Consider the following 144179-nt stretch of genomic DNA (forward strand, 5'->3'; position numbering starts at 1 on the left):
GGTATATCAAAATTAACTACGGCTAAGCTACAATGAGAAATTCAGGACCTAGGAATTTGACATTGGTGAACTTGTCCTTATGGAAAATCAAAAAAATCTTCAGCATCGTGAGAAGAAAGGAAAGTTTGAGCCTAATTGGCTTGGACGATATGTCATCACTGCAAAATATGGATCAAGAGCCTATTAGTTGGCTACACCTAAAGGAGACCCTCCGGATGAACCCATGAAGATCATGTATCTGAAGAAATTCTATGACTAGTCTTCAGAAGTTATTAGTTTTCAAAAATTAAGAAAAGATCAAAAAAGTCAAAAAATCATAAAAAAAATACAAAAAAAAGCAAAAAAGTTAAGAAAAATCAATTTGTCCATTAGTGAAAACCAATTTATGGCACTATGGGCATGTACCTTAGTGAAACTTGGTTCTAGGCATCAAGGTAAATAAGTCAGATCCACTATCTGTGAATAAGGATCACACCAGTGCACTAAGCTTTTATCCCATCACACTGAGCTCCCCTCCCCCCCGCTTCCTCAGCTTATCTCATTAAACTGATCTTCTTCTTGACTTGTGCGTCACCCAAACACCCATCCACACCGTGCCAATCACGATCTCAACAATCAGATTACATGTCTGCATTCACTTGCACCTCCATCTTCTCTATTGCCTAAATCAATCCTACCAATTTCCTTTGCCCATCGGGATGCATCCTTTCCATGTTTGGCATATTATCACAATCCTAGTCTTACTCTTGGCAAGAGATATCAGTTGGCCATGTGTATGTTATTTGCATGATTGGTCTTTTTGCTTTGATTTACATTTTGTGTTTCATGACTACTCCTATCTAGGGCTACCATAATCATTCTATATATTGGTATGTCTTGGGTTGGTGTATACTGGGGCAACTTTTATGGTATGGCATGTTTGAGAATTTATATTGTACGATCCTGCAGCCTCGCATTTACATCATCATGATGTTTGTGAGCTTGTGCGCATTGATATATCTATTGTTCGAGAGTTTAGTCCACGCCTTGGATTTTTACAAAACCTTGATTCTTATAATTAGTGGTATAGATTATCCTTGGCAATATCAAACTAGGTTTGCTCTCCACATCTACACAATAAGATATCAACCCCCCCTCCCTTCATCTATTTCTATCATTCACCCATCTTAGAGACTTCAATTTATTTATTTCCTCTCCCCCCCACCTTTCTTCTATCTAGTCGTATTCATGGAATTATGGCTGGCTCATTACAAAAATTGTTCATTCCCATCTCATTGCATTTTCATGAAGATTATCATTGCATTCACCTTTTGCGTTAGGTCATTTCATACATTTTAAATGTTCATTGTCATTTTAGTTTAATACATTTTAATGGTATTAGGTCCATTCATGTGTTTATGTTATCATGTTGCATTCATGTCATTTTATCATTTTAGATATTCATTATCATTTAGTTACATTCTTGTCATGATCATCATCATTTTCCATTTTAAGTATGCTTGCACTTTATTCATTAGACTTCATTTCATATCATTTAGAACATAAGATTATCTCATTGTTGCATATCATTATAGGTGTTATATACACTTTCATAAATATAGCCATCCCATTTTGCATATCATGTACCATCATCCATCTCATACACATATAAATCATGCTTCCATTCATCAAATCACCATCATCCATATCACATCTTTCGTACATTATAGGTTAGACATAATCATGTCATTTCAAAATCATCATCACATATCACAAATCACACATATCACATATATATAATGCATCCATCCTACATTCATTGCATGTTAAGAACATAGCATATAAGCATTATAAAAATAAAACCAACAAACACGTGCATACATCATATAGACATACATCCATCCTACATCACAACCATGTCAGATAATCATCAACATGCATCATCATAAGCATAAATCATCCATATCCATCTATCAACATATAGAAATCAAAAGTCCATAATAAAGTACACATGCACATTGTCGCCAAAAATCATGTCTCATCTCATATATATCAAAAAGTAATGTGTCCAATCATGATACAATGAAACTCCTTGGAGGGTTAAAATATCACACATATAATTGAGGCATATCTTGTGCTCTCCTTGTCCACCACACCAGGATTTGCACAACCACTGGATGGGACTGGTGGTGGTGGTCTTGGGGCGCTCATCCCTACTGACTCTCCTGAGATCTATGTTCGAGTCTACCTAGACTATTTCCTTTCTATGAAACTCAATGACCGCTAATCATGACGGTACTGCATCCTAGTACAATCCTTAGTAGTACTGAGCCTCCCTAAGAGATCTATTTGATTCTTTGTGTGCCTTGATGGGCTCAATGAATAGTGCCAACATCTGCCAAGGATTGATGGCTCTCTGAGCCATGTCCCTCTCCCCTCGCAATCGAGTAGCATTTTCCTCTACTCCGCTCACCCAAGCCCTTAGTGTTTGTAGCTCTCCATCCATCCACTCCATCTCCTCATCCATCCTCCTCATCTACTCTATAGCTGCCCCACCCCTCACCGCCTTTAGCATCTCAGAGGTATTCTATGCCTCTGTCTGGTAGCTATCTCTCTTAGCTATGGTAGTCTTGAGGTCTCTCCTTAGAGAATCTCTCTCCACCCTCACCTAATTTAGCTTTGCTTATAGACTATCAACCCTCTCCTTCTCCTGTTGCACCCTTCTCCTCTTCTCCACCAGCTCATCCTCTAGGCTCAGTTTTTGTTCTCTCTTTGTATCCCTCTTAGAAATGACCCGATCCAAAACAACCTGATATATTTGTCCATATACCTACCCCTCCCCCACCTGTACATCCATTGGCTTTACCTATGCGAGTGGTGGCCCCTCAACCTATGGAGTTGGCCCTGCTTTCTCTATTGGAACCGATACCTATACCTGTAAAGGTGCCTATGCATGTCCCCTCCCCTCTCTTTGGAACTCCCTGCCTATTCCTAGCTCCTCCAGTCACTCCTCTCTCCTCAATCACATCCCCCTCTCCCCCCACTATCTCATCCATAGATGACGCAATCTCATCAGATACAAAAACTCCTAGATCCATGAGGCAAATGGGCCTATGGGCATCCCACCTTGCAGTGTATGCCCCAGTGCATCCCATATCTACAATCTTCAACCTCTCCTACTAGACGAAGGTCTTTGCACCTATCTAACTAAGATGAACCACAAACAACTTGATAACATCACCCCATATGGCACTCTCTCTAGCGATCCATGAATGAGTGCACTCCTCACCCACTATATCATGGTGCTCACCGAACTCCCACATAACCCTGTGTGGTAAATACTAGTCAATGATGTGTACAATCCGTCCAAAAAGCCAACACTATGTCTACACCCAAGCTAGAAAAATGTCTCGAGTCTATCGCTCACAATCATAGAAGAGACATCATGTGAAATCCATAAGCTCATAAAAAATGTGCCTCCAAAACCATATAGTGCCTACTTGTGTGTAATGTAGAAGTCCCCTGTATTTGTGCATGTAGGGGTATATAGTCCTTCGTGCTTGTACTCCCAATGGTCATGTCACTACTATATTCTCCCATGCCCAAATATGCAAAAATTTTATGTCAGTCTCAAGGTTCTTATAACCTTGATTATAACTTCCCTAATATAGCAGCTCCCCATGCATATTGAACACCATACTCCAACATCTAGTACATACACCTGGACCATCCCATAGAAAATCCATGCCCACTGAGGTCAGACATCATCCTCCTGCTGATCAAGCCGCATATAAAAAGGATAAGTCATAGGATCCATCGATGTGGATCCATCACCATTTCGAGAACCATGCATGTATGATCCATCAACAAGTCATTAGTGTCACAGACACTCTAAAGGTAAAACTTATCATTCTCTAATCTGTACTCAGGAATGATCCTACATATTTGTACCTTCAGAATCCGCCAAACATCAAGGAGAGTGATGTTGGATTCACCTAGAGGAAGGTGGAAGGTGCATGTATCGTTGTGCCAACGCTCAACTAATTTTATCATCATCATTGTGTGGCATCAAATCTAAGGCCACCCTGCAACTAATCCTAGCCCAAACCAAGACAATAATGTCCACTCAGTGTCGCCTAACTAACTTTGTAGCACCATGGTAGGAGGCCAATTCTCCCATGATCCTGAGATTGCAGGATCCTCCTACAACCATTCAAACCACTTAATTAGCCCTTTCTTCAGTCATCCTAGCCTAATTCTAGCTGTGGGGCATCTTATTGACACCCCTTACCCCTGTCTTTTCTTTTCATTTTTCCTCTATTTTCCCTTAGGTGGAGATGATGTTTCCTTAAACAGAGATGTTGAAACCATGCTCTGTGCGCTAATCCATAGGGTAGAGACGACGTTCCTATGTCTCCCCCTTTATCCCTCCTCTGTCTGCAATGCAAACGTTGATTCAATGATCGACGTTTGTGCAAGCATTTCCATGCTTATGCATGTGGGGATTGTCTCTGCAGACAATGATCCTCAGGCACAGATGTTGATTCAGCGATCAACATCTACACCTCGATAGCTTTTTCCCCCATTTATTACCCTAATAAATGCGACAAGTTACTAAATTGACAAAGTTAAGGTCATTGGTGCGTACCGATGGGCCATACTCAGTTGGTCTATGGTAGTGGCAAACCACTTGATGCAGTGCTCATGATGTGGGATGTGTGGACTCAACTAATATCATCATCATCATTACATGACATCAAATCTAAGGCCACTATGCAACTAATCCTAGCCTAAACTAGGACAATAAGGTCTACTTGGTGTTGCTTGACTGACTCCGCAACACCATGGTAGGAGGCCAATGCTCCCATGATCCTAAGATTGCAGGATTCTCCTACAACCATTCAAAGAACTTCATTATCTATTTCTTCAGTCATCCTAACTTAATTCTAGCCCTGGGGAATCTTATTGGCACCCCTTGCCCCTATCTTTTCTTTTCATTTCTCCTCCATTTTTTCTTAGGTGGAGACAATGTTTCTTTAAACAAAGATGCTGAAACCATGCTCTGTGCGCTAATCCATAGGGTAGAGATGGTGTTTCGTAGTCTCCCCCCTTATACCCCTCTGCCTGCAATGCAGATGTTGATTCAATGATTGATGTCTATGCAAGCGTTTCCATGCCTGTGCATGTGGGGATTGTCTCTGCAGACGACGATCCTCAGTTATAGATGTCGATTCAACAATCGACATATGCACCTCGATAGCTTTTTCCCCCATTTATTACCCTAATAAATGTGACAAGTTACTAAACTGACAAAGTCAAGGTCAATGGTGTGTACCGATGGGCCATACTCAACTGGTATGTGGTAGTGGCAAACCCTCTTGATGCGATGCTCGTGATGTGGGATGTGTGCCATCGCTTTCCTTTGCTCCACTCATTGAAAATTCTAGAGCTTATGTGTGTGATAATGACCCCTCCTTGGGCCCTTATGGCTCTTACAAGTCCCCCTTTCACCCTCCTCTCGCCTTTTCTTCATTGTTTCTCTCTTTTTTCAAAATTTCTCCCCCGCTTCTCCTTTTTTTCCTTCTTTTTCTTCTTTTCCCATCGTTTTATTCTTTTTTGAGAATTTCCTTGATTTTTTTAAAAAATTTCAATTAAAAGCTTGAGGGGGCATACACCACTTGCGTCTTCACGCTGGAGCATCTTTCTTCATCTTCTACGCACCACCGATTTTGCTGCTGAGTAAAAGGGGCAAAATGTAGACATCTAAATTTAATTAATTTAAACCATTCTACATAATTAATTTATTTAATTATGTCTATCCCATACCTCTTGAAAATTAATTAAATCAAATTTAATTAATTTATCATTACAGTCCAATAATTAATTTGTCAATAAATTAATTATTTTTCCTATTCTTCTAAAGTCACCACAATCATTATTTCTTCTAATACCCACTTAGTTAATTAATTTCAATTAGTTAACCTAACTATGTGATTCCTACAAATCACTTCTTTTAATCCTCACTTAGCCTAATTAATTCTTCTATAATCATGCTTATCATTATCCCTCGATTCTATATTCCTCCACTCATTCTCTCTCCTCATGTCACATCCTCCTAAATTGACCACTTGCACTCTAATCCTCATTAATCCACCTAATCACTCCTCTTAATTACTTGCACATTCCTAATCACTTGATTAGGGATGAGTCAACTCTTTGTCATAAACGCCTTTCCCAAATCTCATCCTCCAAACCTTAAATGCATTGATTTTAGTCATATCAAAGGATTTCAAATCCTTTGCACATCCCCATGCCTTCTCTTCCCAATGAGTTTTTATTTCCTTTATCCTTTTACTCTTCCCATACAATCTATTATTCATGAATTTTTAATTCCTTTGTCCTCCCCCAAGGAATTTTTTATTCCTTTTTATTCTTCCAATGTACCTGGTGACCTCTTCCCCATGTACTTGAGGAGTGTGGAGATAAGAAATGCCTTTATGGCAGATCTCTTGGCTCCCACATCTTGTCCTCTCAATCCTCTCCCACCTTCTTTTAATCCTAGCCCTCTATTTCAAGTCAATCTTGGCCCTCCATTTTGGCCTCCTCCAATCTATAAATTGGAGTCTCCTCTCCTCACAAATCATCCATATTTTGAATATTGTCTTGTTGTCCATTTGCGGATGGAAATCCTTCATCACACCCTCATAATGCCAATCTTACCATAGCCAATCCATATCATCCACAATCATCATTTGAATCCAATTCCTCTTGTTGTGTAGTGGAGAGAAATCCACAATCCACCATCTCAAGGAGCAAATCAAGTTGAGCAATAGGGAACCTCTACTTCATCAAGCTCAATTGGAGGAAGAGAAGAGAACTAAGGTATAATGGTTGTTTTGTGTATTTGAATGCTTTATTTATGTTTTGAAATGATTCATGCACTAACCATTAGGCATTATATTTTCCCCTCTTCAATAAGAATCCAATTTGGAACCAGACTTAATTAAAATATTTTATTATTAATATTATATTAGTAAATGTGTATTAAATTGGTATTAGAAAACAACCTTTCCTCTCTATTGGGCGACCTAGTTAGGGAGGGGACATGACATATGTGCTTGTATTATGTTTAGATATATTTGTTCTTGTTCATTGACAATGTGGATTGATTTCCTATCGAAAAGCTTTCATATTTTCTCTTTGCATCTTCAAATATACAAACAAATAGATTTAAGAACTATAAAATTAGAAAAGGAAATCACCACCCCAGAGCCCCCAATGCCCAAAAAATAAAATAAAAAATAAAATACGTTCAAACCCCTAAAGGTTTGATTGGACTAGTTCAACCCTAGGGTGACTTTAACAAGTAGGATCACCATCATAACTACTTAATTGAAGGGTGACTTCTAGTTTATATGTATGCTCACTCATCATGTTGTAATCCACTTGTTCAAAAAGAGTAGAGAGATTGATATCTATGTAATTTAGTTATTTTCATTAAAAATAATTATATAAAAAATGTTCCAATGGGCCAATTGATGGTTTTATGCTCTGCTAGGGTTTCACTTGATTTTGTTTACTATCTATTTTTATGAGGTGGGTTTGTCATCATAATGCATTTATTGCGAGAATTTTTTGGGTTTATTATAGCCTCAACGTTGGTGTTGGAGCTTCGACGTTTGGTGATCATGGCACCATCAAACAAGCTCCCCAAAAAATTTGTTCCCAAATTCTTTCACAAGGTATGTCTACTAGGTCCCCTGATGTTGTTTTGTCTATTCATGAGTTTGATAGTGCATGTTAGTGGCTCGAACAATTTACCTTGATTGGGTATTTTGTGGGGAGTGTTCCACCTAAAAGCATTCTTCGTGACCGAGTCACCAAGACCCAGTCCCCTTATGGGTCCATCTTGATGGCACCCAAAACCTTACCAAAGGTTTCTTTTTGTTTCGTTTTTCCAGATCAAACTATGTTCAAGCCATTCTTCAACATGGGTCTTGGTATGTTCAATTGTCCTTGCTTATTTTTCAGCCATGGTCAAGGTACTTCTCTATCTTCGATAAAAAAAATCTCAAGGTCTTGGTCTAGATAGAGTTTCTCGATCTCCCATTGCCTTGAAATTCGTTCTTACAAACCATTTCCCAATCTATTAGCAAAGTGATATAAATTGAGCTTGATTGGTTTCATCGTTCCTACCCTCAAAAGAGGGTCTATGTGGAAGCACATTTGTCTTGTGACCTCAAAGAGACTATTAATATTTAGATAGGAGTTATTTGTCACTCACAATGAGTGCTCTATCTTAATTTTCCCAATACTTATTTTTGTTACCAATCTTCATAAGACAAAATTAAGGATTGTTCTTTGGTTGCTTCGTAGGTGAAGGCTCCTTGGACTATTTCCTCATCTTCTTTAGCTTCTCATAAGAAAAAAATTTATGCTACCATGTAGTCATAGGTGCATACAACCGCAGTACCAGCCTCCAACTCTACCTAAGCCACAGGTGCAACCTGCTATTTCAAACCTTTCTTCTAAGAGGAACGAGTCTCCTTCTCTCATGGCTAGTGATGGGTCCCTTTGTACTACTTGGGTTCGAACTCCTCAGCTCACCTCAGTCTTTTTTTCTCGACTTCTCTCTTTTCCATTCTCATATCCCTTTTGGGTGTGTAGAGGCCCAAAATAGAGCTTTAGAAAAAGCACACAGTTGCTTATCCTGGTTTCCAGGTGGCATCAATTTTTTTTGCAAAATAGCTTCTCCTCTCTTGGGGATGATGCATTTAAATCATGAATTGTTTGTCATGGAATATCTGAGGTCTCTTTAACCTTGCTAGGAAGTATTCCATGCAGGATACTTGACAAAAATATCCTATTTTAGGTGTTCTTTGTCTTCAAGAAATCAAAATTGCTTCTTTCATTCTTGCTGCTATATGTTGAGTTTGTAGCCAATTGGCTTGGTTTTTGTTTCCAATCACAAGGTAGGGTGCGGAGATGTTGTCACTCTCCTTATCCCATGTTTGCAGTCTTCTATCATGGATGATGGGTCAGATCCTACTCAATAAATAGTTTGGATCCTTATGTCTATGAACAATCGTTCCATTTGGATCATTAATGTTTATGCTCCCAATGATGTTGTGAAGCAATATTTACTATGGCAGTGAATTTCTGATTCATTGCCACCTTCTACTTGGGTGTTGTACAATGAAATTAATATGGTGGAGGCCACCTTTGACAAGGAAGGTTTAATTCCCTTTCGATGGACAACTGGTGAAAGGGAGGTATGGTTTTACATGCACAATAAATTGGAGCTTTTTGATACCAATATAGATCATTGTCATCCCTATCGTATTTGAAATACATGGATTAATTTGTGAGCAGGTACAGATAGAGTTTTTAAATGATTTGATTGTGCTATGATGATGACATAATCTTTTTTCCCTTTTGGGGAATGTCAAGATCTCCCAGTTTTACCTCTCTTGGAGGTTACCCTATCAAGCCACTACCTTATCAAGTTCAACATTCAGTGGCAAGTGGGTTGTGTTCGACCATCTAAGACTCAGTTTTTCCTAAATAATTCCTTGCTAAGTCACCAACCCACTATTGGAAAAATGGTGTCTCAACCTTGCATTTACATGAGGTTACTATTTATAGTAAGTTATGTTTTAGCATGAAATGGTGCAAAATTCTCTCCAAAGCTTCGAATTGGCTACATAAGCATGTCGGCAATTTTTTCGTCTGGAGATCACAACTAGTTTTGAAAATATTAAACTTTTTGTTTTAGAATGGTGCGATGAAATGTTTAAATTTAATTTTGAGGACTTTAGGCCCTCTTAAATACCTTGAAAAATGGTCATGATTGTCATAGCGATTACAAGGCGATAGAGCACTTCGTGAGCTTTCTTGTGCATCAAACAGTTCATCAATTAGACACCCAATTCACAAGTTATGGCCTCCAAAAGTTTGGACTCTTGTAATAGAGAATATAAAATTGCATCAGACACAAATGAGTTGTTAAAGGGAGGAACACATGGTGATGTGTGTTTTGACACATCATAGGGCATCTACAATGGATATAAGGTCTGCTCTACTGTATTGGGTTGTTTTAGCCCATGGTTTTGTAATACCGTTTGACGATTTCTTGTATTGTTTCTCCTATATATGAGGTACATGAGATAGAGGTTGTGTGTAAGAGTCTTATAGCTATTGAGTTACCTCTGAGTCTCTGATTAGTGGTACTCTTGTGAAGAGCTTTCTCTGTAAGTATATTGTAATCTTTTATCGATTGTTGAATAATATATTGAGTTGCTTTTGTTTCCCCATGTAAACCAATGTGTTGTCGTGTTGTGGTATGCATGATATTATGTTTATTTCTATTAAGTTTCTATAACTGTTGTAACGAGTTGTAAAAAAATTGCATCACCTTCCTCTCAAGCTTAGTGTAGGAAGTTGTTCCGCTACTTAATTTCCTTACAAGTGGTATCCAAGCCTGATCACCTTTGGTTTCAATTGTGGGTTGTTGAGTTTTTTGAACTAATCCAGATTTGAGTGGAAGCTTGTGTAGAAGACACTTTTTGATCTTGTTGTTTTAGATGGAAAATTCGTCAAGGAGAATAGAGGTGGAGGAATTTAATGGAAGTAATTTTGAGATGTGGAAGATGGAGATGGAAGATTTTCTAATAGATTGAGATCTATGGGATGTTGTTGATGTGAATGTCTCAAGACCTGCAAATATTATTGTGATTGCTTAGTATAATGTTATGGACCACAAAGTTAAGGGTCTAATCAGATTGTGCTTTACAAACTCTGTTCTGATCAATGTCCATGAATAGAACTCTACACAAAAGCTATGGACAAAGCTTGGTGAAATGTATCGAGCGAAATTCTTATTGAATCAAATTTTCTTGAGGAAGAAATTGTATTCCTTGAGAATGAGAGAGGGTGGACGAGTTACAGGCGACCTAAAAGAATTTAATATGTTGGTGGCTCAATTGGCATCTATTGGTGTTAAGATGTACGAGGAGGAAAAATATCAGATCTTACTTAGTTCTTTGTTCGATTCATGGGATTCTCTTGTTATGGCTATAGGTAGTACTTATGTTGTTTTGAAGTCAAAAGATGTGGTGGGTACCCTACTTGGTGAAGAGATGTGAAGGAAGGTATCCATCAGTTCAAAGGAAGACCTAATTGTATGTGGAAGATCTAAGGAAAAATGCAAGAAGAATGAGAAGCATAATACATCCAAATCTAGAGGGAGATAAAAATATCCTATAAAGTCTGAAGTCATTTGCTAGAATTGTGGTAAACCAAGACACATCCATAAAGACTGCAAAGAAGAAAAGAAGAAGATAAAAAATAAATATGATTCTGATTCTAATTTCGAGAAGGAAGATGGTGATGCATTCATTGCAGCTTTGACTACTCATGCATGTAACGATGCATGGTTAATTGACTCAGGTGCATTTGTTCATATGACTTCCAATAAAGATTGGTTTTCTGAATGTGAGGAATTTAATGGAGGTAAGGTGTACTTGGGTGACGATTCACATTTAGATATTATTGGTCATGGAAAAGTTAGGATCAAGCTTCTTGATGGTAGAATAAAAAGGATTGGTGGTGTGTTGCATATCCTTGGACTATAACAAAATTTATTATCCATGAGCAAACTGATAGATGTAGGTGTGCAGGTATTCTTTTCTAAAGTAGGATGTAAAATGATTAAGGGTGCTACGGTGATTGCTAGAGGTGTCAGATTCAACACTTTGTATAAGCTAGAGGCATACAATGTTGAGTGTAATAGCACTTCTGTAAAAAGTAAATCTATGGATACTTCGCCAAAAGATTTGAGGGTTTCACCTTTAGTGGATGGACATGGCTTTTGGATACCTAAAGGTGCTCTTTCTTCTAAAGAAAAGTTACCTATAAAGAAGACTATGTTATGGCACTAGAGACTTGGCCACATTGGAGAAAAGGGTCTAAGGACGTTGAAAAATAAAAACCTTGTTGAAGGTTTGAATGATTGTAATTTTGACTTTGATTTATGTGAGCATTGCATTTATGGAAAACAAAACTGCGTTCAGTTTTACTCGATTTCTCATCAATCTTGTGGTGTTTTGGATCTTATTCATTCTGATGTGTTTGGTCCTATAGATGTTCCTTCCATTGGAAAATCTACATATTATGTTTCATTTATTGATGATTTTAGTAGAAAGACACGTGTATACTTTCTAAAGAGTAAATCTAAAGTTTTCAATCATTTTAAAGAATTTAAAGCAATGGTTGAATTGAAGATTAGAAAGAAAATTAAATGTTTGAGGATTGATAGTGGTGGTGAATTTTGCTCTAATGATTTTGATAGATTCTATTAAGACTATGGCATTAAAAAATTGAAGACAACTCCGTATTCTCCAAAGCAGAATGAAGTTGCAAAAATAATGAATAGGACACTGATGGAGAAGGCTAGGATTATGATGAGCAACATTGATCTAGAACATAATTTTTAGGCTGAAGTTGTTGGCCTTGCTTGCTACCTAATTAACAGATCTTCTACATCAGCTCTTGTTGATAAAACTTCTATGGAAGTATGGTCAGGTCACAAGCCTTCATTGAGACATCTTAGAATTTTTGGTTGCGAGGCATATGCATATGTGCCAAAGGAGAAGCGGACAAAGTTGGAGAACAAGGTTGTGAAATGTATCTTCATCGATTACAGTTATGGTGTGAAAGGATACAAGCTTTGGGACCCTATTGAACAAAAGATAATTCATGGTAGAAGTGTTGTTTTTAGAGACATTAAGTCTCCTTTTATTGCATTGCAGCCAGAACAAACTAAACAAGAAGATGCGATTCAATTCCCTTTTACGCTTGAAAGAGTTGAATCATGATCACTTGATAGGCATGAAGTTGAGGAGAGCTCATATAGCTTTGAATCTTTAGAAGAGGAGGAAGAACCTTCAACTCAGCTTGTTCGAAGGTCTACAAGACATAGACAACCACTTGGAAGGTATTCACTTGATGATTGGAGATGTATTTTTTCTTTGAATACTAATGTGGATGAGCCTAGATCTATAGAAGAGGCATTAGGTATGAATGATACAAAATCCTGGAAGATTGCTATGGAAGAAGAAATGATATCTTTGAAAAAGAATGATACATGAGATCTTGTGCCATTTCTAGAAGGACGAAAGTCTATTGGTTGTAAATGGGTGTTCAAGAAAAAGATTGGTTTGGATGGAAGCATTGAGAAGTATAAGCAAGGCTGGTTGCAAAAGGCTACACTTAGGTTGAGGGTGTTGATTATGGTGAGATATTCTCCTATTGCAAAAATGACATCCATTAGATTTTTGCTTTCTATTCCTGCTACTTATGATTTAGAGGTTGAGAAAATGGATGTGAAAATTGTGTTCCTTCATGGTGATTTAGAGGAGGATATTTATATGACATAGCCATAGCACTATGTGGTGAAAGATAAAGGTATTTTGGTCTATAAATTGAAGAAATGTTTGTATGACCTCAAATAGAGTCATAGGATGTGGTATCTAAAAATTGATACGTATGCATTGAGTTTGGGATTTGAGCATTCTAAATTAGATCACTGTATTTATTATAAATATGATGGTGAATATTTCTTGTACATTGCATTATGTGTTATTCATTGGTAAAGGGAAAGACATTATTTCATAACTAAAGTCTCAACTTGCTGCTAAATTTGAAATAAAAGATCTTGGTGTAGTGAAACACATTTTTGGGATGGAAATTGGAAGAGATAGAGTAAATAGAAAGCTATGTCTAGGCCAGAGTAAGTACGTGGATTCAATTTTATTGAGGTTCAACATGCAAGATTGTAGACCATTGTGTGTTCCTTTTACAATTGGATTGAAACTATCTATTTTAGATTGTCCTACGTGTCCATCAGAGATGGGAGACACGAGCAAAGTGCCTTACCAGAGTGCAGTTGGAAGTTTGATGTATGCTATGGTTTGTACTAGACCAGACATTGCCCAAGTAGTGGGATTTCTTTCCAAATATATGTCTAATCCTAGTAGAGTTCATTGGGATGCAGTCAAAAGAGTCTTCAAATATTTGAAGGGTACCTCAGAGTATTCTTTATGTTATCATGGTAATTTGGTTGGAGACATGATTTACCTTGATATTCATGGTTATGTGGATTTAGATTGGGCATGTGATATTGATAGCAGAAGATCCACTAGTGCCTGTGTTTACTTTATTTGATGGTGCAATTAGTTGGATAAGTAATTGATAGGCTATGGTTGTTTTGTCCACAACAGAAGTAGAGTATATGGCAGCTACTCATGTTGAAGCCATTTGTTTTAAAAGATAGTGTTCAGATATTGGAATAAAACAAGGTGTAGTGATAGTTTATTGTGACAGTCAAAGTGCGATCTGCCTAGCTAAGAACCCAACATTTCATGTCTAGATCGAACACATTGATGTTCAGTATCATTTTATTAGAGATATGGTAAAAAATGACAGGGTGAAGTTGGTTAAGGTGGAGAGTTTGATGAATGTTGTAGATTTTTTAACTAAGGCTGTAAGCACAAATAAGTTCATATGGTGTTTGGAGTCTATGGGCCTCATTGCCCCTAACAATTAATTTATTGTGTTGATACTCCCTTTGCTCTTCCAAGGTTTTTGACAAGTGGGAGAATGTAGGGAAAATGGTGTCTCGACCTTGCATTTACACAAGGTTACTATTTATAGTAAGTTTTTGTTTGAGCACAAAATGGTGTGAAATTCTCCCCAAAGCTTCGAATTGGATAGATAAACATGCTCGTAAATTTCCATTGCAAGATCATAGCTAATTTCGAAGATATTAAAGTTTCTATTGTTGAAGGGTGTGATGAAAGCTGTAAATTTAATTTTGAGGACCTTAGACCCTCAAAAATACCCTAAACAATGGGTGTAACCAACATAGCAATTACGAGGTGATAGAACACTTCGTGAGTTTTTTGACGCATCAAATAGTTCGTCAATTAGACACCTAATCCACAATGGCCTTCGGAAGTTTGGACTCCTGTAATAGGAAATATAAAATTGCATCAGGCACATAAATGAGTTTTAAAGGGAGGAACACATGGTGATGTGTGTTTTGACACGTCACAGGGCATCTAGAATGGAGATAAGGTTGACTCTAGTTTATTGGGTTGTTTTAGCCCATGGTTTTGTAATACTATTTGACAGTTTCTTGTATTATATCTCCTATATATGAGGTGCGTGAGATAGAGGTTGTGTGAAAGAGTTTAATGGCTATTGAGTTACCTCAAAGTCTCTGATTAGTGGTGCTCCTATGAAGAGTTTTCTCTGCAAGTATAGATTATAATATGTTATTGATTGTTAAATAATATATTGAGCTGCTTTTGGAGTGTGTGGTTTTTCTCTTGAAAGGGTTTCCCCACGTAAATCATTGTGTTGCTATGTTGTGGTATGCATGATATTATGTTTATTTCTGTTAAGTTTCTGTAACTGTTGTAATGATCTGAAAGATTTGCATTGCCCTCCTCTCAAGGTTAGTGTAGGAAGTTGTTCCGCTACTTAACTTCCTTACACCCACAATGGCCCACATTTAGTGGGTTTCAAATTTAGAGATTTGTCTTACTCAACAAGATGGATGGATTGCTTAGTGGAATGATGTTATTTAGAGAATGATTCATTTTCTTTGAATTTATGACAGACAACTAGTGTAGACACTTAAATTTGATTAATCAATTTAATCAGATTCAATCCCTTTGGTTGCATATATTGATTGAATAATTAGTATTCTTTAATTGATTATTGTCCCCCCTTTGGCTAAATTAATTCAATTAATCAAGTCATGTCAAATTAATTAATCAATGTGTCGCACAAAACATTTTAATTAATTAATTCCCCTACCCTTCTTCTATTAAATAAAATTAATATGTTATTCATTTTATTTTAATCATATTCCCTTTTTCCTCCTAGCCATTTTATTTGAATTGAATAATTCAAATAATCTATTTGGAGCACATGGCTCCTGATTTTTAACCTCTCTTCTAACCCTTCCAAGCCTAGTCCAATAACCACCCTTGGCTTTTAACCAACCCTATCCTTTCAACGAACCTTATCCCATGTGTGCACATTCATGATTTTATAAATATTTGGAAAATAATCAAATTTATTTGGGTGTTTCTCTCCCAAATAGACACATGTCTCTTGTTACACTTGTCATCTTGGATAGTGACACTTGGCCTTTGATAGGACATGTGTCATATCTAGCGTTGCCACTTGTCCTCAATTGGGACAAGTGGCATATTTCTAAGCCTCCTTGTTCACTCATCCATTCCTATTTAACTCATTCATTTTCCTTCATTAATCATCACTCACACTTGCATAACATTGTTATAATGCCAATTTAATCACTTTCATCATCCACTTTTGCATCAACCATTAGCATAGATTTCATAATTGCATGATCATCGAGCATTTTGGAGTACCCTTTGTAGCATGAAATCAAGCACACATCAAAGCAAAGGGCTATCAAACTGAAGGAGAACTTGAGAGTTTGCATTTTTTTAATTATTATTCGCTTTATCTAGTTTTCCTTCCAAGTGTCCTTGACATACTGCAGGCTTGATAGATTGCGTAGTGTAGGTTGTAATTTGTTATCCAATTCTTTTGTTCACTCACAATATTCTGCTCATAGTTGGCCATGTATCATTAGTGGTCATACAAAGCTACCACCTTGGATCTTTGCCATGCCACTGAGGCTCTTGCAACCAATCCTTTCTCTCCCACCCTGCAAGTTAAGGTTAATCAACTCTATCATTAATAACAAATTGCTAATAGCCATGTTGCTCATGGAGTCCAGATCAAGGCTCAACTTCACTAGCTTAAGGTTGGGGATCGTGCCTCTCAGGATTTTTTTTGGCTCTTCATGCATGTCACTTCTCACCTTGGAAGAAGAAAAATTAAGGAAGGGCAAATGATGCTTTCAGAGCTACCAAACATTCTCTAGGCATTTGTTCGCCATTATGAAAAGGTCTTCACTGCTCAAGGTGCTTCACTTGAGTGAGATAGAGCTTTGTGAGAATGCCTCAATGTTGTTCCCTCTCGGTTTTTTGAAGCCTAAAAAGTTTTCTATGATCAATTTTTCACCATTGAGGACCTCAAGGAAGCCACCTTTTTTCATGGCCAATGAGAAGGCCCTTGAGTGTGATGACTTTCCTTGTGAATTTTACAAAGCTCTTTGGCCTTCTGTGGGACCTAATTTGCATAAAGTCTACTTGGAAGCCTTTCGTTCTCAATCCCTTAGTCAATTAATTAGTAAATGAAGCATTAAGTTCATACCTAAAATCACCAACCCTAAAGACATGTAATTGGTGGCCTATCACCTTGCTAAATGTTTCTTATAAGATTATTGCCAAGGCCCTAGTGTTGAAAATTCATCATCTTCTCTCACAAATTGTCCATCCTAAATAGATTGGTTTCATTAAGTATAGAGTCATTCTAGACAACATCATTGCAATGTGGGAAGGCATGGAGTGGGCTTATCGATTTAAGTAGAATGCCATCTTTGTTAAGATCGACTTCGCTAAAGCTTATAATAGAATTGATGTTGGGAGCTCTTGGCTTTGGCCCTTAGTTTATTCAGTCCATATTAGTGCTTTTTGGGAATGCTTATGCTTGTATCACCATTAATGGCCTCTAGTCCTCGACTTTTGGGTTATTTAGATCTATTCACTAGGGTTGCCCTCTAGCTCCTATCTTGTACGTGCTGGTCATTGAGGGATTTGGGTATTTGCTCACCAATACCATTTCTATTGGGTGAGTTAGGGGCATTTTTCTTCTCGAGTTTCCTTCTCAACTTGTCAATGGCTATTTTGTGGATGATTGTTTTCTCACCCTCATTGAAGATGGACACAATGTATAGGAAACCCTGCAATGCCTAAACAACTTTTGTTTAGCCTCTAGGTTAGCAATTCAATGGCACAAAACCCAATGTTATCAACAATCCTTCCTTCTGATCCCTTCTTGGATGCTCCAATATGGGTGGAAGTGGATAGGTCATGGTGAAATATTTTGATTTCTGGGAATCCCTTTTTTTTCTAGGGATTTCTTATGAATCTTTGTAATTCGGTCCTCACCTAAATAAAGAAGAAGTTGGCTTATTAGATCACTAAATCACTTTTTCTTGTGGGGAAATTTTAGATTTGCTTGAAGATTTTGGCAACCACTCATATATTCTTCTTATTGAGCTTCTCCAAAGCCTCTTACAATAAGCTTGAAAAACTCTTCAAAGACTTCTTATGGACCTCATTTGCAGACCACAATGGCTTTTGCAGAGTGGTCTGGGAGTTTTGTTGCTTCCCTCAAGAGTCTAGTGGTCTTGGGATTCTCTCTACTTAGAGACAAGGTCTTGCTCTGTGTCAAATAGATTATATGGGCCATCTCTTGCAATGAAGCTTGGAAGATTCTTCTTTGGCATTGCATTTCTTTAGGGTTTCTCGCCAACAGACCTTCTTGGAAGGGCATTGGTTTTCAAACCCTTCTCATGATGAAGGATGTTGTTTAGATAAGGGGTACTTTTGTGACTAAAAACACTTGATATGCTTGGGAAGCCATCAAACCTTGGCTTTGGTGGGATGGATCTAGTTTTAGAGACGGTCTCTGATTCAACCAACACAACATTTGGTGGTCTCCGCTCATTTAGATTCAGGGGCTCCCCTTGGCTGGGGTGCTTGGAGTTTGTGTTCTACACTTTCATAAGCGTGAGATTCATACTCCTTGAGACTTTTTTTGTAGAGCTATTATGAGTCTTTTCTCATGGGAGGATGTATGAACTCAGTTCCATCTTGGCCAACAAAATTGACAGACATTTGATTTTTGCCATCTTTGCTCTGCCTCCAAATATGCTACACAAGTTGGGTATTTATTTTGTGAAATCTTGGTGGAAAGACTGCCGTTGGTTTTCCAATATCACCTTTTGCAATTACAAACCTCAGATGGGCTATTGCTAGCTCTCTTCACACCTGCCTATGATGCCAGCTTTGAATCTTCGATGGCATTTGCAATCTTCCCAAATAATTTGTAGTCATAGATTCCATAATATTTGGTTTGTTATCCATGAACCTAAGCTTGCTCATTTTGCCTGGTGTATTCTTTTCCAAGGCTTGCCTTTGAATTCTTGTATGAGGCATATGGGTATCCCAGAGCTGCGTTGCCCTTTCTATGGTCAGCTAGAAACCTTCATTCACCTCTTTTAGTTTTGTCATTGTGCTCATAACTTGTCGAATTAGATTTATTGTGCTCATAACTTGTGGAATTAGATTCATTGTGCTCATGACTTATTTTGACCCTTTCAGCTAGAGCCTTTTTCTTGGCATATGACCCTTTTGGAGGATTCACCTCACATCCCTTTTAAATTTGCCTAGATTTAGCATGCTTTCAGGGTGGAAATCCTCTTCACAATTTGGAAAGATAAGAATGTTGTTTTGTTTTCTCACAGCTCTATTGATATTCATGTTTTGCTTTTTACTAAAGTTTGTATATGTAATAATGTCATGCTTCAGATTTAAGTGCAAGCTAACAAAGTTGCACTGGAGGTGGCCCACCTTTAGACCCTTCTAGATCATTAGGGAAATGCCCCTTGTACAGTTGCTAGAGTGCCTCTAGATCCTTCCACTTGTACCTCTATTGGGCCCTCAACCTCTTGTAATCGGTCTCCGCCTCGTAGATGTTGACATGGATGTAGCTCCTTCGCTCGTTGTTTTCAGACCCCGCGGTCTCAGTCTCCTCGTCGCTAGTTTGGTGGTGGTAGTTCTTTCAATAGGTAGCTCTTTGCCTCTCTACCATGCACGTGTTTTGCCTTTGGGTGGGGCTTGGGGGGTGCAAACCCAATTGATGATGGTGGTTGGCTTCTGGTGGTGGCAATGGTTGGCCGACTTGTAGTAGTGATAGTGAATGATCTAAAGGCTTTTCGTGTTTGGCTTTGGTAATCTCACCCTCTCAAACATATCAAGACACGAAAAAAGAGAAGACTACTACTGAAGAAGGGTGGTCCCTTTCAGATGATAACCCTAACCCTGCTAATGTATAGGGTCCTAAGGGTGATAAAGATCCACCTCCTTCGAGCACTGCTTTAGCTGGTTAAGTAGTTATTTTGTGTAATCTACTCTTTGGACTCAACCCATGTTATTGTGTTTTTTGCTTATTGGAGTGTTGCCTATTTGACTCCTAAATGGTGATCTTGTATCCCCCGACCTTTTTTTTGTGAATAGTATACTTTATCTTATTAATGAAAATAACTACTTGTCATAAAAAAAGAAGTTCCAACTATACATAATTCTATCCCAAAACACAAAAAACAATGGAAACAATAGTAAACAATAGTAAGTACATTAGATTTTTTTTTAATATCCATACATTGAAAATGACCTTTGACAAATTCAAGATTAAAAGTCATGATAAAAAAAAGACTTGAAAATAGTTAAGGAATTCCTTAGACTCAATCTACTTAAAAATGGTTAAGGAATTCCTTAGACTCAATCTCCTAAATGATAATTAAATTTCTTGATTGCTTGATTCATTTTTATTTGAAAAACTAAGCAAGACATGGTTGAGCGGGAGGTTTACCCACACGCGTCAAACCTTGCTTTCATGGAAATGACATCTAAACTCCCGCCGTCCTATAGAGACTTAGCAACCCTGTATGTGACCGTAAGGTAAGAGTTCTAGCACACCATCTCCACATGACCGTGATCCCAACCGTTTTGACCGGGCCGTGAAAATAGAAGGCGGAATCCATTTCCATGCTTCTAGTTGGCAAGAGTGGAGAGCGGAGGGATTATTATTCATATATCTATTCTTGCACTACTGCCCCCACCAGATTTGCTCCCAAAGCAAAGAAAAAATAAAATAAAAGCGTAGTATATGCTAGTAACCCTCCGAGCATACTACAGGGGTAGGTCCCAGATTTGACCTCAAATCCTTGTCTACACCTTCGATTCGCCCTCCAATACCCACTTATCAGTCACTTCAAATTCTTCTTTTTGCACACGGATTTGGCCTCAAATCCTTAAAATCCCAATTGGGCTGTTGCCGAATTGCCTTAAGTTTGCCGTCCTTGGACAGCCATATTCTGAATTCCTGAAAGTTTCTGGCGGACTAGTTCCAATTTGCCTTTGAATTTATATCTTCCAAGACCCATTTTCTGAGAGCCCCTTACATATCATATTTATATTGATTAGCTAACAATGTCCTATGAGGAAGAGGAGGCTCTGGAACACACGCTTCTAGTAGTGAGAGAGGTTTCTGTGTACAAGATCCCTCCCAGAAGCACAAGTGGTGGTTATAAATGCGGCGAATGGCTGCAATCTGATAAGATTTGGTCAGGTAGATTGAGAGTTGTGTCCTGTAAGGATAAATGTGAGATTAGGCTTGAGGATCCCAATTCTGGTGAGCTCTTTGCTGCCTGCTATGTTTATCCAGGTCAGAGGGACAGCTCCGTGGAAAGTGTGCTTGATTCCTCTCGATATTTTGTATTGAAGATTGAGGATGGCAGGGGTAAACATGCCTTTATTGGCCTTGGATTTGCTGAGAGGAACGAGGCCTTTGATTTCAATGTTGCACTGTCTGATCATGAGAAATACACCAAGAGAGAGCACGATAAGGAGGGAGCTGAAGAGGATGACGATGGTAAAATCGACATTCATCCTGCGGTCAATCAGAGGCTAAAGGTAAGATTCCTCTACTTTACCGTCATGTCATACAATTCGGTTGTAAAATGTTAACTCTGATTTAGCCCTACATAAATAAAACAAAAATAGAAGAGGACAAAATAAAAAGGGGAGCACATATGCATTGATCTCTCTCTCTCTATCTCTGTTTTTCCTACTGCCTTTTCTTTGCAATGATATGCGTGTTTGTTTCAATGATGCCAATACGTTATTGCCTATGTGTATAAAACTTTTACTTTTAAAATTCATGTTTTGGATTTCGCGAAAATATGCCTTGATCTGGAATAATTCAATGCTTGAGGGAATAGATCAGCAAAATAGACTCTTATTTTCTTTTACATGACTTAGTTTCGCGGGTTACAAATAAATGAGTAAGCCCGTCTCTGATCACGCTCAGATTTAATAATACGATTGAGCCAATACCTATATCTTTGATGTTCAACATAATTGGCAATTCCCAAATTTACCAGTCTACATAGATGCAAAAACATATGCACTGGCACCATTAATGTTTTTTCATCTTCTGGTGCATGCCGGATTTGGGTTAAAGATGGATCCATGCCAGTAATTGCCTAGTCAGACATAGTCACTTTTCTATTTTTAGTTGTACGTAAATTTTATACCTTGGGAACCATTTAAAATTATGTTTTAATCTTTTGCATTATTTAGCTCCAGGAACAGATTATCATTGACACAAGAGATTCTAATTCATGGATTTGCAATTTGAATAGCTTCAGAAGCAAATTTTGTTTCCTTGTTTGGTCCTATTAATAAAGGCAACTGAATTCATTTTCTCGCCTGATTTTATCACCATATTATACAGGAGGTTTAGACCATCTGTAAATTCTATATGATCCGCAGTTCTATTAATGTGGATACTGTTTCCATATCTCTACTATTTCCCCAGATTTTCGACAAGAAGTAAATGTCAGGTTGATAAGGTAAAAATTTGATTGTGAATTGACTCGTGAAAACTCTTTTAGTGTTACCAAATCCTTAATTGCCATTTAATCAGCAAAGGTCTAAAAAATGTGAATTGGAACAGGCTAGCAAAGTAAAATTCCATTTTTCAAGTAAATTTTTATCCCCTGCATTTTAAGGGCGATGTGCTGATGTGGGCTATTTTTTCTGTGATTCCACAATTTTTTGGAGAAATAGGTAATTCTCTGAAAAAAGGGTGAATTGAATGGTGATCAGTTGGTAAAATTGGTGATTCCATTAAAACGGTTTTATTAATACATGCGTGTCACACTCCATGCTTTTGATATTAAAAAGCAGGAAACCAGGATCCCAACCCAAATTCAGCAGTTCAAGGAAGAGTTATTTTAAAACATAAAAGCAGGTCGACACAGGCCGCTAAGAGAACTTAAACAGCCCCATAAGCAACTGAACAAATCAGAGACAAGAACCAAAAAACAGACCAACACAAAGACAACTAAGAGGGAGAATTTCTTTCTTCCTCACAGATAGTTTTGATCAGCTGTTCAAAGTGCTCTATTTTAGCAGTGTCCAACTCCGGCATTTTCCGCACATTGTGCTGCAAACCATAAAGAAAGCCAACCAAATTTCTCATATTTTTCTTGTTTTTATTTTTCATTTTCCTCATTTTCTTCTCCATGCCGTGCAGCCTAGCATCCATAGCCTCCATATTGTCTTGCATATCATTCTTGTTCACATCCTCTTTAAGTGATTCCAAAGATTTATCCTCCCAATTTGGCACATTCATCTTGTCAAAGGGGCTATTTCCCTCATATTTCATGGCCTGCATGTGCTCAGGTGTAAGCTCCTCCACAGACTTACTCTCCGGGTTTGTCATCTAGGCTTAACTTGTCCTGTTGTTTGTCTCTCAACTCACTAGAGGTGTTCTTAAAGTCACCAGGTTGGGCCTCAGCTAGGTTGTTAGACTTGTTCAGGGCTTGTAATTGGAATGGGCTTACTTGTCACCTTTAAATCACTGGTTTGGTTAGCATCCTCACTAGACACCTGACAAGGATGGAATTTCTTACATTCCCCGCTCCCCAAGCTACCGGTTTTTCTTTCCTCTTATTGCTTGCTTGCTCTTGGGCATAATGCCCAACTTGCTGTCCCCAGAAACACCTTTAATTTTTGTTTCAGGGGCCTCACAGTGCAGCTCCTCGGTACATGTGCATTTTTCAGTGTCCTCACTAACTATAGGCAACTTCCCTTTACTTAGGGGGGTGGCAGGGGATTAATCAACTAAGCAAGCCTTAATTGGTTTGGCAGGGAAAAAGGCTAGGTGAAAGTGGTAGAGGTGAGAAATGAGGCCTTGGTGGAGTGGGATGGGAAGCAGGTTAGGTTTTTTTTGTCAGACTTGGCTTTAGCCTCTTTAATGGAATTTTCCAGGGAGCTGAGCAAGAAAAATGGGGAACTCAACAAAATTTTATGCCTTAGATGATTCAGAAGGGGGGAACTGGTAGGTATAGTAACATTTAAACTGACTTTCAAGAGTAAAATGCTTTTGATCGGAGCCCAGCACACATTTTCCTAGAGGGAGGCAACGCTTCCTTGTTGAACTTGTTCTGGTGCTTCATCGGAACCTCTCCTTTGTTGAAAAATTTTCTCATGTTTTCGGTGTTCTGCACATTGCTTTGCTTGCAGACCTTTAAACCATGTAATTTTAGGCCCATTGCAGCACCAATAACCTCTTCATTAACTTCAAAACCAACACCACCCACCTGAACATTCCTCTTATTCCACGATTCAGTGAATTGTATGGATGGGGGTTGATCAAACCCATTGAGCAATTCCATATAAGAACCAAATCCTCTTCCTCTGCAAATATACTAGACATTATTTTCTTTCTTGACTCCATGTTAAATGACTGAAAGGGACATAATATAGATACCCACTGCCATTTATGATTTATCACTTTCCTTGGGAATTTCCATTGCAAAAGTCTGTAGAGGGCAATCTACATAATTAATATTATCATATCTATTAAATGCTCTGTAACCAGGAGACGCATCTCCACCCCCCTTAGACGTGTCTTGGAGACGGAGACACATCTCAGGTTCTTTTCGTGCACCCAGAGACTTTGTTTTGGGCCGGAAACCTCACTTACACGTCTCCTGCCAGGTTTCTGGCTGTATACTGTGCATCTCCTCTAGGAAAATTCAAGTTAAAGGGTTAAAAACAAAACAAAAACATTGTTTTCCATCATTTATCCACTGTTGGAAGCATTGAAGCCACCCTAGAAGAGTGAAAGGCTCCCAGAAGACTACAAATGTTGCCCAATTCTGGGTTTGCAAATCATGGCAATCATTTGTTTACATATGTTTTCAAAATTTTAAACCCTACGAGCATGGCATTTGATGAGACCAGTTCACATGCATTGTGAATGCTTCCACATTTTGCATACATGTCATGTCAAAGTTCTATCTCATGATATGTTTTGGAAATTATTAAATTATATTTAAAAAAAATTTGGCGTCTCCAAGTACCCGTCTCCTATTTTTGAAAATTAGCCATACTGGTACCAGTACCAGTCTCCAAAGTCTCCAAGTATCCCTGCCTCTTGGTTACCTTGATTAAATGTCATATCCTGGGGGTAACAGATTGCCTAATCTGTTAACACATAGAAAACTCAATCTTATTTATTTTGAGAGGCACTCAAGATCTTTTATCCATGCTTTACAGCAACTAATATGACTAAAGTCTAATTAATGGAATCCCGTCTGAAAATTTTACCACTATCTACCCTTAAATTTGCATTTGGTAAATTCATCAGTGAGCACAAATATAACACTTTCCAGAAATCTTGTAATTAGGATGAAATCTTCCCTTAATTTTTATTTGTCTATATTTATTACACAAGTTTAGTTGGGTTGTAGAAATTGCAGTTCATTCAAACATATTTTTCCCTTGAAGTATCTTAGTTGTGGTGTAGAATTCGGATGGGTAGACTTTGTACAAATTCCTAAGTAATACATAAGTAACATGTTTATATATTGTGAATTCAATTCAATAGCAGCTTAGACAATAGCTCTAACTAAGGAAAGTCCCATAAAATTTGAATTTCCCTTGTGTAATATTTTAATATTACATGTATTTATGCACCAAATGAGCATTTGTGGTATCAAAATGGGCATGTAAAATACCTGTTGTAGTTGTCCTTTTGTGTGGTTTTACCTTTATTATAAAAAGATGATGCTGTTAAATTTCAGAATGTGGTGGGTAATGACAATTATTGCTTGCATACAAGTAAGATATTCCATTACTAATTTATCAACACAATTCTTAACATGTTAGAATCCTGATATGACTGAATTGGATTGCCGATTCTTAAGAATTATGCTTAGAATTGTGACAGTCGTTGGTTAGAATGAAAATCAAGGAAGGAAAAAACTGAAACAACAAGAAAGAGAGAATCCCAAGAATTTGTCCTGGAGAAAACAAAATGGGAAGAATCCAGAAGAGTGGGGCTGTGTCTTTGTACCTTCACCATCATCTCACATGAAGTACAAGACATTTGTTTATATTTGAGGATAAAATACCGATATTTTGCATTTGTTCCTAACCCTAATTCATGTGCAAGTATTAATGGGAACATCAGTATAAAAAACTGTTGAGTGATATGTCAATACAATGGATATAAAACCATAAGCTAAAAAGATCACCTATAAGGTCCATTTTCTTTTCTTGGGAGCTAGCCCCAAATCCCTTTGTGGATGATTGCTGGCCCCAACACACTCATTTCAGACGCTACACCAGACTGCACTAATTGTGACAGTGTGTACAATTTATAAGGGGTGTAGAATATCCAAAGTAAAAAACACATATGCAACAATTCTTCCTCTTGTTTAATACTTTACATGGGTGGCCATGCATACATAAATTAGTTGCTAAGGTCAGCAATGCCTGTTGATTTCTTGAACCAAGAAACTTCTCAGTGCTAACAAACTTAATCAGTGAGTCAGCAAACATTCCATGCACAGACCTTCTCCAACAACACCTTTTTTTCTTCAACCATGTCTCCACAAATGATATTGCAATTCAATATGCTTCATGTGAGCATGATAAGTAAGGTTATTTACTGTAGAGATTGCAACTTTGACTGTCACAATATAACCTTATATCTTTTTGTAACAAGCCAACATCTGAGCACAAACTCTGTAACCATACAACTTCCTTACATGCACGAGTGGCTTGTAATGTTCCCTTTTGGGATTACTCTAAATTTTGCCCTAGAATCACCAGTTCAATAAAAAAAACAAGGAACATAATATAGTTAGAGATCTGCTTTACCCAAGGACTGTAAAAGCAAGATAGATCCTGGTCGAGACCTTGCATTCATGTTAGACAATTATCGAAAATACAATTCATAAAATCAATCATTTCTACTAGGGTTAAAGAACATATTGATAACCATCTTAATCATATTATATCTATAATTTATTAATAGGGTTCAACCATAACAAGGCTTGGTAAGGAGACATGATAGGGTGCTCGATGCGATCCTCACCTAAGCCCAAGAGCGGATATACCATCCCTCTTGGCCTCATGTGGCATTCTGCCATCCATCCTTCATGAGGGGGTGTACTTAGTGGGGAAGTGTTGACGTGTTTTTTATGACAGCGTCTGACACGGAATAAAGTTGCCCAATGGTCACTTTACTCTCTCTTGATCAAAGTTCAATCATATTCTAAGATTGCAGTAAGTTCAAACGATTGACTCCAAGGTTCTGGTTATGCAATGGATGTGACTCAGTAGGCTTGATGTGATATGCCGGTAATCCAAGGGGACTTACGCACACTTGAAGAAGACTTAAACAAATTTGTAACTTTCAAGGAATTTGATCACAAATGATTTGTCAATGAGAAGCTCTTTTTAGGATTTTTTGGTTGGAATATGCTGAAAGTAAAAGGAAAGGGTTTAGAAAAGCTATGCTAAATCTAAGAACAAAGAGACAATGATCGCTTGAGTGAAATCAACCACACTTTGCTTCACCAACTTTGTACAACTACACAAAGGTGGTGCAATCTTCAAAGGTTGTGCAGGAGTTTTTCATACCACCAATGAGCACCATCAAAGAACAATGTTCATTCGATGATCAAAGTTAAGTTTGCACACGTAAAAGGTTCAGACTAACCTTACAAAGTTAATAACAATCAACTACTAACAAAAGGTATGAGTAAGGATTTCACTGCAAACAATCTCATCAATCCCGTTCATCTAATGCTGAAAACAAATCTACTCGAAGTGAAGAGAGTAAGACCATGCAAGCTACAAAACAGGACCAACATACACCATCAAAAGAACAATGTATTATAGTTTGCTGCTTCAACAGCTTATCGCAACAATCTCAAATCAATCTCTCTTGTTTTTACAAGTGAGGGGGGTCACCCCTTTATATAGGCTTCAAGCCTTGGCTACATGCAAAACCCTAATTAGGGTTTGCCCTAAAAGATTCCCACACATGATGCAACAAGGTGGGAATATTCATTAAATGCTCATTATTCCCACTTACAATAAATTCCTGCTGTCTAAAGATAGTGCCCACTATGCATTAAATGCATTGTAATCCACCAAGTTTGCCCAACATGCAATAAATGTTCCTCCATGCAAAATTGTCCATGCTGCCATAAATGCCCATCATCCCCTAAATGTGATGGTTGCATGCAAGAATCAGCCATGATGCCATAAATGTGACGGCTACATGCAAGAAGATGCTCCACTATCTTAGCATGTGTCGACCTGGCCGCCACCTAGTCAAGTATTCCTGAAATAAATATGCCACTATGTCATTCGGTCAAAAGATCTTCGTCCAAAAATGGACGACCATTATCTCGCTCATTAATGACATAAGCAATGAATTTGGCGACAACGGCCTCTAATTTTCCTACGGAGACACTTGGCACACTCTCTATCCTAAATTCCATCAAGGAAATTTCTTTTTCACTCTTGGAGAAAAACTTCTCCCATTTCGCTACCATTTCCTGTGTCTTCCGCATTGTGTTGGAAAATAAGGAAACATTTTTTAGATGTGCCTTGGCAAATGACTCCACAAAGAAGAATTCATGTAACCGACCCCTTAGGTATTTCACTGTTACTCCACCTTCATTTAGCCTTCTCGCGAATAATGCCTCAACTGTGTAGAGGATTTCCTCCTGTATCCTTCTGATTGAGTCTTTCAAAGTCAAAGACTCCATGTTGAATCTTTCAAAGGCTTCCCTTCTAGTGCAGACGACATAAAACCACCGCGGGAAGTCATAAATTTCGTTCTCCAGGATCACCTTCTTGTCTATCAATGTTTGCTTAGGAACTTTCATCAATGCTTTGAGTTGCGGAATAGTCAGGTCCTAATAAATGTGTACATCCTCTCATGAACTGTCCTCCACTTCTAGCTTGTTCAAGAGGGTAAGGAGTCGAGAATGAAGGCGAGCCAGGTCCTCAATAAATTTTTCGGTTGCAGTGAAAACATCCTCCACCCACTCCTTAGAACATTGAGCCCTCTTCCCGACTTCTTTAGCAATATCAACGTATTCCTTAAAAAGAGAGGTGGGAAGAACAAAGAACGGATCTTCCTCCTTGAGTGGATGTTTGAAACTCTTTAACATATTTGCGTAAGGCTCTGTTTTTACTTTTCAGACTTTTGCACTTTTCCTTCATCTTTTGCATCTTTTCCTTCATGGCCAAGGAAGATCCCTCAAATTCTTCCACCACTTGTGTCATGGAAGCACGCCCCAAATCAATTTCTATGATTACATAATCATCTGGTGTGATTTCATTTCTATCTTTGACCACTGCAGGCTCAACTAAATGTAAAGTTCTAGATCCAGACTCATCACTTGTGATTTTAGAAAACTTCCAGGCGGCCTTCTTTTCGGCTGGTTTATCCATTCTTCTTAGAAGTTCTTCCCACTCCTGTGCTGGATCCACTTCCTTTTCTGGCTCTTTTCTCAATCTGTCTTTCAACCTTGAGTAGTGGTCAATTGATCCTGAACCTCCAAATGGTGGAACTTCCTCCATTTCCCCAATGATTGTACGAAACTATCTTGGTGTTGCTCTTCTAAATGAGAAGGAAGTTCTTGCCTTCGAACTCCTGGCTGAATGGGCCTATGTGAAGCACTGATGCTAAGTACATCTTGTGCTAGTGCACTGCTAGGAAAATTGCCCTGTGGTTGATTCATTAGATTTTCCTATACGAACATTTCCACCTCTTGCACATTGGAAGAACTAGTTGGGGATTGAGCTTCTTCCACCCTTGCTCTTTTTTGCTTTGGTTCTTCTTGGTGGACTTCTTGCTGAACATCTGGCTAGGCTTCCTGCTGAACATCTGGCTGAGCCTCTTTCCTTGTTGTTGTCTGTGGCCTCTTTGGAACATTTCTTCTTTTACCAGGTCTAACTCTTTTTTGTTGGATTTCTCCTTCCTCAACTTGGGTCTGTGATGATCCTTTAGTGGCCTCACTATGAGAATCCAAATTAATCATTAATTGGTAGCTTAGGTGGACATTTCCTTCCTTCAGTGTCCTGACATGCCGATCAATCCAATGCTTGGTGAACTTCAGAATTGGTTTGGCCAAAATGTATTAGTCATCAACTTCAGGTTCTGACCAATTTGGGACCTGAATGGGCTGATCCTTCACTTTTTCAAATTCTGGTTGTACTAAATTTGGATCTTCTTTTACTTGATTCAGCACTTGAATTATTTCACCAATCTTGATCATGTCAATGAAAAATAAATTGAATGAATGATTCAATAATTGGATAATCTATTCAACAATATACAAGCGTATATATAGAGATTACAAGACGACGTTCTAAATTAAGAACAAGTCGTTTAAAGTGAACTACTAAAAAGCTAAACTTTAAATAAAGCTTAAAAGCTAATTAACTAAAAAGAAAAAGCTAAATGCTAAATAAAGCTTAAAAGCTAATTAACTAAAAAGCTAAATGCCCACCATTAAACAAGGAACTAAATATAGGTGACTAAAATATAATTAAATATTCTAATACCCTCCCTTAATGGTCATTCTATCTACTAACTACCCTACGGAAGACACTGCAGATCTTTTGATCTCTAACTACCCTACAAAAGACACTGCAGATCTTTTGATCACAAATGAAAATAACACTCTGCCGCGGTGGAGACCCTCCCTGGATTTGAAAAGTGTTAATGACCAAGAATACCAGAGTCCATCCAACCCGACGATGGGTAAACAAATTGAAACCTGAAACCATGATTTTGAGGAAAATCGACAAACCCTTCAAAACTGAAGATACAAATCATCATTTTTGTGGAAAAAAAATGGTAAAAACCCTTGAAACGATTTTTTGGAAAAAATCGAACAAAACCCTGAAACTTTGCATGGCAAGACCCAAAACACCATGTGGTAAGACACCAAACATCACGCGGTAAAACATCAGACATCATGCAGGAAAACACCAGACAACATCACGTGGTAAAATACCAGACATCACGTGGTAAAACAACAAACCTCAAGCGGAAAAATAGCAGACATCACGTGGTAAAACAACACTCCCTGATTTTTGAGGAAAAATCAAGCAAAACCCTCCCATGATTTTTTTGTGAAGAAAAATCAGAAAAACCCATGCAAGCTTTGTAGATGACAGATAATAATTTTGAAGGAAAAAATTCTAAACCCTGCGAACAATTTTTGAGGAAAAAAAAATGTGAAAACCCTGGGACCTATAGGACGAGGTCTGGGCTAAATCAATCTGATCAAAGCAACGATATTCATATATTGTAAACATGCACTGTTTCTAGGTGTTGTGGCAGTTGTTGAACTTTTGTCTATGTTCCAACATGATGTTGGTCAAAGATGCCATCACGAAAATGGAAGTTGAACGAGGTCAACCTAGTGAAAGCATGAGACAGAAGAATTTGATTCAAAAATCAGAATAGAAGTAGCTGCTGAAAAAACTGAAACTTTGGCACGTATTCCAAGGTGTGAATTTCGAGGTTTGGAAGAAACCCAAAAATTAAATTTTTTTTTGCAAACTTAAAACAGAATAAACGGTGCCCAAAAAACAGCAAAAATCCCAACGTCCACAGAAATAGCAGAAATTGCGAATTGTTTTTAAATTCCAAGGCAAATTTGCTGGCCCAAAATTCGAGGCACCCAAAAAAATCTGAGACCAACCTAGAAAAGCTCTCGAAAAAGCCACCAAGAATCTGAAAACAAAATGCAGATCCAACGGCTCAAAAATCAAGGCACGGAAAACAATGCACCCAAAAAAAATTGATGACGACCCAGTTGAGGTCTCAAAAAACCCACTAAGAATCTGCAACAAGAATAAAATTTTGACTTGAACTGAAGGGTCAAAACCCTAGTCGAAAATTGTAGAAACCCTAGAAAAATTTTCAATTTGCAAAAAAAATAACTTCCAGGTTGCAAGCCCAAAAATCTCTAGAATTGCTGCCCAGTCAAAAAGCAAAATCGTTTTTTTATAAAAACACAATAAAAAAAATCTAGAAAATATTCCAGAAAGAAGGCCATGAATTTTTATTAAAAAATTCACCAAACTTTAAAGAATCCCATCGACCTGCTCTGATACCATGAAAAATAAATTGAATGAATGATTAAATAATCGGATAATCTATTCAACAATATACAAGCGTATATATAGAGATTATAAGATGATGTTCTAAATTAAGAACAAGTTGTTTAAAGTGAACTACTAAAAAGCTAAACGCTAAATAAAGCTTAAAAGCTAATTAACTAAAAAGAAAAAGCTAAATGCTAAATAAAGCTTAAAAGCTAATTAACTAAAAAGCTAAATGACCATTAAACAAGGAACTAAATATAGGTGACTAAAATATAATTAAATATTCTAACAGTCAAGGGGTAGTTTGGAATACATCTTTTTCTTAACCTCAAGATCATCCCTGATATTAGCCCAAAAATCTTCTAGGTGAAACGTGTGCACAAACTTCATTCCAGCTTCCTTCCAGATTTTATTATATGGATCAAAGTAAGATCTGGATGTGTAGAATATTAAGTGGTAAAATGCCAATTCTTCCATTGCCTTTTTAGTTGCTGCCAGGTTCAGACACAATTCCACATAGTCACCAAGGACAATAGGGAATTCAATGGACAACTTCCTTTTCTTTTTCTGAATTTGGTCATATGTTGTCAATTGTCTGATGAGCTCCAAGAACACCATTTTATCTGATGGATGTCTTGGTAACTTATGTGGTTGTAGGAGAATCCTTGTGTCCGGATATAAGTGAATTTCGGAAACTGAATGAACACGACTACAAATTTTCGCACTAGCACCTTGGCTTCTAGTGACACTCTCGTATGAAGTTCATTCTGCATCAACTTGGTTAAGTACATAGTAAAAGTGTCATTCACCAATTTGAAGGAACTAGTGCTGTATAGATGTAGCTGGGGATAGCATTCACGGACCTTCAATTGTGTTGGTCCACATCCCATGGGCCCATTTCCTGGCAAGCCATCGAAGCTACCCATCCTTGCGAGTGAATAAATCACGTATGAGCTCATGTAGAAGGGTTGGGTCTGCTTATCCTTCAGATTTTTCAACTGTTCGTGCACATAATGGCTGATCAATCTAGCCCAATCCACTATTCCATTGGCATTCATAACTTCACTGATGAAAAAGAACATCCAGGTCTCAAAATTGATGGCATGCAAACACCCCATAATCCTGCTCAACATCATCAATAGGTCCGCGTACTCTTGCTTGAATTCAAAAATAGTGAGTTGTTTGGGCATCTTGGAAATGTGAGGTCTTGGCTTCTGCATCCAATTTCTGCTGATCGCCTCAGCACACCTTTCGACACCAGACTCATATATTGTTGTCGTTCTTTCTTTAGTCCTGTAAGTCATGGAATGATGTGATGGAATTCCAAAGGTCTCCCTGATAGCCTTTGGAGTTAGGTTAGCAAGAAGCTTTCCGTTTGACGTCAAAATTGCCCTTCTTTCTGGATTGTAATGTTTCGCGCATTCCAAGATTAATTCTGGACATTGGATAGATGGAGGGAAACCAGCTGTCGTGACAATTCCACTCTTAACATTTCTGGTAGCAGTAGGCGATGGAGCATGTCCAGCTATTCCAAACATTCTGATCTAGAAAGCACCCAACTGGAAAGTTCCAAGGTTGGTGTCACTGATTTCCTTCCATTTGGACACAATTTTGGACTCCAGAAGGAATCCCTTCAGCTCGTTTTTAATCTGCACCTGTCTGAAAACAACCACTGCCTATCTTGATTCCGTCATTCCTCCACTATCAAGAACTTTTGAAAAGAAATAAAAAACTCTGCAAGTCTGATTTTTGCTACTTCTCTACAACTTCAACTTTTTTCAAATTCGCACTGAGAAATGAATTGTGTTTGAATATTTAAATAGGATTCTTCCCCCAAACTGCCAAGTTGGCGACATACGAAATTTGGCAGCTGTCTTAATAATGTGTCATACTTTCCTCTTCAACTTGCCATGCAAATGGGTCTTGCCATTATGGTTGAGTTTCAAAATGGATATTTCCATTAATTCCTTGAGTCATGCATCCTAACTTGGAATATTCCATCTTTTCGTGTTGCCAATTTGCCAGTCTTCCCATTTTGAATTTTGAAGGGATATTTGAAAGATTTCTTAGGATTTTGATTGTCTATCCACTTGGAAAGAAACCCTTGGAGAGAGAAAATTAAATCCGGGAAGAATTTTCTCGATTTTTTGAATTTGCCCTGTCTTGTAGGGGATTTTATCAATTTTCCACATTTACTATTTTTTAGGAATTTTTTCAAATTTGAGTTTCGGGGTCTAGGAGAGAGAAAATTCTCTCGCTTAGCCAATTTTGTCATCATCTTGAAATTCGGATGAATTTTTACGCCTGAAAAAGGATTTTTTAAATTTTTCCTTGGGGGAAATTTTCTTTCTCATTCTTATCGTTGTCTTCAAATTTCCATGCCTTGGAATTCATCCTTCAATCTTGGGCGCTAGAATGACCCTATGGACGAATTTTCATTTGGAAGGAAATTTCTTCCCTTCCTTGGTCTAGCGCTCCTCTTGCACAATTGGGCGCTAATTCACCCCCATGCTTTGGACAAAATTCCATCACCCCCTTTGTTTGGCGCCCTTGCACCTATTTGGGCGGAACCTAGGCATGATGGAGGAATTTTGGGTTTGGAGGAAAAATACTGCACACCTCCATTCTAGCGCCCATTTCTCCTCTTGAGCACCAATTTGACCTTTTGCTGGAAAATTCGCCATGGAGGAAAATTCCTCCATGGCCTCATTTTGGCGTCCACTTGCATGCTTGGGCGCTAAAACCACATGGTGGAGGAAAACTTGTCATGAAGGGAAATTCCTCCATGACCATGATCTGGCGCCCATCCACTTTTGATATACATTTCAATGGGGTGAAGGATTTTTGCTTGGTTATCTTCTAGACTTAGTCAATTTTTCGCTCACTTCCGGATTAGGATGCCATTTTGGGAAGTGGTTCTTTCTCTACCATGGAAGATTTTCAATACATTTACACTTTTGGAAAGAATTCCACACAACCATTTTTTGATTAGTAGCCTGCTTTTTCAACTTTCCGGATTTAGACAAATATTCAGGAATGCTCAGTCTTCAGTGTTAGAGTCTTTGCCTGTGAAGAACCTGCCAAAAATAGACTTACTAAAAATAGCAAGTACTTCAAAATGTTAAGATTAGGGCAAAACAGGACAGGATAACACTTACTAAAAATAGAAACTGCTAAAAATGGTAAGTTTGATTTTTGGCAAAATAAGGACAATCTGGGAGGCAGTGAAATCCCTAAAAAAAAGAACTTTCTAAAAATAGAAAGTTGCTCAAAATTCACTCAAATTTTATTGGTAGGTTCCTCGAAGGGTCTTGATTCCAATGCAACGTTTAGTTTTTCCAAAACCCTAAAGAAAAAGCTTCAAATCCAAGTTTGAAGGGCAAAACCCTAAAATGGACAAAACAGGTTCTAGACTTAAGCCAAATTTATTCAAATGACTTGCAGACTTGATCAAATTGATCCCCAAACACTTGCAAACCGAGGAGGATGATAGAGGTGCTGCGAAAAGACCAATAAACCAAAGCCAAAAGACCAAGAGGACCTAAAGAGTAGGGGTTCCCCATTTGGAATGGGGTGATGTGTGATTAGGTCACAACAAGAAGCTTGTACCTTCCCTCCCTATTCGTGCCACCTTATTCACCCTCCCATCATTGAGACTTCCTTGAATCCAATCCAACAATCAACCATTGTGGAGGTTGGTGGGGAAATCAAAATAGGGTGTCCTTAGTGTCTTTCCCATCTAAGCCCAAGGGCGGGATGCACCTTGCACCCCTTGGCCTCATGTGGTAGACTGCCAACCATCCACCATGAGATGGTGTACTTAGAAGAGGACCTCATAACAGTTTTTCCTTGTATTCCCTCACTAACCTCGTCATGATTGATTGCATCAAATTATTGCTTATATTCAATATATGAGGTGTTATGTATCAAATTTATTATTTGTTGCATACACATTAATGACTATATAAATATGTGAGGAATTCTGTATTAAAACAATATCATGCTGCATACATTAAGCATACATACCAAGCATATATCCATGCATACCACAATATTTACTAGCTTTAGTATGGTTGTATTCTGAATTGCAGATCCCTTCCCTCACTTTATCAATCTGCCTTTATCTTCTTTGTTATTTGATCAACTTGCTGGGTTTGATTGCTTGATATATATATCACTGATCTGATTAGGTGAATGCAGGATGCAGATTACAAGGATACTTATCCTTGATCGATTGTCTTCCTTGATTTCTTGATTTCTTGATGATTTGATCCTTCTTGGATTCCACCCAGATCTTAGAATCCTTATCTAATTCCAGCAAGGAATAAGCATTGCCGTCGTACACATATCATTTTCCACACATAAACTTATTAATTCCAGGCTGACAATAGTAAATCAGATTTCTGCCTTTTATTGGCTTATTACCTTATTTAATATTGAATGCTTATTTTATTCCTATTCCAGTGAGGTCTGATTTTCTGATTATGGATTCAATGTTTTTCTTCTTATTTCCTATTTCATTCGACGCCCTTCAAAATGAATTTCTTCTTCCTTTTATATCCTCCCATATGAGGAAGAAGTCACGACTCTTCAATATTTCTCCCCTTTGAAAGAGTCACAACTCTTCCTCTTAAAAAACTAATTATATTTTAATTATTTCCTATCCTAGGAAATCACTGCCATTATCGGTCACTCCCTTTTTGTTACAAGTGTGGTTGCCGTTGCACCAAAAGATCGACTTGTTAATGCCCAATACAACCACTAGACTTATAGAATCCACAGGAGGCGGTTAAGCCATGTCACAAATCCGAGCGCTATGCTGCACAACACAAGGAGACCAAGGGCACACACCTTGCAATAATCCCTCCCAGCGCAAGCAAGGGGTTTGAATCTGTGACCAAGCTCTGATACCACTTGTTACAAGTGTGGTTGCCGTTGCACCAAAAGATTGACCTGTTAATGCCCGATACAACCACTAGACTTATAGAATCCACAGGAGGTGGTTAAGCCATGTCACAAACCCGAGCGCTGTGTTGCACAACACAAGGAGACCAAGGGTGCACACCTTGCAACACTTTTAACTACTGCCTTAATAAGTTATGTTTAATTCACAACATTTCAGTTGCTGCCCATAAAACCGTTAGCTTAATTTTAATTAAATTCTTTTATTTGAGTATATATATATTGATATTATATTATATTTTATTATTATATATATATTTTGATATTTTTCATTTATTCTTTAATACCATAAAAAGGGACATTTCATGGCTGCCAAGCCATGCACTCAACTTTTGTTGTAGAATGTATAACAGTTGTTTGTCTCTTGATCATCCCAGTGATTTCTCTAACAAGCAAATGAAACACATAACCACTTGTAGAGCCTGGGCAATCAATATCTTGAGCCTGGTTGGCATTAATAAAATCTTATACATCTTCTAATCTGTTTGTCTGAGGTCTTCCTTGCTAGCAGATTGCATGATCCAAACTTCTGTGCAAATTTTTTAAAGAATATATTTTCGGTTCAAAGTTCGTTGCCTTATTCTTTTCATATATCTAGTTAAAATTTACTCTGCATGTGCAATGTTTGGTTTGGTGTGGATCATGGCATATGTTAGACTTCCAACAACACTCGCATGAGGAACATGGCACATGTCCTTAACGTCCTGTCGTATCTTAGGACAATTTTCTACATGTAAATTTAAACCAACAGAAACAGCAACATCAACAAATTTGCATTTGTGCATTTAAAACCTTTTCAATAATGTCTCAACATAGTTTTGCTGATTCAACTGGATTTTTCTGTATGAACAATCCCTTACAATTTCCATAACTGAATTAACGATTTTGGCACCAAGATCTTTTACAGCAATTTGACATTACAATTGAGATTTGATGTTCTTGATCATTTCTTTAATTATTTTTAATACAAAAGTTATACTTCCCCTTTCAATAATAAATGCGAGTATAAACATTAAAGTATGAACTGCACTATATGAGAGTTGAATGTATTCCACATTGTCATTTTGAATCTCAGGATGCTTCTTATTATATCCCCTCAAGTGTTGCACCAATGTCTTGTTGATTACTTGCTTTGGCCATTCATTTGTGGATAAACTTGTGTCTAATCTCTGCCTCTAAGAAATAATGGACCCAGGAAAGTCAAACTGAATCCAAATATTAGCTAAATGCTTTACATTCCTCGAGAGTTTTCATGCATGGAATAAATACTTATATTTTGCTTGACTCAATTACAATGACAAGAAGAAGCCATTCTACCTTATTTGACATGGGCAAAACTTTGTACAAAATCCATAAAGATTGTCTAGAATGAACTGCTAGTAGCAAATGCAATCCCAACTTTCTACCATCTGGCTTATTTATGATACACAAAACACAACCACTCATTAATTTTGTAACATCATCTTGCATTGTTGGCCAAAGCATGTCTTTGTAAATGCAACAATCTTTGTTATGCTGAAGTGATCAACAACTTTGTGTAAGGTTCACTCAAAGTTTTAGGACTCAAACTCGACGTGGACTCGGAAGACCAAAATAGGATTCAGACTCGGGACTTGGGCAAAAAACTTGGGATAGGACTTGGCAAAGAAGAAAACAGTAGTTTTACAAAAAGAAGAAAAATTAATGCAGTTAGAGAACATAAGAGTCTAATTTGATTATCAATTTGTCATAATTTATACATTACATATGTCATATGATATTCCGACACTCAATATCTGAAATTTTATCATTCATACGCATAGTTTCAAAATTTCATATGTATAACAGCAAATTATTTTAATAAATGTTTACATATAATGATATGTCAAATTGAGAAAAACAACCAAAAAAAATTTACTTCTTCCTTTCTCCTCTCCTAATGTAACTCAAATTTTTAGGTGTCAAACTGGAAGGTGGTAGTGCTACAATATCTAAATGATGATGAATTGCTTCTTGTTCTTCAAAACTGTCTTCGTTCTTCTCCATTGCATCCAATTCTGCTGCTTCTTCTTCTTCTGTTGCTTCTCTCTCCAATTTTGCAAGATCTTCCTTAGTAAGGAGGACATCATCATCATCATTTTGTTCATTAGAAGTCCATTCACCATATGGATCAATATAATCCAAGTCGATGGATTCATGTGAAATACCCTCCACTTTTCTAGTTCGAAGGCAAGGGTTGTATTTGTTGTTATGTAGCTAGGTCGGATCCCTTCTAGGGCCGACCTAGTTCATCTAAGTGCTAAGTGGCCTTTGGCCTTAGCAATTCAGCTTTATATTTATCTGGCCCTATTTGGGCGTACAGCTTATGTGTCATGTAAGTGTTATGGGGCATGACCTATTTAATATATAAATTGTAAATGCATTTTGGTGCCAAGGCCGACCTAAGTGGCAAAGGAGTTTGAGACATATAAATAAGAAGTGACTTGAAGTCACAAATAGAACCTACACATCAAGCATCACATCTCTGCTACATATGCGAATTATGTAATTGTGGCCTGCACAAGATAAGCAGCGGAGCTGATTCTTTCAGTCAGCGAAATTGTTTTCTAGCTGGGCAAACATCTTCCTAGGTCTGCCGAGCCTGCTCCTAGGTCTGCCGAGCCTGCCCCAAGGCTGCTGAACCTGCTCCAACGCTGCCGAACCTACTTCAAGCTGTGCTACATCTGTTCTAGGGCAATCAAACTCCCTCACATGATCTGCAATCAACAATTTGGGCGATTGGTCAAGTCTGACCTGAACTGTGATTCAGATAAGTTCTTTGTATGCCCTAGAAGGACAATATTGTAATCTGCTGTTATATCTAATCTGATCTTTGGTTGCTGGGTTTTTCCTCCAAGAGGGAGGTTTTCCTAGGGTACATGTGTGTTATGCGTATGATTTTCTTTGCATTCTGATTTTCTGTTCTTTACTGCTAATCTGATCACTAAAAACTAACAGTATCGAATGAAGACAAGATCATTGAGGTGCTTTTGGGTCAACTTATTTCTTTTCTTTGTGTGAATGTTCTCAAATAAGCTCCAATTGTGTTCACACTCAAAAGTACCACATGCCTGGGACAAAATACGATTGGCTCTCTTTTGAAGATTAGGCATGCCAACACCATAATTCTCACACCATAAATCTACAAAAAATCATTTAGAAATATAAGAATTAAGTAAAAAAATATAAGAATCAAGTTTCTAATTTTGTTTTTGAAGTATTGAATTAATTTTTTTACTTGGTTGTTGTTTTCCTCTCCTATCAATTGCTTGAGTTGAAGAAAAGAGTCTCCCCTCCGCACCCTTGTAGACCTTGAATAGATAAAAATATAATTAAATCAGACATAGAAAATTAGTTATTATGTATGTAAAATGGATGCTTCTAGACAGTAAACATTGCCAAACTCATAAATAAGATATAGCAAATCTCACCTCCAACTCATCAAGAACTCTGTTTGGCAAATCACAATCAGGCACTATCTTATTTATGCGTGTGACAACACCTGCCATGATCTCCTCACCAGCCTCAATTGTATCAGAGAAGAATTTTGGGTTCAAGAAGTAGGTCAAGGCATGTATTGGCTGGTGGAGTTGGTTTATCCATCTACAATCAATGATGTGCCAAATTAAATATTTTATCGTTTCCACCATAGAAATGTGAAATGGTCTCTTTGGCCCTATCCATGGCCTCATAAATGAAACCCATTAGCATGCCCTCTCCATCCACCATACGAAGAACCTTGACCAAAGGTTTTGTGACCTAAAAAAATGAAAACAAATTTTAATTATTGCAAAATTAACCCCTCAAAAAAAAAAGCAAGTAGATTATCTTGTATAAAGTTTATGTTTCTGTTTGTTACTTACCCTGATTAATGCCTCTCCTTTTTTGTTGAATGTGTCATCAAAATCTATACTTACAATCTTTTCCCCTTCAGCCTTTTTGGAAAATGGAAACTCTAACCAAGCATCAAACACAAACATTTGCTTGAGATGAGGAATGACACGAAGAATGCTTTGCAATGTGAGGAAGTGGCTAGCAAATCGTCACTCTTGGTCGCACAAGGTCCTTACCATTTGTGTGTTTTTTCTTCAAAGAAATGAATCAAATATGGTTGTAGATTAATTTGGTAACATTTTTAGCATCTTCAACCACACTTTTCACCCATCCAATCTTCTCAATGTTCTCTAACAACAAGTCCAAGCAATATGTAGCACAAGGAGTCCATGAAATTTTAGGATGTCTCTCCATAATTAGTCTACCGACAACTACATATGCAACTGTGTTGTTCATGATAACCTGGACAAGATTCTCAACACCAACCTTCTGGATCACCCCATCCAATAAATTGCGCAAAGTCTCAGCATTTTTGACTTCAAGCGAGGCATCTATAGACTTTAGGAACACAAATGCACCATTAGAAGCCACTAAAAGGTTTAGGAGAGTCCTATTTTTGTCCATCTATCTATCTATCTGATAAGATGCTGCAGCCTTTTCCCTGCCAATTTTTTTTAAATCATCAATCACAAGCCGTGTATTTTTATAGCTTCCAATAGCAATGGCCTACTCAATTTTCTAGCTGTTGGGGTCTTAAAACTCCTTAAACACTCTACTTGCAACTGTCAATGAACTGTCCAAACCTTCCCACTATGGGCCGTTCGCCACATTGAAAGGTAAATTATTATAGTACCAAAAATTTGCTGCTGCTATCCTAGCCTCTTGACGATTTTCTTTATTCCAATCAATACTGTCAAGTGAAGGTTGTGCTCTTGGAATATTGTGTGGAACAAAGAAATTTGGTGATGATGAAGGAATCTGGCCAGCAAAAGAAAAAGAACCCTCAAGACTCTCACAAAAAGATGAATGTGGATGACAAATGCTTGGACTTGGTCCACGAAGGGGATCCAATGGCATAGAACTGGATACATTTTGACTCATCACTGCTTCTCGTTCTTTCTTTGTCTTTTGCTTTTCTTCTTTTCTCATCTCATACTCAGCAAGAAGGGCTTTCATGTCTCTAACCATCTCCATACTTGATGCATCCCATATCTTCACATTTTGTCTAGGTATTTTAATCTATTAATTCCCCCCGTGATCCATTGACTGCATTTAGTATAAGTGATCTCACCCTTTTTATTTCTCGGTATCCCATACTTCCATGCAAGGTCTCTTCTATATGGCCTTTGTGTTGACTTTGAAGTTTACATTGCTGTTTCAACATGAAAAAACCAAAAAAACCAGCAAAAGAATGATAATAATTTAAAAAATATAGAATTAAAAAAGCAAGCTAAAAATACTAGGAAATAGGTTATGAAGGGAAATGAAAAACTTTTTGCCAGCATTTTCTTCTTGTTTTTCAAGATTTTTCTGATTTTCAATTGAAGAAAACAAACGAAAAAGAGAATAAAAATCACTTACTTGTGTCTATTTCAATCTTGTATGCTTCTCTTCTCGGCTTCTTCCAACCCTATTTCTCTATGCAGACCAGTTTTGGACAAGAATGAGCAAAAATAAGTGAAAAAAAAAAAAGAAAACCCAAGTTTTAAGCGTACTGGACATCCTGGGTGTGCGCGAGAGTTGTATGCTAGCACTCACGAGTCCGACTCCAGGATTTGGGCGAGTCTCATGCCAGTTTTGGGTGAGTTTTTGCCAAGACTTATTAGGGCTCGACTCGTGAGTCCTAGGTGAGTCGACTTGGCAATCCTTAGGACTCGTGAGTCTTGCAAGTTTTTGCAAAACTTGCCAAGTCCTAAATCAATGGGTTCACTCATTAGCTAAATTCTTCCATTGGTTGGAACACAAATCTTTCAATTTGTAGAGTATGTTAAATGGATCTGCAGAAACAGAAACACAAACACAAGCTGCAAACATAATTCATCTCAATATTACATATACAATACACATTATGTAACTTCCCATAACTCGTTGGGAGTTGCCAACCATCCAACCACCCACGCAACTAGTCAATATCTTAGGATTATAATTCCAACAAACCTCCTTATAATCCAAGTGTCAAGTCAAGTGGCAAAGGATTAATCACTCTTATGGATTCATCTCACCACCATCATGTGCCAAACAGAGAAAAAAAAGCAGGATAATTCAGGTATATATCCAACTGAGTTACCCTAAAATCAATTGCAACTCTGGCAGAAATAAAGTGTTGATCCTCAGAAAAATATGATGACTCTGCTTCTAGCATAGACATCAATTATCCTTTCAAGTGATTGCATTCCTAATTCTGATGCAACCATAAATATAGGTGACACATTTTTAAATGTTGTCACTCTCCAATATGTTGACCTTTGAACTACTGTGTAGGGCCATCTACCAAAACGTTGAATTTGCTCTCTCAATCATTGGTATTGCCACTCTTTAGTCAAAGATGATCTACTCATTGGTTAACCAGTGATGAGTCATTGTCATCTTTGGTACTTGCTCAAAATGATGATTCAGGTATCTCAAATCTTTGACCAGCTCCACTCAAAAAGTCCGAAATAGCAATCTAGCATTGCTAGAGCCTAATGCCTGGAATAAAAAAAACTTAGCTGCTAGCCACTCTGTAGAAGTGCAACTATTATGACCAATCCATTGTGGTCACTCATGACTTGTAGTTCTAAACTCTTATCATCTTTGGAACAACTGCAATTCAGTCTCATCATCAAAATATGTCAAAAAGGGCCATTCAAAGTGTGGACAATCAACAAGTGGCCAAAAGGAGTAGTCACAAACTAATCATCTATGGGACAAATCTGCATCATCATTGAAAAAACGTCAATATATCTGAGTCATCAAATTGGCATTTGACAAATTTGATGCAACAACATTAACCGCAACTGTACTGCTCAAGGCAGGCACATGCACTTGTCAGGTTCAACCAAATCAAATCGGCACACAAACGGGAGGAACATGAACCTATCCAAATTAAAAAGAGTCAGCCAATTTGAAGCAACAATATTAACTGCAATATATCCAAATTATCCTGTCCATCCAAAGGACTCAAGTGTAAGATTAGTGTCATAACATCATCAAGAAAAGTTTTTAAGCCCATTGTATCAAGTGTGAGGCTAAATAATGAAGGTCTTGGAAATGGAAAAGAAGATGATGTTACAAATACAACAAGTTGTAACAAATCTATTCAAGAATTGCAATAATATGAACTAAATTTATGCAAGAATAAGGAAGTGTGAAATATATATGTGACATATGTATATATGGATGAAGAATGATGAATGAATTATAAGACTGTAAGCAATAGAAGTATATGAATATATGATGTTATGGATGCATACATATGAATGTATATAATTTATTATAATTTGGTTTATACTTATTGCGTATATAAGTTCTCCCTTTTTATTTCGTCACATCAAGGTTGACTACACATAACAGAATATTAAACCTTAGACTCGAGTCAAGGTTTTTTTGTCAACACACCTTTCAGGCAGTGTTAAAGCAAAAAAGGACTTTTAGGACATGAAGGGTGAGATTGCAGTGTACAACACAAACAACGACATTTTCAGATTTCAAAATCCTTGTCAAACGAAGACCTTCATCAGGCTACAGCAGCAAGCCTATCTTAAACTTGTAGCTTGGTTTCATATTAGTTGTTTATTCTCTTATAAGACCAACAACAGAATTTGAAGTTGGATTATTGTTAGAAATTAGGATCTTAGGATACTAATCATTGTAAACAAGATATAAAATAAATAAATTAAGAATCATAGAAACATAAAGTTAAAACATTACACAAGATATACATGGAGAAAACCCTTTAGGAAAACAAACCCCATAAAACATCATTTTATTAAAACACTTACAAAATATAATCTATTATAAATAGACTGAACCTGGTAACACTTCTCCTTACTTCCACATGGCCAATAATATCTCTTGTGCATAGAGATACAATTCACTATAAATCTCCAAATTCACCTACTCTCAAATGAGAGAGAACCTCCTTAAGTATAGGAGGAAGGGTGGCTTCACTAGTCACATCTTTTCAATAACCCCCATTTATAAATAATTAATAATCTAATAGCTATTATAATCTAATAGCTATTATAATACAATAGTTATTAGATTATTTTTATTTCAAATAGGATATGCTTAATAAAACATATAATATATAAGGTTTTATAACCTTAGATTAGAACAATATATAAATCATAGTTGAACTACTCGCCAAAACAAAAACTTGCCAAGGCCTGAAAAAAAAACTCGGGAAAAACTCGGCAAAAAACTTAGGAACTTAAAAAATTGCTTAAATTTAATTAGAAATGCATTTTTTTTGGCAAAATTCAATGAGAAGATGCATCCAATGAGTCAATAAATGAGAACACAAAAGAAACAAGCTTAGTCTAGATATATTTAAACGCAAAGTGGGTACAAAATTGCATCCTCATGAGGAATGCTGATGGCTGGAAGCAAAATAGTAAATAGTTTTTGTAAATGTAAAAGTAAATACATCATTACAAATACATCTTCCTCCTCCCAGCTCTATTAAAAATTAAGCGAGAGATAGAACTAGAGGGTCTAGTCCTAGAAGTTTGCATTGGGCATGACTGTGCCTCCTCGCTCGTTATGTGTGACTCAGGTTGTGGCTCCTCTTCCATCCTGGATGTAGCTTTGCCTCTAGCTTCTCCTGGCACTAGCAATGGCTCCTCATCTTCATCCTCCTCAATGTCATCCAGTGTGAAACCAAATCCACCCCCCTCCTACTCCATAGTTTGCCTCTCCAAATCATTGACGTCATCCTTTGTAAACAATGGAGGCTGCTCCCGTGATGTCCAATCATTGTAAGGATCTATATCATCCAAATCAATTGGACCAATTGCTGCTTCCTCTACCTTCCTTATGCACAACCCAAGATTATATTGCACAAAGACAAGGTCATTGAGGCATTTTTGAGCTAACTTGCTGCTCTTCTTCGTGTGGATGGCCTTAAACAAGCTCCAATTGCGCTCACAATTAAATGAACTACAAGGCTAACATAAGATTCTGAGGGCAATTTTTTTGAGATTTGGGGTATTTCCACCCCAACTTTGCCACCAAGCATCTGCAAAATAAAATATTGAAAAGTTAGAAAGCAAAGAGAAAAGCGAAAACATATTTTATCAATCTACAATTACTTTAGATCCCAAAATCCAAATGGCAAATGTTATACCTGGGGTTTGAGTGGTTCTTCCTCTCCTTGCTAGCTTTGAAGAGAATAGCTTACCCCTTGCTTCCTCATAATTTTGGAGTTCGGCCACAACGAGGTCTCTCACCTCAACCTCAGGTATCATCCTTTGAATGCATGTATTGAGGCCCTCCATGACCACTCCATTAGGATCTGAGTAAGAATCCCTGAACTTAAAGCCGGGTTGAGGAAGTACCTTGTTGCATGAATGGGTTGGTGGAGCTGATTGTCCCACCTCTTATCAATAATTTCCCAGATGGGATCAAATTTGAGTCTATGCCCCTTGTAGTAATTTTTGATAGACTCCTTGGTCCTATCCATGACCTCATAAATATACCCCATCAGGGTTTGATCCCCATCTACCAAACACAAAACTGTAACCAAGGGCTCGGACACCTACAATTGAAAAATGCTAATTACAAAAAGATTAATTAATGAAGTTACAAATTAATAATGAGAGACTTGAATCAAGAAAAGTTAAAAATTCAAGTTTTGAAGTTACCTTCACAATCTCTGCAGCCTTTTGTGCAAAATGGTTGTTGAAGACTATGCATGCGACACCCTATCCTTCAGGCTTCTTTGAATAAGGTGAGTCTAACCATGCTTGACTCACAAACATTTGTTTCAAAGAAGTCAATGCACCAAGAATGCTTTGCAACGTCAAGAAAATCGTTGCAAACCTTGTGACATCAGATCTCACCAAATCTCTTCCTTGATTGTGCTCTCTCATCAAATGTAGAACCCAAGGGTGATTGCAAATATATTTTGTGATCCTCCTTGCATCTTCCATAACTGGAGTCACCCAATCAAGTTTTCCTATGTTCTCCAAAAGAAGGTCAAGGACATGTGCTGCACAAGGTGTCCAAAAAAGAGTGGGGTGCCTATCTTGGAGGATTCTACCTGCTGCCACATATGCTGCTGCATTATTTGTGATTATTTGCACCACATTCTCTATTCCCACCTCCATGACAATGTGCTCCAACATTCTAGCCAATGTTTATACATTTTTCACCTTATTGCAAGCAACCAAAAAATTAATAATGGTGAGGTTTTTGCCATTTGCCCACCCATCGGAAAGAATGGTGCAGCCATATTTTCTCCGTTCTTTTCTTTGGCCCACCACTTCTTTTGCCCTATCAACTGCATTTGTGAGCAACCTACAAGAACAAATCGAAATTAGGTATTAGTACACAATTTTGATTCAATAAACAAGAAAAACAATTAAAAATGAAATCAAGTTGACTATTTACTAACCTCCCACCCAAATCCTTGCAAGGGGCGCTGTACCTATTGTGACGTTTTCACACATTGCCCATTACAAATGGGGACCCCCACTTTTTTTTTTTTGCTCTCTAAGATAGTGTTAAAGTCTTTCACTATTAACCTTTGCATTGGAGGGGTATAGTTGGTTAAGAAGCCAGGAGTCAAGAGGATAGCCATTGTTGTGAGGGGTGAAATGAAGTGGTGAATGAATGCAAGAGCCCCTTATATCAAGCCTAGTCAACATTGTAGTGTTTCCTTCATCATCCAAATGATTGAGCGTACTTCAATAAGAGGTGATGACCGGGAGCAATATTTGACTAAGTATGCTGAAATTTCCTTTGCTCTAGTCTAGGAGCGAATTTTGCTTCCATTGCTCCCATTTAGGAGCGAAATCCATCTTCAAGCCTTCCAAATCACCTAAAGTTGCCCCTAATCACCATGTGACACCTTAGTTTGAGCAAAGGATTCAATCCTTGATTAGGAACTTGGAATGAGGTCAAATTTGAAAATTATTTCCCTTGCTTCTTCATAGGAGCGAAAAATAAGATTGGGAGTGAAATTGGTCTCAAAGCCCTCTTCAAGGTTGGATTGACTCCTTCAAGTGCATAAATGGCGAGGTACTTAAGCATGAAGTGATAAGACCAAGCTAGAGGATCAATTTGAAGATCATTTCCTTTGCTCCCAAATTGGAGCGAAATCCTCTTCCTTTGCCCCAAGTCGAGAGCAAAATTCCTCCTAAGACCTCACATTGAGCATGGTTTGATGCATTCGAGTTGAGAAGGTGAGCATGAGTGAGCGAAAATGAATTAAGTGTCAACTTGGAGATGACTCCCTTTGCTCCCTATTAGGAGCGAAATTCACTTCCATTGCTCCTCAGTGGGAGTGCATTTCACTTCCTTTGCTCTCTTCCAGGAGCAAAATTCTCTCTAGAGCTTTCTTTGAGGCTAATTCGACACATCTACACACTAGGAAGGCAAAATCACAAGGTCTAAGTTGATGCAAAGGCAAGGAATTGATTAAACCTGGGTAAGAGATGAGTTTGAGGCCTACTTCCTTTGCTCACCGTTGGGAGTGAAATTTGCTTCCTTTGCTCTCCCATGAGAGCAAATTCACTTCTATAGCCTCACTTGAGCATGATTCAATGTATTTAAGTTGATGGAATGGGTAAAAAGGAGCTAAGTTACAAATTGAAGTTCATTTCCTTTGCTCCTCATTGGGAGCGAAATTTTCTTCCATTGCTCCTTGTTGGGAGCGAATTTGTGTTCCTTTGCTCCTCAGTAGGATCGAAATTGCTGATAGAGCCTTCCTCTAGGTTGATTTGATGCATTTGAAGTGAAGAAAGGCAAAAGTTGGTGAAGTGTGAGATTATTTCCTTTGCTCCTTGATTGGAGCGAAATCTACTTCCTTTGCTCCTCAGTGGGAGCGAAAAACACTTCCATTGCCCCTGGTTTAGGAGCGAAATCCCTTCCAATGCCTTCCTTGAGGTCAATTTGACATGTTTTCATGCATGGGTGGCTAAAAGACTAAGGTTTGAGTCTGTGGAATGAAGGAAATTGAATGATATTGAGTTGAAAATCCAAATGGTAATGATTTCCTTTGCTCCTTGATTGGAGTGAAATATCCTTTAATTACTCCTCATTGGGAGCGAAATTTACTTCTATTGCTCCAATCTCAGAGTGAAATCATCTTCAAGACATTTGGTGGAAGAAATTAGACAAAGCTAGCATATGGAGAGATGACTTGAGTGAATGGAGAGCAAAAATCATCCCAAGGCAATTTTAATGATAATTTTGAGCATTTCATATAAGAGAGATGATGATTTGAGGTATAAGAGGGCAAGATTGATGAAATTTAGTTGAAAGGAGTGATTTTCTTACCATTTCAATTGCTTATAATTTGAAGCGAAATATCAAATTAAGAGGTTATATAGAAGGTATATATCATGTGTGCTTGATGCTCATTTGTTTGTTTTGCAGGAGGTGAAGAAATAAATCAAAAGAACCAGTTTGGAGAACGATCAGAACAAGTGTCCTAAGGAGGAAATTTCAACATCAAGGTTAAGATAGAAGGAAGATGTCTTCGAAAGAAGAAAGCTTCATCAACAAACACAAGCGAATCAAGGAAGAGAGGACTACAAGATATTCAAAAGATTTCATAAAAGGAGAAGTCATACAATCATTTTAGGGCAGTTGTGACATCAAGAGTTCATTCCAAGGCAACATCAATACTTCAAAACTAAGAGGGAGTCAACATCTATACCTTGCACCTCCATGATTGAGACATTCAAGAGGATAGTTTCAGAAGAGTTAATCAAAGTTAGAAGATCATCATCATCACTGCTGAAGCTGGATAATGTTGAGTATGAAGAAATGTTATTCAATACTCATTCATGATGATGAATCCAGTCTACAAGTGCAAGATGAAGTGGCGACCTAGTCACCACTCCACCAATTAGAGAAGTTCCACCTCAGCATGTCTTGATTCAATGAACCAAACTCATCATATGGAGACACAAACTTCGAGGCACCTACCCTTGTTTCCTATTGGTTCACATTCAGTAATGAACCTGAATGTAATTATCTCATTGGCCAGAAGGAGTTTGTTCCAACAAACCCTAATTAGGGTTCCATTGTAAAATCTCGGCCATTGATCTCAAATTGATCTGAGCCATTAAATTGTATCGAGAGCATTATAAAAGGCTCAAGTCTCTCATTTGTAAAAGTCAGAATAGTTAGTAATTGATCAATAGATAATAGCTAGTTAGCAATTAGAGTAGAAGTTAGATTAGGAGAAGGCAAAGATTGTTGCCAAAATCTTGTTGTAAGGAGCATATGATTTCATTTAAGTTATGGTGAATTAATGTGTTATTTCAACAAGGCGCATGGTCTCTACTTCTCAACTCATTTACTTTCATGTTGATTAGATTGAATGGAGGAACTTGTTGAATGCATTTGTGTGGAATCCGTTTAGTCCATACCACTAGCCTCTTGCTGATTGTAAGAGTGCCTTGTGTGGTCAATTGGAATGATATGAGCTTAACTTCAAATTGTGATATGTCCATTGTTTATGCATTAACTTGGATGGTAATCAATGTTTGATGGTAATGATTTGAATATCTTTGAACTATCCCTTAGAAGATTGCACTGAGCTCGTGTCAAATTGTTCAGTTTGATGGTGAGACCTCGCCCAATAGGATTCCATCAAATCATTCACTCTTCTCTTGCATTCTTAGGATTAGAATAAACTCCCTAAACCCCATGCCTTTTGCCCTTTTTTATTCTCCAAGCGAATAGTTAGAATCTAAGTTCCAGTGATTTAAGCATTCAGCAATTCAACGCGAGTTCCCTTGTGATTCCAGCATAATCACGTCAAACCAACGAGCTTATCCACACGTCGTGACCCGACATTTATGAACCTTGGACTTGTCTCAAGTGATCCTTAAGCTAATCTTCAGCATTTGAGAGATTTTGATCAAGAGAGGATAAGATACTTTTGGGTATTTTATTCTGTGTTAGATTGTGTAAAAAACACATCAACAATACCCTTTTCCTGAAACTGTCATTGCGGTAACCAAATTTAGCCAATAAGGACTGTCTGCCACATATAATGGGATGTTGTTGAAGTACCAAAAATCAGCACATGCAATGTCTGTTTTCTCATGTGCCTCCCTATTCCATCCAGTGGCGTCTAATGATGGTTGTGTTCTAGGTGTGTTCTTGGGCACAAAATATCTACCTATAGACTGTCCCTGGTGGTGATGTAATAGGTACTCTACTAGAAGAAGTAGAAGTGGTGGCCGAGGTGGTGCTGGGTTCGCGGATACGTGGGCCACGACGAGAGCCCACTATGACCTAAAGTGCTTCTTTTTCTTCTTCTGTCAACTGAAGCACCTTGAGATTCAGCTATGGCTGCTCTCATGGCTAGTTTTGCTTTCCCCCTTTGCAATTTTTCTCTTCCCCAGCTGAAAGTATGGCATTAATGTCTCTTTTTATTTCTTCGATGGCCCCAGAACATACCCTAGCATCATGCTTCTTGATGCTTGCAAGGTGGTATTTGAGGCAGTTTATGTCTCTATGAAATACTTTTTCACATTTAATGCAAATCACCGACCCATAGTCTAGTCCTTCATAGGCATACCTTCAAGTCCTATCTCTAGGACCTTTAGGACGGGTGCCTATATATTCGGATGGGCATGGTTCTAGTGGCCAATCATACCCTCGAGTTTGCCATACTAAATTAATGGTTAACTGTTAACCTACACATACAAAGTGAAAAGACAAAGTTAATATTTTAGTTAAACAATTTAGCAAACTATCTAAATTAGTTTAAATAATTTTAGACATCATTCAAAGTTAAAAAAAATAAAAAAAACTATTAGGGTTTGATTTTGTTTGAAAAACTAGAGATTCTTCAAAAAAAAAAAGTGAAACATTCAACAAAACTTGTAAAAAATAGTGTTAAATCTTGTTCCAATGACTCAAAATCATAGGGCTTAGTGAGAGCCTTTGATCCATCAACTCTTCAAGGTCGCAGTTAAGAAGGCCCTAGATCTCAAATCTTTGGCACCAAGGAACAAATTCATTCCTAGGGGACCTCCTTTCAATAAAAAAAGGCAATATTAGAAAGGAAAGGAGATCTCACCCACCTAAAAAAGATGCAGACTCCAGGAATGAATTGAGAAGGAACTCATTGTGCTTCAATTATCAGAAGCCTTGGGCACTTGGTCATTGTTGTCTAGGGAAGGGACATGTCCATTACATCGAGGTTGCCTCTGATGATGAGCCTGAAATAGAAGATCTGGAATCAGTAACCAGGAAAGAAGAACTTGAACTCAAAATGGGAGGAGCAACCAACACACTTGGTTGTACTTTCAGGTCTCAGAGTTCATAGGGTCTTGTTGGGACAATGCATCACCATTCTTATAAATAGTGGGGTCACACATAATTTTATTGATGAAGGATTGGTGAGGAAGACGGGCCTTAGGATAGAGGAATTAAGTGGTTTTAATGTCATTGTTGCAGATGGATATACCATTCCTTGCACATGGAGAATGAAACAACTTAGTATAACCTTAGGGGAGCACAAAAAACGCAAAGACTTCTATGTGGTTAATCTGGGAGAAACATATATGGTGTTAGATGTGCAATGGCTATGCTCTCTCAGTGAACTTACTCAAACTACCAATCAATGGAACTCAAGTTGACATCAAAAGACCTCAAGGAGGTAGCGCTTAGAGGGATATCTGATGGGACACCTAGAATCGTCACTTCAAAGAGGATGGAGAGATCTTTTTGTAAGGACCAAATTCCATGGGCTTTCAATTGCCTCATCAATTCATTAGAGTCAGCTCCCAAAAGAGATTCATATCCAATAGATATTCAGACAGTTCTAAAGCAACATTGTAATGTATTCAACGATATACCCTTGAGTCTTACATGAGATAGTGGTTTTCAGCACATTATAGAATTGGAGACAGGCTAAGCCCATAATTACTACCTCTTATAGTTATCCACAAATGCACAAAGAAGAAATAGAAAAGGCAGTCAAAGAATTGTTAGCTGCAGTGCACATCAGATCGAGCTCCAATCCATTTTCTTTCTCAGTAGTCTTGGTATGGTGTTGAACAAGAGTACTATCAAGAACAGGTGTCATTTTGTGTTAAAGAGTACACTTATCGGCTAATAGCTACACTGCTTCATCTTCATTTCTAACAAGATGCTCCAGAGGCACAGGAAGCATAAGTATTGGTGCTTATGTTAATTGCTTGTCAAGTGTTCAAAGCTATCTTGCTATTGTTGTACCCTTTTGTTTATTACAGGAGTTCTTTGAATGTTGCAGTTTCTGAGAAATATTGGCCACACGCTTCGTTAGGATTTTTTAAGATGATGAAAGCTTCATAATTTATGACATCTACTGGAACTTTCTGTTTGTTATTACTTCATCTTTTAATGGGTTTACTGCAGTAGCTTTCTTGTTGATTATATGGACTGCCTACGTATTCCACTTACTTATAGAAGAGATTACGCTTGAACAATTTATTATACATCGATTTCCTTTTAAATTCAAATCACATCTGAGCAACTTTGCATATAACTCTTCCGTATAAGCCGACTTCTGTATACTATTTCTGGATTATTGACATGTTCTTTCTCATCGTTTTCCCAAAAGGAATATATCATCTGCAAGGACTACCATAAATGACCTGTGTTTTTCAAAAATGTTAATCATCATTCTCACAAAATTACATGGCCCATTCAGCAATCCAACTGCCAATACCAAAAAGTCAGAATGGATCTCGTCCATAAAGACTGTCTTACCCTTTAGGTACGATCTTTTCAAAAATTCTTTTTCTTTTGTTTCTACCTCTTTCTTATTAAATAATTTCAACTTATGGGGCATTTGATAAGCAGCTATATCTTATTCCAGTTCAGTTTGATTTCCAGTTCACCCAGTGAATATAGTCCTCCAGGAGGTCTTATGTAAACAGATATTAACTATCTCAAGTAAGGATCCAATATTTGCCTCTACCTTTGTTGACTAAGCTGTAGCTTTGAAATGTTTAATTTAAGGCTGCAAGGCACTAATGCCCTCTCTTTTTGAATTTTTACCGGCTTAGTAGATAATATGAGGATGTTTGATACATCTTCCTTTCCTTTTAACTTAGTTCTTGACCTGTACAACTTTGTTAGAGATCACCTTTAGTATAAATCAAGATGTGGTACTTGTTGATGTGTTTTTTACACACATGCGAACATAGAATAAAATACCATAAGTATCTTATCCTCCCTTGAACAAAATCTCTCGGATGCTGAAGATTTGCTTAAGATCATTCGAGAAGACTCCAAGGTTCTTGAATGTAGGGTCTCTACGTGTGGATAAGCTTAGTTGGTTTGATGTGATTATGCTGGAATCACAAGGGGACTTACATTCGAATGCCTGAATGCTTGATTTGCTGGAACTTGATCATCTGATATTTCAATTGGGCGATGCTCTTTGTCCTAGACTAACTTAAATTGAAAAAATGGCAAAAGACGAAGGGTTGAGAAAATCTATTCTAATCCTAAGAATGTATGAAGATGAGTGAATGATTAGATGGAATCCTACTGAGCGAGGTCTCACCATCAAAATGAACAATTTGACACAAGCTCAGTGCAATCTTCTAAGGACGTTTCTAAGATGTTCGAATCAATACCATCAAACATTGATCACCATTCAAGTTAATGCATAAGCAATGAGTGTAGAACGATTTGAAGTTAAGCTCATAACATTCTAGTTGACCACACAAGGCTGCTCTTACAAGCAGCAAGAGGCTAGTGGTATGGATTAGGCGGATTCTACATGAATACATTCAACAACTTCTTCCATTCAATCTAATCAACATGAAAATAAATTGAGAAGTAGAACCATGAGAGGCTTGTTGAAATAACAAATTTCACCATAACTTCAATGAAAAGAGTATCTTATTTACAAGTCACACCAACAATTCTTCCCTCTCCTAATCTACTTCTATTCTAATTGCTATTCTATTCTCTCCTAACTATTAGCTATTCTCCAGCTATTAACTATTCGCTATTAACTATTAACCTTTACAAATGAAGAGCTTGAGCCTTTTATAGTGCTCTCAATACAATTCAACGACCTAGATCAATTAATTTGAGAGCAATGGCTAGGATTTTACAATGAAAACCCTAATTAGGGTTTGTTACAACAAACTCTCCTTAGCCAATGAGAAAATTACATTTCATGAGTGTGGACCAATAGATATCAGGGGTAGGTGCCTCAGAGTTTGTGCCATCACGGAGGAACCAAATACATTGTATCTAGACATGCTGATGTAGACCTTCCCTGATAGGTGAGTGGTGACTGGGACGATGACTAGGATTCCACCTCAATTCGCTTGTAGATTTGGAAGATTTGATACTCGACATAACAAGCTTGTGGTGATGGGATATACTGAGGGAGCTGAGTCCTTCCTTCATCCTCACTTGTGTTTCTTGGAGCGATTGCACGATCTCTCCTTCGCCATCTTATGATCTCTCCATGTCGATGTGATAGAATGAAAACCTTGAAGATAAGCCGCTATTGCTTGCAATTGTTGAACACTCGAAGTTTTTCAACTTAGTAGTACTCTGAGTCTTCTTCATGCATTTGAGGTGTTCTTGATGCTAATGAAGCTTCTTGAAGTAGTCCCCTTGTATCTTGTCCTTGGTCTTGCATAGTGATGATAGGAAGTGTTTGTCATGATCGAGTCATCCCTCCATCCTTGCTTGTGTCTCTTGCCTTATGGTGGTTGCATGATCTTCCCTTTTATATCTGCAAAACAAAGCAAGTATAGTATCAAACTCATATGATATATAGCTTATATAATCTCTTAACTTGACATAATTTCTGATTTTGAATGATTGCAATCAATAAGTTTATTGGGTAATTTGAATATCCTAGAGCAAATTTGGACTGTCTAAAGACGAATTTGCTGGTCGATAGGCCTCCTAGCTGAGCAAATTCGCTTTTCCTCAATACTTAAATGATAAATTCACCTTCTCAAGACATCAGACCTGCATCCTCAATAATGAATTTCGCCTATATGCTGGATGAAATTCACAAATATGCTGATGAAATTCTTTGTCCTGCTGGAGTAATTCGCTGACCTGCCACTGATGGAGAGAAAAAATGTTTGAATTGATGCTTGGAATGATTGATTTGACCTTCCCTTTATATGCGATTTAGGGTAAGAGACATGTCCTTGGGAGTAATAGGCCGACTTGGTAAAATAAATAACAAATAGCTTCTTTATGATAGCCGACTTCTTACCTTGAACTTCTCTTCTTGGAATTTGAAATACAAAATTCGTCCTAAAAATTGTTGTGACCTTTTTCACACATCGCCCCATTGCAAATGGGGACCCTCTCTTTTCCTTCTTTCCAGGGTTTTGTTAGTGTCCCGTGGCCTTCCGCCTCAGTTTTGCCAAGCCTTGCTCAGTTTTGAACGGTTCAAGTCCTAGAGATTGAAAGTTAGTTTTTGCAAGCCAAGTGATAACAGAGTTTGGATACCGTCAAAGTGCCTAGAAAGGCCAAAGGACGAAGATCGCAATTGATTTGAATGAATTTGAATTAAAAAGTTTGCTTTTTCCTATTTTTTAGGAAGTTTCGTTTTTGGCATTTTTAGCCTAATCCTCGGTATGGCTATTTTTAGAAAGTTTTCCATATTTTTTAGGGATGTCTGCTTTTTGCTTTTTCGGAATGGGGACCTAGGGTTTGCACTGGCCTGCTCCGATCATGATTGAAAATTTTCAAGTTTTGACCCAAAAAGCTAAGTTCCTATATTTTAGGGGGTCATGGTGCATTCAAAGGGTAATCAGCTCAAAAAATCATCTAAGTCTGGAATGTCATTCTGATCCTCAAATGTCCTGAAATTTGGCGAAGTTTGGAATGTCATCCTGATCCTGAAATTTGACTGTCTGGAAAATTGGAGAATCCTCCAAAAACTAGATTTTGCATTATTAGTCCTAGAGATCTGAAACCACTCTCAATCATCTTAACAATATATATGAAATATAACTTTAAGTATAAGAAAGAGAAAAGACATATTGAAATACCACTTATACTTAAATGTTATATTTCATATATAGTCCACCCTCTTGAGAGCCTTCAAAAGTCCGCCTTGAAGAGAGAGCTCTAAACTCCGCCCTATGTTGAGAGATGCCTACAGTCCGCCTTGAGGAGGTAGTCTAAAAATCCGCCTTGGTAGTCGTGCCTTCAAAAGTCCGCCTTGAAGAGAGAGCTCTAAACTCCGCCCTATGTTGAGAGATGCCTAAAGTCCGCCTTGAGGAGCTAGTCTAAAACTCCGCCTTGGTAGTCATGCTTTCAAAAGTCCGCCCTCCTTGATGTCTCATGAAAGTCCGCCTTGAAGAGGAACACTCAAAACTCTGCCCTATGGAGGGATGCCCAAAGTCCGCCCATGGTGAAGTGATGAAAGTCTGCCATGAAGAGAGCCTTCAAAAGTCCGCCCTCCTTGATGCCTTCAAACTCCGCCCTATGGTGGAGATGTCATAGAAGTCCATCCTCCATGAAGTTGGGACGTCTTCAAAGTCCGCCCAAGGTGCTAGTCGTGGTAATGTTTCAAAACTCTGCTCCATGATGGAGAGGTGCTCAAAGTCCGCCATGTTTGAAGAGGTCTTCCAAAGTTCGCCATCCTTGGTGGAAGCCTAAAACTCCGCCTTGGCTGAGGTCTCTCCAAACTCCGCCCTATGGGATGATAGCTCAAAACTCCACCCTATGGATGAAGTGAAAGGTGCTCAAGATCAGAAAAGTCCGCCTTGGTGATGCTCATAAACTCCGCCCAAGCAAGATGCCTAACTCCAAAGTTCTCCTCGAAAGATATGCAAAATGGTTCCTAAGTTGGAGAAGTTTGCCTTGTCAAAGTTGGAGGTGTTGGAGAAATGAAAAGTCCGCCCTCCAAGCTGCCTAAGAGAAGAAAGAAAGTCCGCCCTACGTATTAAACACTTCCAAGTGTGGTGTTAAAGAACCTAAAACCTCCGCCCGATGTAAGAGACATCAATGATGGCAACATGAAGATTGGAAGTCAGTAAATGGAGAGGTTAACATGATGCAATATGAAGGAGAATTGATGACAGAAATTTAGCTAAATATGAAGTGATACTTGGTGCCAAGAAGAAGTTCCAAAAGTCCGCCCTACTTGGAGGTAGTCTAAAAGTCCGGCCACTTGGTGATGTCTTTAAACTGCGCCTAGCCAAGGTATGAAGATAGCCATGTCATCTAAAACTCCGCCCTTGGTGATACTTCAAAAAGTCTGCCCTATGAATGGGATAAAAAAAAGTTAAGGCAAGCAAACATGATGATGGAGGTCATAAAACTCTGCTCAAGCATCATGTTAGAAGATGAAAACTCCGCCATGTCTTTAGAGAGCTCCAAAGTCCGCCCAAACTTGATAGTGAAGATGGTGAAGTCATAAAAGTCCGCCATGCATGGTGAGAAGGAGAAAGGCCGCCCATGAAGAGAGCCTCCAAAAGTCCGCCCAAGCATGAAATTGAACACTAAAAACTCCGCCCTACTCTTGGAAGTCAAATAAAGTCAACAAGAATCCGAGTGATGTCATCAAATCTTCCAAAAAATCGAACTTGTAATCAATTTAGAAAGTTGGAAAAAGAGATTTTCAAAGATCATCGAGTTGAAAAGTCAAAATGGAAACTCAAAATTAAAATTGGAAAGAAGATATTTGCAAATCAAAAGGATTTTCAGAGTGAGTTCCAGATTACCTAAAAACAATTTAGAAACTTGCACAAGTAAAAGGATTTTCGAACTAAAGAAGGTGATAACATTTTCCCAAGATTTGAGTTAGATTTAGAAACATGAGTTGGATGATTTTTGCGTGTTTCTAATTAGGAATTCAACTTCATTACAAATGCATCATTTGTAACTTCATTCTTACACCAAGAAGTTCAAATTTCCTTAGCAAGTTGAGGAAAACATTGACAAGCATTTTTGCAGATTGAAGTTTATTTGGAGAAAAATCTTGATATTGCTTGCAGTTGGGTGAGCTTCTTGTCAAAGAATCCACAGATTTTGGAGTATAACCAGCTAATAGGAGGCAGATTATTCGGATTTTCTGAGTTTTTTTAAAGATCTTTCCGTCTTCTTGTCTTTTTCTTCTCTCCCCATCGAAGGTGAAGCTGGTTAAGTACAGATTTATTACATTCTTTGAGTTTTCAAAATCCGTTCGAGATGATTTTTGTGGACTTGTTCAAGTTTTTAGTGAGAATAATCATTTTATTGACTAAATGGAATGAAAGTTTTGAAGTTATAAAAGGTTGGAGAATTTACATTTGAAAATCCCATTCTCATGGCTAAGTATGAAAATGAAATAAAATCTCCAAACACTTAGCCATTCACAGCCTCGATTTTCTTTAATCCAAGATAGATTTTTAACTTATTTTCCTTTGGTTTTACAGGTCGCAGGAGGAAATAGACGTGGGATCATCATAGAGATCGCAGCTGGAGTTCCAAGCCAAACAGAGGATTGAGGACAAGTTCATGGGCAAGGTTCATCCAAGCGTGAAGATAGCCAAAATTTGGCTAAGTATGGGAAATGTTTCACAAAGAAAATTCCAGTTTCCTCAGTTATGATGAAGGCATGGAGAAATTCTTCTCCAAATTTCAGGGTATCAAGAAGGAGGGCATGATCACAGTGAATGTTTGAACAACTTGATCCTATCATTTCATATTTGCAAGGGGTTATCTAGAGCTTTTACCCTCCTCCCGTTCAACATAAATTGGCAGCTGAAGGCAGGATCGTCATAGAAAACACAAATGGAGTTTCAAGCCAAATGCAGAATTGAAGACAGGACCACGAGCAAGGTTCGTCCAAGCATAGAGAGGGCCAAAATTTGGCTAAGTATGAGAAAAAAACTTCATGAAGGGATTTCTTCTCCAAATTCGAGGCACTTTAAAGAATCTCAAGGCATCAAGAAAGAAAAGTCCTCAAAGTCTCAGACTTGGTGAAAATATGGAAAAGTTAAATAAATTTCCAACTTCTTGAAGGATTTCATCTCTTGAAGAAATTAAAAAAGACAAGCTCCCAAGCAGAATCAAATGGTGACAAGAAGGAATCAAATTTCCATACTTAGACAATTTCTTGGCACAAATTGGAGAATTCAAGGAAGACATCCAACATGTTGAGGTGGCGCCTCGTCATCTTTCGACCAATCAGATTGTTCCAAGTCAGCATGTCCAGGTTCAATGAACCTGACCTATCCAAAAGCTTCTAGAAGGGCACACTTCACAGTGCAACAACCTTCTATTTTCATTGATGGTTCATATTTAGCAAGAAGGACAAGTGTCCCAAATGTAATTTTCTCATTGGTCGAGGGTAGTTAGTTTTGGGAAACCCTAATTAGGGTTTGTAGCTTTCAATTTGAGCCCTTGATCACTGTTTGATCTCGGCCATTCATTTATTTTTGAAAAACTATATAAGGCTACCTCCTCTCATTTGGAGAGTGTGAGGTTTTTGATGTATTGTTGCGTAAGGTCATTTCCAGATAATATATTGCATGTGCACTTTCTCTTAAGGTTTTGTAATCCCTATTGTTTGAATGATTTGCATGGTTTCAATTTCCTCAACACTTAGTTAAAGTTAATTTAGATTTGCTTTCATTGTTGTTAATTTGAATGAAGGATCTGATAATTGTCAATTGATGGTGTATCTCCGCTCATACTTTTGGTGAATGGATGATTTCCATTTCACCGTGCAAAGTTAGTCTGAGCCCATCCTCTGTGCATCCCAACATCTTAATCATAAGCACAATCCATTGAAGATTGCACCGACTTTGTGTAGTTGTCCCTAGTGTGGCGAAGCAAAGTTTGGTTTCCCGAGAGCACCCAATTGATACCGTCTCTAGAGTTCGTAGGATTTTCTCAAACCCTATCCCTTTTTCCCCTTTTGAAAGTCCAAATCCCAGAAAATCCAAAAAAAAGAGAGCCTAAAATTGCTAAATCCGTCTAAGTCCAGCAGTTCAAAGACAATTGTTAAACGTAAGTCCCCCTTGAGATTTTTAGCACACTACCCAAGAAGCTATTAAACTAAAGTCGCTTGTTCGCACATATAGACCTTGGAATCAGTAGTGATTTTTCAGGAGAGAATAGAATACCTTCAGGTATCCTATCCTAATGTTTGGTAGATGATAAAACAAACACCAACAAAACTCTTGCAAGGTACATGAACTTGGAAATTCGCTCACTATCCTTGCTAGGGACAGGACCTAAAGTGCAGCTCACTCACTGTCCTTGGTAAGGACAAGGTCAAGATGTGAAATTTGCTCTCTATCCTTTCTAAGGACAAGTCCTATATTTATTTTGCTGATCATCCTTTGAGAGGACAAGACTATGAAATTTTTCGCTCCTTGACCTTACTAAGGACATGACCTATACCAATTCGTTGGCTGACCTTTGCTCTCATCAATTTTCTTCATGTCATTTGGATGGTCAAAACCAAGACAAGCGGTTAGCTCCTTGTCCTTTCTAAGGATAGGCCCTATTTTGTCAAGCTCACTCCATGTCCTTCCCAAGGACAAGACTGATATGACAGTTCGCTTTGTGTCCCTGGACCTATATTGATCAAGTTCGCTTGGTGACCGACCTAAGGACAGGGTTAAGATATGAATAAAGGTCAGATCAAGGCACCTTCTAGTTCATTCATCAACAAAGACAAGGCATGCAGATCGCTCTAGACCTTTAGTAAGGACAAGACTTACAATTTCACCTAAAGTCCCCTATATATCATTTTCGCTCAAAGACCTTCTCAAGGACAAAGTCAAGTTTGCTCAATGACCGTAGTAAGGACAAGATTAAATGATTAATTTTCGCTCTTGGACCAAGGTAAGGACAGTCTTGAAAACAAAATCGCTCTATGTCCCTTCCAAGGACAGGCCTTATATGAAAATTCGCTCTCTGTCCTTCCCAAGGACATGACCTATATCAATATTTTTTGCTCCAAAACCATTGCAAGGTACGTCTCATCACTTCGCCTAATGTCTTTTGGGTGGCCAAGGTTAAAACAAGTACTTCGCTCCATGTCCTTTCTAAGGACATGCCCTATATGGAATATTCGCTCTTGGACCAGCCTAAGGACAAGCTCAAAGTATGAATTCACTCTAAGTCCTCTCTAAGGACAAGGCTGATATAACAGTTTGCTCTGTGATCATGGTGAGAACAAGCCTTGAAAACTTCGCTCCAAAGTCCTTGTAAGGAGGATTTCGCTCTATGTCCTTAGTAAGGACAAGACTTATCATTGAAAATTCGCTCCACAACCTTGAGGAGGACAGGTCTTATCAAGTCTCGGTTCATGATCTCTCCAAAGTCGAGGTCTAATTTGATGGAAGATACTAAGTGAAAAAAAACTTGCTCGAAGCCCTTGATGAAGATTTCACTCCATGTCCTTGCTAGGGACAAGACCTAAAGTGCAGCTCGCTCCATGGCCAGCCCAAGGACAAGACTCAAATTTCGCTCTCAAACCCTTGGAAGGACAAGGCAAAGTCACATTCAAATTCACTCAATGATCATCGGCAGATCGCTCTAGAAGGTCACCAAGGACAAGGTCAAGGTAGGTAAATTCGTCCAATGTCCTTTCCAAGGACATGACCTATAACAATTTTTCACCCAAAGACTAAGTTAAGGACATGAATTAAGTTAAAGATTTCGCTCACCAACCCTCCTAAGGACAAGGCTTCAAAGTGCAGCTCGCTCATCGTCCCTTCAAAGGACAAGGACAAGATAGGTGAATTCGCTCTATGACCTTCGGGAGGACGGGACTCAAAGACAAAGTTCGCTCTTGACCCTTAATGAGGTATATCACCTTAGTGAACTTCTCGCCCTAAGACCTTGGCAAGGACATGAATTAGGTTGAGAAATTCAAGGACACCATTCAAACAACCAAGGCTTGTGCTTGCAACAAGAAGTATGATTAGATAACACAAGAAACCTAGGCATGATACAAAGGAGTCCTTCCATTTACCTATCATGCTCAACTCACTTGATTTTCTTAGTTCTTCATTTCAATCATAACCCTACAAACAAGATACAAGTCATCCATTTCAAAAGCCTTAACAACTGACTGTCTTTACTCTAACATCAGGAGACCACCCTGACTTGATGATCCCTCTGGCTACTTGAGGGACTCTATCCCTTCAATGCAAAGATTAATAGAAAAGACCCTAAGACAACCTAGAAAGCAAAAAGGACTAACCCTAGAAAGCGAAAAAGTGGGGTGTCCTCATTCGCAATGGGGCGATGTGTGAATACCTCACAACAGTACCCATCTTACAAAGAATTGCATTTATATCCTGCATCTCATTAGGTACCTGCATGTGAGTATATTTGTAGCACAAGCATGCTATTGTTGTGATCCCTTTCAATTTGTGGACTACCTTCTACAAGTAGGGGCTTTCTTGCATTGGAAACCTAGGTTTTCCTGGAAACTTCAGATTTCAGAGAGAGTTTATTTATCCTGGTATTTGACTTCCCATTGAAAGTTCATCAATTGTTCTTTTGTACAAACACCAAATCTGTAGGTTGAAAATTATCAAGAGATCCGAGCTCAACTAATGTGGGATTGCCTCCATTGTCACTGTACTTTTACTAGCACTATAATTGCTTAATTTTATGGTTGTTATTGTGCCCCTTTTGTGATTAGTCCTAGGTTCTTAGTTGTATTGACCCCCTTGTCTTTTTCTCCTCAACATGTAATTTCTTCTTAAGCCTCCTTTTTTTTTAACCTGGCTTTTTTGGTTGATATTGTCTTTAGAGGACAAGGTCCTTTATATTTGTAATAGTGTATTCTTTGGATTTATCTTTGCTGCTTGGATGGGTTTGGAGGTTGGTTTGATCAAATGAAGGTCCTGTTCAATTTTAACATGTGTTGATCTTTTCCTATATTCCGTTAGACTTAGAAGTGTGGTTTTTTGCTAATCTTTTTAGAGGTTTGTACCATAAAGCAACAGAGTGTTTTGCAGTGTTTTTGGTGATACTATGGGTTACAGACAAAGCACCTGCTATATGAGGTGTGTGCTTCTAATATCATGGTATTTTGCATAACTTATGGGAGGCCAGTTACTAAGAATTCGGTTTTAAGGCTGTATTATGTTCCAATTCCTGTTTTTCATGTGCATCGTCTAGAGTAAAGCTTAGATTAATGTCTTCTAGGACAATCATTCTATTAATATAACTTTTTTTTGACTGAGTACTGATAGGAGCACATCTATCAGTTTTTAATTGAGATTATTAACTATTCCACAATTATTTGGTTATCCATATCAATGCAAAGCAGGGTCTGCGACACCTACTATGAGTCAGGTATGGCCTATCAGCATCAGCCTTGAGAAGCTTACTCTAGCTAAGCAGAGTAAGACCCCATGCCCATGGGTTGGAAGGTCAAGCAGCTACTCCAGTGTGGTTAATGAGCTATGAAGCAAGTCAAGCAGCTAAAAAGCCGCCCTAGCTAACATAGCTAATGAGTCTGTGAGAAAAGCAGCTAACAAGTCTGGCCATTAACGATAAAGAGGATTGATGCGATCCTGTCTCTTTGTGTCCTATTCTTTTATAGCATGCACACTAATTGCTTGCTCAGCTTACTTGTCTATAACATATGACAAGACGCCCACCTTTGGACCATCCACAATAAACCTCTCGGTCTGTTCTCACTCCCACAATTACGGAGTAGGAGAGTAAGGCGGATCTAGAATCACATGCGATTTGGATAGCAGTTCAATAGCTTTCACACTAGACATGCCATTTGCTCTAGACAAGTATGACGGAGTAATAGAATCAAACAAACTGTGTAAGCACCTCCAATTAACCACATTGGCCATCTACTTTTACCTGCACACTTGGTTAAACATTGTATGCATTTTCCCGATACATTACAATAACTGAACCACAGTAAAATCAACCAATCAATATATGAATCACATTTCCATAATAATATTTCAATTACTACACTATTGAGAAAATACAAAATATACAAGATTTAATCATTGGTCAAACAGGGTCTGATCAATCCTCCAGCACAAGCATAATGAAAATCAGGACAAGTGAGAATTAACACAAGAGGGCCTTACAGATCACATTACCCACAAGAGAAGAAATGAAATAGAGACACTGAGGAATTTCTTACAATCATCAAGATGTATTACAAAGAGAGAGACTGAATACTTGTTTAACTCCATTATAATTCAAACACAATCGGGAAAGTCACAAGCTGTCTGGAAATAATTAGCAACAAGTCTTGTAAAGCTGCCTCATTACCACGAACATGAGAAGGCTGAGTACCCCAATAACATTGAGCTTGTCAAACAAGAATTTCCTGCCTGGGAATATCATAGGGATTATTCAGATTAATGACTGGTGTTGGGGATTTTAAAGTTGCTTGGAAAGAGTCTGGTAGAAGTTATTAGGATGTGTAAAGAACACTTCAGAGCTGTTTTCTTTTAGATGAAATAATCCAACACTTCTTTTGCCTGATTTGGCGATGATACTTTTGCTGATTGACTAAGGCTAAATTGGGATGATTGGTTACATCATTGTCAATAGATTTATGTTCTTGTTTCATTCATTATTATGTCATTTCTTCGGAGGAAAACACTATGATGGAACTACATATTTAGGGAAGGAATATTAAGCTGTCTTCCAAATAAGTTTATAATTTGATTTATTTATGACATTTTGGAGGAATAGGAACCAGGTAATTGGGAAACCCAAGCTGCATTTGCTGGGGAATAAGATTAATCAATATCTATAGTGATATGAGGACTAGAAACTGGTAGTTGATAATAAAAGCTTACTTGGGGGCTAGATAAAACAACCCCAAGTAGGCTTGATTTGCAGGGGGATGTTGGTTAAAAACATGAAAATATTGAATTAATGGATTGAGGGTGATACTGGCCAAGACATAATTAATAGTGGTAGTTGCATCCTTATGAGGAAAACAAGTGTGTTACAAGTCCTATGTATTAGCTAGTGCAGAAAACACATTCTGTGAGCTATTACCATACAGGTTATAATTTCCTAACAAGATGAGTCTTATGGATAGGTGTAATGTCCCCTATGGGAACCTTACTCAATTTACCCTAAATTTCCCTAATTAGGGTTTGGATAATACTTGGAAATGTGTATTGTTGAATTAGTATCTTAATCTTGAGCCTGCAACCAGGTTAGTATCACAAAATAAATAAACATAAAATCCAATAATGTACATATAGAGTTACAATTTTCAAGATATTCAATAGATGCCTTTGAAGTTCCATCCAAACAATTCATCGGCATTATGGAGAACCCGTGGGAGATCATACAAGGCGCCTTTGAGCCTATCCAACAAGTTTAGGGGCACGGAAGTACAACCACCATACTACCTTCTGATTAACTCTTCGGAGTTCAGAGGCACGAAAGCACATCCATCATTCTACCTCCTGCTTAACCCAGATGAATCTTCGGCTACTTGCTCTCCTTGTATGTACCATATCTCCCCTCCACGATGGAATGACTGGTTGGGTGGAGTTTTAAGGAAATCCTTACATCTATCCACTAATATAAATATGGGAATTGAAGCTGCTGAAGATATATTGGATTGATTCCTGATGATCGAGACTGCTATCTGAAGATGTGATTTTTATTGAATGATGTTCTGATCCATTGATTGTTATTCTTCTTGCTTCACCAATCTCTATTTATATCTGCATTCTATCAAGAGGACATGCCTTTTCACAAACATAACTCTTCACCACACCTCTTATTTAATACCTTTAATAGATCATGCCTCTTCCTTACCAAATCGCACCACTTGAAATGAAAATATACTTTACTTAACAAATCGTACCTTTTGGAGGATGCATTATTAATTCAATAAATCGCTGCTATATTAATCATGCATTAATTTGTTGTTTTCAACATAATCTTAGTTGGTTCCTTTTTTAGAGTTTTATCATTGTGCATTGGCTCATAAGTTCTATCTTCAACTGCTGGTCTTCTTGATAATATTCCATGTTCTCCTTTTTGATATATTTGCTGTTCTTCTTCTACAATGATTGCTTCAATCTTTTTTTTTTGATCGGTAATAATAGTAGATTTTATTAATAGTGAAATATTGAGATTACAAAGTTTAAACCATCAACCAAATTGACTGGTCATTAAATAAAAAAACCAGTACACCCCTGTCCCCCCACAGCCTTTAACTAACATGAAATCCTTGACCACCTGTATAATGCCATGCAAAAAGCATTACAGACAATTAGCCATTACAGAGATCCGACCACCCCTACAAACCCTTGTAACTACCCATCACCACCACCCTACCACCTCGGGGGACAAAAAACAAAACCCCCGTTACATCAGACTCAAAAATCCACCCATCATACCCCTATTACATACATTATAGTAGTATCAACATTAAACAAGAGCAGATTACTCTATGCCCGCGGCCACCACCTCTGTGCTCTGCCTCTTCGGCTTTGCCACCTTCGCTCGCTTTGGGCCCTGTTTCCTTTTTCCTTTAGCCTTCTCGTCCGCTACCACCAGCACACCACCTGCCATAGCCTCTCTTTACTTGATGTAGAAATTGAGTGACTCCCACTTGATGAGTGCCTCCGCTCGCTGCTCATCCGTATTGCACTCAATAGGCCATCGAATAAAGGGGACCAATTCAAGTACCTCCATTGCATTTGGGTTCTCAATTCCCTTGCTCACATCAAACCCTGCCCTTGGGACAGCCCACCCCAGGATGGAGTCCAACCCAATCATCCATTCATCTTGCAGAGTCGCTCTCATCACCCATTTGATGGTCTCCGTTGGCCTCGCCCAAGTTCAATCTCCACGCACCGACAATGGTCACAATGTCCATGTTTGATATGTAGCGATACTTTGCCTGGAGAAAAACACCTCCCAACAACACCTCCATCACCTGCATGAATTCATTGCCCCCAAATTAGAAGAGTCCTTTCAGACGCTTCGCAGAGACCAGCCCAAAGAATGCCGCCTGTTGCCGAGAGGTCACCAAAGGGAAATTGGCCTCCATTGCCTTTTCTTTGCCCAATCACCTAAACTTCAATCTGCAGAAAAGAGACACTCACCACCCCCTTTTATTGCCACTTCAAAACCCCTGTCCCATCAAACATCCTCCCCTGCAGTCTCAATAATTCACCCGCGTGCCAATTTTGTCAGTCATCCAAGGTGAGGGTATGATAGTCCTCGATTCTCATCTCCCCGACATCATTAAATGATAACGCCCATTTAGATAGAACATCCACTATCTGATTCCCTGTATGCTGGACATGACTAATTTGGCAACTTTGCAAAGTTGCCAATTCATTACGAATTGCAAGGATGTACTTCTGCAAGTGCCAAGTTTGCACTTCCCCTGAAATGATTGCATTGATGATGATTAATGAATCACCCTCCAAATGAATGTTCGACATTCCCAAGCGTTTGCCAAATTTAACTCCCTGAAGTGCTGCTGTTGCTTCTGCCACATTATTTGTTTGTTCCTCTAATTTTTTGGCACCCATGGTAATAATATTTCTTGTCCAATCCCGTGCCACAAAACCAATACCCAAAGGACCACGATTGCCCTTAGAGGCACCATCAAAGTTAATTTTACACCAACCTTCCCTTGGTTTTTTCCAAGTGGTCTTTAATGATCTATTAATTTCCGGATTAACTCGGTCAAGCCCATTAACAGGCCGAAATGATTGCTTCAATCTTAATCATTAGTGATTTCATAAATAATTTTCTTTTCATAAGGTACTACCATAAATCTGTTTTAGTTATATTAATCGCTGCCAGCATATTGATGAAGACCTTACGATATGCTATCATAAGTCTGCTTTTGGACTGATCACTCCATTTCCATCATTATTTGTATTATTATCTGTTGGGTGAAAATTTTGTAAACTAGAAAGGTTTGCAAAATGGTAGTTTCAATCTCATCATAATGTGGCTGAAAACTACCATTTTTGTAAACCTTCCTAGTTTATGAAATTTTCTCCTAACATTATTTCAATATAGTGAATCGCTCCTATAGCTTGCTTGTTATTATAAAAGAATCCTTAATTTCTTTGTTGCCAGCATTTTCTCTTGAGGGAAAATTGTGAAGTCTCATAAATGAGACGATTTTCTGATTAATACAGTATATATAATGTTAATTATTATTATTATTATATTTTATTTGGCTACATTCATTGTGATATGGTCGGGGGGATCACAATAAGTTGTCTTTGCAAATGCGAAACAAAAATGACCTTGTTGTAAACATTGATGTGACCTTGGTATAGACTCGTAATATATTTATTATCAGAAATAACAATTTTAAATTCTTAATCACTCAATAATGATATGGCTTTTGTCATTTCAACATTTACATGCTTGGCAATTACCTTTAGCTATTTCACTTAGAATGGCAAGTACTTCTTCTTGGTGATTCACAATTTTTAACCACTCAATAATGATATGGCTTTATGTCATTTCAACATTTACATGCTTTGCAATTACCTTTGGCTATTTCACTTAGAATGGCGAGTTCTTGGTGATTTGCTTAATGATGATTGACTGAAAACAATGATTGACTACAAAGATGATTGTTTGAACATGGCTTTTGTTTTAGCATGAATCACATTATTACATAATTATTTCATTTATCTAAGTTGAAGTATCCAAGTACAATGTAATGCCCGCCAAAATACCCTAGAGAAATAAAGCTAACTAACATGCAATATGAGATATTTTTTTTTTTAAACATCTTCTAATACGACATGTACAATTTACTACTCATGCATTTAACATCCAATTACAAGATATACACATATCCACCATGAACATAAACACAAAAGCACTATACACAAGCGTAAATAAACACAACTCACAACATCTATCCCTAGGGTATCTCAATGTCATTATCTACAATATCACATTTGCTACCATAATCCAATGCATTCTAACTCAACTAACATTTCTCTTTTCATACATACATAAGATACCTCACCAGTCTATCTATCATGAATGCATCCATTAATAATGCAAATCCCATTAAACCCCCTAAGATTCATTTTAAGAGCACTAATCCAAATGTACCTAATCCCCAATTTCTTATTCAACATTCTAACATCATTATTCCATTTCCAATGCTAACTATGACCTTTCTAATCCATTTCCTTAATCATCATAGACATTCACATAACACTAAATGCATATCCATAGAACCAATTCCATTAATGAGCATTATCCAAGATACAACATTATATTCTCTTACAAGTATTATGATCATGGCTTACTACATCATCTACCATTAACATCAAGGAGCATAGCTCTCAACTACAAATACAGTTACATCATGAATTCTACAAGATACATTTGTCATATGAATCATATACATCAATGTGCTTCAAGTATCCATCCATAAACTGAAGAGATAAGAATCCACATCCACGCACAACAGCATCCAATGAAGAACATCCCAATGGAAGAAGGCATCAAACCACTCGACCATGTGGAACCGTAAGGAACCACCCCCCGTGCTAGGAGATGACACAAGATCCCACACACACTCTAGATCTAGGTTGACACCTAACAACCAAAGGATAACCCTCCACATATCATGCGACTAAATCAAAGCTCAACATAAACATAAGACCTCCAAAGGCTACTCGCAAATCAAGACTTAAGGTCCCAGGACCTACATGTAGGGGAAAAAGTGTCATCGCATGCAATCATAATGGGAACCTAGGAACCCATCCCAACATCCATAATGCCCATGCGGAGCCAGCTCAACCTTGAAGGAGTAAGGGAGATTAGCTTACTTGAGTCGCCAAGGTCTTCCAATCCTATCTCAGATACCACCCTTGGGCAAAGCATTGGGGCCACCATAACCATTTCTTATCTTATCATGGTGAATTACTATTACCCAACCCTCCTAGAATCAATTAATTTAAATTATCACTTGACACTTGATATTTTGGCGGTCTAGACCCCGGGTAACCTGGCTGCCTACTCCTCACAACCCCAGTCACTCACTTGGAAGCCCACTCCCCCTAACATGCACCTAGACCTTAGGGTGGCAACACATACAAATAATATAACATGACCAAGGACTCTCAACAATACATATCTGGTTATCCAAGGTTTTAAATTCAATAAATAACATCAAATGCCATCATAGCAGCCTCATAAACAGTAAGCAATCAAATCCACAATAACAAAATCATATCCAATATGAGCCGGGGTAAATAACACAAATAATCCAATTCAGTCAATAACCCAGTCCTAGGACGACTTAGGAACCTTGATAATCAAAAGACAACAGCCTCTAGAAAGAAACAAAATTGGAAAATCAACTCAGAAAAGCCCAAACTGATCAAAAACACAAAAGACGGCAGTTTAGTGCATCCATAGGAAATAATAGCGCATAGACCAGTTGTTTTAGTGCATCCACCAATTCTAAGAGCGCATATTCCAGAGCATGAAACGGACTCAGGGATGACTCAAAAAACATTAGGATAAGTTCGGAAGTTGAATTCAATGCTTATACCATGGGTGAACTATACAAAACAAGGCATAAATGGAATATTAACATAAAATAAACCAAATTAGCAACAAGTTCTCAACAATAGGACATGGGAATTCATCAACAAGTCATGCCCGCCAATTACACAAACGCATCCACAGGGAGCCAAATGCGTCAAATCACAACAATTAATACTAGAATATAATAGTTTTTCCCCGAATAATTATTTCTCAAACTATACAATTAATTCTCATGACATTATCTAGAAAATAAATACAACCACATCCAGTAACAAGATGCAAAAACCATCTCCAACAATCATAGCAATTAGAATTCTCTTAACATAATGACCTTCAGTAAGACATTTTACATCTTTCTTTTAGAGTGCAACAAAGTCCTTAGTTTTCCACAGTTTTGTTGAAAATTTTGTCATTGATGTCAAAGATTGATGTTGTCTTTGTTTGTTGGATATGTTGTCATTGATGTCAAAGTGTATTGATGCATTGATATATGGATGGCAAAGATTGATTGTTGGAACTGTTGTTGACGACAAACGATTGTTGATGTTGTCATTAATCAAGCCTGGTTACAAGGATGAGATTTTTGATTTTATGGTCACTGATGTCAAATCTGGTTATGTCAAAGGTTGAGAGATCAATATTCTAAGTATCAGGAGTTGGTCCTTGAGAGTGAAGTGTCCTGTTTGCATGTTTTGATGTGAACATGGTCATCACTTCTTGTTGTTCAGGCTTGTTGTTTAACCTTTTTGAAGATTGTTGGAATTTGTTTAGGCTAACACTTGACCCCCAACCATCGATTTGGTCTTTGATCATTGGTGCTTGGGCATGCGCCTTGATTTGTTTGAAGTTGTCTACAATGAGGTAGGAAGAACCTTTGACCTGCGGCTCCTGATGGAGTTGTCTCTTTGGGCAAATTTTGTTAAGGTCATTGGTGATTGGCTATGTAGCTTACTTTGTTCATCATCATTTGGAAGGTGGTAAGGGCGAACTCCAACCCTCGGTGGGTCAGCATGAAAAATTATTTAAGTGTTCAAATGCCCTCTTTATCTTCACTGGTCAATGGTTGAAGATATGACTTGTTTTTGGCATACAGTAGAGGCGAACCCCAACCTTGGCCGACCTGGTTTTGTGAAGTAAGAATTTTTTAAAAAGGTGAGAAAAAGGATAACGTGTTTGGCTGGCTTAATAAGGGCTGTATTTTTTAAAAAGGTGACCAATCTATGGATTTATTGCATTAATTAATGGCACCCAAAATGGGTATATAAAGGAGAAGTATTTCTGCAAGTTAAGCAGATGAGGATATGTGGAAGTGTAAATCTCAGAGCAGACTAGAGATAATGCAAAGCAGATCTGAATTGGAGCAGAGCTATGAAGGAGTTTTTGTTGTTCATCATTTGTTGAAGAAGCAACATACTGAAGGTGAATTTTTGAGTAGAAGAGGTTGGTGCCTCTTGAATAAAGAGATTGGTGTCTCAGTTGTGGGGATTGGTGTCTCTAGTAGATTGGTGCTTGCAAATTCTGTAAGTAGGGATTGGTGTCTCTGGTGGGTTGGTGCCTGCAAATATTGTAATATCTCTTTATTATTTTTGTGCTGCTAGATCTGGACAGTAGATCCAAGCAGTTCTTCGTTGTAGTATTCTTTCAAGAGGGTTTCCGCATAAATCTGTGTTCTCTCTTGTGTGTGCTTATTGTTATTGCTATTATGGTTGTTAAGTTTTAATAAAGTAAAAGATTGCCTTTTACTGATTCACCTGCCCCCTTTCCCCACACCTCTCAGTAAAGTGTGTGCTCATCAAGTTTTTCCTTGCTCCATAAATCAAGGCATTCCATTTTAGTGCTCCTTTCCAACACTAGAGGTCCATGAGAGCCATGTTCTGTTTGGATCCACTGCTGAAAGGTTGTAACCGTTTCACATTGTCAAAATTGAAAAGTATAGCATTGTTACTCTTGTGTGCAACATAAGCAGTGTCAATGAATCTTATTTTTTTCAACTTTGTTGTGACTCTTAAGTGCTTCTAAAGAGGCAACTAGCTCCATTTTTTTTTGTTTAGATGCATTTTTAGGTGTATTCCATGGTGTTTCTGGGACAGATGGGGATGGCAGGGGACGGCAGTAGACATATGCATAATTCTACAGAGTAACAGATTGTGCACATCATGTGGTTAGGGAATCTATTTCCTCTACTAAAATTGCAGGCGGTTGTAGTTACCGACTAACATTCTTCTTTCTCCTTAACCATTTGCTATAAATACATTCTGACTATATATTTTTCCGTCTTCTTAAATATTTGCTATAAACACACTCTGTCTATACAGTATTCTGTCTCCTTAGTATTTTGCTATAAAAACACTCTACTTCTGCACCCTGATGCTTTAAATCTTAATGAAAAATACATTTTTCGTAGTGTTTTAAAATATCAGGATGCAAAAGTATAGTGTTTTTATGGCAAAATAAGTGAGGAGATAGAATGATGTTTGCTATAAACACACTATGCACTGTTGTACCCTGATACTTTAAATCTTTATGAAAAATATCAGGGTACAACAGTGCTCAGTGTGTTTATAGCTAATAGTTAAGGAGAGAAAAGGATGTACATACAGTCAGTAATTACAATAAAAGTGCTATACACAATGTTTTTTTAGGTGTATTCCATGATGTTTCTGGGACTGAAGGGGTTGGCAGGGGATGGCAGTAGACATATGTATATTTCTACAGAGTAACAGATTGTGCACACGTGTTTAGGGAATCTATTTCCTCTACTAAAACTGCGGGTGGTTGTTGTTATCGACTATACATTCTTGTCTCCTTAACTATTTGCTATAAACACATTCTGAATATATATTTTTCTGTCTTCTTAATTATTTGCTATAAACACACACTGACTATACAGTAATACGTCTCCTTAATATTTTGCTATAAAAACACTGTACTTTTTCACCCTAATATTTTAAATCTTCATGAAAAATACATTTTTCATTGTGTTTTAAAATATCAGGGTGCAAAAGCACATATTGTTTGTATGGCAAATAAGTGAGGAGATAGAATAATGTTTGCTATAAACACACTATGCACTGTTGTACTCTGATACTTTAAATCTTTATGAAAAATATCAGGGTACAACAGTGCGTGGTGTGTTTATAGCTAATAGTTAAGGAGACAAAAGGATGTATATACAGTCAGTAATTACAATAAAAGGGCTATACACAATGTGCCCAATCTGTTACTCTGCAGAACTAAACAACTGAAGAATACTATCTGACAATCCAAATTGTTATCTTCAGGAACATAGCATCACCATATTTCCTTGTGTTAAAAACAAAGTTCCCAGACTCGGACTCGGCTCTGACTCGGCTCGTGACTCGGCTCGTGACTCGGCAATGACTTGGCAAAATAAGAAAACAATTGAAATTTAGAGATTTTTAACAATTTAAAACTTGAAATTCTTGTGAACGAAAACGATTAGAATGATGAATACTGCTTGTAGAACAATTTCAAACATAAATGCACAGGAAAAAATGTTTGAGAGCACAACATCAAATTCTATTTCGAACATAACATGTACAGAACAGTTAATTTACTCCATGACCAGAACTATCTAATGCATGTATTGCAGTACGACAATCCCACACTACACATTAATACAGAAAAATCATTACAGTATTATAAATCTAAACAGGATCTAGTGGAAAACAACATGAAATTTTGCTTAGCCATACACAGTCGAAATTGTTGGATTTTGAGCATTAGACCAGCAATCAGACTTTCAATATGTAATTTCAGATTAGGATTAAGTGAATAAGACTGGTAAATGAAAGACAGAAATGAGTGCACAAGAGACCAACTCAATCTACACTTTCAGTTTACAATTAGGGCATAGAGGTCTTCACACAAAGTTGAATCTTGTGTTATCAGCAGAGTCTTCAACCTTGCACAATAATATTCACACTTCTAGGTATCAAGGTCCCACTTGGATTAGACTGAATTTGCACCTTGACAGAAGTATTTCACATAGACTGAATTCGCACCTTGCTGGAGTTATTTCGCATAAACTGAGAGCATAAGCAAAACTGAATGTCTTTGACTTGTGAAATGTCTTTTATTTATATGCACCTTTAACCCTTATTTGTAAGTCGGCCTCCTTTAAGTTTTGGCGCCAATATTATTATGGCGTGTGTATTTAGGATAGCGTGAGGAATAGGGCAGGGCCTAGACTTGGGGCACGTTACCCTTTAGGGCCCAGACCTAAAAGGGTTCGGATGTTGCCTTAAGGCAATCTGAACCCTATATAGCCCTAGTTACATAACAACACTCCCTCTTAACTAGGGAAGAGGAGAATACATAATCTGAACCTTTAGAGTTCCATCTAGCACACAAGCATAGAATGGATCTAGCACACAAGCATAGAATTACATCTTCCACCTAGCACACAAGCATAGGATGGTTCTAGCACACAAGCATAGAATGGATCTAGCACACAAGCATAGAATTACATCTTCCACCTAGCACACAAGCATAGGATGGTTCTAGCACACAAGCATAGAAAGTGTAATACACAAGTGGGTCTTTACATAATTACAATTATCCATCTAGCACACAAGCATAGATTGGACATGAATCATTCTAGCACACAAGCAAAGGATGATTCAAAGTGCTGCAGATAGAGTCATTGAGATTGAAGCTCCCTCTCAATCAGGGTTCCGTTTTTCATAACACCAAGTCTGTCTCAGAAGTATTCGAACTTCACTCTGGATAAATGTTTGGTAAGGATGTTCGTAATCTGTTCATCTGTGCTAATGTACTTTAGATGAATGGTGCCTCTTGCATCACGTCCCGAATCAACACTCCCTATTAACTAGGGAGAAAAATAATCTTACAACCAAGTTACATGATTAGTGCCCAAACCTAAATAATACATTCAATTTTCAATTTGTAATCCGAACTTAGCTATTAACTTCAATACTCCTTAGAGAGGATCACAATAAGTAGCTTGTAATAGCATCACATAATAATAGCCCATAGTATCCATCTTGCATTCCCTGTAGAGGATGAATTCAAACTTTAACATGCATGCCTGCAAGTCATGAATTCATACATAAGTATATTCATGCACATCGTGGACTCTTTCCATGATATCCATCATTCATTGCCTGCTAAGGATGAAGGAGAACTTTCAATTTTAATCTTCTCTCAAAGAAGATTGCAACACCATCTTTATTTCCATTTTGCACATAAGTATCCTCCTTAATCTTCTCCCAGAGAGGAATGCAATACTTTTACTTAAATCTTCTCCTAGAGAAGAATGTAACATCATAATCTTCCATCTTGCACACAAGCAAGAATGGAATAAACATAATCTCCATCTTGCACACAAGCAAAGAATGGAATAAACATAATCAGAATGTTGTAGTCTTCCATCTTGCACACATGCATACAATGGAACTACATAATATAATCTTCCAGCTCGCACACAAACATAGATTGGATCCACCTTATATTGCCAGCAGAGGGTGGAGAGGATCTTTTCTACCATCTTACATTGCCCGCAGAGGATGGTTAACAATTACTCTTCTCCCTGAGAAGATTACAATAACATCTTACATTGCCCGCAGAGGGTGGTTTGATACAACACAATGTATCACTGAGGTTGAGACTCCCTCTCAACCAAGGCGGTGTTCTTCACAGCTCCAAGTCTATCTCAAGCTTCAAGGGACTTGGTGAGAACATTTGCAACACAAGATTGTCCTGCCATAAAACATTGAATTGTCAAATATTTATATACAATTTTGATAATAAATCAAATAACTTTAACAAGAATTTTGAGAAGCCGCACTGCTTCTCTTGAGGCAACACTTGCAACAGTGAATTAGCTTCAGCATTACTCAATGCAACTGAGGACTGTTCACTATAGGCCCAATGGATCATAGAGTATCCAAGTTGAAGGAAATGCTTGAACTGTCTTCCTTATTTGTAGCATTTCTTGTTCAATCAGAACCTGAGATAATCTTCTAAGGTGATTACAGCTTCAACTCACAATCATATGTGCTTTGAAAAGTATTTCGGGGCATGCTTAGCAACAATCATGCTTAGCCTTGTTCATGAAGCACTCGCCAATCAACAACTTGTCTTCAGATGAATCTGCAAAACAGATTTAGCTACAGACATCCTCAACTTCTTCAAGTTAGTTTCCATATAAGTTTGCAATCTATCATTCTAAGTCTCAAGATATAATTGACTTAGAATAATTTCGTTGGATCCTTGACATAATTCTAACTTATATCCAAAGTTTAGACTGTTGACATTAGTTAGAGTACACTCATCCATATATGAAATCAGAATTATCATTTCAAATACTTTAGACCTGGCTTGTCAAATGATTGTCAATTCTTTCATACCAAGTAATCATTATAGGATTCCCGCTTAATCCTTAACATTTGACAATCAAATATAAGAATCAATAAAGAAAGCACTCATCATATAAATCTGAAGATACTAAATTTATTTTATTTTATTTCTCTTATTTTCACTTTCTGTGAAAGGTCCCTATGACGTACCTTTAGTCATCTTTTTAGTAAGGAGATGAGCTGAAGGTTTGTATAGGATTTCATAGCTATTTCAAGCTCCCTCTAAAACTTGAATCAAATATTAACTTGAAGAGAACAATCAAATTAAAATCAAATATAATTAATCATAAAGGAAGGCTTATCTCTTTCATTGGCTGTTAATCCTCCAGCATCCTTAAGCTATTCAAGCCCAAGAATCTCTGAAAGCTGAGAGGCCAACCTTACCCTTCACTTTTGACCCTGAGAGTTAAATGAGAGGCTGATGTACAAACTAGTCAACATCTGAATAGCCATGCTTGAAAGGAACCTTATATACTGATCAAAAGAACAAATGTCAGTTTCAGGCAAGCGATGTACATAACCAAGTTATCTGAACAAATGAAATTGATAAACCTTAGTGACTCAATCACAATATATAGTTGGTCACATACATGATTGATAAATATCAAATGGAACGGAATCTTCATACTTAGCTGAACAAGATCCTAATTATATTCAACTTTTATGGAAGTAGAATAAACTAACAAGTGAAATGCTTACCTCAACCTGTAGTAACCTCAATGCTAATCACAAGAGGAAGCCTCTTTCTTTATTGAATCATTCATCTTTCACTCTTCCTACATATGCTATTTACTGCAGCACATACTAACCTCTACTATGTAGGATAGAGCATCAAGGCATCATCATAACCAATTAACAATGATGCATCATTGTCTAGATCCAATCATCCAGCAATAAGAGACATACCTTGCCAGGGTGATGGAATGATCACAGCCAATCGGAAGAGGTACCTTTTGTGCCATCAAGTAACACAAAACAACAATAATAGGACAAGGGAAGATTGGCATTTCATGCCTAGCAACAACACCTAGGTCCAATAATAGAGTGTTGCATGTCTAGTAGCAAAATAAATCTACCATTCAATAAAAGCTTCAATCATCATTAATATTGGATCAGATCACATCAAGGGTTAAGAATCATGAAATATATATCAATGCAGGGTTTAGACCAAAATACTTGACACATAGAAATTTAAGTAATTACAAAACCTAGAAATTATGCAAACCCTCGATAATACTCTTGATGTGATAGAAAATAAGTTAGAACATCCTTAGCTTTTAGATAAGAACCCAACTAGGGTTATAACAGCAAGGCACACCGATGCAAATGCTCAAGAGAAGTGAACCCTTATTGAGAGCAGGGGAATGAAGACATTTTTTTGATTGAATCCTTTATACCTTTGATGTGGACCCGTCAATGTCCTGATTCCCAAACATTTAGTAAGTCATTCCTCTCAAAGGGTACAAACTTTCCAGGAGGTAAAGTTGAGTGCCCCATCAACTCTATCCTCTATCTTCAACCCTGCCATTATCTTAATCTGAAAAACGAACAGCAACCAAAAGTAAAAAGCTTACTGAAATCTGAATGTTAGTATAACCTTAGCTCTGATACCATGTTGGATTTTGAGTATTAGACCAGCAATCAGACTGTCAATATGTAATTTTAGATTAGGATTAAGTGAATAAGACTGGTAAATGAAAGACAGAAATGAGTGCACAAGAGACCAACTCAATTACCCTGGGAAAACCTCCAAGGAGGAAAAACCCAGCACTAAAGACCCACAGGTCAGATTATGTATTCAATTCTGAATTGTAATAATACAATACTTAGCTCAAAAGTGAGATCTTCAAACTGCACACTTGCATGAATCAGATCTGCCCTTTTTAGACACCAGGTCTGCACTTTAACATCAACCAGATCTGCACCTTGACATGCACCAGGTCTGCTCCTGTTAACAGCTGAATCTGGACATTCACATGCACCAGGTCTGCACTTTCTTGGCAACTGAATCTACACTTTCAGTTTACAATTAGGGCATAGAGGTCTTCACACAAAGTTGAATCTTGTGTTATCAGCAGAGTCTTCAACCTTGCACAAAAATATTCGCACTTCTAGGTATCAAGGTCGCACTTGGATTAGACTGAATTTGCACCTTGACAGAAGTATTTCACATAGACTGAATTTGCACCTTGCTGGAGTTATTTCGCATAAACTGAGAGCATAAGCAAAACTGAATGTATTTGACTTGTGAAATGTCTTTTATTTATATGCACCTTTAACCCTTATTTGTAAGTTGGCGTCCTTTAAGTTTTGGCGCCAATATTATTATGGCGTGTGTATTTAGGATAGCGTGAGGAATAGGGCAGGGCCTAGACTTGGGGCACGTTACCCTTTAGGGCCCAGACCTAAAAGGGTTCGGATGTTGCCTTAAGGCAATCCGAACCCTATATAGCCCTAGTTACATAACAACAGAAATCGGTCTGAAATTTCAATAATTGTTCATAATAACAAAAATGGGAGCTTGAATGTATAAATGCAATCACAGAAGCAAATACCTTTCTTGGGAATATCTTGGCAAGCAAAAAGACAAAGATATTTTCAATTTCTTGAGATATATCATGAAAATATCAGTAATCCCATAAAATGAAGAAAAATTACAAAAAAGAAGAAAAATAATTGATTTTTTAATACTTAAAGGCATCATAATCACATGATGAGTGAGAGAGAGGTACATCATTAATTTTAATATATGGAATTTTCTCATTAAGTTTAGAATCATTATTTATGGTGTGCTCTGTACAGTGTGTTATTACAAGTTCCACTTTAAAGTTGAACCTTCGATATTAATCACAAACTACAAATTATAAATGTCATACTACAAAAGAACAAACTAAAAAGAGCAGAAGGAATTAGTAAGGTTGGCTACTATGAATACAATTCACTAAAAGGCAGCAGTTCCTAATGACAAAGTTTCATAATTATGCTCCCTCCTAAGCTGAATTAATAGATTTTCATCAAACACATTGGATGCCTTAAAACACATTGGATGCCGGCTGGGTCACGACCCTCGGACTCGGCGAGTCAGGGAGTGACTCGCTGACTCGGCGAGTCATGCCCCCTGACCCGTCCGAGCCCGGGTCAGGGTCACTGTGACCCGGCAGGTGTCACCTGGCCCGCTGACTCGCGTGACTCGCCGCAAGTCACGGAACTCTGGTTAAAAATCAATGGAATATTCCACATTCTAGAATTATATCGGTTTATATCATTGTAACATTCCATTTACATAATATTGATGCAGTGTCATAAAAGTACAAATGGAATTCAATTACATAGTTTTGAAATGAGATAAACTAAGGAAAAGCTCAGGATCTAAAAAACAATGCATAATTTTTGATGTCCAAAAAGCCTAATTTTATTTATTTCATTTAATATATAGTGCGTACAGATTATAAACATGCTAATTATAAAAAAATAAACAGGACTTAAAAGTTGGAACTGATTTTACTTTCCCTTAAGAGGGTTAATATAACAAAAACAAATGGCTAGCTCTAAAATACTTGATTCTTTCATTGTGAAGACCCACTATTTTAGGGAATGCCCTGCTTTATTAAACTCAACCTTCATTATGGAACAAATTAAAAAGAAAAACCATTGTGGTTTAAAATTTAGCTTAAGAAAGAAATCTATTTGAAGTAAAACTTAAAGAAAATACCTGAACTCTAACCCTAAAGTAAAAATGTTTGGTCCAACTTTTCTCTATATTTTTGTCTCCTGAGTGTATAACTATAAATAAGCCATAATATATATAAAATTTGGGAGACGGTAGTGGAATGTATTTCTAGAAGTTAATAGAATGTTCTGAATTTACAATGGCAGTCTTCCCTTGTTTAGTTTTTTTGAGTCCCCTGACCGTCCCATATATGTCTAGGAGTCTGTTGTGGCCCCCAGTTAGAAACTCCAACTTAAAAAAAAGGTGATAAATTTGTGAAAATGACATTCATAATGAAGGTTTCTAAGGTTTTGGAGGTCTTATTTGTGCTTGCTGTCAAGGGGTGGACTCCACCCCCTGAACTTGCCTTGTGTGCTACCTCCAAACCTTGCAAGGGCGCTGCCCCTCGACCCCGCTAGGTGCTCTGCACCCAGACTCTCATAAGGGGCATTGCCCCTTGACCCTGCTAGGGGCTCTGCCCCAAACCCTCGCAAGGGGCATTGCCCCTTGACCCTGTTGGGGGCTCTACCTCAAATCCCCACAAGGGGAATTGCTCCTTGACCCCAAGTCTCTGCCCACCATTGTTATTGTCAATGCAATCATTGCCATGTTTTTATGTTTATTAGTTTAAATTTCACTTAGTATGCCAAAGTTTCCTTTCCAATTCTTATACTTATTCTTGGTTTGCTCCCAAAGTTCCAAAACTCTGCAATCATTGTTAAAGTTCAAATTTCAATGCAATCATTGTCATGTTTTTAATGTTGTTTATTAGTTAAAACTTTACACAGTATGCCAAAGTTTCATTTACAATTTGTATACTTACACATCTTTTTGTTAACTAATTTTTCAAGTACTATATGTATATGCGCCACTCCTCTGCCACCACCCAGCCGCCCCCCTGCCCTCCCCAAGCTTAGGCCCTTGGACCCCTGTTAGGAAACTCCGTGGAACTATGGTTTTTTGGGGGTTTTCAACCTTTTAGTATTTTTTTCCTTAAAGAGTTGCCATTATAATTTTTATGTAGGGACTTTTATTCAATAGCCAGGTAAACATATGATGCAATATGATGTTTTGGGACGGTGAAAAGAATAGTATTTTGTTTCTGGAATTTAATTGCTAGTCTCCTTTTAAAGTAATAGTATTTTTGAATATTTCATATAACAAAAATCCAATATTTTGAGTATTGTGTTCTGCAATATATGGTTTGTTTGTGTTTGGGAAACCTTTTGAATCTTTTTCAGTGCATTTTTTTTGCTTTTTGTCATGTCAGTGTAGCAAATATACACAGAGATTTGAGGCAGTTGTACTTTTCCTCATCTGACATATGAAAGACAAGTGAGCAAAGTTCTAAATGCCAAAATCTCTTTACTTTGTTAAGCTCCTATTTTTCTATTTAATTTCATGCTTTTATATGCTCCTTTGTGCGTTTACCTGCATCAAGAGGTCTAGTAAGTTATTTTGTTACCTCATCCTGAACATATAATTTAAAAAATAATGATATGCGGCTGATGGCTACTTTATTTTCAACAACATTCTTTTGAAAAACCTTTTGAGATTCAAGGATGTATTTTCTGGTCATTGCAGGAAGGTGAGACTATACGAATAAATGTCAAGAATAAAGTATCTTCAGGTACAGGCATGCTTTCAGCTGCAGGTTTATCTGGGAGCGTCTCAACCACAGGTAGACCAAAAATATCCCTTGCTCCTCCCCCTGCAAGTGGGAGAATCAGGTCCCCTTTACCTCCCCCACCTAATGATACAGTAATTGCTAGAATGAGCAATTCCTTGAGTTCCAGTCCAATATCGAACACTGCATCAAAATTTTCAAGGGATGAAACCAGGCATAGTGCTGATCCCTTAGATCTTTCTCAGCTGGAGGTATGGTATTTTTTATTTTATCATCCCATGAAGGTAAAAACTATTGTTCATGGTTATCTTCTGATTATAATATTCTGTCTCTTGAGAGGCAATATTCAATTTTGAACAAACTTTCAAAGTCTCTTTGATATGCAGGTGAACCTACCTTCAACCACTTCATCTGGCTCAGCAAAGACTACTACCGCTTCTGGATGGGCAGCATTCTGAGGAATAACTTCAAGCACATCTTGCATCCAGTGAGCAAAATGACATGACATCTGTTTTTTATATCTTTTGGACAGAAACATAAATTTGGAGTGAGTGAATTTACAGTTCTGTCTCAATTATAGGCACAATTCCCCAGCAGAATTCATGCAATTAAGTATGAATACGAAACATGATGATTATATCATGTTAGAAGAATCATCTTTGTCTATCTGTTACCCCGATTTCGAAGACTAGTGTTTGAGAAAGACTTTCTAGAATATCTGTAAACATATTTGCAGATTATATAATGTTGTGCAAGACTAGCTGAAGATGCAGCTTGTGAATTCTAGTGTCTCTTGTTTGCCACGATGTTACCTCCTGCATAAACCTTTGGGATGGATTTTCTCAATTGATTGAAATATTAAATTTGTCACAGTTTACTTTGTATGAAGGTACAAAAAACACGTGCATTTTTCTTGCATTTTACATATGAACTCAAAATTGGGTTCCTCTTTCATGTTCTGGTTGTAGCTGTAATAAGTACATTGTTTGAGTGACTTGGGAGAGGTGTCTCTCTATATAACAAGATTGCAGCATCACCTTATTCACGATGTATTGCTGGCAATGGTATGAGTATCTTTGTAATTTTTTCTTTCTCAGCAAATCAAAAGGATGGCTTCTTAAACTTTTCTGAGATCTTAAATGGTTCTTCATCATATTGGAGTAGGTTACAGTAGGAAGCATTTTGTTTCTCAAAATAGCAGCAGATGAATCTAAGAGTGGGCAGGGAAATGAACTCCGAGAAACAAATTTTATGAGATAATTTTAACATACTGGCATTTCATTTACATGGCGCATGGAATGCTAGAACTGTAAATGAAATTCAATCATGGGTTTAATTCAGAACAAATCTTGGCAACTAAAAAGTAAAAAGTGAGTAGAAATTTGTGAAGGAAGGAGAAAAACTGTTTTTGTTATTTCACAGCTGAATATGGTACCTAGAAACAAATTACACATAATATCAAACAAATGAATATTTTTCGTGTACAATATTTTTTAATATTGTCTTGAACCAGACTTGTAATTATTCTCAGTGAATTACAAGGTATAATGCAAAATAAATCACTATTAAGCTATGTGGCTACAAAATGTGAAATGAAGCTTCATTTTCTGATTATCTACACTCAATCACAATTGCTCAAGTCCTTATCCAAGATTGCCATATCTTCACCTATAAAATTTAATTCTCAAAGTTGGAGGCTAGGTTGTGATTTATTAATTGAGATTGTGGCCAAGTTGAACGTTGTGGCGTGTGAACACTAAATCATTCGCTTGCTTTGACTTAGGTAGTTCCTTTTCTTGAAGCGTGTGGGAAAATAACATTGAGCTGTCACAAGGAGAATTGTAGGGTCGTCACAGAATCTGTATTTCCATCAATCGACATGATTTAGCTTTGTTGTCAAAGTATTTCTATGATTGCTTTGACATTTTATTATTTGCAAAATCAAAATGTATTATAAGCTCATAATGTTTTTAATTAAGGCAAGCAGGTATTTTGGAAGGGCCCTGACCCTTGTACAACAGGAAGATAATCATTAAGGACTAGAAGACAGCAGAAGACAAACAAGAGGAACACTAAAGAAACCACAAAAAGCCAAAGACAACTAAAACTTACAAGCTAACTATATAGAGCAAGGATCCATCTGTCCTAAATTCGTTTTCTTAAGACAACACTTAAGACCACTATCAGATCCATCATCCAAACTCAAATTCTTGAGAGAGGTACCCATGACCGTACTTTCAACAGGAGCTTCCCCTTCAAATTCTTCCTTCCATGCTTCATCCGTGGTGGTGTCTTCAACAGCAACAGCCATGTGCTTCTTTTTCCTCCACAAACTGATTTTATAAGTTCATAATGTTTTATCGACATTTAAATTTTTTTTTTTTTATTGAAACAAATATTGAATTTAAATGAACAAAATTGCAAGCGTTGATTGAATAATATGAGTACAAAATTCAGTCCATAGTTTCCAAGTCCTCCTTGAATAGACAACAAATGTATTAAGAGAAAAACTCTTGGCCATTTGGGATGTTGGTAACTTTATATGACTATTTACTGTTACTAGCTGTTAATGAAAGGAATTGCAATGCACTTGAATAGGCCTACTGTCATTGATGCCCGTTTACGAATCTTTTGCTGGAAGAGAATGATGAATTTGAATAGTATTCGATGGTTTGAAGCAAATAATACCTTTCTTTGTCTCCCATCACATCAATGATCTTTTATATGGACTAACATTATTCTCTAATTTATATCATACTGCCTCCATCCTATCCTCGACCTTGTAAGGATAGGGTTATCCCTCATTCTTGATGCTCTGACCAGTGGCTCAAAATTGATGCAATCTATGCGGGAACTATTTAAAAGGACTTACAAAAAATTGTGCTAATGGTTATGACATGTATGTGATTGACAAAGATGGAATTTCTCAACACAAATTGAATTTTTTTTGAACTTACTTTTTTTGTCACAGATTTTTTAGTGTAAGAAAGCATGTAGCAAAACTAGTCATAGGTGATAACTTCATGTTAGTTTAAAAAATTCCTTATTGCATTGCAAATCTTACATTTTGTGACATCTTTTCTTGGCTACTATAGTTTTAAACCATTGAAGTTCGTCAATGGCTTCTGAGGTGAATTGCAGGCAATATACAGTGCAGCAGTTTGAAAACAAAGGAGGGTCTTTATCCATCAATACTATATTTACAACAACATAATTAATAACATCACTATTAGTGCTTTGGAGTACGTATTTTGTGCTAACCTAACACAACTTCCATGTCGATTTTTTTGTCAGATGCATCCATGTACTTGAGGAAGACCATGGCATCCATGCAAATATTCATTAATGTATTATTCCTGCTCCCATTAGACAAATTAGTAGATACGCTATATTTCTCCATCTTATGTTTTCATTAAGTAGACAACTATTACCATTATTTATTTGCACAGCACATTGTAGCTCAACCTTCATCACAACCATGTTAAATTAGAAAACAAAAGCAAACAATACAAAGGAGACACTTGAAACTCTTTTTTAAATTTCTGCTTTATGAGTTATATTTTAGTTGGCTGGATAGCCATGCGTGAAAACAAACACGTATCTTGTTTTTATTTCATTAGAGGCATTTGAGGACTATCACTTTGATGTATATGTTCGATTACTGCTATGTTTTTTTATCTGATATGATAGTAGGTCCTTACCTAGTGCTCTTTAGTGCTCTATCAAACATAAGGCTTTCGCATAATGGGGATTCAAAGCCAAGGGACCACTATTGTAATTGCATATGTTGATTCTTAATTTTTAATCTGTAGATCATGCAATAGTGAAAAAGAATATTATACTAATATTAAAAGTGGCCGTTTTCTTTTTAGTTTGTGCATGTATGTGCTTTTTCATCAGTGCTCTTTAAAGTTGGTTAAAATTCAGGTATGTACAAAGTGAAATAAAACATTCACATTGGTCTTCCTCTTCATCAGAGATCCAACCTTATAAGAGGAACTTCTAGATGACGTAATATGAGTGCTTGCTTTCTTGACTCTTGTTTTTAACAAAGGTCTCGAGCTGGTAATGCATGGTAGGTTGTGTTATTTAATATATATATTTTTTTGATCGGTAAAGGCAGAGCCAAATTTATATTAATTAGTGTAAATACATAGGTTTGTCACTGAATTCCAAGACATTCAAAAAACCGCTGCTCTTAGAGAGCACAGAGATCCCACCAAAACCTGGAAACCTTTAAACTTATGGTTTAGCCATTTTTCTAAACCATCAAAGGTTTAATAGTCTAGGAAAAGCAAACACACTATTAACGATAATGTCTGATTTCCGACTACCTAGATACAGAGTTTTTGAACATAAAATTAAAACCTAATAAAAATATACATGCATAATTGCATATCTAGTAATCAAAATGAGGTATCCACAAAAAGCCTAGCTTGAGGAGGGAATGTCGGGTTGTTGTAGCTGAATCCTAGGACGGCCTCGACCTCTGCTTGCTGAAGGGCCCCGGCCACAACCCATGCTCCCTCGACCTCTGCTCGAGCCACCTTTGCAACTCTGTTCTGGTTTTGGCTCTGCTTCTGCAGCAATCAAAGGCATGAATCCATTCAGCCTTGCAAATTGGAACATAATCTCCTCTTTCCCTTGAGCCTCTGGGTCTTCACCTAAAAATCACCATTTGAGGTAGCTTAGCCCTGCATTAGCGAACGCTCTGTGCCTATTCAATTCTTTACCCTTCAGGTCCAGTAGGAATGGGTAATAATTGATAAGTTCTCCGTGGGCATTAAAGAGGATTCGGTCGCTAGGTTTGGGCGCACCAGAGTCATGGAGGGCCTTGTTCAATACTTCTTGGAGTTCTTGAAGAATTTCCATTGGGAAGAGTGCCCTGGTAAGATTCCAGACCATTTGCTTGGGTAGCTTCTGGTCCAGCAAAGACACCACGAGTCTGGAAGAGATACTGGTGTTATCTCTTGGGTATTCATCTCTGCTCAAATGTGCGCTACCCAAAATCAATTTGACAACTAGAAGAACTGGAGGGTCCGAATAGATAAGGAGACGTTTGAGTCTCAAATCCGAAATCTTCTTGAAAGAAACTTGGCGAGTAGAGGCACTTAGTGATATGGGGGTGTCTGCACCGAAGCAAGAGACAGGCCTAGGATAAACACTCATAATGAAACCGAACGGGGGCTCAGAAGACATGATAATCGAGAACAAGGGCATGCAAGAAGAGAAACCAGAGATGAAACCAGAGGATGCCGAAAGAAAATAAGGAAGCGAAAAGAGGATGCTTTTGCAGGAGGGTGGGCGCACGACTCGACAAGCAATAATGGGAATTAGAGAGCAATAAAGGCTCGCGCGAAGGTGGCGGAGATTAAATGCCCAAATCAAGCCAAATCTACTCAAGTGCGGAGGGAAAGATTAGCCCGCAGACAGCTCATGAAAAGGACTAAGTGGCGACGCTCACCATATACAAGTGTCAAAATCATGTTTTGTCAACTTCATCAAAATCAATTTTAAGTGATTATTCCATCACCAAACATTCCCACAAAAGTTACACTTCAGCTCATTTGAGTTGAAGACAACTTTGCAGGATTATGCATAATCCCTTTCACGTGACATTATCAGCTGAGACAATAAAAAGTAAGGCTAGAGTTGGGAAATAATTGTAAAATTATAAACTTATGGTGGAACCATATTTTACATTAAAATGTTGGTTTGAAATGATTTTTTTTTGGAAAGTAGGTTTAAAGTTGTTTCCAACCAGCATAGTTTTGTCAATTTTAGAGTCGTGTAAAGGGAAATATTGCCCTTAGAGTTGCATGTATATTATATGATTCAAACAATTGGAATTGGAGCAGATAAAACTCTTAAAAGGAGGATGAATCATTTATCTTAAATATTATTTACAAAGTAGAGGTCATTAGTCTTGATCTCGTTATTGATGACAAATTTGTGTTTGTTAATTAAAAGAAGTGATTTTATATCCATGTAGACAATGACCTCTTATGCTCATACAAAAGAAGTCTAGATTGTTTCTTTATGCATCTATTTTGGGTTTTCTCTCTTTAAAATTATATTTGAATCTTTCCAATTCGCTTTTTTGGATTAGTTCGAAGCTATTTAAAGTACCATTTGAGACAATGAAGGCTTCCCTTGAGAAGTACACTAAATCACCACTTTGAGTGTTCTTCCAAATAGGTCAATGCTTAGACATTCTTTGATGAAAGTTAAATTTATAGAAGTTTGATGAAAGAATAACTCAAGGATTACATTTCCCTTCATTAGACCTAGGTTTAAAATTTTATGGTCTTTTTATATAAGTTTCTTAAGTAATGAATCTAACACTGACATTTCAAAGTTGATCCAAAAGAACTTAACAAAGAAATTCAACATTTAAAATAAACAATAGTTTTTATAAAATCAAAGTTTAAAAAGATGTCATTAATCTTTAACCCTACTCCATTATTTAATTTACATATAAAATTAGAATTACCTTAAAAATTAAAATAAAATAGTTATGTTTAGGGTTTGAATTACAAAATTGAAATTCTACTAATTAGGGTTTAGAATATAAATTTTGTGATTTAAATCCAAATCCAAACTCTCAAAATCAAACTTGCACATGTTCAAAGTATAAAAAAAAAGTATTCTCTTTTCAAGTTATCAATCATGTAGAAAGAACAAAACTATTGTGTATATAGAGAGGGATGTGCTTTGATGTGAAATATAATCTACAATCTTGAAGTTACGAATGTTTCAATGTTTTCATAATATATAATTTAATAAATTTTAGTGTGAAAATTAAGAGACAACAAAATATAAAAATTAAAAAAACACAAAACTGAAAAATATTTATAAAACTGATGAAAATTTGATAAGCAAGTGGTGAATAACTGCAAGCTTATGGTGATCAATGCCTGTATAAATTATATAAATAGATTTTGTTCCAATAACAACCACTCATGTCAAGCATGTTTTACATTATTATGCTTGAATAGGCTCAAAATTGTATTGCCACAAGGTTGGTCAGGTCTTTTTAGATGCACAAATCGTTGACTAGATGCAGAATTGATTATTCAAAAAGTACTCTTTGCCTTCAGGATTGATGGAACCCACATGCATGATTCATAAATAAAATGCTGTTGCTTAATTATTTCACATTTTTTATTTCTGTTGATCAAAATAACATCAAAGATCTGTACAACCTATTATATAGAAGGGCAAGCATCAAAGTTCATGAATGGTATAGATTGGTTTGATTTGTTTAGGTTGCTCATCTCCAATCATATTAAGAAATGGATCTTACTGATAAAACGAATATGATTTCAATTGAACCATCTAAATAAATCAAAACTTATAAATAAATTGAACACTTAATCAAAATCTGACACTACTCCTTTTCATCTAATAGAGAAAAAGAATCTATGAACTACTACTCCTTTTCATCTAATAGAGAAGAAGCAAGCACTAGTTCTCAAAGACTCAATTTGAAGATGGGCACTGAGCACTTTATTTAGGCAGATCGAGAGACTAGTCTGGTAGGTCATCTCTAACCTTGAGATATCCAGATGCATTGTGTTTTACCTCCTGTCCGACTTCTCTATATTTGGAGATCATATGGGCAGGTCAACTTCAGTCTGCAGTGGTGATGTTGATGGAAATTGTTTTACAGTTGGAGGTAGTTAGTTATTTATGTGGATGTTTTATCAATTGTATTTAATCAATTAAACTACGATCTTTTTGACAATTCATTTAATGATTGAATATACAATCAATTAAACTACGACCCTTGACAATTCATACAATGATTGAAACAGATGACATTGACAACTTCAAGTCGAGTTGTGTATATCAGAAATTGGTGACAGAGACCCTTTGTTGATCTCGAGAGCACATGATATATTGTGTTGTTGATTATGGATGCCCTTGAGATCGATCGTTAACATGGTCTTCATGAATGATTCAGCAGGGGTCATTAAATTTCATGAAGGCTTGTGTTCTTTATGGCTTTGGGCAGTGCAATACTGATATTTTCTAGTTGGTGGGTTGCTCTTGGTTTCTAAATATTTGAAGATCAGTGAAATGGGTCCGCCATGGTTTGAAGATATCCAAAAGGTTTTTGATGTGTTTCTGCATATTCTTTGCAATCATACCATATGGTGAGGAATGTGAGAAGCAAGTTCGTGGGGTTTAGGAGTACATGCTCATGTCCCATGTTTTTATTGTGACCCATTCATTTTCCTCAGGGATTATCTTAGCCATTAACTCAGTGTGAATTTTAAAACTGATATCTTCCTGTTCTGTTCGAAGAGCTGATCTTGAGTTCTTTGTTCTTTGCCTGAACATCATGTTAGCAGAAGAATGGCTCTGTATGAAAAATGCCCATGTCTAAATTGATCTAGCAGAAGGACAAGTGAAACTCATCGATTAATTTAGATTCATCCTATTTCCTATAAGAGTAAGCTCGTCTCCCTAATTTATATCTTTTGCCAAATTTCTGCTTCCTGGTGGTGTTCTCTGGTGTCAACTGCTGTACGTCTAAGCTAAGAATTTATGCAGATGTTTATTTGTAAATCTTCATGAAGGGTAATGTACTGGAAAAACAGTTTGTAGGGACAAATTCTTCAGAAATAACATCATATTTCTGGGAGTAACTTTTTCTTTCTTCTTCTGGGGTCATATTCTTTTTTCTCTTATTGATTCTTGATTGGTCTGTAGTGTTAGGTGTTGCCTCCTTATGAAGAAATGCCTAATTTATGGATATAAATGTGCTTTTTAGTGCAGATCACTATGTATATTTGTTTCATTTGATGTTCTCTGCTTATTGGATGTTATGTGGGATGAAATTGCAGTCTAAAATTTAGACATAATGCAATCTCATCTTTAGTAGAGCCTGCAATAACCTGTGTCTTATTATTTATTGTTGAGAAGTTAATGTTTGTGGTGGATCTCATAAAATAATGGAAAGGCTTAAATCATACATACTAAACTTTCACTTTTAGACTTCAAAGTGTTAAACATTCATAGTTGACTGACATTCTTTAGGTTTAATATGTTGCTTAATGTGCGTGGTTTAAGGATGACTAGAAAAAGGAAAGGCTTAAGAAAAACACTAAGAAAACATTGGAAAATAGTGAGAGCCATACATCTTGCCACGTCAGCCTAGATCTAGCAACAAAGTAATGATAAACCAATTATCTCAATGGGTTTTGAAAGTGATAAAAGCTCATGAACAATTTTTTTAATCCAAATCACAATAAAGATGATTTAATTATCTTTTGGCATGCAATTCAACATGTAATAAGCTTCTCTATTCTACTTTAATTGAATGCAATAACAAAGGCTAAGTGGAAAGATTAAGTTGAGCAAGAGTTTGTGTTCATCTTGTTAAATTTTGTAACATCGGTCGTACTATTTCATGCTTCCGACACACACACACACACACACACACACACACACACAATTCATGGTATCGGGTGGTAAAGCGATTCTCAAACAAGTCGCACTCCTTCCGATCAGGTAAGTAAATGGTGACTAGTTTATATACTGCAGTGAAAGGTATGTAGGGAAGAGATGTGTCTTCCCACGTGGGAAGACATATCTCTTCACTACGTAACCCCTCATCCACTTATATAGCATGCTTACATTGAGGAGGATGGACACACCGAAATTAATAAGTGTTGTGCATCTTCAAAACACGCTATAGCAGATAAAATACAACTTTCAGTTCATATCTCCATCTCTTCTATTTTGATCACATAATTTTGAAAGAACTTAACATGGTATCAGAGCCAAGTTAAGGAAGATCATATTAAAATTATGTAACGATCTCATAACTTTCACCAGGCTCTTACTAAGATCACATTCCCATAATCCTAATGGCAACCGAAGTTAGGTTTGAAGATAGATTAGATGGAGCATCAAATTTTGTATCTTGGAAATTTAGGATCATGCTTGTTTTGAAAGAAAATAAAATTGACTCCCATGTCAAAAGTGAAATTCCTGAACCCTCTGATGATACAGAGATTTCAGTGGAGCAAGGACAGTGAGAAGGCCCTTAAGATAATTGTGGATTCAGTAAGAGACCACATTGTACCGGTTATTTCTAAATATGAGACGACCTTTCAGATGTTCAAAGCACTAGCTGACATTTATGCAATCAACAACACTAGTAGGGCTCTTAGCCTAAAGAATCAACTGCACCATATAAAGATGAATAAAGGAGAAACAATTACATCCTATTTCTTGAGGATCACTGAGCTTAGGGATCAACTATCCACTATTGGACATCTAGTAGACAACAAAGAACTTGCTATGATGGCCCTAAATGGACTTCCTACCTCATGGGAATCGTTCATTCAAGGAATCAGTGCTCATTCTAAATTTCCCAAGTTTGATAGATTGAAAACCGATTGCATTCAAGAGGAATCTCGGCTTGTCACAAGAGGAATAAAACAAAACAATGGTAATGAAGACATTCAAGTTCAAAACTCTAATTCCCACAAGAAAGGAAAGATGAAGAACTTTAAGAGAAAGAGGGACAACAACTCAAATGGGAAGAGGTCTTCAAAAAAGAAGAGAGACATTTCTGAAGTACAATGTTTCATATGTGATCAATATGGGCACTATGCAATGAAGTGTCCAGACATGATCAACCAACAAGCTTCAATGGTAGAAATAAAGAAAGGGAGTAATTCCGAGAAGCTAGTCTTCTACTCAGCCCTCTCTAGTCAAGTCACCTTCAGTTTCAACACATGGGTGATTGATAGCGGAGCATCTCGACACATCACTAGATTTCGTGAGCACCTAGATACACTTGTGGAAAGTTCAAATGAAGAAGTGACAATTGGTGATGACTCAAATTATCCAGTTATGGGAATAGGAACCTGCAATATCAACCTAAAGTCAGGCATATCCCTACAGCTGACTGGAGTTCTATTTGTACCTAGCATAAAGAGAAACCTTGTCTCAGTTTCTGCACTTGAAGATAAGGGTTACAAATTAACCTTTATGGAAGGAAAGGTACTTGCTTGGCCAAAGAACTCCACCATCAAAAAAGCCCACACCATTGGAGTAAGACAAGGGAGCCTCTACAAACTTTGCACCACTCCACCTCTAGCCTTGATTCATGAGACTCCAGATTCGAATGAACTTTGGCACAGAAGATTAGGGCACCTTCATTTCCATGCCCTACCTAAGATAGAGAAGATGGTGATCGACTTACCCAAGCTAAGTAAAAAATTTGAAGGAGTTTGCAAAGGGTGTGCCTTGAGAAAGAATACTAAAGGGTCTTTTAATTCTAGCAACAATAAATCCAAAAATGTATTAGAATTAGTTCATTTTGATTTATGTGGACCCATGTCTGTACCCTCATTAGGGTGATTTTTATATTATGTAATATTTGTAGATGATTATTCTAGGAAGACTTGGATATATTTTCTGAGGTACAAAGAGTCTAAAGAAATCCTTTCTAAATTTAAGGAATTCAAAGCTCTTGCAAAAAATATGACAGGTAAGAAAATCATAACCTTAAGAACAAACAATGGGGGGGAATACACTTCTGATATGTTTAAAGATTATTGTATAAATGTTGGGATTAAGAGGGAGTTAACTGTACCTTATAACCCACAACAAAATGGGGTAGCTGAAAGAAAGAATAGGACTATAGTAGAAGCTGCTAGGGTTATTTTGTTTGACCAAAATATAGAAACCTCATTTTGGGCTGAAGCATCTAGGACAACGGTGTACATTCAAAATAGATGTCCTCATTCTCTTCTTGACAATAAAACCCCTGAAGAAGCCTTTATTGGCAACAAACCTGACATAAGTCATTTCCGGATCTTTGGGTGTCTAGTCTATATTCATGTCCCCAAAGAAAAGAGGTCAAAGTTAGAACCTTCTAGAAAGAAAGGAGTATTTGTTGGGTACAGTGAAACCTCTAAATCCTACAAAATATACATACCTGGTCAAAGACAAATTGAACTAAGCAAAGATGTCATCTTTGAGGAAGAAATAGCATTCAGGAGGTCCAAAAGCTCTAATGAATTAGAACACCAAGATCCTCCTACAAGCTTGGATGAGGATTCCACCCCTGAGATTCAGAGGGAGACCCCTGAAGATGCTGAGCTTGAAGTTCAAGGCTTACCTTTAGAAGAAAATTATCCCGAAACTAGGAAGAGACCACTTTAGGCTAAAAGGATGCTTCAAGAAGCTGAAAATTATGTTGCTCCAAAGGGGACCTTAAAAGAAAGTAAGAGACCTAACCTATTTTCTAGTTATACTACCTTGATGACTGAGATCATTGATGCAGAACCTTCCTATGTTGGAGATGCGCTCAAGCATCAAGTTTGGAAAGATTCTATATCAGAAGAGTATCAGTCAATTCTAAAAAATGATGTCTGGGATATTGTGCCTAGGCCTAAAGGCAAATCTGTGGTATCTTCTAAATGGCTCTTCAAAATCAAACATGCAACAGATGGCAGCATTGAGAAGCAAAAAGCAAGGTTTATTGCTAGAGGTTTCTCACAGAAAGAAGGTATTGACTATGAAGAGACATTTGCTCCTGTTGCCAGATACACTTCTGTCTGAGCAGTTTTGTCTATTGCAGCATCTAAAGGATGGAAAGTCCATCAAATGGATGTTAAGATTGCTTTTCTGAATGGTAAGATTGAAGAAGAAGTTTATTTGGAGCAACTTGAAGGTTTTGTGATTCATAAGGCTGAATCGCATGTCTGCAAATTAAAGAAAGCTCTATATGGACTGAAACAGGCCCCAGAGCATGGTATGAAAGAATTGATCACTACCTCTTGGAATTAGGGTTTTCCAAGAATGAAGCAGATCCAAATCTCTACTACAAGGTAATCAATGGTGAATTATTAATTCTTATTCTTTATGTTGATGTTCTACTAATCACAGGAGAGGATAATTGTATTTCTCAATGTAAGAAAGAATTAACCTCTGAGTTTGATATGAAAGATTTATGAATTCTTCACTACTTCCTTGGATTGGAAGTTTGGCAGTAGGCAGATGGTATAATCCTTAATCAAGGAAAATACACCATTGATATAATCAAGAGATTTGGAATGATTAATTGTAGATCCATGACCATACCTATGGAGACAAATCTACACAAACTAAAGGAAGCAGCCGCAGAATCAGAGTTTGCAGATCCTACCCTCTACAGACAGATTATTAGATCTCTGATGTATTTGGTGAACACAAGACCTGCTATATGTTATGTTGTTAATGCACTAAGTCAGTTCATGTGTGAATCTAGGGAAATACATCTTGTTGTTGCAAAACATATTCTAAGATATCTTCGAGGAACTATTGGTTTTGGTTTGAAGTATAAACATGTAGACCTTGACCTACATGGATTCACTGATTCTGATTGGGTTGGAAGCGTAGTTGACAGGAAAAGCACATCAGGATGTTGCTTCAATTTAGGATCAGGAATGATCTCATGGATATGTAGAAAATAGTCTTCAGTTGCTCAGAGTTCTATAGAAGCTGAATACATTGCAGCCTCCATGGGAGCAAGAGAAGTAGTATGGCTTTGGAAACTGCTTGTAGGACTATTTGGTCAGCCCTAAAATCCTACCGGTCATCTATTGTGACAATCAGAGTTGCATCAAGCTTTCAATGAATCCAATATTTCATGACAAGTCTAAACACATTGAGATTCCTTATCGCTATGTTCGAGATATGGTGGAAAGGAATGTGATCCGATTGAATTATATTGGTACAGGTGATCAGATTGCAAACATTCTTACCAAGCGTCTCTCCAAGATCAAGATTGAACACTTTAGAGATAAACTTGGTATGGTTGAAAATGCTATTTAATTTTGAGATAGAGTCTCATTTATTTTGATATACTCATATATTAAAGATGTTTAGTGTGTAAACTCTTTTATTTGTCATGTGTGTGACTCCATGACTGCATGGGCCTTCTGTGAACATTATTGAAGGGTGATGACTTTTCAATAATGAACACTTGTTTCAAATTGATATTGTAAGGTGACGATTTTACGATTATCAATTTAACTATCTTGATGGATATCATGTGACTTGATATCTGTGGACATGTCATGATAGTATATATATATCTGAGACATTATGGTAGATATCTGTTGGTTGATATCATTAAATAAACCATAATTATGATAGAGATCTTTATGGTGAATATTATGAACATAATATTTGTGGACATGCCATGAAATCATTATCAGTATGGTAGGCATCATGTGACTTGATGTCAATGCACATACCTTACTTGATAACTATGAGTTATGGTGAGTATCATGAGACTTGATATTCATTGTTGAACCATATCTCTAAATATCACTATGGTGTGATATCTCCTCTCTTCACAATCAATGGATGAATTGTGATGTTTTCTCTAACATGAAATGTGTCCTCCCTAGTTAAGAGGGAGTGTTAAATTTTGTAACGTCGGTCGTACTATTTCATGCTTCTGATATATATATATATATATATATATATATATATATATATATATATATATATATATATATATATATATATATATATATATATATATATATATATATATATATATATATATATATATATATATTTATTTATTTATTTACACCGTTCATGGTATCGGGTGGTAAAGCAATTCTCAAACAAGTCACACTCCTTCCGATCGGGTAAGTAAATGGTGACTAGTTTATATACTGTGGTGAGAGGTATGTAGGGAAGAGATGTGTCTTCGCACGTGGGAAGACACATCTCTTCACTACGTAACCCCTCATCCACTTATATAGCATGCTCACATTGATGAGGATTAATAAGTGTTGTGCATCTTCAAAACACGCTATAGCAGATAAAATACAACTTTCAGTTCATATCTCCATCTCTTCTATTTTGATCACAGAATTTTGAAAGAACTTAACACATCTCCATGGCATATTTCTTCATTAGTTCAACAACTTTATATTACTTTGTTGGCTGGTTGTGCTCACTTTTAATTACATATGACTTGTACAATTGAGCTCTATGAATCTTTTATGTAAAATTATATATAATTACACAAACATTTTGAAATATTGAATAAGAAGTTATGATTCTTAGTATCCTACTTCTAAAGATTGCTTATAGATAAATTGTCTTTTACAATCTTATGATCATGTTATTAAATTAGTTTCTATTTGATTATTATTCATCATGTTAATTTTTTTAACCTTAAGAAATTAACAATGAAATATCTATTTTGGCAGATCACTTATTTTCTTTTTAGTCATTTGATTTTAACATTTTTCTCTCCTTTCTTTGTTAGAGTTAGGTCAAATACAATAGATAAGGTGCGAATATCTCAACATCAAAGTTTATAACATTTTAGGTCATAGATCCTATACAAATTTTCATATTGGTGCTTTTCTTGGTACATATTATTGCAAGACAAATCTAACCATCAACAACTTTTGGCATGCTTGATTGGTTTTTGTTTGCTCTTCTAGAATTTTTTTTTGGATCTTGTCAAGTAATCTAATTGCACTTGAGATATTTTTGATCGGGAAACTACCTCATCCTGAACAATGATCTCAACTTTATTCCACTATCTATCATAGAAAGTTTGTAATGAATGAATAGTTTGAGTAATTGAATGATGATGGCCACCGAATCCCTACATCAAGATTCACCCTGTAAGCACTGACATAAATGAACAAGAAAACCATACTTACTGAAGATGATGGACAATAGACCATATTACCTCTCAATTATTTCCAAAATTAATTTGCATGTATAAATGATAGATTTTACCATATGAATGACCAAAGCAACCTTTTTACACCAAATTGACTATAATATGCATGAGACCCAAAATAAAATACCTACATATATGCTATATGATCATATGTCCTATTTTTATTTTTTTTTGTCTTTTTTGGATAAAACACATAGGTCATATAACATATTAATAATAAAGAAAATACATGATAGAATTACATAGATGAAGCGGTTGCACAAAATATGGTGTCATGTCCCCTAAATAAACGATTGATGTATGTTAAAAAAATATTAATTATTTTATATGAACCTTCCCCATTCATTTATATAAATAATTAATATTACATGTGTACTGGTTAAAAGGCATGTTCTTAATTACATGTATTATTGTTTAACTATTATGAAATTTTTAACTACCAACTTGGTGTTAATAAAAGAATGGGCACCAACGATGGAGGGATAATGTTATGAAACAAAAAAACATAGTTTGGAAGAAATGTTTGATAATTCGTGTGATATCAAACATATGGAATAATTCCTTTTGCTAGCTTGCAACTGGCCTATTGGAACTCGGAAGTATCGTAGCCCAAGGAGAAATCTTACAGTGTGGGTATTGTTTTGCAAAGTCTGGAGAAGCTAATCAGAATCTCGATAGGAAGGCTCGCAACTCTGTGCATTGCCGTGTGTTTTAGAAAACCATCCTCGATGGGAAGGCTCGCAACTCTGTGCATTGCCATGAGTTCAAGAAAACCGACAACGGGTATAACATTTAGCATTTGGCATGCAAATGTCCCAAGAAACCGACAGTGGGTGTAGCACTCGGCACATGAAATCCATTCAACGGTATCGAGGGTAGCAACCAGCATATCCATTCATTCCATCATGAACTAGGAGACCCGATATCGGGTGCGTTATTAATTTGCTTCTGCGAAGGACCATGGCTTGGTAAGTGGAAGCTGCGATGGAGTCCCGACATGCCGTAAACTTCATTCCATAAGTATTTGATGCAGAAGCCATTGTTAACACGCCTCATGGTGAAGTTTTGAAACTCTCCGATGACAGTCAACCATGTGAAGGGACATCGACAACCACAGATAATCTACAGGTGCACCATTTTGCAATATTAAACATTGTAAATGACTGTTCAATACTTGTTGTGAATATCAATAAACATGAAAAGTAATTTGGGCTGTACGGGTTATATTGCTTAATAAAATTCATAGGTCTTTCAATGATCAAACAGTTAAGTAAATACTATATCTCTGTATAAACTGGTCATTTGCAATCAGTCCCTAGTAAGGAATTTTATAGTGGTATCAGAGCTCTTGTATCCTGCCAACCTATAGGGTGTTGAAATTTCATGAAAACTTAATGCACAGTTGAGTATGCACCAAGAAAATTATAATTTCCGAAGTACTAGGGCCCGTCAAAATAGATTTCAAAACTCTCCTTTAGCACAGAGTAGTTCAACTATTCCGTTTGAAATTGAGGATAGCCACACCAAAACTGACGAGGAATTTATTTTTGAAACCAACATGGGAGACCCGGATAACAATAGGGACCTGTTGGCTGCATTGATCAGAAGTCAGCAAGATATGCAAGATAATGTTAACGGAATGACCAACTTGATGACCCAATTTATGGCTAATAATATAAATCAGCACCAAAATAATGGAAGACAAAATAATCAACATCAAAATAACGGGGGAAACAATGGGGGTAGAGATGAACAATATGTCAATAATCAACCAGAAAGAACAGGAACAACTAGACCATTTATGCCTACATTTACTGCTAGAAACCAGCCGCCTGAAAATGAACCTACAATAAGAGAAATACAAGAAGAAATACATCAGGATTGGTTAAGCTCTGGAGAAGAATTCAGATCAACAATGACATTTAGAGAATATTTAGATGTCAGAATGAAACATAGGCCAAGAGGGCAGGGAGGAAACAACAATGAATTGCAAAGGAAAATTGGAAAAATGTCCATTCCTTATTTTGATGGAATAGGTAAAACAACTGCTCGGGCATGGATGAAAAAATTAGACACATACTTCCAATTAAACCCTATGTTGGAAGAGGAGGCAATTAAATATGTTGCATTACATCTCGACGGTGTAGCACATGAATGGTGGCATCATGGGCAAATAACCTTGGGTCATAATTTGATAGGTACTTATGTTGGGTTCACTGAGAAACTTATTGATAGGTTTGATTCTAAAGATCCTGAATTACATCTTAAGGATTTGACTCACCTTAAGAAAACTGGAACTGTTGAGCAATATATTTCTGAATTTGAAAAATTGACAGTCTTAGTTACTGAAATTTCAAAAAGACACAAGATTGTAATATTTATAGATGGATTGTCTGATTCCCTCAAAGGTTGGGTTAAGTCCTTAAACCCTCTTACCTTACAAACTGCTGTCAAAAGAGCAAGAGAATTAGAATCATCTTCAAAAGGAATTTTTTTAAATAAAGGGTCACCTCCTAAACCAGAAAAAGACAAACAACCTTTCAATAATGATAATTTCCCTAAAAACAGGTTAGATAAAGAGGAAAGGGAAGAGCTCAGAAGGAAAAAACTATGTTTCAATTGTAGGGAAGCATGGCAGCCTGGACATAGATGTTTAGGGAAGGTAAAAATTCATTATATTGAGGTTATGTCTGACAGTGAGGATGAAGAGAATGTTGATCCTAATATAGAAAGAGCATCACAGAACATAGAGTCAGAAACAGGTACTAAACAAGGAGAAGGAGTAATAGCATCCATGACAGGAACTCGACATTATAATATTTTTAGAGTTAGAGGAGTCCTGAATGGACAACGTGTAATTGTTATGCTAGATAGTGGTTCTACTCATAATTTTATAGATGCAACACTTGTGGAAAGACATGGTTTGCAGACTGAAAAACATGAGGGATTTGATGTTAGAGTAGCAGGTGGAACTAATTTATCTAGTACTCATAAAGTTCCTAAATTAAATATTACACTATTACTGATGATTTTTATGTGATTGATTTGGCTGACACTAGTGTTGTCTTGGGCATACAGTGGATGAAAACATTAGATGAATATACACAATGTTTTAAAAGAATGGAATTCTCTTTTAAAATTGATGATAAGAAGGTAGTCCTTCGTGGTATGTCTAACAGTGGTCCCAGGATCGTCAGTGCTAAAGGAATGGAGGGTATTTTCAGACATGGAGATGTGGCATGGCCAACACAATGTTTAATCTCCAACAAGGTATCATGCTTTGAATCTAAACCTTATCAAGATGATTTGTTAACAGTATTAGATTCACATCATTTGGTTTTTAGTGATATTCCTCTAGGAGTCCCACCTGATAGAGGATTTGAACATACTATTGAATTAGAGGAAGGTGCTAAACTAGTTATCACTACTCCTTATAGACACCCTAAAACATTTAGGGATGAAATAGAAAAGGCAATTAAGGAATTATTGGATATGGGGCATATTAGACCTAGTTCTAGTCCTTTTGCATCATCTGTAGTGTTGGTAAAAAAGAAGGATGGAACTCTTCGTATGTGTATTGATTACAGAGCACTTAACAAGAAAACAATAAAAAACAGGTATCCAATTCCTTGAATTGATGAATTGTTAGATGAATTGCAAGGTGCTGTTTATTTTTCTAAAATTGATTTGAGATCCGGATATCATCAAATTAAGTTAAGAGAACAAGATATTCATAAAACTGCTTTTCACTGTCATTATGGTCATTATGAATTCTTGGTTATGTCGTTTGGTCTAACCAATGCTCCGACAACATTTCTATCCTGTATGAATCATATCTTTAACAAACAGTTAAGGAAACTTTTGCTAGTGTTCTTTGATGATATATTGATTTATAGCAAAACTTGGGAAGAGCATTTGAAACATATTGATATAGTTCTTGGTATTATGGAATCACAATAACTGTATGCAAAGGCATCTAAATGTGAATTTGGAATGACTGAAATTTTGTATTTAGGGCATATGATCAGTGCAACAGGGGTACAGGTTCATCAAGAAAAGATAAGAGCCATTTTGGATTGGCCACCACCATGGAACCTTACAGAATTAAGGGGATTCTTTGGTTTATAAAGTTATTATAGGAGGTTTGTCAAAGGTTTTTCACAGCTTGGGGCACCCTTGACAGATCTTACCAAAAAGGGGGCATTCCGATGGACTGAGGAAGCTCAACAAGTATTTGAGAAACTTAAAGAGGTAATGAGTTCTTGCCCAGTACTTGCTCTTCCAGATTTTAATCAGCGTTTTATGTTGGAATGTGATGCTTCTGGTGATGGAATAGGGGTAGTTTTAATGCAAAACAAACACCCTATAGTTTATGAAAGCGGGAAACTTAATAACCATGAGAAATTGTATTCTATCTATGATAAAGAAATGTTGGCAATCATGCATGCATTTACAAAATCTAGACAAAATTTGGTTGGTAGCAGATTTGTAGTGAAAACTGACCATAACAGTTTGAGATATTTCTTGGGACAAAAAGATTTAAATGACAGGCAACATAAATGGGTCAGTAAGATCTAAGCTTATGATTTCAAAATTGAATATGTGAAAGGTAAAAACAATGTTGTTGCGGATGCACTTTCTAGAAGGCCTGAAATAAATGCATTATCTGTAATAACAACTGATTGGAAATCTTTATTGCTGTCAGAATATTCTAAGGATTCTTTTGCTTGTGATTTGGTAGATGGTAATACACAAGACGGAAAATATAAGGTTGTAAATGATGTTATCTATTACAAAGACAAAATTTATTTGACTCCAGGATCGAAGTTGAAAGAGAAAATCCTCCAATCAGTGCATGACGTTCCTTTAGCACGTCATCTTGGCTACTTCAAAACTTACCGACAGATAAGAGAAATATTCACTCTGAAAGGACTAAAGAATGATGTCCTTTGCTATGTCAAAGAATGCATCACTTGTCAACAAAATAAAGAAGAGCATACTTATCCAACAGGTCTATTGCAGCCTTTGCCTATACCATAATAGAAATGGGAAAGTATATCTATGGATTTCATTACAAGCTTACCACGATCTCAAGGTAAAGATTGCATTTTTGTTGTGGTTGATAGACTAACTAAATTTGCACATTTCTTATCTATCACTACAAAATTCACAGCTATTCAGCTTGCAAAACTATTCTTTCGAGAGGTATTTTGTCTACATGGTTTACCAAAAAATATCATCAGTGACCGTGATAGCAGATTTTTGAGTATATTTTGGGGGGAACTTTTCAGATTGATAGGTACCGAGTTAAATCATAGCACAAGTTACCACCCACAAACCGATGGACAGACATAAATAGTAAACAAGTGGATTGAGGGATACCTTCGCAATTATGTGTCTGGTCATCAGAAAGCATGGGTCCGTTGGTTGTATTTGGGTGAATACTGCTATAATACTACCTACCATATATCTATTGGTATGACACCTTTCAAAGCATTATATGGGTATGATGCACTATCCTTCATTGACCTTGCTTTCGATCAGAGTAATGTACCCAAATCTCGTGATATACTCCAGGAATGCCAAGATATAATGAAAGCACTTAAGGAAAATTTGCAATGTGCACAAAATCAACAGAAAATGTATGCCGATAAAAAGCGTGTTGAGCGTCACTTTGAGATAGGAGATTTGGTGTATCTCAAACTTCAACCCTATAAACAGTCATCTCTCAAGCATAGTGGGGCTGAGAAATTGAAGCCTTGGTTTTATGGGCCATACCAAGTAATTCGAAAAGTTGGTGCAGTGGCATATGAATTAGAGTTATTGACTGAAAGCAGAATACATAATGTGCTCCACGTATTGTGTCTCGAAAGAGCTTTGGGTCAACAAGCGAGTTTCAGAAAATTTACCGCCACTGGATGAGGAAGGGAAATTAGCAATGATACCTGAAGAAATTTTGGAGACTTGCGATAGGCATTTGCAGAATAGGACAATCAGGGAATATATCATTAAATGGCAGAATTTACCATTAGATGATGCTACTTGGGAAAATGAGCAGGTTCTTCAACATCCGGAGCTATAGTTGCTTGTGGGCAAGCAACGTTTGGGCAGGGGTGACTATCATGTCCCCTAAATAAACGATTGACGTATGTTAAAAAATATTAATTATTTTATATGAACCTTCCCCATTCATTTATATAAATAGTTAATATTACATGTGTAATGGTTAAAAGGCATGTTCTTAATTACATGTATTATTGTTTAACTATTACTGGATTTTTAACTATCAACTTGGTGTTAATAAAAGAATGGGCACCAACGATGGAGGGATATAGGATGTTATGAAAGAAAAAAACATAGTTTGGAAGAAACGCTTGATAATCCATGTGATATCAAACATATGGAATAATTCCTTTCGCCAGCCTGCAACTGGCCTATTGGAACTGGGAAGTATCGTAGCCCAAGGAGAAATCTTACGGTGTGGGTATTGTTTTGCAAAGTCTGGAGAAGCTTGTCAGAATCTCGACAAGAAGGCTCACAACTCTGTGCATTGCCGTGTGTTTCAGAAAACCATCCTCGATGGGAAGGCTCGCAACTTTGTGCATTGTCGTGAGTTCAAGAAAACCGACAAGTATAACATTTAGCATTTAGCACACAAATGTCCCAAGAAACCGACAGTGGGTGTAGCACTCAACACATGAAATCCATTCAATGGTATCAAGGGTAGCAACCAACATATCCATTCATTCCATCATGAACTAGGAGACCCGATATCGGGTGCGTTATTAATTTGCTTCTGCGAAGGACCATGGCTTGGTAAGTGGAAGCTACGATGGAGTCACGACATGCTGTAAACTTCATTCTGTAAGTATTTGATGCAGAAGCTACTGTTAACATGCCTCACGGTGAAGTTCCGAAACTCTCCGATGACAGTCAACCACGTGAAGGGACATCGACAACCATAGATAATCTACAGGTGCACCATTTTGCAATATTAAACACTGTAAATGACTGTTCAATACTTGTTGTGAATATCAATAAACATGAAAAGTAATTTGGGTTGTACGGGTTATATTGCTTAATAAAATTCATAGGTCTTTCAATGATCAAACAATTAAGTAAATACTATATCTATGTATAAACTGGTCATTTGCAATCAGTCCCTAGTAAGGAATTTTACATATGGGAGCAAGGCTCAACCATTGAGGCAACAAAAATGAACTAGACGTGAGGAATACTCATCTAGCACCTCTAGATTTGAACTAATAGAGACTAAGGCCTAGAGAATTGAAATAGTCCAACACCGACTGATTGGACCAAAGACACATAGCAGAAACAAAATACTAAGGAGCAACACTCAAACAAACCAAAACATGAGAGAGAGGGACCAACAAAGGAGGTCCTTAATTAAAATTGGCCACAATTATGGCAAGGCCTATAAAGAAATCCAAAATCTTACGATTGTGTGCTTCTATAAAGAAATCCTCATTGTTTGAATATAATATATTCATGGGCACTGTTAATTTCTATAACCTAGTTATAGATTAACTGCTCAACAAATATCACATAAAAGAAACAAGAATAATGCTTACCTATCTGATTTGTAACAACCAATACTCTAGATTAATTAATAGAATGAAAAACTTAAGCATATTGACATGAAACCAAACACATAAACAAAATAACACAGATAACAACGATATACAAACCCTAATGTGGGGAAAAGCTTGCAAATGTTGAATCTTCTATTCAGCCTCAAGAGCAGACTTTCCTTCAAGAATATGTATCTTAGTTGCTACAATGATCTTACACATATAATCCTCTTGATGAAACATCAATATGCAAGAGAAGAGGAACTTCCCTCACATGATATAACCTAAGAGAAACATTCCTTACATGATGTAAACTAGAATTTTCCTTACATGATGCAAGAGAAAAGAAACTTACCTTACATAACTCAGGCTATCTCACACATAGAACCACTCTTGGTGTGAATCTCACAACTCTAGGAAACATTCTATTTATAGAATAGAAAAAATTCTCCTGCTGAACATTCAACTTGAGTTGCACTTAAGCAACTTCCACATCCACACCTTCCAAAAAACAAAAAACTTAACACTCCGTTTTAGTGAGGAAGGAGTTCTACACAACACCCAACTTATCCCTAAAGAATACAAACTTACTCTTCATCAAGGCCTTCGCCATGATGTCTGCTATCTACTCATTAGTAGGAATGTATTGTAACTTCATTGTCCCCTTCTCCACACAATCTCTATGAAGTGGTACTTGATCTCAATATGCTTTGACATGTCATGAAACACTAGATTTTCAGAGAGTTTAATACAACTCTGATTATCACAGTACAATGACTATAGGATCTATCTCCCGATCAAAGAGCCCAACTAGAAGTTTTTGAAGCTAGATAGCCTCACATGTAGCCATACTGGCTGCCATATACTTGGCCTCCGCATGACTCAGTGCAACTGACTTTTGTTTCCTACTGTACAAAGAGACTACTCCTAATCCCAAACTAAAACAACACCCTAAAGTGCTCTTCCTGTCAGCTGTATTGCCTTCCCAATCTGCATCAATGAATCCCATGAGATTCACTCCATCCCGCTGAATATACCTCAACCCATAATCGACTGTGCCTTAGAGATACCTCAAAACATGCTTCATAGCTATCTAGTGCACACGTTTAGGTTCCACCATAAATTGACTAAGTGAATTCACTGCAAAACAAATGTCTGCCCTACTGTTGACCAGATACATAAGAGAGCCTATCAACTATGTGTATAAAGTCGGGTCCACTACCTCTAATATAGAAGCATCAATCTTCTTCCAGTTGGTCACAAGTCATGTGGACATGGGTTTATACTCCTCCATCCTAAATCACTTCAAGATATCAATTGTATACTTCCCTTGTCCAAGGAAGATCTCTCACTCTTTTTGCCACAACTCCAATCCAAAAAAATAGTGCATCAACCCCAAGTCCTTCATCTCAAACTCTCTTGCAAGATTCCGCTTGCAATGTGCTATGAGCTCTTCTGACCTTGTAAGAAACAAGCCATCAACATATAACACCAATATGAGAAGTTCTCCCTTCACCTGAACATAGTATAGGTTTGGATCAGCTCACTCTTGGTGAGGCCCACACTCTACGAGTAACCATCAATATGCGCATACCACACCTTGGGAGCCTATATGAGCCCATATAGTGCTCTCTTCAACCTGCACACATGGGAATCCCTCCCATGCACCTAAAAACCCTCTGGTTGTTCTATGTAAATCTCTTCCTCAATCACTCCATTGAGGAAGGCCATCATCACATCCATCTGGTGAATCCTCCAACCCATCCATGTTGCTACAAAAATGATGGCCCTTATGGATGAGTAATTGGCTACCGGAGCAGAGGTCTTGTCATAGTGAATCCCTTCCTTTTGAGAAAACCCCTTAGCCACAAATAGAGCTTTGAACTTTTCCACACTACCATTTGCAACATGCTTGATCTTAAACAACCATCTCGACCCCACCATTGACTTGTTTTTGGGTCATGGCACTACCTCCCACACACTATTCTTCATGATGGATGAATACTCATCCACCATGGAATCCCTCCATACTTGGTTCTTGGATGCCTCTTGAAAGATGGAAGGCTCCACCTCAATTAGTTCACTCATGAGTGCCATATAATCAAAATAATGTTTGGGAGCCTTTCTCTATCTAACTAGATCCTGAGGATCACCAACATACTCCTGGGCCTCTCTCAGTGTTTTCTCATTGGCCCTATTTCTCCTCCTCCCTGTGATAGCAGTCTGAGGTTGAGTAATCCTCTATTCCTCCTCTTGATCAACTTGCTCAACTTGATTTCTCTTCTCTCCAGCTTGCATGACTGAAGTTTGAGGAATTTGTGCAGCCTCAACCTTGGGTGCTTGCTCCTCCTTTTGAACCTCTATCAAACTACCAAACTTTTGAAGAGCCTTTCCCTCCTCAAACTTCACATATCTGTGAACAACTATTTTCTTAAGGGCAGGAATGTAAACATGATAGGCCTTAGAATTTTCACTGTACCCAACTAGGATACCCTTTGCTGTAGCTGGTTCCAACTTAGTTCTCTTCTCCACGGGAATATGACAATACACAAGGCATCCACAGATGCAAATGTGCTCCAAATTTGGTTTATTCCTAGTGAATGCCTCTTCTGGAGTCAATTTGCCCAACAATTTGTGTGGGCTCCTATTTTGCAAATACACAACTATATTGCAAGCTTCTGCTCATAAAAACCAAGGAGGATCCTGATCATGAAGCATGGTGTTGGATGCTCCAATTATAGCCCTATTTTTCCATTCAACAACCCCATTCTACTGAGGGTTGTATGAAATTGTCAACTCTTTCTTGATACCTTTTCAAGCACAAAAATATTTGAAGGCATTTGAGGTATACTCGCCTCCATTATCAGATCTCAATACCTTGATCTTCCTCCTTGTTTGGTTCTCCATGAGAGACTTAAACTCTTTGAACCTATTGAAGACTTCATCTTTATTCTTCATAAAATATATCTATGTCTTCCTAGAGAAATCATTAATGAAGGTAACATAGTATTCATATCCATTAAAGGATGCTATTAACATGGGCCTACATACATATGAGTGTATGAGATCCAAAATCCCTTTAGATCTAGTGTCGTTGCTTGAAAAATTAGTCTTGGCATATTTCCCAAGAGCACAACCCTTGCACACCTCATGCTTTTTGACCTTCATCTCAGGCAGCCTCGTCACTATTTTCTTGAGCACACTAAGTGCTCCATGGTGAAGGAGATGCATCCTCCTATGCCACAATTCTATAAGCCCTCTACAATTGCTCAACAATGCATATGTTGGCTCAAACTATAACCAAAACAAGTTACCATGCCTAACTCCAATTACTTTTTCTACCTTGGAATTCTTAGGACGGATATAGAATTTTCCCCCTTCAAAGGTCACGATGTAACCCTTGTTTTTCAAAGTAGAAATAGAGATTAAATTCTTTGTCATGCTAGGGTTATACAACACGTCCTCCACCAACAAAGGTTTTCTAGACTCCCTCTGAAACTTGACCGTGCCAACACCAGTTGCATGGTACTTGGCATTGCCTCCAAGCTCAATACAGAAGTCCAACTTCTTCTCCTCTAACTTGGTGAAATATTCCCTAATTCCTGTCATGTGGCAAGAAGCCCCACTATCAATATACCAAACACTATGTTGGGTGAAATCTTTGTAAACTAATGAAGGTTCACAAAATGTGTGTTTCACGACAACACATGAGATGATATCTTTCAGGATGCAAGATATAACCCCTCCTGATTATAAGGGAAGAGTCCCCCTTTATACTACAATTATTTTCTATTCTATCTACCTACTAACTTTACACTAATCCAAGGTACAACAACAACATAGTTCTCTTCTTTCAGAACTAGTTACATCTGACTCTCTTTTAAGAATAGATTTTCCCTTAACTTAAACAACTTGACAAACTTGCAACAATATTAAGCTAATCTATTTGGGAAGCAAAGTGTCTGTGAAAGAAAAAAGTCTTATGTTACTTCTGCTTTTTTGAAAATGACCTAGGGATGAGAATTATGCACATTTAAGAACTCAAAGTTTCTCTTATATACCGAATTCCTATCAACCACTGTAACCCAAATATATTTTTAGCTCAAAGACTTACATTATATTAAAATATCTTCTACTCTAACAAGATAATTCGTATAGCACAAAGACTCTACTTTTTACCTTTTCAATACAAACTCTTGAGATAACTTATACAAGCTCAAAGACTTTAAGCAACCTTCTCTCAACTAGTTTCCGATTCTTGAATTCTCAAAGTAAACTAAAGATTACTTGTAAAGACTAAAAAAATCTCTAATATTCAACACTAATAACTATATCCACTTTAATCATTCAAGAACATATGATACCAATGACATAAGAACATTCATACCACATAAAATATTTTATTCCAAACAAAGTTTAAATGCCTGTTGTCCTCAATTTCAGCACGACCAAAATCATGAGGCAACCCTATGATTTTCGCTTTTCATTTTTATTGTTTTCTAAGTTTTTAAGGTTTGCAGTTTTACCTGCAGGTCACACTTTAAAGTCCGACCTGCAAGGTTCTTTCTTTGCAAAGGTAATTGCACATCTGACTTTAAAGTCCGATGTGCAAAGGTTTGATTTTCAACCTGCAGATTGGACTTTAAAGTCTGATGTGCAAAGGTTTGATTTTCAACCTGCAGATCGGACTTTAAAGTTCGACCTGTAGGTTGTTTGGTCAAAGAGTGCATGTTGGACTTTAAAGTCCGACCTGCACTGCGTAATTAGCAATTAATATCGCATTTATTGCTAATTTAGGGGATTATTTATTGAATTTTGGGGATTATTTCTTCATTCTTGTTTGTGAATTTCTCCTCTGCGCATGTCCTCCTCCATTTTCTTTTGTCTTCATTTGCCGGCCTTGCTGATTTGTTGAATCCCTACCAGATTTTTGTTTCGCGGCAGATTAAGGTAGGTTTTTAATTTCATTTTGGGTTTTTGCTTGTTCTTTGCATTTTTCCCTTTTTTCTTTCCACCTTGTTTTTTTTGTTTTGCTTGTTAGTGTCTCTAGAGGGTAATCGGACTTTAAAATCCGATTGCCCTTCTAATCTTTTCTCCCCTTAGCTTGCACACCAGGTTTTAAAGTTCGGTATGCAGGGTGATCAGTGGAGACCTCTTCGCATATTGGAAGTCTGATGTGCAAGAGGGTAACCTTCGCATATCGGATTTTCAAGTCTGATATGCGAAGAGGAGAATGTTTGATTGACATGTTGGGTTTTAAAATCCGACATGTCAATCAGTTGCCTTTCCCCTGATCAACATTTTATCTCCTGAAATGCAGGTCGAACTTTTTTCCCCGACCTGCTGTTTTTGGTAGTTTACTCTCAAGCTTATTCTGAGTCCCATTTTTCGATCCGATTGAGAAAGATTGATTTTGATGATGATGATAACTATCAAAGGAGATAATCTTGAGTGTTGAATGCAGTCATTGCGAATGTCAAAGCCCCCTCACGAAAAATTCGAGTCTTCCTTGAGCCAGTTGGAATCTTCTCTAGGTAAAACATCAACAAAAAAGATGAAGTACTAGTATGATAAGTACTTGAATTTGTACCCAAAGAGTTTAGTGAACTCAATCATCAAGGAGATCAGAGATACTAAAATTGGACATGTCAGTATGCAGGAGTTTATTGACCGAGTTGAGAAAGCTCCTGCTCACCTAACCAATTTGATCAAATCTGAGTTGCATAAATATGCATCCTTCCTAGTTGCAGCTCATGATCCAGAATTGGTACTTGCAGTACTGGATCACTTTGATCTGAATACAAGACAGGTTAGGGACGCCGATCAAAATGTCATCATGACTCTGGATAGTGTGTTCTTCAACAATGTCTTCAAAGGTTCTCCAGTTGAAGAAGTAGCTGACATTTCTCAAGAAAGTGCTCAAGAGTACTATGAGAAAAATAAGGTTAAATGCAAGAAAGTGATCAATACTATGTACCTCTTTGTAGCCAGAAATTCTACTACCTCGCAATGGCCCAAGTTTATTCACAGGAGTGATTTTAATGAGGAATACAATGACATGGTCACCATGTTATCAAGAGTGAAGGGTTTAAAAGACTCTCATTACTTTTAGAGCTGGATGTGTTATTACATGAATATAATCAGGAAAGGGGCTGCGAGAATTGATTGGGGTGAACAGATCAGTAAGGCGCTCCATGCTTAATTGAAGGAAGTAAAAAAGACACTGAAATTCTATATGACCTCATACCTAGTTTATGCAACTGCTTCTATGAGGCAATATCCAAGTTTGTCTGCCAAGGGTGATAGGAGATTGGTGCCTGTCTGGGAATACTATGATCAACTTACGATCAAGAATCAAGGTAGCCACTTTAGAAGAGTTAATGATGCCTTCTTTGCTGTGTGGAAGTGCATGTTTGATAAGAGCCTGTAGAAGAGGAGATTGTCAAAGGCTGCATATAACATGGTGTCTCATTTTGGATGCATTTTCCTTCAATTCCCAACATTCACTTACATCCGGATTGGATGTTTCTCAGGTGAGCCTTTAATTCTACCAAGGTATCCTTCTGACAAGATCATTCTCATGGAGCTATGCTGACAAATAATATATGTGCATGAAAAGTAATCACAAGCACATAAGATTGGGTTGAAGTTCCCAGAATCAATTGGCAGGTACTCAGTCCTAACTAACCCCAAAGACAAAAATATGGAGGAAGAAATACAGTGGAATACTATGAGAAGATTCAAGGCACAAAACAATTTTTATTTTCGTGGCATGAAGAACAAACTCAAGAGGAGTTATACCCATGTCTACAGGTTTGAAGATGTATGGGAAGACTGTCAAAATGAGGAAGATATAAGAAGGATGGATTTTAGTCGTCTTACCCTGGAACAGATTGAAAAATTGGATTTAGCAGAGATCCCAATGACCATGGAAGACACAGATGACATAATAGACCCTGTCTATTATGAAAAGAAGATTGTTGACTCTCCGCTCCCATCAGTGCAATGGTCAAAGAAGGAAAGTAAATCTATCACCCAAAGGATCGCTCCCATCCTGGAAAACACCAATGCTTGGCTGTTAAAAATGAATCTTAGGATGAAATAACTTCCTGCTAGTTCTGGGGATGATGATAATAGTGATGGCCCAGTTGGTAAGATGACTACAACTAAGACAAGAACAAAGAGTAGGGCAGATCCACAAGCACTGTCTTCGGCTCCCATGGAACAATCTAAGGGGAAAAGGCCCAAAATTAAATTCACAATGAAAGGGTCCAAGAAGGGCGAGTCATCATCAGCAGTACAGGGGACAGTTACAAATGAGCCAGAACAACCGCCTCCCATTGAAATTGAAAAAGAGAAGGGGACTGAAGAAGGTGAAAATCCTCAACAGGAGGAAGCATAGGTTGAAGAATCATCACATCCAGGTGGAGTTAATGCCCCGACCACTTCACAGGTACTAACACATTCAGAGGTGATTGTCCACTCTATTGATTCTGACTCTAATCAAGAGGATGGGGATTTTCAAGATGGGGATCTAGGTATGGGCATGGTGTAGTCAAAGACTGCTCAACAATTTTTCACATTAACCAATTTCTCCAATTTGGATGATTTTCCTTCATCCACCATTGAATCTACGATGCTGGATTTTAATGAAGCCTTGGAAGAGGTATTTGTAGAACAGTCTACAGTGAACTTACCTGTTACTACAATCACAACAAAAATTCCACAATTGGTAAGTACTGAGGTTGCATCCATGGTGCCTTCAATTCTTCCATCTATAACTAAAGAGGTGTCAGCAGCAACAACTATTACAACATCGACAAGTGTCCCACAAGATGCTTCAACATTGGTGCCAATGACAACACTCATAACTGCTACGAGCTCCAGTCAGCTTGCTCTCGAAATCTTAACTGAAAATCAGCAAGGAGCTACTACTCCATCGGCCAATCCAGAATTACCACCTTGGATGGAAGTAGTGGCCCCTAAGAGGAAAAAAAAGGTAATTTCTCTAGATGAGTTTGATTTTGAGCAGTTGGTTCCTCTGAAGCCTAAGGGAACAAAGAAGCCAAAGACTGTATCTTGGGTGTTAGTAGACCCGACCTTTAAAAGAAAGTATGCTGAGGTCTTGGTACCATCATCTAATAAAGATAAAGGCAACATATGACCTGAGGATCACACCATGCAAACCATAGAGCTCAGGGTGGAACACATGAGAGTGTTAAGTTGGATTCTCAGACAACTTTCAACTCTTTGTTACAAAGATTTGATCAAGCGAGGGATGAGAAGAACAAATTAACGCATAAATGTGAACAATTGACCAATGCTCTTCTGAAGGTCACACAATCTTCTCAGGAAGTTGAGCCCATAAAATCCTCAATGGACACTGAAGCTCTAAAGAAAATTGAACAGGTAGGAGCCAATGGTTGAGTGATGGATGAGTGAATTTCATGGCTAAGGTCAGAAGGCTTTCATCTTCTAAGTTCAACAGTTGGACTATTGGCAGATTTTGAAGTAATCCAAAGTCAAATGCAAGGACTCAAAACTTCATTATCGCAGAAGATTGAGGAAGTTGAGAAAAGTACAACCCTTTGGAGCAAGATGGAGGACTTCAGAATAGATGTCCTCGTTGAAAATAAAGTAATTCCTACAAGGGAAAAGTATATCCAGATTTTGTCATTGTTGTCTCATAAGAAAGAGATAATAAGGTTGATGATTGCAGAGCTGGACCGAGAGAAGAAAGAGGGTGATGACGAGATTGATCTCATTTTTGCCAAAATTGCCGGTCTTCCTTGTTATCTATACGATGGCAATCAAAATATCGTTACTAGTGAAGCTATCACACATGAATTCCTTTCTTTAATGGATCATTGCACGAGACATGATTTCTCACTTGGCACATTTGATAATCTATTGGAGATCCAAGTCAGTTTTGAAGTCCTTGCATTCATGTTGAAGGATGGGAAAAAGAAACAAGTAAAGATTGAAGATGCGATTTCCCATGTTCGTGTGATCAAAAGTTCTACCCCAATGCCAGATGAAGCAGAGATGAAATCCATCCTGACTAAGTTCGAAGAATTCCATAAATTGAACGAGGAGGAGACAGATGAATAAAACGTCCCCTTTTAGCTTTTTCTTTTTATGCAGTTGCATCATTAGATGCTGCTAGTTTTCTTGTAGCTGCACATTTTCCTTATGTTGTAGTTGTAGTAAAGTGGGGCTGTGCAGTTGAATTAGTCAACTGTGCCCACATTTTTCTCCATTCTTTTCCTATTTAAGGAGGACCTCATTTGTAAATATTTATCTTTTTCATGCTAAGCAAAACTCTGCAGAATTTTTGCCTCAACTAAGACTTTGAGCTTTTGTTGTGAAGAATCTCTCAAGCAAATAAAGAAAGCAATTTCTTTTGATCTCAAACTTTGTGTTGTGTTAAGAAAATTGTTTATATGAGTTAATGTGATTATGTCCATTACTTTATATGTTCTTTACTTCTTTGATATTGGAGATATTGTTATGTGGGTAAAAGAGCTCTTGAATTGTGCAAGGAGACTGTGTGCTCCTAGCATATTTGGGAAATCTTCTGGTAATTGAGTGATTAGTGGTGGGCTTTGTATTACTGCAATTACTTGTAGTTTAAAGGATTAGGAATTTGTACTTGAAGACTTTGAGCTACAAGTTAAGTTACTAATTATTTGTAATAATCAGTTTGAGTTAGTATCACATTCAAGAGAGACTTTGTGCTACTTGATAGTAAGTTTTAGTGCAATTTGTTAGATCCATTGTTCTTTTCTTTAAGTATCTAAAGAGATAGAGAAATTGTAACAAGGTAGAGGGAGAATACATAGACACTGAAAAAAAGAGAGTTATATGCCCAACACCAATCCACAAATTTTGATTTCTTATCAATTAGAGAAGAAATTTCAAAGGGGACCTCCCCTTGATTAGAGGAGAGATTAATTTCTCAACATAGCTGTGTGTGAATCATATATTTTGCCATTGGTATGCTGGTGAAAAAATATCCACCCAACAATGCCAATCTTTCTTCTTTCTTGATTAAATTGCAAATTTACAAAATGATCACCAAGTCTCAATTTGCTCTTCACTTTAGTAGAGTTTTGTTGCATAAACAAAGATGGAAAAAAGATCCTTAATACAATAATAAATCTCATATATATAGAAGAGAGGTGCAGTTAAATATAACTAATTGTAAGACTAAGTCAAAAGAAGAGTTCAAAATGACTTAGGACCTATGCACTCAATAGGTGCACATGAGCGATTACAAAATGACACCTGAAGTGTCAATGGATAAAATAAAATGACACTAGAAAAATCATGAAAATGACTAAGTGTCATTTCTCTAAGCTAAATCTCACTTTTGGAATTTCTCAAACTTCTGTAAAGCGTTCTTCATATGAACTCCATCAAGTCCCTAGAAATGGTCAGTGATGACTTTGACCCAGGTGATGGAATCTTCTAAATCGATACAACACTTCTTATGTTTCTTTAGAAGTGAATCTAGAAAATCCAAGTTGAACTAAAGATCTAGTAACCTGTCAATTGAGGACAAAGAGAAGTCCTCCCTATTAATTTCAACAATCATGAGCAAGCTGAATTTTTTGATGATTTCATCCACATCAAGCACTTTTTCATTCTCATCGAGGAATATACATGAAATTTTGGAGATCTTAGCAACAATCTCCTTCTTCTTATCTGCACATTCTTTTTGGGCCCTCCTCATATCCTTGACTAGACGCTCTAGGATATTCATCTAATGCTCCAATAACTCTCGATGTTCAATATACATTCATCGTGAAGGAATAACACCATTTTGGATAAGATCATCAGGATCATAATCTTCAAACTTCAACCAGACTTCAAAATACTTTTTTTGTATTTCAAGTTCTTGGGAGAAGGCCTCTATGGTGCTATCTACTTTTGTCTTCACTGCATCAAGATTGTCGATAATAGTACAATATGAACTTATGAGTCATGTTCCTTGATTCAACATTCGATTCATCCATTCTCCTTCAGCTCTGCTACGAGATGCTACCTATTCAGCTCTTTTGACAACCCGTTTATCTAAAGATGAAGTTATTGGTTCAACAACCTTCGAGAACCTATTTACCTTGATTAGAATTGAGGCGATTTGTTCAATTCGTGCCTTGAGTTGATCTTTCTTGGTCTCATCTTCATCATACCTAGAAACTAGGGCTTCTAAATCTGAGTGAGCATCCTTCACCATAGAATCATGAGTTTGCTTTCCTAACTCGATTCTATGAATCACATAATCTAAATCTTGGACCTGACCAATTACTACATTTGAAGGAGGAACATTAACCTCGACATACTTGTTTTTATTCTTGTCAACCTTTACCCTTGATAAAGTTTTAGCTTTCTTAATAGTCTTGGGTTTGACAGGAACAAGTTGACTGAAATCAAAATCTTTAGGAGAAACTGCCCGCTTCTTCCACTTTAGATAAAGTAGGAAAATATGAGAAGATATTCTCAATATTGTCATGAGGAGTGTCTAGGGTGGACTCACTAGTACCAGTGGAAGATACATGGATAACATTTGAAGGAGAAACACAAGTAATCATTGGGGGCTTGGGCTTAGAAGTAGAAATAGAAACCTGTAACATAGATGAAGAAGGAGGTACCTGGGGTAAAGACTCATCAACTTGTGGCAATTCTACTTCATCAAATTTATCATGTTCCTGATCACCTTCTTATCCTTCTTCCAATCAATAAACATCAATTGGTTCTTCATCGAGATGCTCACCCTCCACTTGTTCATTTGGTACTTCATAGTCCCGTATCTCATGAACATTAGAGGTCGATGGCTCTCCTTGGGTTTTCTCTTTCTTAGTTCCAAATGTGAACTTCAATTTGGGAGCTTTGGCCGAAGTAGTGGGATCTTGTCTATTCTTGGTTCTAATTTATGATCTTCTTCCCATTGGGCCAACAATGTCATCATTAGAACCAGAAGAGAAATATTTCATTAGAACACCATGAAGGGTCAACTATATATTGGTATTTGTAAGAATACTTTGGAACCACTCCTTGATGGAAGTACATTCCTTTTGTGACCATTGAATGAGAGGAAAAGGAGTAGAAGAAACCGTGATCTTCTAATACATAGGATCTAAGATGTCCCCATCTTCCTCAAGGTCATCAGGAACATCAACAAGACCAATTTTTTTAATTTGTTCAACTGCTAAACGACAATAGTCAAGTTTTCTCACATCATGCTCAGACCTGCAATCAACCCAAACATCTTCAATCCGGTGCACATGAACATATGCCTTCTTCAACTTATTTCTCATTCCTCTATAATCAAAGTCCTTCCTAGTCTTGAAGAACCTCATGGTAACTCTTCTCATCTCCTCTTCCATTTCTCTGACTTTAAATTATTTTATGAGAACCTGATTGGACCTCATGTACTGCATTCATTTGACGAGCTTGCTCTATCAATACAATCTTATTAGAAGGGTACCTAGGGAGCATAAAAGGCTCACCAACGAAACAACCAACCTTGAGGTATGTGAAGGTTGAGAATTAAAGGAACATGAATCCATATAATAACCAAATAATGCATCATAACCATATAATAACCAAATAATGCATCATAACCATATAATAACCAAATAATGCATCATTTACTCTTAAAAAATGACTATGATTATTCTGAAGAACCAACTGAGAATAATTTTTAATTTACCTCAATTTGTCTCCTATCACCATTTGTAGACAACCCAGGGAAATGTCTTATAGAAGCCACAACGTACACCAAGTATGAAGTCATATAAAACTTGAGTATGATAGGTACCTTGGTGAGCTGCTCGCAGATAGCATCACTAATTTGTTTTCCCCAAAAATATCTTCTCTTTATTTTTCCTAATCACATGAATGTATTGATACATCCATTTATAAAAGATATTGGAGGTGGGAAGACCTTTCACCCTACTCAAGAGAGTTATCAAATCATTGACTTCTTCAACGAAGTCACATCTGGGAAGAGTTTTCGACCATCTTGCAATGGTAGGTCTCAGGGTTTTCAGCCAATTATCATTCATGTTCTTTCTGCACTTGTTAGAATTTCTATAAAAGTAGGCTATAGTTGATTGCATTGTGATATCAGAATACTTCTCAATACTGGGAAACTTGAAGATATAATCACATAATTCCTCATCAAGCCCGATCAATTTCTTCCCAGTTTCATCCTTTACACTTCTGACAGTATCGAAGTGATTCTCAACCACCATCACGAACTCAGGGTCTTGAGCAGACATGGGTAAAGTCGCTACCAAGTGGATACTACTGTTGATGATGGATTCCATCTAATAGTAGAAAGAAGACTGCTCAATCCTATTCAGAAATTCAGACAGGTCCACATGATCTATTTCTGTATCTCTAATATGATCAATATTGAATGTGACTGAAGAAGGTGGAAAGACTGGATGAGGGTCTTGTTTCTTAAATTTCATTGTCTTCTTGTTTGGGGAAGCCTCTGTCATTTGTATGATAATAACATTGAGAAAAAGACACTCGCCAGTAATATAATGATACATTTGATCAACCTTTTTGTTCATTTGAACAATCTTGAGAAAATTATATATTCAGGACATTAGGGTTACCAAAAACCCCTCTTGAAAAATTGAGAACTTTAGAGTAAATCGAATATAAAATCTCGATTTACGTGTGTGAATTAAGAGAATTTCAAGTTTATAAGCTTCAAAAAATTACCTAAGAAAAAGTGTGGATCAAAGTGTAATTCGAGTCTGTAAACCCAGATTGCACTTGGGTTAAACAAAACATAGGTGTAATTCGGGGTTAGAGACTTGAATTACACTTAAAAATGAGGTAGATACATATGAAGTGTAGGGTGGGTTTCTACCCATGCATTACACATATTTAGTAAGTGTTGGTGCTTGGTGGGGTTATAAACCCACCAAACATTGTTTTTGGGTATTGCAAATGTGTAAAGACAAAAATGATCATGGTCAGGGTCACAGAACCGCCACACAACATTGTGTGGTGTGGGGTGGGCCTGCGGCCTTGCCAACACCATAGTGTTGTGCACATTTTTAAATAACATAGGATGGTGGTGGCTGAGGCCCCTGATCTGCCACACACCACAATGTGGTGTGGAGTGGGCCTACGACCATCACCCTGCACTTCTGTGGAAATGACCATCACCGCGATCACTATGGAAACACAGTGATAGAAAAAAAGTTGATATAAAATCCAAAAGGGAAACAATCAATACAATTTCAAAATATTAAAAGGGTTTTGAAAACCCTAGAAATTTGGGGAAGAATACATACTTGAATTTGAAAGTATGAAAATCTCCTTCTCCCTTGATTGTGAGTGAACAAAAATGAATCGAATGGAGATTAAATGATCAAATAAGCTTAAAATCTAGGAGAAAGAGTCCTATTTTGAAATTTTCAAATGGATAATTAATATCTCAGTGTGTCATAAATAAGTGCAAATCGGGTTTGTAACCTCGATTTGCACCTAGATGGGCAAAAATAAATAAAAGAGGTGTAAATCGGGTTTGTGAACCCAATTTGCACCTTAATGGTATAATTGGTGTAAATCGGGTTTACAAACTCAATTTGCACCACATTGTCACACTTAAGTGAAAATGGAAAGTAAGGGGGAAAAATGACTTATGATGATGTAATGTCTCGTAAAGCGTGAATTGAGTATCAAAACCATAAATGAGCACAAAAACTTGTGGGGTACCCTTAGATTCTCATAAAATGAAAATCGAGGATAACACACTAGTGACAATTAAAATTGAGAGACAAGCAATGAGTGAAACTCATTCGTAAACCATGTGGAAAACTCATCCACCTCAGCTATAGCAACAACTTTCTTCTTCTGCTTGTCCTTATTTTTCTTATTTAGACATTGATTTGTGTAGTGACCCATTTGATGGTAGCAAAAACACTTTATCTTACTTAGATCTTTCTTCTTCCTATTCTTGGAAGAAGACTCTTTAGTTTGCCCTTTATTGAATTTCTACTTGCCCTTGATAGCAAGAGCAAGTTTTTCTTTGTCGTTAACCTTCTTTGTCTAACCTCCCCGATGAGCACTTTCATGAATCTCTTCCTAGACGAAATCATCCCAAATCCTCATCCAATTAGGTAGGCGATCTCTGCCAACAACTGACAAACACTTCCCAATGCTTCAAAAAGCCATTCAGGGCTATCCACACCAACTTATCATCAACAATCATCTCTCCACGAACAACAAACTCATCCCTGACTTGTGTCAGCCTACACAAGTACGAGGTAATGCTCTCGCCCTTGGACATCTTGGTGTTATGCAATTTGTCCTTGAGAATCATCTTATGGCTCTTATAGTCACTCTAATAAAGTTTTGTGAGTGTATCCCACATTTACTTGGCAGTGTCTTTCCCAGAAAGATGAGGAATCAAATGATGTCTTACCCCATCGAGGATAATTCTCTGAGCCTTGGCCTCCTTGACTTCATGCAAATATAGGGAAATAGGATCATTTGTTGGTGGTGTCACTTCTGTGCTAGCATAGTTCATTTGCTTCTTTTCTCAACTACCTCCTCAAAGGTGAGACAATTCCTCGTCACATCCTCCTCAAACATGATTTCATGCAAAAATGTTGGCCTTGGGATGCTTATTCTTACATGATGTATGGAACACTCAAGATAAAAGATCCTTGTGCAAAATGCAGGGAGTGACCAAACACCCATAGGCTCTAAAAACAATGTTATTAGTGTACAATAACCAATCACCCCAATTAGGTGAAATCCCTAAGTCAAGAGTCTTCTTTGTAGGTCAAGAAATCCATTATCTCTTTGTGTATCCTGACTTGTTTTCCTCCAAATAAACTTGATAGCCTTCTTGAAAAATTCTCTTCAAACACAACAAGGTTTGCACTCTTATAGTTCCAGTCATATATGTAAGTCCAACATTGAAGTAGGAGAGGAACATTGTTATTATCCACTTCTCTGACTTGCAAAATTTTGTGCCACAATCCCCTTCATGCATGCAAGAATAACTAGCACAACAAAGAGTACCATTTGAAGTCAAAGTTCTTCTCATTGGCCTTGATGTCACCATTTTATTATGCATCATCTCCGCAATGTAGGAAGCATATTAAAATTCAATGTTGACAATGTGATGTTAAAGATTAGTAACCATATACATGAGGCGAATTGACATCCTCAATTTTGCGTCCTCTCCCCTCACTTATCATAAAGTATGATAAGTCTTGATAAAATATTTTGAGGTTTCAAGACGAAAAATATTCTTTTTCATTTTGTGATTCTAAAATTCTTTTTTTGACCCCTTCACCTTATGCCTTGGTATTGATACAATTCTGTACACAATTTTATGCTTCTCTTTGAAGGCCTCAAAATTGATGACCTTACCACCCGATGTAATTAAACTAAACACACTTGAAATGAACTCTTTTTGAAAACTATTAATTTTAGCACCATTTCGAGCTAACACTTTCCCTATTTGCACATTATGCCTTTTGGTGACATCCCTAATGAAATCAACATAAAAAATACATTGGGTACCACAAGTTTTCCCAAATCCAAAAGATAAGAATTAGCAAGAGGAAAATGAGCTCGTCTCTTCCTATACCTGTGTTCAAATAATGATCATCTAGTAATTGGTATGTTTGCATCTCTACATCCTCCCAAATTGTTAATGAGTCTATTTGTCAAACCTTTTGGGCCACACACACTTGTATGTCTCTTTGATGACCCAAAAAACTGAATAAGAAAATCTTCAACACACCCTCACTTTGAAGTAGATAGTTGACCAATTGAATGACTCATTTTATTGCATTTACAAAGACCAATTGAATGACTCATTTTATTGCATTTACAAAGACTTCTAGTTTCCTTCACAATTAAGATTTACTAACTTTCTTCGATTCCACTTAATTCTATTACAAATTCAATTTGTTTTTTAAGAATTACAAGCTCACACATATAAAATTTATCAAATTTCATTATCCCCCTTTCTCACTCCATAGAAAGCAAAAACACAAATACATAGTAATTATCAATAAACCAAGGGCATAGTACACAATCCCATACCCCTTCTTGTCTTGATTATGAGCTTTAACTTTATATCAATATTCAGTTATGCTTGTATTGAAGCTTAAAGTTAAGCTTTATTACATTGAAGGATTGAAACTTGGGTGAATATTTCGAGGAAAGTGACGGTACGTGCTGGGTTGTTCAGAAACAAAAGATCTAGCAATATTCAAAATTTCAATTTCTTTTCTCCTTAAAGACAATGGGCCATTTCACATTCATGTATAAAAATATTAATTATAATTTATTTTTATCGAACATAAAAAAAAACAATAATCCAACTGCAACCAGAGAAAATTTTGATTTTATTTTGTTGGATTCTTCCTATCTGGAGCGGCAGATTGTCTTCTCTGCTCTGCTCTGAATAATGAATTTTATTACCCAAATTTCTTTATTCTTCAAGATTCAGCGCTCACTGGGAGCAATTTTTTTTCATGAATTATGGATAAACTGATCGAAGTAGAAGAGAAAGAGGTGAGGGTGGAATTCGATTTGAAGAAAAAATGCAAAACCACAATTCACATGAGAAATCTGATGGAAACATCTCACGTTGCATTCAAAATACAGACAACAGGTCCTGAAATATTCGCAGTGAATCCTCCCAACGGTTTTATTCCTCCGCAGGCTGATTCCACTTTGGACTTCATCGTTAAGCCCACCAGCGATCTTCCGAAGGATTTCCCCATAACCAAACATGTGATCCTCATCCAAGCCCTACCTGCAATCAGTCCAACGCCCTCCCTGCGCGTACCCAAAGATTGGTTTGCATCTCGCCAAGAACAGGGCACTTGGAAGGAGAAGCTCAGGGTGGTTTATACAGGGGCTTTTCTCCTGAGACACGCAGTGGAGGGTTTGGATCAAGAAAGGGTTTTAAATATGGTGAAGCTTGGAGGCCTGGAAAAGTTTGTTAATGAGGGGGACAAAGAGAGCGGGAAAACGGCTCTGCACATCGCGGCAGGGAAAGGAAATCTGGAAATTGTGAAGCTGCTTTTGGATTCCGGAGCAGATAAGGGCGCCAAGGGTTTTACAGGGCAAACCCCTGTTTATGATGCAGTTTTCTCTGGAAATCTCGAAGTTGTGGAGGCTTTAATGGAGGGAAATGAAGGGGAATTTGTGGATTGGGGAGAGCTTAAGGATTCCCGCGGCTGGAATCCCCTGCATTTGGCTGCATCTCTTGATTTTTGCGGCGCTGTGGAATTCATGTTGGAAAGGGGAATTGATGCAGAGGTTAGGGATAACGAAGGGCGGACGCCCCTGCATATTGCGGCGGCTCAAGGGGATGGTCGCTGTGTTGAGGCTCTGCTTGCAGGTGGTGCCGATGTGGATGGTATCAGTTCTGATGGCTCTACTGCTCTGCACTGTGCTGCATCTGGAGGTCATGTGGACATTGTTGAGGGTTTGTTGGATTCCTGTGCAAACAGAGGCATTCGGAATCTTGTTGGCCAGACTGCTTCAGATTTGGCATTTCAGAATGGTCATGTGAGTATTAAAAACAATCCTGATTGGGAAAATTTCTTAGAGTTAGATTAGTATCTGGATGGTGATTTTAGCAGGGTTTCTCTTTGATTATGTCAGTAAATAGTTAGTATTTTTTTATATATTGATAATAGTTTATACGAGTATTAATAAGAAATTAATATCAGTTTCTTTGAGAAATCACACTAGAAATCACTTCTACATTAGAAGTTCTTTGGGATTTGAACTTGGATCCTCACAATAAAAATTCAATGTTTAAACCTATCAAGTTACAACTTAGAATTCCATATTAGATGTTCTTTGGGATTTGAACTTGGTCTTTACAATAAAACTCAATGCTTTAACCCATCAAGTCACAACTTAGAATTCTATGCTAGATGTTCTTTGAGATTTGAACTTGGGTCTTCATAATAAAAACTCAATGCTTTAACCTATCAAGCTCAACTGCTTTGCCAATAGCACAAAAACTAATTTAAAGAATCAGAGCTAAGAATTCCATATTAGATGTCCCTTTGAGATTTGAACTTGTATCAAGCCCAACCCCTTGGACAATAGTTAGTATTTTGTAGTTAGTTGTTTACATAGATAAATAGATAATATGTTTTGATTAGTGGATTAAATAGTTTTTTTAAGATCGACAAAGGATAAGAACAACCAAATTGCTAGCCTTTTAGTCATGATCCATAGCAGAAGATTTGACATCGAAAGGAGTATGAAGATGATTTAAAGCTGTTAGTCTCTTGGTCCCTTAGTCTGTTTAGCCTTGTGGACGTCATAAAAAACAATTAATCATTCATTCATTCATTTATAAAGTTGATAGCAACTGTCTTTTGGATTCAATTATATATATATAGTGAGATCACATTCAATGATTTATTATTGGGATGAGGAGAGAATTATGGATTATTGATGATAGATCATTTGTGATGTGAAAGTTGTTGCAAAAAATTATATAAAGTTGAATCTCAAAAATTGTATTGATTGTTTATATGATTAAATACTTGACGTGTTTCAATAAATATATCAATCGTTTATTTGATATGTTTTAGTAAATGTATCAATTATTTACATAAAGAAACAACAAATGCATTAACTACAATACTTGAATTATTCGTTATTAAATAAAGAATAATAAATAAGTAGATCATTTATAATAACAATACAAATATGTTGAGTTACTGTACATAACTTCATATTATATGAACCAAAAATAAATTGGCTTATATTTTTAGCAATTGTTTACATTTAGTAGACGAGAGAAGATCTTGATTGTAATATTATGGTCAGTCTACTTAAATATTAGATGTTTTCATGATCAAATAGTTAATAGTTATCTTATATTTCAAATTCATTAAATAAAATGCTTGAATTGCAGTCAAATAAAGAATGATCAAATAGTTAATAGTACTCTTACATTTCAAATTCATTAAATACAATACTTGAATTACTGTCAAATAAAGAATGATCAACATTTAAGTTGATCATTATAACAGAGACGAGTATCCTCGGGATAACACCAATATTTCCTCAAGGTTCGTCGCCTCTCTGCTAGACCTAAAACTCGCCAAGCAGGCAATTTGGACTCTCACCAAGAAGATTTTTCCAGAGGAGGTCACCCAAGAGTTCCATGAAATTCTAAACAAGGCAATTTATGACTCTGGGGCTCCTCGGCCAGGTGATAGAATCCTTTTCAACGCTCATGGAGAACTAATTAACTATTATCCTTTCTTGCTCGACCTGAAAGGGAAAGACTTGGATAGGCATTGAGTTTTCGCGAGTGTTGGTCTTGGCTACCTTAAATGGCGGTTCCTGGGAGATAATTCAAATGACCTGGACAGAGAGGAGGATCTAATTCAATTTGCAAGACTCAACGACATTCTGCCTCTGAAACCAGAAGATGAAAACCCTCAATTGAAATAGGCATGCAGGGGTGGCGCTAGCAGGGGTCGTCGCGCCCTCTGAGCAGAGGCCGTGGGCGTGCGAGGAAGGAGCATATGCCATCTGAAGCCCACAAGGAAAGTGCAAGCTTGGTCCCCTTTAGCTACTTTAAGCTTACTGTTTTGACTCTCGAGCGGGTATTTATTTTCATCAGCATAACCTCTGTTAATAGGGCAGCAAGCTTCTGCCATTTAGACTTTAAGTTTTTTATTAAAAGGGATTCCTCAGACTTACATATGTTAATTAGGAAGGACTCCTTATGCCTTCCATGGACTGCCTGGTAGCATTCATTCTCTTCTACTAGAAGGAATTTTGATGCTTCCATTTTGAATTTTGCTAAAAATCTGTTTGCTTTCTTAGCTCTGTAAATTCTACATAATCAATATACTTGGCTCTGTCTTTACCGATTAAAAAAAAATAAAAAAAATAATGACAGGTATATTTTGAATTACTGTTCATAACCTCAAACTATATAAACCAGGAAAAGGTACTTACATTTTAAGCAATCGTTTACATTTTTTTTTTTCAATAAAAATGGATTAAACAATCGTTTACATTTAGTAGGGAAGAGATCTTGATTATAATATTATAAACACTCTACTTAATTCTTCAATGTTTCAATATTTAAATAGTTAATATTAATTATATTTCAACTCCACCAAATAATAATAATAAAACAAATCAACATTATAATGATTAAGCTTGACATTGAAATCAATTCCCCATCTATAAATCATTGAAGCGACCTCTATTTAATTTATAAAACTGATAAATATTAACTTAAAATATATAGTTTAACTTGAATAAATAAATAAAAAGATAAAATGTGATTAATAGTTAAGATTTAGTATTATAGTTTGCATAAGTTATCTACAGTTTGTGCACCATTCAAAAGATTGCTTTTGGAATCAATAGTATATATTTTGTATTGACATATCAGATTACATTCAACAATCTAAAATCAGAAATAGAAAAGTGTGATCATTTAGATTACATTCAACAATCTAAAATCAGAAATAGAAAAGTGTGATCATTTAGATTACATTCAACAATCTAAAATCAGAAATAGAGAAGTGTGATCAGAAATGATACAAAAGCATGCATAATTAATTTCTAAAGCAATCTTTCAAATATAATATCGTGTGTTTATTTTGTATTGACATATCAGATTACAATTTACATTCAGCAATCTAAAACCAAAAACAGAAAAGTGTAATAAAAAATAATACAAAAACATACATAATTTATTTCTAAAACAATCTTTCGAACATAATGCTATTTCAACAACCAGCCAAATTCAACCGAACTCAATAAAATATTTGAAACTGAGGCCCAGAGTCCAACATAACTCCAATTTAAGAATAAAAAGATATTTACAGAAACAATTAAAAAAAAGAATCAATGTCTGTGGGTGAACTGTATACCTGTACTCATTAATTTTCTGTTGAATGTTGCAGATGGAAGTGTTACAGCTTTTAGATTATGGTGATAAATTTCTGGAGTCTGCTAGGTGTGGAGATGTGGAGAAGGTGGTATATTGGGTAGAGAAAGGAGTGGAATTGAATTGGAGAGATCAATTTGGGTGGAGTGCATTGCACTGTGCAGCTTTGAAAGGGTATGAGGAAATGGTGAAGAAGTTAATAGAACTGGGCGCAAACGTTGAGGCGAAAGACAGTCAAGGAAACACTCCATTGCACTGTGCAGCTTATGGTGGGCACTCTGAGGTGGTGAAGATTCTGGTTCAAAATGGAGGAGATGTTGAAGCTCAAACTCTCCGAAATGTCACACCTTCAACCATTGCCACAATCTCCAGCTTTGATTCAGTAAGCACAGTTCTGTATGATTATTTGGACGATAGCGTGATGATAGAATATAAAGTCTGATCCAAATGCTGGTCACAAAATTATATGCATATACAGTTCTTGATCACAAAATTATATGTGCATATACAGTTCTATACATAATTTTTGTATTTTATTTTATATATCATGAAAATTTCATAATAAACAGTCTGTTAAAAAATTAGATGATTTTTGCAAAGTTAATGTCAAATATCCAATGGCTTTTTGGATAAATATATATGACACAATTGTTTATTATTTTTATGTAGATCATGTTCATAATAAACAGTCTATTTAAAAATTAGATTATTTTTGCAAAGTTATTGTCAAATATTCAATGGCTTTTTAATAAATATGAGACAATTATTTATTATTTTTATGTAGATTGATTTTTTTTTTTTTTTTTTTAATATAAAAATATGATAATCAGTGAATGTATAAGGTGTAAAATTAGCATTAATCATCACTCTTTCTTTTATGAAATAAGGTGTAAAATACTGCATTTCAGAATATTGTTTCTATTTTTGTAATTTTAATTTTTAGTACTTGCTATAATATTATTGCTAATAATTTGATTTTTTATCAATTAAAAGTGATATTTTTAAATTTTTTTTTCTTTTCTTCTTATAAAATTAAGATGTATATCTTCTAACTTAATAAATTATAGAAATTATTTATCTGCAATATGATTGGTTTAAAAAAATTGTGTTATATGATTGGTTTAAAAAAATTGTGTTATATAACATAATTTTAAGATGACACATATTCATCTTCTCATATAGTTATTTGTGATATTTTTAATTAATGCATGTGAGTGGTGGAATTTCATGAAATGGTGAGCAATATTTACCCCTGATTACATTTAAATAGCTATTGATATCATCCCACAATTAACAAAGTATCATCCCACAAATATAGTTTGAAATAACAAACTATCATTATAGATGTTTTAAGGGAAAATTAGTTGTAAATAAGCTAGACTATCCAAGCTAACCACCAAATTAACAAAATAATGAAATGAAGCATCAAAACCCCCTTTTTGTCAATTCAATAAGCTTCCATTGCTCTTCTTCATCATCGTCATCATCATGTTGGCGTGGCTCTCAGCGTCGCGTTGGGATTCCTCCATAAAGATTGTACAATAATTCCAAAGATAATGGTTAAGAAAAAATGAGGAGAAATGAACTAAATTTATAGATCCTGGAGGATGAAAATAGATGGTTGAGATTCATTCTAGGACATAATTGATCAATCGCTGAGATTGCTTGAGACAAAACTGATTGAGAGTTTAACTCATTTGATTGATGAGTTAATTGGATTGATTGCCCAGTGAACTAAATTGATTAGTCAGTGTACTGAGTTGATTGATTTGTTAACTGAATTGATTACTTTTTTCCAAAAAGGTGATTGAGGAATTAACTGGGGAGATGATTGAATAGATTGCTCAGTTGATTGAATTGATTGCCCAGTTAGACTGAAAGTCAGTGGGAGTTAGAGAATTTTGAGATGAAATTCACATTTCATTTTTATTTTAATTTTAATTTAGATTTTCGAAAAGTGAAATGCACATGGAATTATTTGAAATTTGGTGAAATTAGAATTTGGGGATTTCAAATTTCAAATTTCAAATATTTGAAAAGAATAGGTTAGTTAATTAAATAATGAAGGTTATTTACTTGAAGGTTTTAATCGCAATTAATTAAATAATAAATATTTAATTAATTTAAAGAAGTTTAAATGATGAATTGATTAAAAGAGAGAGAAATAGAATAATTAGCAATTTTGGAAAAACATTATGATTATAATTAATTCAGAAGAATAATAATTAGTTTAATTAAATAATTAAAGACAAATAATTAGTATGCTATTGATGAGACATTTTTAGGTGTCTACATTTGCCCCTCTTTGAGACAATGTCAGAATGACGTCGTTTCAAAGACAATGAAAAAAAAATCCCGCCCCAACGATGGTAGAGTATAATGCCCCAATATGTCAATAGATGGAGGTAGGATGCCCCCTCGAGAGATTATTTGTGCATTGAAGACATGAATGATCTCTCGAAAGAAGAAGAATGTTAGATGAAAGATGAAAGAATGGTTAGCTTGATGACATGAATGGGTTTGATTGATAGAAGGGATGTTGGAGCGATTTGTAGATTGATTGATCAATAAGATTGATTGAATCAAGACTGGATTAATTGAATTGATAAGATAAATATTAAGTCTGGTATCAGGAAGGACACATCTTGTATAAGACAAAGATAATCAAAATGTCTCGTTTTAGGAAGGATACATCCTGTATAAGATGAAGATAGATGACCGTGTTTGGTTTCAGGAAGGAAACATCCTGTATAAGACAAATGTAGATGAAATATGATGAAAGTGAAGAATAATTAGTAGGAAGTGAAGAATATAATTGTTTGATAGATAGAATAGTTGATGTGAGAAATGATTTGAAATGAAATTATAGATGAGATAAAGAGATTGGAAAAGATATAAACACGACTTCTTGTGCCTTTATTTTTAGCGCAAAATTATCATCATTGAGCCTTATTATGTATCAATGGAGCTTTGCACACCATGGTATAAGGAACCAAGGTGTGATTGATATCCCATTGTAGAAACAAACACATGTCAGACAAGGGGTGAAACCCTCCATTTTGGGTGTAGCGCCAAGGTCACTTGATATCTGCAACAGTCACAAGCATAGTTATCCTTGACTTCATTTTTGCATAGGATACTTTCTGATTGAACGTACGACCACAGACACCTAGAGTACCATTGCCCCAGAACTTCATCGGTTCACACCACAAATAGCAAACAAAGAAAGAGATCATGACCATCCTGACTCCTCTAGTCACTTGTGGACATCCTTGAGTAGCATAGGAACATGATCTGTAATAAAATGATAAAGATAAATCAAATAAAAGATAACACTAACTTGACCAAATGAGTCAACAACCATACTGATCTTCTTGCCAAGGATAAGTGTTTCTTGATAGGATGATTGTTTCATAGGATGTCCATTGTAGGAAAAATGTATCTGTTAGGACATGATATCTGATAGGGTACCTATTTTAGGAACGATGTATCCGCAAAGACACGTTGTTTGATAAGGATGTTGAAAACTAATAGGCATTGATCAATTAAGTTGTAGACTACCTTAGCAGTTTGTGGGTTGATGCATGATTTGTTAAGTTCAATGTGTTTGCATGATGTTGTGTTTGCTCAAATGTTTGTCTTTGCAAAGGATAATTTATGATGAATTGTGATTGATGGATTGTTTTTGTGTTTTTTATTATTTTTATTATTTTTTAGGTTTTTCTAGGATTATTTGATTTTTTTGGATTGTGAAAGATATTTTGATTGTTTTTGGAATTTTTATTTTGAGAGATGAAACAAGATCTATCATCAATTGATAACGATAAGACTAACTAGGACAAAATCTAGCAGCCATACTGATATGTGTCATTGTTTTGATTGCTTGATGTGATGATTGATAAGAATGTTTGGTTTTAGAGAGTGAATACCCCATGTAAGACCAATCTGTCTATTTTCGAGTGTACCCTTCCCTGTATAAGCCATGTTGATATTTGATAGAGTTTGATCAATGGATTGATTAACAAGATATGTGATCAGTTTGATTGCAGAATTTGAGAGTATGTCTATTGTTGATTTGATTTGATGGATGGTCTATGCTTTCTCATTTTGATTTTGATTTTTTTGATTTTTCGTTTTTTAGGGGATTTTCAGGACATTTTATGATTTTTTTGTGATTTTTTTTGGGATCTTTGTTCGATTTTTATGAGGATTTTTTTTTTTGATTTTTTGGAATTTTTTAAGGATTTTTTTATTTTAATTTTTTTATTTTTTTTTCAAAGATCTTTTTTCGATTTTTTGGATTACAAGAAAGATGTATTTGTTTGCCCCAATGTCTAGCAAGACAATGTATATTATGAATGGACAGTTGATGTGGAGATGGATAGAGGAAAGATAGAGGTAGCTTATTATGGAACATGAAGGGACATATCAAGAGTTTTTTTGAAAACATGTTTTTGCATTTTTCTTTGTCCTTAGTTTTAATCAAGATCAAGATTAAGGGATGAAAAACGAGATATGGATGGAGATAGGGCATGGATAGGAGAAACCAGATCATAGGTAGTAATGGATGATAGAAAGAAGGAATATATGACAGAAGGAATGGATATGATAAGGGATATGGACTAGAGGGAAGATGTGGCAAGAAGGATAGAGAGGATGAAACTTGCCCCCAAGTGTAGAGGTATCCATTTGCAAAAGGGCAATGTGTGAAATCTTTAGAACATATAGTACCACTCAAATAAGTGTTCTTAAACATTTCAAATATAGAGACCCAACCCACACTTAGAACCTTCGTAAAATTCAACCGAACATATCTAGTGACTAGGAAACATACTCAAAAGAGAAGAAGAATCCCAAACTGGATCAAGGTACTTAGTATTTTATTACCCATGTGTGTGTAAATGGGTTTATTCTGGTCCATATAATCATTGTAATTTTTAGAATTCGACATGACTAGCTACGCGAGTTATCCTGACTTCAAAAGCATCTTGGATAGAGCCTGACTGCCAACGAGCGTCCATAGATTCGATGAGGTTATCACTATAATCTCATGAATATTGCTCCATTTCTAGTCAGACACCCATAGCCCCAATGGAGTTACTTGCATATTCCTAAAGCCAAGCATTTTGATATTGCATTTCATGTATTTTTTTCTTTTCTTGCTCATGCTTTTGTTTTGATCTTTTGATATTGATTTTTCTCTTGTCATTAATTATTTTGTGCATTGGCTCATAAGTAATGGAGCTCACGTGGGTTAGATAATTACAGTGGCACTGAAGTAGGATTTTGGATTTTTCACTAGCCACTTCTTCACCTAGGAAACCAAAATGACTTAGGGCAATTGATTAAGTGTGTGAGATATAGTAATCAAAAGATGTTGGTATCAAGATACAACAAGTGATTCTTTTCCGAATCGACTGTACATCCCAACCAAAAGACAATGTTAAAGAGGAATAACCTCAAATTTTGAAGCATTTCATGAATAGGTATCTAGAAAATGGACCGGACATAAGATTGAGCGTGGGTGAACGTGTGACAAAATGACACAAATGCCTATTTTATAGATGAAGGATTTATGTAAACGATTGAATGTGAGGGATGGAAGGATGAAAAAGAGGTGTTGGATAGTAGATAGGATGTTGGAAAATTTGGGGTTGGGTGGATAGAAATGTTTTCAAGACCAATGTTGGCACACACCTTGAGGGGTGGTGGAGTGATGAAGGAAAAGTGGATTTTGGATTTTAGGTTTTGATGGAGTGGATGTGGAATTTAGGATGAAAGGACCCAAAATAGATGAAGGAAATGATGGAAGAATAGATTTGGAAAGTGGGAGATGTGTAGACAGACAATTGAGGGAAGCATTGGGAATAGCAAGTTTGGATGCGAGTTTTGATTTTCCTTTGATACATAATGTTCTTATGGGAATCCACATTGATTTTGATTTTGATTTTCCTTCTAGTTCTTTGGAACACATTGCTTCTATGAGTGACTTAGGAATCCATATAGTTTTTAATTTTTCTTTTCTCATAATGGGTCTTTGTAGCCTTTTGGATATTGCTTTTTTCTTTTGGATTAGATTTTTGTTCATTTTTACATGTCTTTCAGATGGGACATGTTGATCTTTGGATGTATATGGATTTTTGGACTTATGTATTTAATTTTTGGCATCCGAATTGTTTCCAAGGGGAATGGGATTCATGGATGAATAAGATTGATATGGTGGTATTTTGGATGGGTTCATGTAGATAGATGGTTGGAAGGTGCTCAAAGATGTGTGCCTTTGCTAATCTTGATTTGTGATAGGGTAATTGGATCATGATCTAGGGGTCATATGAATAGGCGATGGAGGAATGTAGGGTCCTAAGATTGATGGAAGGGAGGAAGGCTTTAATTTTGGAATAAAAGGACCCAAAATAGATTTGGACGATGGGGAATGTGCATGCTTTGTCAGTAACAATGCAACAAACTGAGAGGGGGGGGGTGTGGAATCGGTTTGCACCAAAAACTACTTCAAATTAAACCACAATTTAGATTTGTTAATGAATAGTCAAAGCAATAAACAACACACCATCAATAGCACACATAATGCCAAAATTTTTGATGTGGAAAACCCAGTTAAGGGAAAAAACACGATGGGAACCTAAACTCAATGAGATAATATCTTGTTAGGAGTAAATGTGAATATTACAAGGGGAATGCACATGAATTCAGGCACACTACCTGGAGCTCATTGCTTAAGATAAGAAACCTAGAAAGGATACAACCTTAAGGGAAGGCTCACTGCCTAGCAGGAAGTCTCATTGACTTACAAAAACATTTGAACTACAATCCAGATCATATGAACTGTGAAAATAACATCTCTAAATGCTTGAGTACAATTTCAGTTAAGCACACAGTCTTCTCTGCAACATTTCTCTTCTCCTTCACACTTTCGAAAGATAAAATCAGTTGTTCGCACATACAACTTGATCATACACTCACATACATAACACAAACACTCACAAACATATATCTTACATGATTATTATATATATTTATACAAACCCTTCAACCTATATTTCAAGGTCGGCCAAACCCTCAATACAAATTACAAAATAATATCCTCACACGCTACAACAATACATGCTAACCAAAACAATGACGGCTAAGACATAGTCTAGACTCAAATGAATACCGCAAATAAGAAACACCTCCAACAATTGTGCCTCGATCATCCACAACACGCTACAATCACCAAGAATGTCGCATAACACAAAGAACATCACCAGACAACGAAAATCTTCAATAACATGAACAATAATCAATGTGGACCACCAATAAGCATAGAACACGATATAAAGTCATTCACAAGAAATGTGAATTGCATCACAACCACCACAACAACTTGTATCACTAGAATCATCATCATCTCTATACCGAAGCTCAAGAACATCAACATAACTTATTGTCAACTTGAAAGATTCACTTGTGGATATCCAAATCATGGACCAAACTAACTGAGGACACACATCAATGTCCAAAACACATTCCTCTCATCTGCAACCAAAGATATAGCTCAATTCCGGAGCAATACAAAGCACAAACCATAATACTGAATAACACGAACAACTGCATAACATCCCAATACCAGATCTTATAACTCGATCAAATCATCATGTAAACCTTTGCAAATGGGAATAAACCATCTATAGACAACATACCAGAAACCCTTTAAACCGCATCAACTCATCTGCAATACACAAGCTAAACCAACTCATCCAATTAAACCGCAACACTGGAATACACAAAACTTTTTAACAATCTCCTCGTTAACAATCTCCACATATGTTGACATCAATGACGACATATCAGAAAATATACAAAATTCTTGGATATTGATGGAGGGATACTTTGATCTTGACTTGGAAGAGGATCATCAGAGTTTCTTCGCTCTTGATTTTGAATTGGATCATTGGAGAGGATAGAAGGGATATCATGATCTTGCTTAGGTAGTAGATGTTGAATGGGAATCATAATGACACTTTTCTCTTGAGATGGAAGGTGATCATCTTGGATAGAACACATAAGGATTAGGGGATCATCATAAGACTCTTGACAGGTGGGATCTTGATCAAAGATTGAAAACTCGTGATATCTTGATCTTGATTTATGCAAGGACTCATTTCTTCTAACTTTAGATTATCCTCTTGACACGAGGTAGGAGTTTGGATATGTATGGATGATTCTTGGAAGGACTCAACACTTTGGAATGATGAGAAAGGATTTTGAATGGGACTCTTTGTTGTTGGCTTTTGACAAATCGTTTGGATTTTTTGGATTTTGGATGATAATGCAACTAAAATGCACCTATGTTTTTTGGATTTTTTGGAATTTAAGATGAATCTAAAAAGATGAACTAGATGCACCTATAGACTTTAAGAGCTTGATTGATCACAAGGTTTGAAATGATTCAGGCACCAATTGACAAATTTTGATTGACCCTAGAATTGGACTCGATCAAAAGACATAAATTATCTTCTATTTATATTTGATATCAAGACAAACATTTTGTTCCATGATATAATAATAATAATAATAAGTTTAATTTTTTATTTTAATAATAAATATATTGATTAATATGTTAATTACACTAATATAACATTTTAAATATATTTATGTTAAAGTAATTTTTTTTTATTTTAAAAAAATTATGAGCATTTTCAAATTTCAAATTGACATGTGTTGTCTATAATAATATAATTTAAATGTGTAGATACATTTTTATTAAAATTTAAAATTGCAAGTAAAAATTGGTCCATGAAGTCAATACTAACATCTAATATGCTATGATAAGGAGAAAAAATGCCTGGTGAAGCTAAGTAAAACTTACTATCCTCCTAGGGCTTTTGTTAAACCATGGAGGGAGGTCCTTTTTGTTATAATGCACTATATTACTTTGGATGGTAGATTCACTAAAGTTTACGGCTACCATTTTGTTTTGCTGAATCATTTTAGGCATGGCGAGAAGGTTAACATTCCTTATTTTCTGTTATGTTCTATGAACGCCACCATTAAAGCCTATAAAGAGAACCCTATGGGGGACACTGCAATGCATCAGGGTTTAATGGTTCTTATTTATGACCATCTCAAGGCTAACCAAATAACTCGCCCGCAACCCTCTATTTTAGAGTCTGAGGAGGATGGGTCGGACTCTGTTTTTTCTTTGGATGAGGGTTCTGATAGTGATCCAATGGGCGAGTTTGAGGAGAGTACGGATGAATTGGAAATTGAAGTAGGTAAGAAGAGGAAATATTTGAAAACCAGGCCTTCCTCCTCAAAGGGAAAGAAATGCAAAGGCAAAATTCTCCAGATTAGCTCCTCCTCCTCCTCCTCGGAGGTCTCTGAAGATTCAGAGAAGGTGAAACCATAGGGTTCTTTGAAAAAGAAAACTAAAGTCCATACACAAACCAGAAACAAACAAAAGAGAAAGGATGGGAATGTGAAGGAGCTGGAGGATCATAAGCAGAAAAAGATTCTGGAAGCTGACCAAAACTTGGAGGAGGTGACCACTGGAGAAGTTCATAGGGCTGATGACAAAGTTACTGTTGGTGACACTCCAAATCAGGAACATGACAACTCTGGTAAGATTGATCTCTCCTTGAACCCACCTTCTGAGGGTATGAAAGGTTTTATGGACACTATGGAATGGTTAATCACCAGTTACAAGAAAGCTGTGGATGACAACAAGAAGCTCAGCCACAAAATCTAGATTCTGGAAACTATCAACACTGGGGAAGGGAAGAATACGACAGATTATATGGAGGATTTGACAAATACTGTTGCTAAAGACGAAAATATAAGAGACTCCTTTAACCCCGGATTCGAGCAAATCGAAAAAGACCTACTGGAGAGGAAAGCAAATGCTAATGCTATGGATCAAACTATTTTGGGAACTGTCAGTAAAGTCACCAAAATTAAGGAATGTCTCAAAAGTATTACAGAGCAAAGCTTAAGCATCCTGAAGGTCTCTGTTGGCAATACTAATACTCTCATCAACAAATTGGATGAGGAGAAGGCTACCTTGGATATTGACCCTGACACTAAAGGTACAAGAGATGTTCAAGGACCTAGAACAAGAACTAGAGGTAAAAAGAAGGAGAAGAAGCCTAATAAGGACTTGGATGAAACTCAAAGCTGTTGTGGCCTCCTATGACCAGTTGGTGATTAAGGTGGAGGACCTTCTGAAGACTCTTTAATTGTGCAGTGTTTTCTTGGTTTCTGTTGTTTTGCTGTTTCTATCTTTTGCTGTCTTTTTTGTTTACTGGCTTTTTTGCCAGTCGTTTTATAAGTGGTTTTTATGTTTTGGATACTCTATGATGACTTTTCTTAATCTCCTATGTTAAAGGTTTTGAGTCCTAAAAACCTGTTTTTCTAATTAATCAGAACATCTAATATGCTACACACACCACATAAAAGTGTAAGCATAAAATATCATAATAATAACCAAATTATATTTATATTAATTTTTTTTTACACTAGTTTATTTGACAACATTTATAATCATATTAGCATCCCCATGCTTAAGTTTCTTGATAAGATTAATGAAATATTATTCATATAAATTATATTTAGTATTTTATTAAAGTTTAATGTTAAATTTATTATAATTATAGTTACTTTATCCAGAAAGATCGGTGCTAGGCCCTTCAGATTGGTCTGTTGTGGCAGCTAAAGTTGAAGATAGTTGGATTAATGTTAAGGGAAAGCATTCAAAGACGTCCAAGCCCTCTTTTGATATGACTCTTCGTTCCCACAAGGCCAAATGAGGGCCTTTGTAGTTGGTTGTTTGGGCTGGTTTTACTGGCCCTACTGTCTTTTGGGGCATTCCCTATCTTTGTTTTCGGTTGATCTATCTAGCCGGTCTTTCAAGCTTTATCTTTCTTTTATTCTGATGTAAAGGGTTTTGGGGCCCCTTCAAAACCTGTTTTCATTTAATCAAAAACTATCATGTGATGTAAATAAATCATAAAACAAAGTTTATACCTTTACATCCATGATAGGTTTGTCTTCATTGTTTTCCTATCTTCCATGATCTTGTATTTGGTAATGGGTGCTCTCAGATTTCTGTTGCACCTACACAAGAGATCAAGGAAGAACGAATGTGGTTGTGATGTGTATGTTTGTGATGAAGCATGCTAGAACGATTTTGATAGAATATAGGTGCTCTAATGATTACTTAATTATGGATGACAAAATGGAAGGAGAAAACCTCTTTTATAGAGTTCACAAAAAGAATCAAGGGTTTAGATTAAAAGGTTAAAAGATGAATGGTCGCGATCATACAAAAGAGAGAGAGAGACTCAATAAGATTGAAGGGTAGGTAAATATGAAGGGAAGAGATTAAGAGGTGGAAATGTAACATATAAGAATGAATAATATTAAGAGGTTAAATTGAAATGGAGGGATAAGATTGATAAGTAGGTAAATTAGGGAGATGTGTTGTCATGTGGATAAAAGTATCTATTTAATTATTAGAGGAAAGACTAGATTAATTAATTAAATAAAACATTTAATTAATTTAGAAAAGAGAGATGAGATTAAATAAATAGTATATATTTATTTAAATTAGAAAGAAGAGGCTTAGTGAAATAAATAAATAAATAAAATATTTGTTTAGTTAATAGAAGACATTAGGATAAAATCATTTTATAAATAATTTATATTTATTTAATCAAAGGACAATTTTAGGTGCCTACACAACCCTATATTATTTTATCTTCCAAAGCTATATTTAAAGGAGACCCTCTCTTGAGTCCAACTCCCTTGGCCTCATTTGACTTAAAAATTATTTCCAATGAAATAAGAGAGAAATGGTCTTCTGATGTTCATTTCCAAAAGACATATCACATTTTTATTGAGAGTGTTAGTGATGAGTTTACACCATCTTTATATTATTAATAGGTTTTTAAATATAATTTAGAAAAATGTACTAAATACTAAAAAAAATATTTTTATAACCTAATAATGCTAAAATATGGGGCATGTACTATTATGCTTTCACCCATGTGCATAATGGTAAACAAAAGATGAGAGTTTTTTTATTATATTGTTTAGCCAACTCATAAAATATTAAAGAACAAATTTAATTTATTGACCCAAACAATTTTGTGTACTAAAGATTATTACTACACATAAGGGGCCAAGCCCAAAATTATGTTTCTATCAAAATAACGAAGGAACAACTATCACTAGTGTCAATTTAAGTTCATTTAATAGTATCCCACTAATTCACACATAATATTTTTCATATGGTCTCACTAAGACATCTTGTGAGATGGAATCATTTGGGGATGAATAATATAATAGTATGGCTTGCATTGAGGACTTATCTTTGATATCACCTGATGCTACATCTTAATCTAGAATTGAATCATCCACAAGTTCCAATGATTCTATGCATCAGGTCATTGTTTTCATCTTTCTAAATCCATCAGATTGGGATTCTTATCTACCAAACATTTCATTTCTATTTGTAGAATCCCACCTTGCCGATTTGGAAGACACAATTGAGGGCATTGGTCTTGTATTTAATGAAAATCATATCAACATTGTTGTCACTTCATGTCTACCTTTGGATCTTGCTCTTGCCTTGCCTACTTCTTCTACAGTGACATATTTTTTAGATCTTCATGATTTTAACTCTACTTAGTCATCATCATCCATAGTAGTATCATATTCACATCAGTCCAGTTATCACCATACATCCATGCCCTCTTTATTCCCAAATATTCTATCCAGTGACTGATCCATCATATCGACATTTCTCACCTCATAACATCATTAGTTTGGAGATATTTGGCAATCCATCATGAGCATAAGATCATATATGTGTGCAAAATCTAGAGGCATATTACTTCCTACATATTCCTATCTAGAATGGGAGTTCACCTTGAACACATTTGTAGTGTTGTTTCTTCCCAAGGGGAGAAATTTTGTTCAATGATTGTGGATCATATTCAACATTTAGTGTCCAACATGTACCAACACTACACGCATCCTTTTGAGGGGAGGCTGCATGGTTTCTCTTCTCATATCAGTTTTGGGAGGAAGCAAATCCTAACATGGAGTTCATTCCTTCTCTTTTTTTTTGGGGGGGGGAGGGGGGAGAGGGGAGGGGAGTGGTCACATGCCCTCTCTTTTCTCTCCTATCGGGGAAGTATTACTTGGGATGTCATTATGTGTCCTTCTTTCTATCACTTATCTGTTTCATTTGTGTATTCACTTTGCATCATTTCTCTCTTTTGGAGATGAGTTTTCTTCCCATTGGTTTTTCTTATTTTCTCCACTTTTTGATAAGTTTGTATATAAGAGTACCTAACATGACCTAGTATCTAGGATTCATCATCTTGTATACATTACTCCCCAAGTTTCACTTAACAAGTGTTAGTGTAAATAGTGTCTTTACATAACTAGTTAGGAAAGCACCTTTCTATGATTGACCTATTCATACTTAGCTTAAGTTTACTTAATATTTTTTAATAATTTTGTCTCACTTCATTGCATTGAGACACCTATTGCATGCATAAATGCCACTTGCTCACACACTCAAGTGAAGTGAGCTCATACATGTTGCACCTTTAGAGGGGTAGCCAAAGTTTCACTCCCACTTTCTCACCTCCTCATTCTTGTTTATATATGCAAGGTTGATCATTGTATTATGAAATATTCATTTTTATATGATAGACATACTACTATTCTCATTATTTCACTTGTGAAAGATTATAACTTTTCTCTTTTAGATCCTAGCTAATTCAAAAAATAAGAAAGGAAAGTGATAAAGGACAACACGATGCCACCAAAGAGAAGGATGGCAAAGATAGTATTTGCAACACCAACAAGAAGGATATATGAGGTTGTAGATTCCCTAAAGGGATTGCAAGAAAGGATGGATGAAATGGAAGGTGGAAGGAGATGGGGAAAAGAACACGAACATATTGACATTGAAGATGAAGGAGTAGATATGGTAGGACATGGAGGTTAAAATGTAGATGAAGACATAGATGTAAGAGAAATGAGGCTAACAAGGGCTATGCCCAACATTAGAAAGGGAACAGAGATGGATTACCAAGATTTTTTGGAAATTTATAATTATACGAGTTGTTAGATTTGATAACAGAAATAGAGGAATAATTTGAATATGATAAAGTTGAGGACCCCAAAAGAGTGAGGTTGCCCAAACAATATTGAAATTAGTAGAAGGAAGTGAATCTAAGAGAAAAAGAAATGGTAGGCATAAGATCATTCGATGGGATCAATTGGTGAGAAAGATGAAGGATAAGTTTCTACATGGTGACCATCAACTTGGACTTTGTAAGAAATTGCAAAATTAAAGGCAAAGTGAGTTAAGTTTTAAATATAATAAAAATGACTTTTAGAAAATTTTAATAAGATCAATACATAATGAACTAGACCATGAAAAGGTGGCTAGATATGTTAATAGACTGAGGCTGAATATTAAAGATTCTAATTGAGAAAGACGAGGCCATAAATTGTGGAAGAAGAATATCCATATTCCCTAAAGGCGAAGGAGACATTGGCAAGAAGGAAAGGAGCAACTAAACAAAGAGATGAATTTAGCAAAGGTGGAGGAAAACAACAAAAAAAATATAACAATGATAAAGAGGTCAACACTTAAAAAATTCAGAAGAGAAAGATGAAACAAGAGAAAAACCATATCCTATGAGATGTAGAGGTGGATATGAAAGAGGCAAAGGTAAAGGATTCCAAGGTACATGTTTCATATGTGGATAGTTAGGCCATAACTTTCATGAATGGATGTAGTATAAGCCGAAAGGATCAAGGACAAAAGAAGCTATAAGTACAAACATAGCTAAAGGAGATGCAAAATCGATAGAGTCTATTGGTTAACAAGATGAACTTGAGAGATGAGAAGAATTCATGATGAAAATGATCTTGTTGAAGCCACCAAAAAGAAAAGATGAACCCGTCCAAAGAAAATATTTGTTTAGAATGATATGTAAAGCTAGAGGAAAATTATGAAAAGGTCATAATAGATAGTGGGATAATTGAAAATTTGGTCTTAGTTGAGATGGTAGATAAGTTGGGGTTAAAAAGTACAAGTCATCCTAACCCTTACAAGGCGTCATGGTTACAAATAGGTACACATTCTTAGTTGGTCAAACATGCCTAGTAAGTTTTTGAATAAGCACTTATGAAGAAGAGGTGTGTTGTTATACCATGCTTAGGGAGGTATGCCATTCTCTTTTAGAAATACCAGGGAAGTTTGACATAAAGGAAATTCATAATGGGAGAGAAAACACTTACATATTGAAGAAAAATGGAAGAAAAAATACTTTTATACCATTGGTAACTAAGGAAGAAGAGGTGGAAATTGGTCTAAGGACACTGCCAGTGACAAGAAACAAAATTTTAAGGATATTACTTGGATGAAAATATATGTTTTATA

General features: G+C 36.7%; 3 protein-coding genes across 3 annotated transcripts; all 3 read left to right on the top strand.

Annotated features, from left to right (window-relative positions):
- The first annotated feature begins 20782 nt into the window (after window positions 1-20782).
- On the top strand, window positions 20783-84490 carry LOC131069684 (uncharacterized protein At1g03900). Its single transcript, XM_058005201.2, has 3 exons — window positions 20783-21683; window positions 83400-83693; window positions 83829-84490. The coding sequence occupies exons 1-3, from the start codon at window positions 21201-21203 to the stop codon at window positions 83898-83900; spliced, it is 849 nt and encodes a 282-aa protein (XP_057861184.1). The 5' UTR covers window positions 20783-21200; the 3' UTR covers window positions 83901-84490.
- A 20160-nt stretch (window positions 84491-104650) lies between these two features.
- LOC131860172 (uncharacterized) lies at window positions 104651-105094 on the top strand. Its single transcript, XM_059214547.1, has one exon. The coding sequence runs from the start codon at window positions 104651-104653 to the stop codon at window positions 105092-105094; it is 444 nt and encodes a 147-aa protein (XP_059070530.1).
- An 18888-nt stretch (window positions 105095-123982) lies between these two features.
- Window positions 123983-129432, top strand: LOC131069685 (protein VAPYRIN). Its single transcript, XM_058005202.2, has 2 exons — window positions 123983-125337; window positions 128730-129432. Exons 1-2 carry the CDS (start codon window positions 124300-124302, stop codon window positions 129153-129155), a joined length of 1464 nt encoding a protein of 487 aa, XP_057861185.2. The 5' UTR covers window positions 123983-124299; the 3' UTR covers window positions 129156-129432.
- The last annotated feature ends 14747 nt before the right edge of the window (window positions 129433-144179 follow it).

The sequence above is a fragment of the Cryptomeria japonica genome, chromosome 11, assembly GCF_030272615.1.
Source record: "Cryptomeria japonica chromosome 11, Sugi_1.0, whole genome shotgun sequence".
Taxonomy (NCBI): Eukaryota; Viridiplantae; Streptophyta; class Pinopsida; order Cupressales; family Cupressaceae; genus Cryptomeria; species Cryptomeria japonica.

Excerpts from the sequence above, each read along its gene's own strand:
- LOC131069684 (XM_058005201.2), top strand. The coding sequence starts at position 21,201 with ATGTCCTATGAGGAAGAGGAGGCTCTGGAACACACGCTTCTAGTAGTG. Across the intron at positions 21,684-83,399 it reads CGGTCAATCAGAGGCTAAAG|GAAGGTGAGACTATACGAAT; the intron begins GTAAGATTCCTC and ends TGGTCATTGCAG. Across the intron at positions 83,694-83,828 it reads TAGATCTTTCTCAGCTGGAG|GTGAACCTACCTTCAACCAC; the intron begins GTATGGTATTTT and ends TTTGATATGCAG.
- LOC131860172 (XM_059214547.1), top strand. The coding sequence starts at position 104,651 with ATGACACCTTTCAAAGCATTATATGGGTATGATGCACTATCCTTCATT.
- LOC131069685 (XM_058005202.2), top strand. The coding sequence starts at position 124,300 with ATGGATAAACTGATCGAAGTAGAAGAGAAAGAGGTGAGGGTGGAATTC. Across the intron at positions 125,338-128,729 it reads TGGCATTTCAGAATGGTCAT|ATGGAAGTGTTACAGCTTTT; the intron begins GTGAGTATTAAA and ends TGAATGTTGCAG.